At 38.9% G+C, this 144179-nt stretch overlaps 2 protein-coding genes across 2 annotated transcripts; both read left to right on the top strand.

The window, feature by feature from the left end:
• The first annotated feature begins 10893 nt into the window (after positions 1-10893).
• Positions 10894-16120, top strand: SPAM1 (sperm adhesion molecule 1). The gene is made up of 3 exons (XM_054632070.2): positions 10894-12052; positions 13530-13619; positions 15413-16120. The coding sequence occupies exons 1-3, from the start codon at positions 11090-11092 to the stop codon at positions 16118-16120; spliced, it is 1761 nt and encodes a 586-aa protein (XP_054488045.2). The 5' UTR covers positions 10894-11089.
• An 8051-nt stretch (positions 16121-24171) lies between these two features.
• On the top strand, positions 24172-47818 carry LOC129119636 (uncharacterized). The gene is made up of 7 exons (XM_054631762.2): positions 24172-24862; positions 29458-29538; positions 38065-38138; positions 38552-38645; positions 41046-41113; positions 44386-44456; positions 47125-47818. Exons 1-7 carry the CDS (start codon positions 24179-24181, stop codon positions 47172-47174), a joined length of 1122 nt encoding a protein of 373 aa, XP_054487737.2. The 5' UTR covers positions 24172-24178; the 3' UTR covers positions 47175-47818.
• Positions 47819-144179: the final 96361 nt, after the last annotated feature.

Raw genomic sequence — 144179 nt, forward strand, 5'->3', positions numbered from 1 at the left:
GTTGTTCTGCAGTTGACCTTTTAAAAAAAGTAGATAGCTGAATATTTTGATTATTTTCTGATTTGGATGATTTATCATTATATAGACTTAAATAGTAAAAAATATTGCACAAAGAAAACAATGTATGACATCTAAAATGACAAAAACCTTTCAATATAGAAATGACTGCCATGAAACTGAAATTGATTCCCAAGAAAAAATTGTTTTTATGCCAGGGAAGAAGAAAAGTAGTTTTTAAATTGCAATATTGAAAGTAAATTGCAGTATTGAAAGTATAGCAGTGGGTCCACAGCTCAAAACAACTCTAACATGTGGCACTGCCTGCCATCCCTTTGGTGTGGGAAACCCTCAACCAACCCAAAGTGCAGTGTGAGCACAATCAGAGCAGGGAGTTTTTAATGACAGACAGTGGTTTGTTGTTTAATTGTACAGCTCCAAGGGTTCTGCCTGGATCCCTGTGAGAGCAGTCAGAGGGTCCAACATGCACTCAGCTCAGTGATCTCCAAGCATGGCAATCTTGGTATCTGTTACCCAGCACAGGATCTCTTCTTGACCTCGTTTCACACTCTGTGTGAATGCATCACCTGGGGGTACTCTAGATTCTGGCAAAGCAGAACACAGTTTTGCTCTCCCCACCCCATTTCTTTTTAACCTCTGTTGGACAAATCCCTGCTACATTGAAAAGCAAAATTAAGGTAAACCATATTTCTTTATTTTGGAAAAAAAGGAACTATTTCAAAGAGTATGTTCAGTAAACTACAGAAGATGGTGCAAGACTTCTGACAAGTAATGTGTTTTGTACTACTCAACTGCAATCAGCTGTGTCAGGAGACACCTTTCATCAACTACCCTATAATTATGCTAAGGCTTTCACCTAATGACAAATCCCAATTGGCTGGGCCAGAGCCCTGCCTTTCTAGAGAAGGATAATAATTTTGTCCACTCACTGGTTCATTCATTTCAGCAAGTCCTGACCTGTGGATTTACTGAGGTGAGTATTTACTGATTATTTTTATGCTCTTTAAATTTTTACTATTTTAAAATTCAAATCTCACAGAGGGAAGGTAAAATTTGATAGGACTTTCTAGAAAGATTTTCAGGAGTTGTAAGGTGGAACAACCACTTACCTGTGTTACACACACTGAACTGTATCTATCAGCTGAACTGACACTGTCAGCTGTTTTTCTCTCAGTGTATTTTAACTTCCTTTTTTCCATGCCAGTGATTCATTGAACTATTACACCCACAAAAAAATATTATTAACTGCACATATATAGCTGTCAGAGGTATTGAGTAAAATCTATGTCTCCAGACAAACAAAATTGCTAAAACAACCTTATTTTAGTTAAGTCTTGTTTCAAGCCTCTTTGGCTAAGTCCTTAGTCTAGGCAATTTTTCTCAGTAGGTGGGAATAGGTTTCCTTTACAGGTGTGAGTGTGCTAATAGGGATTTCTGTTTCTTTAGGAATCTAAAGTTTATTGGTAGAGACTTACGCCTGGGAAAATTCAATATGAAGTTACTTATTCCTAGTGAATGCTTCTAATCAGGGGTGAAAGAAAAGACACCTGCATGTTTTCAGCCTTTCAACTCAGGTAAATGATATGGTGCAGTGTAATAGTTATTTTTTACATGAAGCCACAGGCAGGCGAGACAATCCACAAAATATCTGTGGCAAGAGGTTTGAGTCAGAGTTGCATGTAAGCAATGGAGCACGTGCTGGGTAATCTCACCCAGGTGAGGGCTGGCACGGGTATCCACTAGAGCCTCCCAGAGGGAAAGCCTGAGAGAGAGCGAGGGTGTGGGCAGTGAGAGCCAGGCCTGACTGCCACACACTGTCCCAAGTCCCACTTCCCATGGCGAGTGGTCCAAATTTACTCTCTCAACGTGTTAAGGTCTCTTAAAACCAGTAGACCCCGTTGTGTTTCTCAGCTTTGCTGTTTAGTCAGTTTGTGAGGGTTTGCAGGGTGTCTCAGAGGATGATGAGATGGTGGGGTCGGCTGTCCCGGCTGTATGACGATAGAGACAGCACCGACTTTGCCACCCTAAGCAGTGGCAGGCCCAAACAAAAAGAACTCATTTCCTCAGCTCAGAGCCACTGAAAATCCTTTTCCTTAGGCTTTCTCCAAGGGTTATGCTAATGTTCTTGCTCAGGCAGGCCCAACTGTGCTTCTTTCTTCTTTTCAGTTGAACTGTTAATTCTCTGCATACCCATTTCCCAAAACAATGCTCGATAAATGCTAAAGCCTCCTTAATAAATCACCGGTTTTCTGCATAGCTTTGTACTCACTTTTGTTTTGAGACTTTGACATCTGTTTACCCATCTCTCCCACTTATCTCCAGGGATGGGTGGCAATTAGACAGGCTTCTCGGTATTAGTAGGTTTATCAAAATAACAAAAGGCTATGGGAGGGCTGTGAAGGAACAGCAGGTGAAAGAGAACACAGTACGAAAGAGAAATCACTCTTGAGGCAAGGTTTATTTCTTTACTGCAGTTTCATATTTTTGTCAGATTGTATTTATTTATATACAATCGTGGGAGAAAGGAATATAGAATGAGTTACAGTCCCAGGAGAGGAAGATTAAAAAGAGAGAGCATTCAGGTATTACAGAAGAGAACTTGAAATGTCATACTGTGAAGACATATGCTAATGTACAAACTGGTATGAGGTTAATAATACATATTTATTTCCACGAATAATTTGCTTTGAGGACCCCTTCCCCTGCTACTCAAACCTCCTGTTGCTCTAGCAACACACTCTATGGAGTGTGGCTACTGAATATCCAGCAACAATTTCATCCATGCAGGTTTCATTTACCCCAGGGGTGTTTCTGCTCCCTTACGTTTGAAAGGGAACGCCATTATCACCTTTCTCGAAGATTTTATTTTTTTTCTATAAAGGATAGCACAATTTTGTTTGTCAACTGTTTGTGACTCAAACAGTTTCAGATACAGAATTGACTGTTGTGTTAATTTTAATACAGCAATACTTCCCAGGATTATGCAAAAGCCTGTCCTGGTCTCTTCTTCAGAGCAATCTCACCTTTTCCAAAGGCACAGTTACTTTGTACAGTGTAGATTTTTTTTTTCTTTAATAAATCCTATATTAGGGTAATAGTTTGTGGAAGGGGAAATATACTTTTAACACAGATGTGAAATGATACCTGCTTTGTAAAGAAATGTACTGCAGTTATCTCTGTGCTGCATGTTGGCTTAGAAGGCAAGGAATATATTTTTATGTTCAGTTCAGACTTCTGATTTTCAAAATAGTACTCATAAGGGAGATGATGATCATTAAGTGCTTACTAATAGTGGATTATAATCCTCCATATTATGGGCCACCTTTGATACTGCCTGTACACATGTAGGTGTATAACATTGCCTTGTTTGGAAGAGCTCCCTGAGAAGATCTAGGGAAGTGCTTAGGAAAATTGTTCTTGTACTGCAGCATGCACAGTGATCTACACTAGAGCCCTTTGTAAATATTGCTGTCCATAAGAATTTAAAATTATGCTGGAACACATGATGCTGCAGAAAATATTACACTGGGCATCTTAAGTAATATCCCTAGTGGATTTTGGACCAGGTGACCTTTAAAGGTCCCTCCTAACTCAAACCCTTCTATGACTATGAAAATTTGACCTCCTACTTTGAGAAGTAGTCAGAACAAAGAATAGGTTGAATATACAAGCCCAAAGAAAATTGGGTTTGGGGCTTTTGTTTGTGATTATTTTTTTAAGGCTTCTAATTAAAATTATTGAAAAGGTTTCAATGTAATATCGTGAAAATATATTTGACTAAAAAGAACCCAAAGAAAACTACTAGATGCTTTTAAAAACTGGGCTGTGATTTGCCCAGTATTCTAAGCTGGGATAGCAGTGGTGTAGTTTGAGTGATCCAAATATGCCTCCAGGTTGTTCTTGCCTTCAATTAGCTATATATTAATAATCTATATTAATAGTAAATATACAATTATATTTTTAAATTCTATATTGATGGCTAATGTATTTTTCTTGCTATAGAGAATATGGTTGGGCTTGTTTTGCCACAAAATAGTAGAGATTCAGCAGACAGTGAATGTTTTGCAGGGTAATCTTAATGAGATAGTCATGTGTGACTGTAAAGTATTCTGACTCTTTATTTTGTCCTTGATTCCTCTGCAATGGAAACTGTCATTATAAAATCTGGGTTCTGCCCAATCTATTTATACAGAGTACAGCAAAGGAAATTTTTCCAAGTACTCTTGGAAATGTGTTTAGATAGTTTATTTAGCTAACTTGCTAAAAAACAAATCAGAATATCAATTAACAGGCTGTTATGGTATTAAGAATTTTTATAAAATTAAGAATTAGAACTTGCAAGAGAAAAAAGAGAATGAAAAGTATAGAGATTTTACTAAATACATGAAAGAAATCCTGGAACACTGGAGCAGTCATCATAAGAGTAAGAAAATAATTGGGTAAGTTTAGTAAAAATTTATATTTTAACTGATTTCAATAAAACAAGTTAAAACCATATAGTTAACTCATTTAAAATATTAAAAACTTGTTTGACTACTTTTCCATAGGTATTTTTAGGGAGAGTTGTCCACAATGTGGATGCTCAGGTCCTGACATTTATATCACGGGAATATTTTGATTTTTTTTTTTTTTCCACAGGCAACAGTCAGGAATGCTGGCAGAAATTTTCAGGTTTTTTTCAGGTCCTCATGCACTCATTGCCCTGTACTCAGTTATGGGAGTAACCAATGATGAAAGAGATGACTTGGCAGCTCTTGATGATAAGGACAGCCACAGCACTGGGGTGTAGTTTGACAAGCATCTCTTAAATCAGACATGCTGACTAAACTAGCCAGTTTTGCTGGTTCATGTACCTAATTAGAAAAACCCCTTCCTCTCCTCTCTATCAGCTGAGGCATTTTCAACCTCAGCAATTCATTACGTGGACTCATTAACAGTTGCCTTAGCCCAGCTGAGAAGGATCTACTGAATTGAGGGTGGAGTTAAAACCACTGTCAAGATCAGTGCTTACCAAATTGACTTTACAGAGATGTTAAGCTTAATGTGCTTGTAACAATGAGGCCACATCCTCTATGCAAATATCACCTTTCACAGGTTGAACCTGCCATCAGCTGTGTACCACAGATGGTTCACACTTCCAGAGGTGGACCTGCTTTCTGTGGAGCTTTCTATTCCTCGCAAATGTTCATCTTTACAACACCCATGTGTGTTTGTGTTAACTGAATGTCGTTGGCTCTTCTTTAAGAAATACCAAAAGTGTCACAAATGGGGAATGCAATACAACTACAAGGTTATACTTCCTTTTCTTCTGTGGCTGTTTCATGACTCTGATACCTGTTTGTAATGAACAAACAGCCTCTAGCCAGAACATGCCTCCCTAAAAAGAGGAGGGTTTAATTTGAAGTTGCAACAGTGATACTGTCCCCTTCATCCAGAAGAAAGGCCCCTCCAGAACAGAATGGAAGGGAATGGGGCCATTTCTCATAGTAGCACCACTGGGGCACCCAAGGACAGCAGGACAGATACCAGACACATTGACTGTTTTCCACCGATCTATAAAAAATACATGTGCTGACCTCAGAGAGCTGTTTCCCAGCAGTGTGGGCTGATTTGATCCTATCTAGAGAGACTCTGTATGGCTGCATCAGTATTGTTGGCAATGTTAAAAAATGCTTTGGATTCTCCTTCAGGTTTCTTCCAAGTTTAAATACCTTAACATTTAATATAGACTTAGTCTGCTCCTCAGAAGTTTATTCTATCTCTCCTTAGGACTTAATCAGTGCTGACATCTTCACAGAAGCTAGAATTGAGTCCTTAGACATCTGTACAACTTTATATTTTTGTAACCTTCAGATAAAGGAAAATACAATGCAACTTTTCCCAAGAACTTAAGTTACACTGTCTAATACCTTATTTTGTCTGTAACATCAAGAGTTATTTCTACACTGAAGTAGCTAGTGTTTATATGAAAACAAAAGACTAAGGAATAAATCCTTAAATATTATGGTCCTATCTGCATTCTTGACCATATACCTTACATCACAGCCTCAGGCATTTAAAGACTTAAATGCAAAGAGATTCTTCTGTCCCATAAAAGCCTGCAGTTCTACATGCAACTTTTATATCCATATTTTCTTTGGCATAGGGAAAAGACCAGCCAATTTTCACATCTGTATTTTTTTTGTTATTATGCCATTAACTAATAAGCAATATCATACTGCTGGTGATGAAAAGAACAGTTAATAAACACACGAGAAGTATGTAATCTGTACTCTAAAACAACAACCCTGGCACTACAAGTGTTCTTACATGCTGTTGTTCAACAAGATAGCACAGTTCAGTGACACCCACCTTCTGCCTCAGAAATCATGAAGAGCACGCCTGCTTTCGTGTGGTCAAACTAAAACAGTGGAAGTGCAAGATTTTACAGACTCCTGTTTGAAATTCAGTAAGTGTAATTAACACTATTAACAGATAACATGAGATACTCTTTTTGTTTATTGGCTTAAGTTTAATGTTAGCAGATCTGACTTGACTAAGCAATGTCTAATTATATCAAGGCTGAATGTGGACTCTCATGTCTTATTTTCATAAAAAGCCTCAAAGCTGAATTCCTCTAATGTTTAGTGGCAAGCTTTGAACATAAGCCAAATGGTATGACCACTGCTTTTTGATGCACTCCACGATCCATTTTGGTGGATTGTGTGAAGTCCAAGGGTATGTATAATACTTCTTTCCCTTTTGTTTTCAGACTCTCTTTGGTCTAGTGGAGCCTTTTCAGAATCCACTTTTTCAGGGACATGTGGCATGGCCCAAATCCATGATTGTGTAGTTTCCAAAACACAAGAGCACACTTGCACTTTCAACCATGTGTGTTTCTGCAGTCCAGTTTATGCCGTGAAAAATGATGCAATAATTAAGCCAAGAAAATTAATATGATTTCCTGTAATGCTTAACCTTTACAAATGCCAGATTTGGGAAAATCTAAAGTCAAAGCTTTTTCCCTAGACAAAAGGCACTTAGCTCCATCAACACGTACTTCCAGTCAGGTATCCCATGAACAATTAGTGTTAATAGATTGTAAAGTAAATGACTTTTTGACAAGGAGAAGGGCAGCCTTCTGACTCAGCTCACTTAGACCACCATCAAGGAGACTGAAGAGAGTAATATTTATCAGAGCTGTCATTGTTAGGCTGGGATGAAGGCAATCCTTTTAACTGGAAACCATCACATAAAATAATCTGTTAACTCCTACTCAGTAGAGTACATCACAGTAAGATTTGGGGGAAAATCATTTCCCAACAAACTGTTACATTTAACTTTGCAAAATTAGCCAATAATAAATGAGTTCTAGCAAAACCAGTAAATGTAACATTCCAAACAATGTTTTCCTCTTTTACTTTACATCAAGTCAGCCTATTACTGAAATCCACTCATAAAAACAATCTTACAGGAACAAATAATAAAATTTGTGTTCTGTAGTTTTCTGCCTTCAATGGGGGCAAGAAATATCTTATAATCAAAGCCAGAGGAACAGAAAAAGCCAAACTACTCCTACAGCTTCTTTCTGAGGTCTTCCCACTTATGATCAAACCAATCACATAAAAGATCACCATTCTGGCAAATGCTGGTGTGCATCAGCTGGTTATGTGTGAAAATTTATTTAATTTGAATAAGCTGTATTTGCATAAGTGGAAAAAGTATTTTTTGCAGAATTTCAGTACAGAATTCTTTAAGTATGTCCTGGAAGTCTCCATCTGCATTCTCTCAGGAAGTGTCACTTAGGATAATGCAGGAGCCAGGAAGAGAGATGCTCTGGTGTACCTCATAGTTACAAACAGGAAATGTGAAGGCTGGGTCTTGGCTGTAGTGATTATGAGATGGTGGAGTTCAGGATCTTGAAAAGAGGCAACAAAGGAAATAGCAAGATCATAACAACTGCCTTCAGGAAAGCACATTTTGGCATCTAGAGATCTAGAGGCATCAGCTTGGAAGAATTCCTTGGGAGACAGCCCTGGAGAGAAGGGTCCAGGAGCTGACTGATTTTAAAGAATCACCTTTTCCAAGCTCAAAAATCTCCACATTCAGGAAATCAAGAAATGGCAGGATGAGCTCTTGGCAAAGCTCAGACATAGAAAGAAAGCAAACATGAGGTACTAGCAGGGACAAGTGAACAAGAAACACTATTTGAGCTGTTGGGATCTGGTTAAGAAACCCAGAGCCCACCTGGAGCTGAATCTGGCAAGATGTGTGAAGGGCTTCTAGAGGTATAGAAGCAGCAGAAGACAAGAAAAATGTGGGCATAGTGCTGGCTGGAGATCCAGTAGCAAAGGACAAGCAAGGTCAGGAACATTTATGCAGACTGGACACACACAAGTTTATGGCACATAATGGCATGTGCCTGCAAGGAGTGGTATGTGCTGAAGAAGGTGCTGATGTCATTATAAAGTCACTCTTGATAATCTTTGAATAGTCACAGTGACTGGGGGAGGTTCCAAGGTCTAGAAGAAAGCAAATGTAACTCCTTTCTTAAAAAGGTTAAAAAAAGAACATCCAAAGAATTACAAGCTGCTCTGACCAGCCTCACCCCAAACCCTGGGAGGCTGAGAGAGCAAATAATCCTGGAAAACATTTACATTAGGAATGAGAATGTGATTGCAAGTAGTCAGCGTGGATTAACAAAGAGAAAATTAGGCCTGCCCAACCTGGGAGCCTTCTCTAAAGAGATGACTGGCTTGGTGGACAAGGGGAGACATGGGATACTGTTGATTTTAGCAAGGCTTTCAACAGAGTCTCCTGTAACGTTTTCACTGATTAAGTACAAGATAGATAACTGGATAGTGAAACTGAAAACTGGCTGAACTGTCAGGCTCACAGGGTTGAGATCAGTCCAGGATGTACAGCTGGAGGCCTGTTCCTAGAAATGTACACTAAGGCTTCATACTAGGTCCAATACTATATAACATCCTGATTAATTCCTGGGGAAGAGTGTTCATGTGGCAAGTTTACAGATAATCCAGACTTGGGAGGGGTTGATATGCCACAGGATCATGCTGCCATTTAGAGGGACCTCCACAGACTGGAGAAAGAGGCTGACAGGAACCTCATGAAGTCCAATGTATGAAAACACTGAGCCCTACACCTGAAGAGGAATAACCCCATGTACCAGTACAGGCTTGTGAGCTGAATGGCTGGAATGAAGTTGTAGAGTAGGCTCTACAAAGTTGACTGGATTGAGTAATGAATCTTTGCAGCAATGAAGACCAACAGCCTTTTGAGTGTCATTAACAAGAGTATACACCACCACCATGTCAAGCACTGTGTTTATTCCTCTCTTTAGCACTGATGATGCCACATCTGGAGTGTTGTGTCCACAACTGAGCTTCCCAGTACAACAAAGCAATGGGCATACTGGAGCAAATCTAGCAAATTGCTCCAAAGATGAATAAGGGATTATAGCATTTGTCATATGAGGAGACATGAGAGAGCCAAAATTGTTTAGCTCGGAGGAGAAATGACTTTTTCCTGCTGTCACCTCTGGGCAGCTGTGGGAAATGCATGCAGACAGCTTTTCTACAAGTTTCATCAAGCAGATGTCATGCAAATGAGGTACTGCTCTTGAAGCAATTTAAATGAACAGAGCTACCTTCCTTCCTGGTAATTGGATCTATGATCCAAGTTTGGTTTATAAAACTGATTCTTGGCAGGGTTTCTTTACTTATCACATCAACAGCTGTGGAATGATGAAATATCTGCATGAATGTTTAGATTTCAATCCATCTGCTGATTCTATACAACAATTTGTAGATTCCACTCCTGGCTGAATTCAATAAATACAAACTAAAATATTATTTGCTTTTTTTCTTGAATCTGTCCTTAGAGATTTTACATTGCCAGCCACTCCATGGCCCACTTCATGGTGACTGCTATATTTTTGTGTACACTCTTGTATAATCCTTACGTACTCTATTGCCTCATCACAAGGTCTCTACTACAGAAAGTGTCAAATTGAGGTTTGAACCATTTCAAAATCAGAAGGAATGTAGATTTAGGAGTTACTGCACAGAGAATGCTTCAGCTAGTGGGATTCTATGTAAAAGCTGATGCCTGCACTGAGGCTGTCGCCACTAAATGTGACTGCTCATTGTGGGTGTATGGACAGCCTCAGCTTTCCTATTGACCTACACCCCTGGGCAGACTTTGACTCAGGGCCACTTAATCTGTACATCTCAAATGGCCTGAAATAACATACAGCCAGCCATATACCATAGTGATTCACAGGTTTTTGAACCTGTTTAAAAGAGGCCTGGACAGAAGATAGAGTGCCTACAATATTTCAGATACCTCACTGGGTTAAATGAGTATCCATCGATTGGTTTTTCGCAAGTGTAAAACAGCCCAGGTTTGTTTTATATTATCTTGTATCTTCCCTTAAGGACTCTGTAAATTTAACAAATGAAGGATCAGAACTTTATTTTGATGTAGGTGAGAAATAATATATTGCTGTTGATTAAAAGAAGTCACTGTGAAACTGCTCATTTTTACAGACATTTAACTGACAGTCTGGAGTATTTCTGAGCACACTTACTCTGATCTATGAGCCACTGAATACTGTTCCACTGCCTGTTTTAAATCTAGGGGTTTTTTTTAAATCTATTTTTTAGGCATAAAAATGACAGTGGAATAGTACAGTTTATTTCTCTATGGTTGTACATTGTTCTTTTTCTTCAAAGGGTAATTGTATTCAAGCATTACAATATATTCAATATTAGAAATGGTACTTGTTTCAAGGTTAGAAATTAAATAGTTATAATTTCTTACTTCACATTTGTTTCTTTTTCTGCATTAGGTCTGAGAAGTTGTTGGAAAGTTTCCTGGAGCCTGAAATGACAGAGAGCCTTGTAAAAAGGACACCCCTATTTCACATCCAAGGAATATTGCTTAATAGGTATTAATCTGAAGAAGTATATTTTACAATAAAATTTTTGACAGACTACCAACCTTCTGAACACCCAGAGAGCATTTAATTTTTGTCTGATCAGAAGCACCTAATGTCACTGCACATACTACAATGGAAACTGTGAGACAAAGTTTTGGCATCTGTGTTACCTGTACATACCCTGTAGCAACTGGTGTGGTGTTTGCCACTCTTCTAGTTTCTTGCTGCTCATCTCTGAACATAAGAGCTCGTCCACTTGTTTCTAATTCACCTTTCCTTTCTATCTGGAATGCTCCTACAGAACTTTGTACTGAAAGGACTGGAGTGCAGCTGGACATGAATTTTTTCCCTCTAATTGGAAGTACACTAAAGACATCCATTGGGCAAAACATCACTCTCTTCTATCCAGACAGGCTTGGATACTACCCTTACAAAAATGAAGTCACAGGAGAGGCATTCAATGGAGGACTCCCTCAACTCTCACTGCTGGAAAATCATTTAAAAAAAGCCAAAGAGGACATCCAGTTCTACATTCCTTCAGATGAACAGCTTGGATTGGCTGTCATTGACTGGGAAAACTGGAGACCTGTGTGGATAAGGAACTGGGGATCAAAAGATATTTATAGACAGGAATCCATTGAGTTAGTTCAGCAGAGAGACCTCAGTCTATCCGAAGCCGAAGCCAGAGCTATAGCTAAAATGGAATTTGAGTTTGCAGCAAAATCATTTATGTTGGAAACTTTGGAGCTGGGCATAGAAACGAAACCAAATCGTCTGTGGGGATATTACCTTTATCCAGACTGTTATAACTATGATTACAAACAAAACCCCCACAATTATACAGGAGCCTGTTTAGATATTGAAATAGAACGAAATAATGAGCTTAACTGGTTGTGGGAGAAAAGCACAGCACTTTATCCATCTATCTATCTAGAGACAGCCTTAAAATCTTCCAGAAATGCTCAACTCTTTGTTCGCCACAGAGTTCAGGAAGCCATTAGAAATTCCTATGTCTCTAACTCTAGTCATCCCCTTCCAGTTTTTGTATATACACGTCCAGTATTCACAGATGTCTATGAGGAATATCTCTCTGAGGTGAGTGAAGCTAGACCTTAAAGAGTTCAAATTTATATGGCAAAAAATCACCAGGTGACACTTATTTAGCAAATATACTAACTTGCATCAGAAAGAAGTGTGCAATTTTGTCTAAAAAATTAAATTAATCCATCAAAAAAATTTAACCAAACGAAACACTAAGAGGTCTATTTTCAAACTGTTCTCATTATATTTATCAAATAGTGTTTTATTCTCTGAGTTGTCCTCACATGTAACAAAATATCACAAAACTAGAAAACATATTTAGCACACCTGGTCAGAGGAAAGGAATATGAGTAAAGTTTTGCAGAGAATTAGTAATACTGGGCTCACCTACTGCCTACTTTTTAAGTTATAAGAAAAAAATACAAAACAATGGAGTCTTTCTTTCCTTAAAACATGTTTAAAGCTAGTGAAAAAAATCTGTCCTTAGTTGTACTCAAGTACAAAAATGGTATTTCAGCATGTCATGGGTTAGTTAAGGTTAGGCTCTGATTAAAATCCAATCATCTTATTGCAGTTCTGGCTATATTTCCCATCACATTTTCATAGACACCCTCCCTATAGGAGATGCCACCACTCTGGAGAATCTCTTGTTGTTGTTCCAGCCCATGAGGATGGGGAAGTTAGAGTCCTGGTGATGGCATTCTACCTGGTGTCCTCCCACATTCTGGACAGAGCATTAGCAAGTGTTGCCCCCAGTTCTGTGGATACTTTCAGGGAGCAAGGGGTGCTTCAGGGGCCCTGCTGGGATCCCAATTAATAATTGAAATCCTATAACCTTTACGTTAATTTTGTGTGTGCGTGTGTTGTGCCCTACGGTAACTTTCTTTTTTATTGTTTTGTCTTTATCATAGTCCTCTCCCATCCCATATACGCCTTAACATTTTCTAGGGCTGGTCTAAGAGCTGACCCTAAAAGGATAAATGAAGAGAAACAAATTTTCCAAATCAATCTCTATAAAAGACCAGAGACATTCTCTGGAAAAGGGAGATTCCTACTGTTGAAAGCTCCTTCTCTTGCATCTTTTCTGTTGTAGCATTTTGTGGTAACAGAAATTAAATTTAAAAAAAAAAAAGCAAGCTGTGCTTTCCAGTATTTCTATCCCACAGCATTACTGAAACCAGTTGCTACCAACTCTGAGCAGCCAGGAGGCAATGCAGCAAAATAAGCTGTAACATGGCTGGAGGAGTGTATGTCATATGCCTAAGCACTGGCTCAGTTTTACAGCCTTGTTTTTTTAACCAGATGACATTTATAAATTGGATATTGTTGGCATCATTTTCTGGTGTCACCTGTGCAATCCAATTCCAGGATAAAATTGTGCAATTGCGAGTAGGACATTTGTATTGTGTATCATTGCTTGCTGTCTTAAAGTAGTTATTGTGGATATGTCATTTACTATATGCATTTTTTCATTTGCCCTTATGTTATAAGTTACTTACATTTATATGATTCTTTGCATATTTTCCTTCAGGATGACCTGGTAAATACCATTGGAGAATCTGCTGCACTGGGTGCTTCTGGAATTGTGATTTGGGGTGATATGAATTTAACACAAAATAAGGTATGCTACACCAATTATTATATGAAATTTTTAAGGAGAAATAAAGTAAAAAGGATGTAAAACATTTTGATCACTTACATCTACTTTTAAAATGATGACTCCATATTGCCAGCAGTTTCTTGTAGTCAAAACCCAAGCATATCTGAGGCTTATTAAGGTCATCATTGGCTACACAGAACAAGAGTTCAATCTTTCAATGTCTCAGTTCTGTTGACTCTGGGTAACTGGACAAATTACTATGATAACCACAGGCAAGTTAGCACTTGTTTAATTAGTATACAAAAGAATTACTATCTCTTCACTTCATTTTAGTCATGAAGTAAAAAGAAAATTACGTGGGCTTGCCTGGAACAATTTTTAGAAGACTCTTCTGCTTTTTGGAGTGGTGAACTTGGCAACAATAGAAGTCAGTCTGTAAAAGTACAGCCCTAGCCTGTTCTGTGTGTTGCAAATACTACTTTGATTAATTTCATTGTATGAAACATCTGAGTCAAAGAAAAAAGCTCTAGTTTGTTTTAGGAAGGGGAAATGCATAGTTTGAGAACTGTTACAAGGATGTTCTCATAATTCTTTCCAGGTAGATCATTCATAACCAGGTAAGTTAGATTTAACAAACTATTGTATGGAAAGAGTCTTCTGAGTGCAATAGTGCAATGAACCAAAATGCTTCATCTCTGACAAACCACCTGTCACAGAAAGCATAGCAAAATACACCTCCACAGCTCTGTAAGGTTGTTATTCCCCAAAGCATGATACCTTGACTTTTTTGTATGTGCCTGCCTTTGAGAAAGGATATCAGTTACACCTGGAACTTTTCTGCCCATTATCTCAATATCAGAATATAGATGAGCAGCAACTTTTATTGTCTTAATTTTGAGATTCCTGTGAGGAAAAAAATAACTCTCCACAGATCAGTCAGACTATGTATTTGTAACACTAATTGCACCTGATTTTTTACAGCTTTCACAGTCACTAGCATTTCAGCAATTAAATATTCCTCTAAGCCTCACTTCTGCATCAACCAAAATTTCTTGGAAGTATTTATATATATACCTAGAAGAAAACTGAAAAACCTACATACATCTTAGATTCACCAAAGTGATCTCCATGGGTATAAATATTAGGCACATCCACATGCAGTATTGGGCAAAGGCCCATAATGTCAGAAACAGAGAGCTCCCAAACCTTCTGGTTATTAAACTGTGCCATGAATGCACAGAACATAGGCCAATTTCATGATCAGTTAGAACAATCAATTGTCCTAGCATACCTTCAATTTGACCATTCAACTACAATTCTTTTCATTTAAAAATGCCATGAAAGGTCCCTACCCTGTAGCCAAGCTATTCAGGTCAGGGGAAAGCTGGAAAGGCTCAGAGACTACTTGATAGAAAAAGTATTTTTTAGACTGAAGTAGTGTGAGTTTTTTTCCCAGACTCATTCAAACTATTTAAGACTTAAAAAAGAACTTCAAGTCTTCATGAAATGTCTTTAAATACATCTGATTCAAAAAGCTACATGAAATATAGAGATAAAATGAAAGCTTAAAGACAATTGCTTTCTGATCTAACTGCTTTTTGTAACATCTCCAGCAACTATACAACATGAATTTGCTAGGATCCTTGAATTTTATAACAGCTTCTCAGATAAATTTGCTTCCAACAACAACTTATAGCTATTATCAAATCCTCAGGGGAAACATTTATAGATATGTACTGTGGTACTGTTATGAGAATGACAGCATTTTAATGGTTTCCATACTAAACTGTGGAGGTATAATGCTCTTTTCACAGAACACCTGTAGAACTCTGGACAACTACCTCAGGAGGACTTTGACCCCATACCTCATCAACGTCACAATGGCAGCCAGAATATGTAGCCAAGTGCTTTGCCAAGACTCTGGTGCTTGTGCACGGAAAAAATGGAATTCCAGTGACTATCTTCACTTGAACCCTGAGAATATTGCAATTCAAATGACAAAGGATGGAAAATACACTTTACAAGGGCAACCATCATATCAGGATCTGCAAACATTCATAGAAAAATTTGATTGCCATTGTTATGCAGGGCACAGCTGTGAACCTAGAGCTGACATAAATGACATCCATTACCTCCATGCTTGCATTTCAGAAGATATTTGCATTCAGATATCCTCAAATTCACTTTCTAACATAGAAGGCTCTGAAGAAAAGATCCTGTCTAACAGAACTGCATTTTCATTAACCTCTGAGAGTAAGGTGACATTATCTACACATCCTGAAGTAGAAGATTTCCAATCTACCTTTGGAAATAATATACTTAATATAACAACTGGAGAATATAATAACACTGTTACAGCTGCCAGTAGCTATGATTTAGAAGAAAATGATACTCGTACTTTCATTAGTTCTTCATCCTATAAGATAAGGATGTTTAGTCTGTTTCACTTAATTCTCCTTTTGAGAAACTTAATACAAATGATCCATGAAAGCGAGAATATCCTTTTCCTTGACTATATTTGAAATTCTCAAGGGTTTTTTTACAAAACAAACAAACTAAATAATTCCTGAAAGGCTTATGGTCTTATCAGGTAACCTTTTCTAATCCATAGGTACCACTTCAGCTTGAATGTATTTCCTCAGTTTAGTTCTATAAACTACTATCTGTGCCAAAGAGGTATTGGTCTATATATACTGACTATGCTATATGAGAGGATAATCCAGAATAAGAAACATTTTTTTACAGTTTACATTTTTAACTGTTATATTTGGAAAAAAGTAATGGTTGACAATGCGCTTTTGTCTACTTCAAGTTAAGACAGATAAATATATAATATGTAAAATAAGTCATCAGACTTGATGTTCTATGCAAAAATTAATTTCATTCCATATGAATGGAATTATCTCTTAAAATATTTGGCTTAACTTTAGATCTGTGGAGCTTTTCAGCATAAAATTTATCTTATTAATGTAATGTTCCTCCACTTTCCACAAAACCTTTAGGGATGCTGTAGCTTTTATTTTAATTAAATATATTTGTAACTCTTCAAAAGGTTCTAATTTCAGTGTCAATGTTGACTTTGAATATTACAGCTTCATTATTTAAAAATTGAGCTGTAGCAGTTTATCCTTTCTTCTCACAAACCCTCTCCCTTATTTCAGATATCCCTTTCTTGGTTTCCAGTTGTTTTGTCTTGCCAGTACTCACAACTCATCTGCTCTGCCTGTGCATTCCCTGCAGCACAGGTCACCAGTCCTAGTTTCTCCAGCCAGCCATCCCTAGAAAGTGCATAGGGCTGTATGTGCCATGTTAATAAAAGTCTGTGCATGGGACTGTGTGCCTTGTTATTCCTGAGGAGTCTCTTTGGTGAAAACCATTTTGCTCCTTAGGAAAACCCAGTAGTGGAGGCAGAAAGATAAGTGTCACTGGAGACCTGAGACAATCTCAGGACCACCTTTCTGATTCAGTTTGCTGACAGAACTGAAAGTATTTGCTTAATACTATTCCATTGCCAAAAGCAGTGAGAAAGTAGCAGAGATATCTCAGAAGAAAACTACTCTCAGTATCACATCAGGAGTCTAGTTATGATAAACATATAGTCAGTTGAAGCATTTAGAAGCAATTAGCTGCAGTTTAGTTGATAAAATAACCTTTTCAAATTATTATGTCAGATGCTTAATAGACAGTTGGCCTTCCGATGGGTGAAGAGTGGCTGCTGGCATGGATACATTAAAAATCTCCCTAGAGCCAGGCATGATCTGCATAAATAATTCACCACCTCTTACAGATATAGCCTGCCTCACTGATGAAAATAACCAGGACTTCAATATAGTGGCCATTTACTTATAAAAAGTTCATTCCTTAATCTAGCAGAAAACATATATTATTATATCCATTTTCTTTGAATTTTCAGGTTGTTGGTCATAACAGAGATGCAGAAAAAATAGATGAAGCCTTTAGACTTAACATGGAGAAATAATGTTTTATGGCTTTTGAAGATCATGTTATCAAGAGGAAGTAACAATTTTCTCATCCCAGTTACAGTGATAAGTCCACGAATCAAAGCTGTTTCTGCCATTACAGTTCCAAGTGGAATCATGAATAAAAAGATAGATGTGCAGCAGACTGTTCAGCACAAAAGAGTCCATCTGCTTTTGATCACCTGTGCAAAAGCATGCTTTTTTCCACTGCAGCTTTGATATTGGTTATTTCATCTTGGGCAAAGAAAAGGCTTGGTATCATAACTCCTGTGCCTGAACTCCCTTCACACTGCATTTGTGGTAACTATCAAACAGTTTCTAAAAACGGGAAACATCACTGGCAATGCCTTAACAAAACTTGTATGACTTATATGAAATTCTATTTTTTTCACAACACTTTGACATGGCTAAACTGAAAGATACTGGATCTGAGCACTTTATGGTAAGACAGCTTGCAGGTTGTTCAAAAAGTCTGCAGGTCTTGCCATGAACAATTTTGACTATCAGCCAGGTAATACCAAGCAGAAAATTTGTGATGATTCAAGCAGGAAATCACCATAAAAGGAGGAATGAGAAGAAAAAAATCACAGAAGAGTTGAAACAGAGCACCCAGGACCTCCCAATGGATGCAGAGGAAATGAACTGCAGAAATGAAAGAGTGAAGCAGTAGGGAATGTGGACAGACCAGTCTCTTCCCATTCAGCATTTTTATCTACCTGTTACTTAATATTGCAAACCTTTCCCCAAGGCTCACTGTAAAGATAAAGGAACACACTAACTGATATATTAGACCTATTCATCCAATCCCATACCTTTTTGTTTCTTGAGAACAGCCAGGACCAGGAAAGTAAAGGGAAGATGAGAGGAAAGCAGTCTATTGCAATGAACTGTGCCTTCCTAAGCTGCATGTGTAGCTACCTGCCTTGTGCTCTGATGCACAGTGCTTTGCCAGCCACCTTTCAAATGTTCATTCAGAATTATTTATGTTACCTACGTGTATCTGGAATTCACGCTTTAAATCCTACAGACTTCAGGATTTAGGTCTGCTATGTGTTAAATTACAGTATTTTCCAAATATATTATTTTTCTCTTTTTCTCTTATTATATTTGTCTTACCTATTTTCTATGATAAAGAGTCACCATGGAGTCAGTGAGTCTCCACGGAGTAAAAGGAAAAAAGGAAAGGGGTGCTATGGCTTGCATTGCCAGTGACTGTCATATGTTCAAAGCTAAATTTATTTTCTCCTAAATTGGACCCTTTTCCAATGAGATTTTCTTCTATTCACTGTATTGCCTGTAATCATAAGTTAGCCTTTTAGTTTTAATTTCTTGCATTCTTGTAATTTTGAAAAGATTAAACACTAGAGGAACAGTTCACTTTGATTGCCATTCATTATTTTTGTATTTCTCCTTTCTAGAGAAACCTCAGGCTGGCAATACTTAGGGACAGGGAAATGCAAAGTGGGTTTGATGAAAGGGTCTGTTTAAGTGAAAGCTGTTAAATACCCTCCTTCGATGTTTTGACATTATGCTAAAATTTTAATTGAAATTCTTCTTCTCTATCTGAAAAATGTGGATCTAATTTCTTGTGTTGCTTATTCTGGGACATACAAAGATATTAGTACTTCAAAGGGGGATGGCAATTGGCACTTAAAGAATCTGAACAGAATAAAAACATAGTCTAATCATCACCTAACAGGGGTTTTTTGGGTAAAAATGACAATATGGAGAGATGTTTTGAGAGGCCAGCAAGATCACTTTGTAGACAGCTTAGGATGTGATAAGAATCCTGAAGAGTTCAGCAAAATTTGCTTTATTCCCTGCATCACACTGGGATACCCTGTTGTAAATATATATATCAGCAAAGAATTGTACAGAAGATTTCAGACCTGTGCAATAAGTTCTAGACAACTTCCAGACAGATTAGATTTCTACATGTACCTATCCATCACTTTTCAGTACAAACAACAAGACAGCAGAGACAGTTACATAATTGTAAAACACATTCAGTTATGGAGCACTGATGACCTTTTTAAGATGACAACTAAATTCCATCCTTTAAGCAGATGCACTTAAAACTTACTTGAAAGATTTTTTCACACTGTGCTTGTGCCAGTTTTTTTTTTGTTTTTGCACTGGCAGATAGCCAGCAAAATAGGGCCTGAGACTTCAAGTTGGAGTAATGAGTTTCATTTAAAAAAAAACCATTGATACAAAAAATGTTTATTGTGTGTCTTAAAAAAATAGTGCTTTGTTTAATGATTTCATCTTTCCTAAAGACTTTTTTTGTTGCTAGTTCTTGTAATTTTTTTACTTGTGCTACTGAAAGCCATTGTATAGATAGCTGGAAACAGATTCAAAAAGCTTACTAGACTAACTTTATCCCTTACCACTTCTAAATGATTCCCAAAGTGTGGCTATCCCAGACCTTCCTGTCTGTTTTTCCAGAAGTGCTCCATTGGATACTAATTCTGCTTCACAATATTTTTCATGATGATGATCATCATGTAAACATGCTGTATTCAAGATGAATTCTAAGCTTTTGTGTATGCCAGTCAAGGATCAGGCTCTTTAGAGAATAGTTCTTTCATGCAGTTGTTCCAATACTCTTGCAGCTCTTCACTGTCATCCTCTCTTCTTTGTTACTGACACTCAGGACTGCAAAGCTTCCCACATTTGTTGTCCCTTTGTTAAATATAAGAAAGTAAAGGGCAATAATGTAAAGGCACCTATCAATATTAACATCCTTAAGGGAATAAATTTGGATTTAATTATGTTCACTACTGTGTTACCACCATCATGGTATATTGATTATAGTTCTCCTTAGTAGTAATTAGATGACTTTTTTAGTATATACTTATATAAGCCTTAGTTTGTAACTGATAAGGTATTTTACTGATTAGTAATTAGACACAAACAGACAGCATGAAAATTAACGTGGATCATTATATATTCAATTGACATTTTGGCTCTGTGCACACAATTCCAGAGGGTGGTGTTCAGCACAATATTTATGTGGGCTCTAGACAACATGCAATCACCTGTCTCTGCCTTTGTTCTCACATCAGGAAATATATTTATTCAACAGAACTCTTCAGGATCCTGCAGAAGAAATATACCATATGTTAGCAGTCTCATGGACCACACTGCTCCCTCAGGCTACCAGCAGGTTGAGACAAGAGACAGCTTGCCTGTCAAGTGATGATTTCCTGAGGCAGGGACAAAACAACCACCCGTTTAAAGGGAGGCTAAGGGCACCCTGCAGCCCCACAACAATAATATGGTTAATGTCACAACAGAGTACAAAGTACCTTGTTGCTGGGGCAGGCAGTAATTAAGGGCACTGGGCTAATAAGAGACTTAGGCTGCCTGTAAATCCTATCTACTATTTCAGCACAAACTGCATATACCAAGTTTAGGCATCCAAATCACAGAGTTTTTGAGTTAAAACCTTAATCTGCCACTTTAGCAGTCCTAACAGAAATCCTTCTTCAACTTTTCCCTCACCAGAGCATGACAAGAATTTAGGGCACATACTAGAGCCTCAGGGGCTGCAGCCAGCAGAGGGCACAGATGACACATGCAGACACTGGTGGGTATCTCACTAAAAAGTTCAACACGGTTTTCTGTTCCCTTCAGCAATGCAGCAGCTTGACTCTGGCCTACAAAAAGAGAAGTTGACTAGTCATTCCCTAATGTAGTGCCTCACTAGTAGAAGTAACTGATTCTACAGGTTTTTTTTCCCCAAACATCTGGTATATCAGGACAAACCTGAATATACCAGTGAGACATTACTTCTTCTCATGCTCTCTTCTCTGGAGATTTCATTCAGCTGAAAGCTTCTTCTCCTTAAGACCTGCCCAGGGAGGAGGCTGAATCACCATCCCTGGAAGCATTCAAGAAATAACTAAATGTGGCACTTAGTGCTATGGTCTAGTTTACAAGGTGGTGATCACTCAAAGGTTGGACTTGATGATCTTGGATGTCTTTTCCAATCATAATCATTCTATGATCTTCAGCTGTTTAGTGAATTTTCAGGCATTTTAGTGAATGAATGCTTAAAATACAGATTTGGGGTTCAATCTCTTTGGTAGTGCTCCGAACTACAAATCTGAGTCTCAAACACGTCGTTTCTCCCCAAATGTGAAAGATCTGGATATGCAGTGTTGGTTGAAGTCATTTTGCTGACCATGTGTTTATTGCATCCCCACCATTGTTACCTGAAATGTAGGATACACTTTTATAAATTTTTATAGCACAAATAAGTCTCTGCAACGAGTAAGCTGCTTTGCTATCCCTTCAGAGCACTTGGAAGACTCAACAAGCTGGGTGCTGCGTGGTCCCATAACACTGCTAAAATGGTCCTGCAGTGTGTAAAACTCAGTAGAAAAGACAGAAAACTAAAATACTTTATCAATGGTTAAATGTTTCCCAGAAAGGTTAAGTGGCTTGTCTGTCTACAGCAACACAGGATAACAGAATAGCTTTTAGCTATGAAAACAAATGTCCTCTGAGCTGCTAATTCTAGCAAGGCAACAATATGCTTATGTACAATATTCTATTACCAAAGAGTCTGTAAAATAAAGAATAACTTTTATAATCATGCAGTTTTGCAAAAGATATAACAGATAGAACAATATAACAGAAGTTTAAACTTGGACAAACCCCTGAGACATTATAGAAAACTTCAATCATTGTACAACTGAATTAATGTTTTAGAATTTATCTGTGCATCTTCTGCCAGCCTGTTATGAGGATATGCCTGTAATACCTTTTTCAGTGTTACTATATCTACAATGCATTGTTAAGTAAACTTCCAGCACTACTTTTAAGTAAACTTCGAACACTGAGTCAAGCAGTAAAAATTTAATATTTCTTGCAAAACTAGGGACTGCTGAATGTTATGTGAGTTGTCTTCCATGTTGTAATCAGAGCCACTTCATTCCCAGAAATCACTCTCACAAATGGACTGTCTTTATTTTACACATCACCAGATGAGGAGAGATGGGGGAAATTCTTATATTTATCAGTTTTAAGGCAACTAGAAACATTTCACCTATTCACCCAAAATTCAGTAACTGCTTTGGCCAAAACAAGTTTTTAAAATTGCAAGATACATAGCAGAAAAATGAAAGTTTAGTGATTTGCCTTTGAGTTATTTCCCAGTCCAACCAGAATAAATCACTTCACCAACTTTTCCACTCATTTCCCCAGTGAATTCCCCATTTAGTTATAGCGTAAATGGTAAACTGGCCAAAACATTTGTGACTGCTGCTGAGGATGCACCTACGTGTGGAGCAGCCATCTGGCTGCTGCTCAGAGAGAAGTAAACCAGCAAGAGTTCTGCTACACTCTCCCTCTGTGCAGGATCTGACCTGGTTCCTTTTACTCTGTCACCAATTTTCAAGCGACTTCAAGAGCTATATCATGCTTTGAAACTGTTGAAGACATGATCAGTGTCACAGTTTTAAGAGGAGCATTCAAAATTCTGACTCCACCCAAAATACCAATGCTAGGTAACAGCATTAGGAGAAATGGACTACCTGAAGCCAGAACAAAACCTGATGCTACTGGGGGGAAAAAAAAAAAAAAAAGAAGTGCCCTCTTTTGTTTGTTTGAGACTTGCCACTGAATATAAAATCTGGACTAAAGTAATCAGACTTAAGAGAAGCAATGAAAAATTTTTCCCCAATATTACCATTGGGTGGCAGGGCCAGCTCCAGTGCCCAATTTAATTTTGGAAATGTGCAATTAAATTTATAAGAGTAATAACTCAGTGCTTTAAGAATTACACTACTAGTAATTTTGACTGTATCTCAAACCAAGGCATGAAAAATCATGAAGGTTTTCACCTCTACAGCTAGCCCACAACCAACTGCTCTGGGGAGCTTCATGATTTTGTGGTCCAACTGACATAACCAGTGAAGTTTTGTCACCAACTGCATCCTCTAGATTGCTGAATTATGTCTCTAAAAAACCAAGAAAACCAAATTTCAAAATGCCTTGATGATTGTGCCATGTTTCAATAGAAAAGGTATCCACAGTAAAGGTGTATGTGCCTTTATACCTGTCCTACATCAACCAACACCACCACAACTGTGACCTTTACAGAGCGTCAAATTTCAGTTCCAAGTTCTGAGACTGACAAATGGATCCAGAAGCGTTAGCTCTGTGTGTATGGGAAAACCAAGCCTTTCTCTAATGCTCTATGGCAAGACGATACTGAATGTTGCTTACTCGGTGCAGGCAGAAGATTCTCGGTGAAGTGGCATGTCTTATCATTGATTACAACGCAAAACCACCATCACAAGCATCTCCTGAGCTCAGGAATCATACTACGGGTGATTTTCCAAAAATTATCACAGGAGAAACCAAATAAAACCATGGTAGGTCCTGGATCTAGAAGCGTGTCACTACACAATGAAGAATTCAAGCAGATTTTCCTGGGAACGGTGGAGGTCCTAGCCTAGGGGTGTGAGAACTGCCACCACCAAACGTGATGAACCTACAAAACCGATGCTGTCACGCAGCCCAAGCCCAGCAGCTCTCGTAAGGCCTCGGCCCACCTTCGCTGGGTGCTGGATGCTGTAAAGCCCGCCCATGGCAGCAGGACTGTGCCGGGCCGTGCCACCCTTCCACAGCCCAGGGACCAGCTGTTCCCGCACAGGATCCGCGCGGAGTCCGGAGCCGCCCTGCCCCACCCTGCCCTGCCCTGTCCTGCCCTGCCCCTCCCGCTCCCGCTCCGCGGCCGCATCCCCTCGCTGGGCGCTCAGGGCCGCCCGGCCCCGGCCAGCGCCAGCTCCTCGCAGGGCGCGGCTGCCGCTCTCCGCCCCGGCCCGGCTCGGCTCGGCTCAGCTCGGCCCGGCTCAGCTCAGCTCGGCCCGGTCCGGCCCGGCCCAGCCCCGCCCGGCCCCTCCCCTGTCTGCAGCGGGTGGCGGCGGGAGAAGGGCGGCGGCGGCGCCGTCACGTGAGGCCCTGCCTGGCGCTCGGCTCCCCGCCCAGCCCCGCCGCCGCTGCCGCCGCCAGCCCGGCCCGAGCCCCGCCGCCGCCTCGCCTCGCCTCGCCTCATCTCGCCTCGGCTCCTCCGGCGCTCCCATGCCCAGCAGCGAAGCGGTGCCGCTGGGGCTGGGCGCCTGCCGCAGGTCGGGGGCGCTGGGCGGGATGCTGTCGCTGGTGGCGCGGCTGCTGGAGTGGCTGCGCTCGCTGTTCTGGAAGGAGGAGATGGAGCTCACGCTGGTGGGGCTGCAGTACTCGGGCAAGACCACGCTGCTCACCGTGCTGGCGGTACGCGGCCCCCGGCCCGGGGCAGGGCGGTGCGGAGCGGTGCCCACCGGCGGGGCAGGGCCGCGGGGTGCGGCGGGCGCGGCCGCCCGGCGGGGCTGGAGGGGCCGCCCGCCCGCCCGGGGCCGCCGCCCCGCGGCCTTTCCCCGGCAACAAGTGCGGGCTTTGCTGCTGCGGTGATGCCACCGCCTGCCATGAGGTCCCGCGGCGATGCGGTGGGATGTGGTGGGATGCGGAGGGAGACAAGGAAGAAGGGGGGCCGGGCGGGAGAGATCATGAGGCAGCTTTTGCATCGTTGCAACCTCGAGAATTTCACAGCAGGAGGCTAAGATGTGTGTGAAAGTGTTTTCAGAGGGAGGAGGAAGATGTCTTCTGGGTCTGGCTGCAAAGCGTGCCCATCTTGGAGCAGATTCGTGGGCATGGGCTCTTGCCGTGGTTCAGGTTGCCTTTCCATGATCAGTGTATCCCGGAATAATACACCGTGCATCCCTCAAGGCCGCGAGTTGTCCGTTACTGAATTCTCTCCTCCCAGCAGCTGCAGCAATACTAATGCCTCCCACAATTCCTCCATAGCTCTTCCCCAGCATTCAAGTCCGATTCCAGCATTCCGTTCCCCGTCTGGTGATGGCCTTGCAGCCTCCCTAGTGCTGACACCTACCATGACATTTTCTCTTCTGTCACCATGCTGAAATACATTTCTTGTCTTTGTTTGCTGTGCCCTCCAAACTGAATTTGGGTCTATCCCAAAGATTTGCTTTCCATCAGAGGATGGAAATATATACATATTTCCATATGTATATATATGGATATAACAAATATGTTATATTTGCTTATTACTAATCATGAAGCTTAGTGAAGCATTTCTGCAAGGTGATATCTCTTATTAGGTGTATCACAGCTTCAGCTGCTAGAAGATGAAAATTTCTAGATGTTCTTCAGTCCTTATTGTGAAAAGCTGAAAACTAAACTGGGAGGTGTATGGGTTAAAGTCAGAGATTGAGGCAATGAAATCCTGAGATATGATATTTGGTACTTGCATTTGTATATGATTATAGAATAAGGGAAAAATAAGAGAGTGTGCATTAATGTGAATGATGAAGTGGAGAGAGAGTAGGAGAAAAAGGAATGGCAAGTGTCCAGTGAAAATATGTTTTGGGTGCAATCAGCAATCAATGGAATACACCTGTAGCTGGTATTTTAGTTGGTTTGTCAGGCACGCAGGTACTCTTGCTGAGATAGGCCTTGGTGCATTTTATGCCCATTGGAAGTGTTCATTTCCCAAGGGAGGGCCTTGCTGAGGAATGGGGAAAAGGCATGACAAATTACATTGCTTCTTGCATTGTTTTCATGAACAGAGCAGAGAAGAGCACAGCAGCTCAGAGGCCTCAGTAGCTTGTGGTGCCAGACGTTGTGTGTGTAACTGTTTGTCCACTCCCTTGTACTGTACCACCAGTGGAATGGCACTGTAGGTGTTTGGGATGTTATCTTCAACACCAGAGCGCTCCTGTTACTGCAGGTCTGATTTTCCCTGCAGATGTTATTTCTTAAGAGTATTCTACAAGGCATTCATGTTTTGTGACTTAGGGAGGGTCACACATTGCAGGTTTTACAGATTTTGGATCTTCCCATCTGGAGATGACATGCCATGATAATCACCAAAGAAAGGTAGTTGGAGATTTTTGAAAAAAAAAAAAAAAATTAGGACAAGGCTAACTAATATTATACATAATAACTGTATATTTAATAACAATAAAATAATATTCATATTAGAATATTAATAATATTTTTCTGTTGAATACCGTTGATATGGCAAACAGATTTAAAACTTTATGTATGTTTGTGAATACATATCCAGAGTGTGACAATGAAAATAGCTGTTGCAAAATAGTGGCTACTTAAAATGCATGCTGCAGAGGATCAAGAAAAAACATTGGAAATGACAATTTTTTCACTTTGCAAGAGCACTCAGAGATCCTATCATGCTAAGACTGAATATATACCCTTTGAGACAGTCTCTGCTCTTCAGAGTTTGAGCCATATTTAGTCCTTAGCTACCAGTGGAAACCTTGGATAAAGTCACTGCCTTGTACTGTGGATATGCATTGATACAATGGAGTAGAATCTGGTCCATGATTGTTGATATGGCAGGGGGTAATGACACTGTTCATTATCAGCTCAATATTCAAAAACTTTTGGAGGACATTACAAACTTCTTAGCATCAGTTATTTTTCATTTGTGTCAGGAGGTAATCTGTTTTTATTGAAATATGACAATAAAGTTTTTTGCACTTCTTAAATATTCACAAAAATAGCCAATTTTAGGTCATGCAACCTTCCTTAGCAAGCACAGTAGTACAGACTTTTTACTTTATGGTGGTCAGGTCATTACAACACAGTAAACAGCTCTTGAACTAACTTGAGCAAACAATTGAACCTATTCCTGTCTTTTCTTCACTGTGTGGAAAAATAAAAATCTGTAGACATATTACTTTCTTTGTATCTGATTCCCTTCAACCAGAATGGGAAATTTTTAGAGCAAAAGACTGAAGACCAATGAAGAGCATGTTAATTCTTTACATTCTATCCCCAATACTAGAGGAGTTATGGTGGTTTGTTTTTTTTATTTATTTTTTGTCTTCCAGTTTAGTATATTACAGATGATGTATAATTTGCTGACAAAAGTAGAATTTTGACTTTCTAAAGCCTCCTGAATTAACTCAGATTTTTCAGGCATTCCTGTCCTTGAGTAAATGATGCTACATTTTCAGTGTTTATGTGTTCACATGTGTTTATACATCAGTCCTCCACAAATACAGGTACTACATATTTGTAAAAAATTATATAATTACAGAATCATTAAGATTGGAAAAGAACTGAAACAGCATCAAATCCAACATTTGACCAAACACCACCCTGTCAACTAAGCCATAGCACAAAGTGCCACATCCAGTCCATTCTTGAATGCTTCCGGGGATGGTGACTCCACCATTTTCCTGGACAGACCAGTACCTGATACACAAGAGGGTTTACTGGTTGGCTTTGTCTTACTACATCCAGCTAAAAACTTCTGTCAGTGCTGGGTATGTGCATCTGTATGAAACTGCATGGGCTTTTATTTTCACTTTATTTTTCCTACTGCTGTTGACAAGTTACTGATGCAGGGAGGAAAAAGCAAAAGATGATGAAGATGTATAGTACAGAATTTAGCAAGAAGATTCCCATAAGTAAGGTTGAACAAACAACTGATGGAAGTTTTTTCTTTCCTCAAGGATCTAATTCCAAAATCTTGTGAGACAATCATGTAATTGTCAAAAGTTACACAGCTTTTAAAGCCCCAGATTAAAAATTGTTAAGCTTTAATTGTAAATGCAAACTGGAGGCTGAGCGTATTCTCACTCCACAAACAGGAAAGAAAAGTTTCAGAACTTGTACCGATCCCAGGAATAGCCCTGGAGGGGTAGACTGAGAGATACATTGCTGTTCCAGTGCTCCTTCAAGCTCTGATACTCCATTTCTCAGATGACAGGGAACTGATAGAACATGGCTGCATCCTGCTTTGTCCATATACCCATATTTTCTTCAAAAAACCCCCCCCAAAACAACTAACAACCTAGGGCACAAGGGTTGATAGGTAAATATGGGCTGATAGATGTGGGAGGGCAGTGGCAGGCCCAGAAGGTGCTGCTTTCCTTGCTGGATGATTGGAAAACCAGGATTGCTGTGTCTGTTTCAGAGAGCACCTGGGCCTCTGTATGGACATAAGTAACATACTGCCTGTTGCTGTGTTGTGTCCAGGAGACACAATAGCTTGTTAATGCTGCATTTTCAAAAGGAAGAATGAGTGATGAGTTTCCTACTCAGATCTGAATTCTGTCTTAATCCTCAAAAGGTGTCTTCTGTAGTGTGTAGAAGTCTGTAAGATTTACATTAGTTTGATGAGAAGTGTCTCTTGTGAAAATATTTCTCAAACTGGGGGAGAAGGCAGCATTTTTGTGTTGGGGGTGTATGTTTGGGATTTATGGCACACTGAGTTGGCACCTTGTACTTTTCTGTCTCAATGGCATTCTCTTAGCTCTGCAGCAGGATTCCTTTGCTGTCACCTACGCAGAAGGAACAAGTCTGCACATAGTACTCTCAGAATGGGTAGTTCTTCACTATTTTTAAATTTGGAGTTAAACTACTGGTAACAGTAGTAAGAAACTACAGGAAAAATCATGGTGTAGCCAGTTTTATAATATTTTATCATACTGGGGGTAGGACTAGGTGACCTTTGAAGGTTTCTTTCAACTCAAATCATCCTACAATTCTGTATTTTGGCTGTGCTGCCAAAGGATCAGATAAAGAATTATCTGAAGTCTCGTGGTTTCTGGGGTGATCTTTGTTGCTGAAGAGAATAAAAGATCATTTAAAGGGACTGAGATGAACAATCTTCCATGATGCGACAATGCAGTAATTGAAGTGCTGGCCAGTGCTCTTGCTGAAAATGAATGTGATAATTTACAGTATTGTAAAATAACATTTTTTAGATTGCAAATGAGAACCTTTCTTGTACACATCAACTGTTTTATAACAAATACAATTTTGATTTTATATTCCAGTCGGGGCAGTTCACAGAAGATATGATTCCTACAGTAGGCTTCAATATGAGAAAAATAACAAAAGGCAATGTTACCATAAAGGTAGGTGTGCATGTTTGAATTGATACAGAGTGAATAAATAATAGAGTAATTTCAACTGGAAATATGAAAGACAGGAAATTTCTTTTAAGATTATAGGGTCCCTTATCTGTTTTTCTTGCTCCAGACTAACTTTTTTTTAAAGCAATAGTAATATATATCTCTGTTATATTAATCTGTGTGATTTCATTGTATTCCATGCCAGTCAGAAGCTTTGTTGCACTTTTTTGATTTAGGAAGGTCATAAACTGTGGAGATACTGAGTTAGCTGAGTTGACTCCTGGGGGTATATGTATCTTCTCTCTTCCCCTTCCCCCCTCCTCCCAACTGTAAGTAAAATCTGGAGCAACTTGACTCCTAACTTAGGTATCTCAGTGCAGAGTGTGGTTTAGCTCACATGCTAGCTATGCTGAAATAGAATATCTAGCTTAAATCAGTTATCAGAGAACCATCTCTGACAGCTCTAGAGACACATAGGCATCAAAATAGAGATAAATCACTCTGGTAGCATTAAGGCACTGCTGTTGTTTGATTATGAAGGGAGCCTGGTTGATTAATCTTGATGAAATTCACAACTTCTAGCTGAAATTAGATCAAGGGAATCTGGATTTTTGTCTTTACCTTGACTTTTCCCTCCTTTTCCATAATATGTAAGTCCTTGTCTCCCTCAGTTCTATAGTTACTCTTCCTCTGGTCTGGCATGATTCCTAAACCACTGATCAAATTCCAGAGGTGCCATGGTCAATAAAAAAGTTACTGCATTCAGCCATAGTTGATAAAAAATCCACAGGAATAGGAGTTTCCTTTGTTTTTTTTCTTTTGCACAGAAGCAATGAGGCCATGATTAATAGAGAGAAAACAGAAGGCGTAGTTGGAGGGGGGGTGTACCAATGCTGCTGCAGAATTGTCAGATGTAGAAGAAAACAGAAAAGTTGTTGATTGTTCATTAAACTAGGCAAAAATATTTTACTAGTAAGCAGTTGTCAAGATAAAGTATTTTTTGAGCCAGGATAGTTCAGAAGGAACTGACTAATAGTTTATACCAGGGTATAAATGAGCAAATGATGTTGCAAGATTAATTTATACAGAGAGGGTGTGGGTGAGTTTCTGTGGAACTGTGCCTTGTTTTACTCTTTGATCTCAACAGTAATTTTATATATAGTTGCTATTATAGGTATTTTAAGAATAAGGAGATAATGCTAACATAATTAATATGTTTATTAGTTTCAAAAACCATATTTAATTTGGAAGCCAGTCTCCATAGGACGATATCTTGACTCATTCTCACAGTCTCTCTGCTACAACAGCATTCAGTGCAAGGGGGGGGTGGAGAGGAATATGACTCTTAGGCATAGATGCTTATTTCCTTAAGAGTCTGTCAGGATAAACTACTTGTATGTCACTATTCCTGTATCTAGGTTAGAATCTTACAGGTTATTGCTAGATAAGGTTTCTAAAATTATTTTACTTAGAGAAAAATGACATAATCTTCTGATAAGTTGGTGACTCAAGAATGATGGGGCAGTGCCTCTTGCTAGAACCCTTTTATGAACAATTTGCAGCCCTGTAGCAAGAATTCACAGTAAATTTTTCTTTAGCCTTTTTATCCCAACAAAATAGGTAACCCTTCTCACAGAAATATTATGATATTCAACTGCCAGCTATTAAAATTAATGGATGAATTATTATTTTACTAAACCCATGAAGTTCTTTAAACATGACAGAAATGTTGTTTATGCTAAGCAAAGACCTGACATTGTGTCTGACCTTTTTTGAAGGTTTCAGAATCAATTAAACTTACTATAAAGTTCAGGCTGAGAAGTCAGCTGGGTCAAAAAGTCATCAGGTTAAAAATTGGCATTCTAGAAGTATTAAGATTGATCACTTTTGGAAAAGTAAGTTGCAAACCCAGCAATTAGGTGATACTAATCCTTTATCTGTTTTTTGCTCTACCTTGGGGTAGGCCACTAAGAAGGAAGTACTATGCTAGTGCAGTGTCACTGCCTGGTTTCTTTACTTCAGTTCTATCTGCAGATTCTACACAATTCCATAAGGCAGAAAGAACTGAAACCCATGGTCTTCTTTCCCTTCTTCTGATTTTGGCAGTCATTTCCAAAAGCTGGTAGATTTATTCTCATTTTTAGTCTCTAATCTTAATGTGTAAATGTATGGTCACTGGCGTGTGTGTGTATGTGTATTTATCTGAACCACACTAAAAGAAAAACACTGATTATTTACTTGAGACAAAACATTTTGTAGGAAGATGCCAGTTTCAGATGTTCTCGAACTGAAGCTAAACCTGTTTAGAAATGTAAGGCTGTCAGCTTTAACAATGAATTGTCAAATTTTGACTTATCAATATGTTTAATAACCTGTCACCTGTTACTTCCAAGAAGAGAAGGCAATAAAGGAAGGATTTTGCCACACAGTGTTTGAAATCTAAGCAGGGAGCTTTATATTTTGAGGTTGTGGTTGAGGTATTGAGGTACAGGATGATTTCTAGCATCAAAGCATTTAATATACTGCAATGTAGGGATCTGCTAGAACTATTCTATTGAAGTTCATTACAGAACTGATGGCTATATTTTTTTCCCTGAGAAAAATATCTGACTGAATTGCTTTGAGATTTTAATTCCAAACAAGTTTTTCTGTTTGGTGAGTGATTTGATTTGATTTTGATGTTTTTTCTGGATCTGCTTGGTAGCAGTCCTTTTGCTTAGGTGAGATTTACTGTTCAACAAGCTAGACAGCAATTAAAAAATTTTACTTTAGCAAGCCAAGTTTTAAGAACCTCAGAAGGCTTGAATTGTGAACTGCTGTTTAAAGTGATTGGGAATCTCCAGCCTAGCAGCCTTTGGTTTTTGCAGCAATGGTCTTAGAGCAGTCTCGGTTAAAAGGAAATAGAGCACCACAGACATGTGTATGCACAGATAATGCCACAGATTCAATTCCCTTGCTCTTGCATTGGTTTTTCTTAAAACAGCATGGCCAGGCAGATTCTGCGCTTCCCGGCCATAGTGGTCCGGAGGGAGTGGAGAGCAGGTGCTCAGGGCGCTGGGGCTGGCAGGCTGGGCTGTGGTCACCCCGGCTGTCACCGCTAGGTGCCGGTGTCCCTCCACCGCAGCCTGCACAGCCTGCCTGCCGGAGAGCAAGGCTGCGCTTCCTGCTGCTTGCACTTGGCTCTGGAGAGGCAGAGAGGCAGGAGAAGGATACCGGCTCTGTGCATTCCTCTGCCAGCTTCCTTTGTTGCAGCACTCCTGCTCTGGACAGTAGTGTTTTCAGGTCTCTATGCATCCTCACAGAAGCAGAATCCTCCTGCTATGTAATGCTTCCTCCTACTAGTTAGGATTTCTTACCTGTCACATTGTCATTTCAAATGCCATGCAGTAATACAAGCTTAGGTGTGTACTCTGAGTGTAGCTCCAGCAGTGTTTCAGCACATACTGGCTATTCTGTATGACTTGGATCACTCTGAAGAAGCTGTGCTGTGTCTGGCCTGATTTCAAGACAAAGTGATTATTTCTGTAAAAAAAGAATTTTTGCTGGATGTCCCAGTGTTTAATGGTAGTTGTCTGTAAGGAAGAGCTGTACTGGTGGTTCAAAAGGGCTGTGATCCACAGCAGGAGGCCCAGTTACTGGTGCTAAATCCTAGGGATTGTTTAGTGTGTTCATTAGTGACCTGGCTGGTGGGACAGGGTGCACCTTCCACAAGTTTGCTGGTAGTACAAAACTGGGAGGAGTGGCTGGTGCAGCAGAGGGTTCTGCTGCCATCCAGAAGGACCTTGACAGGCGAGAGAAATAGACTGGTAGGACCCTTAGGAGGTTATGGAAGCACAAGGACTTTGCTTTTGTGTTCTGTTGATCCTTCTGGAGTTGTGTTTTGTGTCTTATAAAATGGCAAATAGCCCTTGATCACTTAGAAATACTCCCTCCCATTAAAATGCCTCTGTGCTTGTTGTCAAGAGTTGAAGACACTTTGTGAACATTTTCTCTTGCAATTCTATTTCCAGTTCTTCAGTGAAAATATTATGATTATGAACATTGAAACATGCATATAGTTTTTTTCTTTTATTTGATGTGATTAAAATGCCTAAATGCCGTGTTTAAAAGTTGGGCTTTATCACCAGGGAGGAGGGAGAACAGAGTTCTTTAAAGGGCCAAGACTGATTTCAAAGAACATAGTGCTCCGAGAAATATTGCCTGCAGAAAATGTAACCACATTGCACATTTTTTTGACTCTTAAGGGTGACTATGAAGGCATTTCCAATATCTAGGATAACAATTAGTAAGTATTCTAAAGTAGTAAGATATTCTAACTTCCATATTAAGTTACATGGATGGTAGGTACTACAGGTCAGGCTGTGTAGATTTGTATATACAGGGCAATTTATTAAAAAAAATAAGCTTATTAGGTTTTTTATTCTTCTGTTTATTAGGCAAAAAAAAAAGATATTTTTGGTTGAAGATTCCAGTCTAGAATAGGTGATTGTTCAGGATTTGTCCCTCATGAGCTTAGCCAGGCACTGAGTAACCCAGCCTGAGCCAGTTGTCTGAACTTGCTGGGGAGCAGTGGGTGCTTCACCAGGTAGCTAAGGTGGGTGCAACAAAAAAAAATTTCCTGCTATTGGTGCCTTCTGAGCACTTCAGTAGTCAAAGAGAAATTTTGGTCACCTGGATTAAATGCCTAAATTTTAGGTGATTGAAGTTGTCCCATGCTTTCCAGTTGCTCCCGATTACACACTGAGTTGGCCGTGAGTGCAATGACTGCTGTGTATGTGTGAGCTCACTGGTCACATCTTAGGCTTCTCTGTGTACATTGTGGTAGTGGATGTTACTGGTGCTGCCTCATTCTGTCCAAATACTCCTCTCTGCTTAACAAATTCCTCACCTGTTTGTTTAGGTTAGGTTTTATGGCTTTTTGCATACTTCCAAGAGGAAAGATACATTTCCAAGTTCAAATATTTGCAGTGTTGGATTCATCTTGCAGGTTGAGATGTCTGCATGTAAACAGCTATATGTCTGCAGTGAGGCTTAAGCTCTTTTAATAATAGTCAGAGGAGCTGTCATCAGTGCTGTCAAGCCTAGAGCATAATTCTGTCATCCTAAACAAGATGTTATATCTGATCAGCTGAAAGGCTGTCTAGACTTTGCTGACTACTGTGAGATTGTAGGTACTGAACCCACACACTGACATCAAGATAGAAATTTGTCATTGTAATCTCTGTCCACAAGAAATCTCCTACCCAGCATATCTGAAAAAAGCCATGCAACATGACATCTAGAAAACGCTTTTCCTGCAACTTCCTCATGAACCATCAAGCCTTCCCACAATATGAGCTAATTTGAAGAAACACAGCTAGAGTGTTAATGAACCTTCTGGTAACGGAAAGCTCTCAAAAATCTTTGAACCTATTCATGTGCATTTTTGCTCAACTGCCATGATAGAGCTCTGTGCAAAAGAAAAGGATCTGCTCCTTAAACACAGCTAATAGCTACAGTCTTAAGATGGAGCCTTCGATCCTCCTGAAAGAATTGGAAAGAGATAAATCCAAAGTTTCCTCTTTTAGAAGAATTCAATGTATCTCAGGTAAGTACATGGTAAACAGTGGTTCCATCCTGGTGATCTAGTTTACAAATTAAAACATTGCACTAATTAATGACACTGTAGAGCTGCAAGTACAATAAGAATTACTACACTACAGAAGTAGATAGGAATGAATAAAACAGATTAAAATGCGGTACCAACAAGATATGTGCCTTTGAGATTGAGCCTGAGCAACAAATCCTTGAGATTTTAATCTCCTGTGAGGCAATGGTACTGTGTATCAAAAGAAACTTTCTCTCAATTTGGTCATTCTGTAATCTTTGCTGATTCTTAAAATCACAATTTTATCAATCAGAGTAAAATTACCTTTAAATATTATGAAACTTTTATTCCTGAGGGGCCAGTAAAAGCCATGGGAGGAATTTGAAGACCAGCGTCTTTTAAAAAGCAACCAGACAAAGCAAAGTTCTTGTTATAGCTAGCTGTAGGTTCAGCTGTTAAGGTTTAGTCTCCTGCCTATCCCCATTCATACCCAGAACATACTTTTTACCTGTGTATTAAATTCTGGGATGCAAAAATAGTTGATACACAAAACATGCAAGGCTCCTGCAAGAAAACTTCTTTAACACTAAGACCTCTCCCCTTTCCTTCCTGGATATCTCTTGTATTCTCACAGTTCTCTCTGTTCAGCCGTGTGCTATGAAAATGGTTTGGTGCAGCAATTTGTGTTTTGAATTAAGTAGTTAACTCTTTCTATGGCTATTCAATATAATAAAGAGTATTAGAAAGTTACTATTAAAACCATTTTGATTTCAAAGAGAAAGAAGGATTTTTTTTAATTTAATGCATTTTTTTCATATATCACATAATTATTACTATGTTGATGTAAATTTGGTTCTAAAGCTCTGTTAAAGACACCTAGTCTATATTGTGTCCTTCATGTTGTACTTTAATGAATAGTTGTAAGCCTGATTAGGGAAACTGACTGGAAATGACTTATCTTTCCATTGTTTCAAGGTGACTTTTTCTCCTAATGAGAGTAATCTTGTTCTGCAGTGCAATTTAATACTGCAAGATATGTCATCAAGCAAGGACAAACCCAGGATTTTTTATCTTCTATTATTTATTTTGTGATTAGTCCATGCTACATCATCTTGTAGATTTTCATGGCTATCAGAATTCCAAAAATCTAATCTGACTACTAGTCTGCCTTATCATCTTTCCCTTTTTTTTTTCCTCTGCTCTACCAAGAAAATAATGTAGTTTCTTTTTCAAGACATGCAGATGTGCACCAGATGGCTTTGGATAGTTTCAAGGTCTTGATGAGTTATTGGAGTAATTAGTGTTGGTGTAAGTTTTGTCACCTAACCATAATGCTGAATACTCATTACATTCAAGCTTTTAAAGTATAAAGGTTTATTTTACTAAGACCTTTGGTACAGTGCTTCAAATGTCAGTACAGATATTAATTGATACCCACTTCATGATTAGAAGCTCTTTCATGTGTAAAATTTTTTGATCTTATTCAGGGGATCAAAAAGCACTCTACATTTAGGTGATACAATAATTTTATGTTGGAAGGACTGTTAAGATATCAATCAGGGAATTATTTTTATTGGTTAATTGGGAAATACTTCTTTCTAAAATAAGAATATAAGATATTGAAAATGATATAGAAATTTATACATAAAAATTATTTACAGGCTGTGAAATTAAAAAATAGTGGACATTAATTGAAAAAGGGCTTACCCCATGGCTCTGTGAAGCCTTGCTCTTTTGTGAAAAGCTTTGTTGCCACAGAAGGCATAATTTGGATTTATAGGGTAAATGTGAGGACAACTCTTAAAAAAATTTGTTCTTTATATATTACTTCCAAATTCAGTTGCTTCTGTAATATATATGCCTCCTAGATCTGGTATACAGTATATATTGTTTTGATAGCTAAATCTGCTTAAAATAAGAAATAATTACTTCTCTTTGTCCTTGGCAGAGGAACAAATCCATTACTTTTATTTTTCAGTGTTCATCACTGTCTTAATCTGTGTGTCACTTGTAACAGGACTGTCTTTGGATGTAGCTGTAACAGATACGTTACCATGTAGCCCTGACCTGTGTGATGTGTATATGGTATCTGCTACTTTGATCTGAGAAACAGTTTTGAAACAACATACTGTCATCCACCAAAAATACCAATTGTTTTGCAAGTAAAGCAAAATACGGAACTCCTGTACAGAAAAATAGTGTGTTAATGTTTTAACAAATTTAGGAATTCCATGGGGTTGCTGGGCACTAATAGCACGTGTAAGTATTTATAGGATTTGGGCTTTTGTAATAGGATAAGCAGAATTTGAGCTTTCTTTCTTTAAGAAACATTGCTTAATCACTTCAGGCCTACCTATACTACTGTTTCCTTTTTGGTTCTGATTAATTAATCCTAAATGTGTCTGTTAAAGCACATTTGTTGAACCAGTGGGAGAACTGTGGAGGTAGTGGAGCTCCTTGGAGTGGGGAGCATCATCCCTTATGTGGATTCAGTCTGCTCTCTGACCAACTCTTTGTTTATTTACTATCTGTCTTTATTCTTTTAAAAATCTGATACCTTCTTAACTCAGGTCTCCCTAGCCACATTAAATATTAACCTGCATAACTGTTTCATACAATGATGATAGTCTTTTTTGTTTTGAGACTGTGCATTTGCAATAATTCACTTCAGTATCTAAGTAAGACTTTTCTTTCAGTGAGGGGGAAAGGGTAACATTCTCCAAAAAACATTTGGAGCTTTTAGTGTCACAGGCCTGACATACATACTCTGTGAATGTGCATGTCCTCTTCCATTAGCTAGAAGGCACCAAGAAGACCTTTTAATAAAATTTTGGAATTGGAAATGCAACCTGCATGCTGCATGTAAGAGTTAATTTATTCTGTTGGATTAGGGCTATGTAGTTAAAAAGTGTTTTGAGGCTGGAGTGTTTGTACCTTTTCAGGTGTGGGACATTGGAGGACAGCCAAGGTTTCGAAGCATGTGGGAGCGTTACTGCAGAGGAGTCAATGCAGTTGTGTAAGTTTTCTTTTGTATGTCCTTAGAAAATGTTCTTTGTAATATATATTATTGTAAAATTAGGTATTACATTATATCACACATAAAGAAAATAGATTTTTTTTTTCTGTCCACCTCCATCACATAAGAAGACCCAGTATAATAAAAGTAGTGTGTTTTGCACGTGCAGCAACCCAGACACGTAAGTAATTGCATATTCCAGGCCATTTTCCCCCCACAGGCTGTATTTAACAGCCTAAATCTGTTATCTTCCTGTATCAATATCTTCCTGTATCAATAAATGCAGGACTTACACAACTTTGGACTTTTCTAATGCTCTTGTCAATATCAACACGTTTGTCACATTTCAGATGTTTTAATGCAAATTCATGCAGTTAATGGTCAATACCATAAATAACTATATTTTGTTGCAGTTACATGGTGGATGCAGCAGACTTAGAAAAAGTAGAAGCTTCAAAGAATGAGCTTCACAGTTTGATAGATAAGCCACAATTGCATGGAATTCCAGTAAGTATTTCCCTTATTATTCTTACCTGAATGTTGACAGTGGCCTAAATCCTCCTGTGTTGGTTTCTCTGGTCTCTTAAAAATACTAGGTTATATATTGAGCACTCTTAGAAAAATTACTGTGATTTTTTTCTCATAGTACTCAACAACTTAGGAGTGCTGCTTTGTGTTTGTACATTTTCTTGTCTAAAGGTGAGAATAGATTTCAAAAATTTGTGTTTTCACGTGTTGCATTATCAGACAGTAATGACTTCCAGTCAGTCCCTTGTTGGCTGGGTTTCAGCAGTGACCCCAGTATGTTTCTGGCAGTTATCTTATGGCATGTGAGATCAATATTTCTGCAGGTTGGCAGACAGTAACATCAACTAGTGTCCTCTGCTTCCAGAGATTGTGAAGGAGCTTTTTTTATTTGTCCTTACTTTTTCTTGACTTAGTATTTCAAACTAAATTGTGTGGAAAAAATGCAAATATGCATCTGTTCTCCAGTTGGAAGTGTCAAAGAATAGTGTATTCAGCTGAAATTCTAATGAGGAATACAAAGGTGGAGACTAATGTTGTTTACTTAAATGTAATCTACCAATTTAGGAATCCATCAGGTTGTCATTGGTCTATGTTGACATCACCAAACAAGAGTTCACACCTTGATTATTAAGAAAGAAAACAGTCCCACATACAAATGAGGAAGAAATAACTCACAACTTGATGGCTATTCCTTGGCTCCTTTTTTTGTAAGCAGTAATTTGGACACTTGGCCACTACAAGTAATCAAAGTTACCTGAGGGTGAGTAGACAGTGTAAGGACTTAAAGAATGCACATGAAGTGTGTCAAAACACTGTCAAAGCCACAGAAGAAACTTCCCATAAGATAAGCCACCACAGCAGGAGCATGAGATAAGCACAGATGCCACAGCAGGCAGGAGCTAATTCCAGCCTAATGGAGCTGAAGGTTTAGTTAGCATCTAAACATGCTGCCTGTCTGGATGTTGCCACCATGGCAAACCATGGGAAAGGAAGTGTTTTACACATGCCATCAGGTATGGGAATGGCATCTACACCCATGGATACCTGAGACTTGGTCTGTATAAAAATGGTACCTTCAGCATGCAGTCAGCCTCCCTCTCTCTCTCTCTCCTTTCCTCCCACTATTCTCAAATGAGAGTTTTTCAAGTGATTCACCATCTTTTTTATAAGGTTTGCTCTTTTTGTTGTGATTTTGTATGTTAATTATCTATTGAAAAAATCCTGCAGAAATCTACAGTTATGCTGCTCATGGGGAGTGACATTGCCTGTCCTTTGCACTCTCTTTGCTTGCTCTTTTGCTTCTCACTTTTCCTTACTGAAATGATTGGTCTCTTATATCTTCAGTAGTATTTAATTAAGTTCCTTGCCTCTTATATGTTATAATATCACATTCCAAATCCCCAGCCTGACCCACAAAGTAATTTCCAAGGCACAGTGATGTATTTTTTACTTACTTTTATTTCATATGTAGTAATTAGTATTGAACTTCCTTCAATTTATTGTGCTCAGGAACTGGCACTGTAGATTTTAGAGCAACTTTATTAATCTGGACTCTAAATTACTGCAAGTAATGACTTTAATATGTTCCAGATTCATGGGATATAATGGGACAGTCTTAGAATTGTAGCACATCTGGAAAATAATAAAATGCAACCATAACTAGAAATACCTTCCATTGCTTACTTTATCTTAGAATGTGCTCAACCCATTTATCTGACCTTCATTTATACTTGAAGCCTTAAACAGGAACTCTGAAGTTCCAGCATCTATTCAGTAAATTTTCTGTATTTCATGGACTTAATTCCCAGTGTCTGCCTTCAGATTTCAACCATGGATGCTCAAATTGGACATAGGGGTGGCTGGTGCCCAGGTGATACTTGGCTTGTAGGCTGAGCTGTTCAGTGCATCAGTGTTAAGAGACAAGAGAGGAAAAAAACATAGAAAGAATTTTTTCTGGGTCTTTAGGACCAGCCTCTGCTGCTGAGGCCCTACTTTTGATTAACATCAGTCTGTCCTCTGAATTAAATATCCTTTGGTGGCTTGAGTGCACCTGATGCATGCTGGCTTCCAAATTTCTTTGCATTTAATCTGATACCATCCTGTAATGCCACCCAGTATGGAGTGATTCACTTCCAGAGAGACTTTTGATACTAACACACCCAGAAATAATTCAATCCAGTTTTCAGAGGGTATACATCCAGCATCTGGTCCTGACTAGGTGCAGGATTTCCATGATGTTCCCACAGTCATTGATAATTTTGAATATATCCTCCATTTTAAATAGCTGCAAGATCCAGAATAATGCCAACAAAAAGTTACAGACCAAAAGAAACTTTTGTTGCCCCTGGATTTAATAGGTATATGAATTATTTCTTTCAGGTGTTAGTTCTTGGAAATAAACGAGACCTCCCAGGTGCACTGGATGAGAAGCAGTTAATTGAGAAATTGTAAGTAGCTGGCTTTTGTAAAAAGCTGAGACACTTTGAAGTTTGATATGTAAGTCAAAATTATTGGTAGTCTGTGACAATAGCTGGCTATAAAAGATGCTATTTTGCATGCTCAGATATTCCTCTTCGAGCTCTGCTGGCGCCTGATGTAGTGATCTAGGCTGATAACTGACCACAGTAGATTTGAATCTCTCTTGATTGTTGTTTGGTTGTGTGAAGTTATTTCAGATAATCCTGTGTTCCCATCACTGAGGAAAGAACTGCTAGGGATACTGAAAGGGTCATTTTGACTTCTTGCAGTACAATGCAGTGTCAGTTTAATGCCTGAATGGCATTAGAACAGAGCCATATCAATCTTGTTATGGTAAATTTAAGCAAGTCAGGTATTTTTGCCAAATATCCAAAGCATAACTTAGGGATTACTGAAAGTAACAAATTGATGCATAGTAAATGTAATTGTAAAGAAAATATACTATTTTGTAAAAATGACCAGTATAGTACTAATTCTGTAAAATTGGATTCCCACGTCACATAATTTTAATTAGTGTGAAAGTGAAGTTTTGCTGTAGTAAGGATGGTCCAAAGACTGGGCTACTAAACTGGGGCTCTTAGAATGGCTGAGGTTGGAAGGAACCTTGAAGTCATCTACCTCTGCTCAAGCAGAGACTTTTGCCCATTGGAGCTGCTTGCTCTGTACCATGTCCAGACAGCTTTTGAACATCTCCAAGGATGGAGACTTTGCAGCCTCTCTGGGCAGCCTTTGCTAGTGCTTGGTCACTCTCAGAGCTAAAAAGTGTTTCTGTGCGTTCAGAGAGAGCTTCCTGTGTTTCAATTTGTGGCCATTGCCTCTTGTCACATCACTGGGCTCCATCTTCTTTACAGGCTCCCTTCAGATTTTTGTACACATTAATAAGAAGTTCTCTAAGCCTTTTCTTCTCTAGGCTAAACAGTCCCAGCTCTTCAGTCTTTCTCTTAGTATGTGAGTTGCTCATTAGTTTAGTTGTCCTTTGTTGGGCCCTGTTCCATAGATTCATATCCCTCTTGTACTGATGGTCCACAGCTGGTCAGGTACAGCCTTCCTGGTGCTGAGTAAAAGGGAAGGTTCACCTCCCTTCAGCCTGCTGGCAGCACTCCTAGTGCACCCCAGAATACCATTAGCATTTTTACCACACTGCTTGATGGTGTTCAACCTGGGGACCCACCAAGGCTCCCAGGTCCTTTCCTGCAAAGCTGCTTTTCCAGACAGTTGGCATTTCACCTGTCCTGGTGCCTGGGGTTGTTTCTCCCCTGGTGCAGGACTTTGCAGTTTCCTTTGTTGCACTTCATGAGGTCCCCTGCCAGCTCTTTTCTCCAGCTTGTGGAGGTCCCTCTGGGGGGCAGCACGACCCTCTGGTGTATCAGCCACTCCTCCCAGTTATCTGTCATCAGCAAATTTGTCCTTTGCCCCATCATTTGCAACAAATGAAGTTGTAGAACAGAATTGAACCAGTATTGGTTCTGGTGTACACCGGTAGTCACTGGGTTCCACCTTGCCTTCATGCCACTGATCACCCCAGTGTTCAGCCAGTCTTCAGTCTACCTCACCATCTGTGCATCCAACCCATACTTCCTCACCTTGTCTGTGGGGATATTATGGAAGGCACTGTCAAAGCCTTAATCAAGCCAAGGTGCACAATATCTGTTGCTCTCCTGTCATCTACCAAACTGTAGATTTCATTGTAGAAGGTTATTGAGTGGATCAAACGTTATTTCCCTTGTGTGAATTCCTGGTCACCTTCTTGTCTGTCACATGCCTGGGAACAGTTTGGATTATTTGCATTATCACCTTCCCAGAATCAAGGTGGGGCTGACTGTCATGTACTTCTCCGGGTCCCCCTTTTTCTGAAGAGTGGCATTTGCCTTCCTGTGCTCTTAGGCACCTTTCCCAGGTGACATGGTTGCTCAAAGTGGCCTCACAATGACAACAGCCAGTTCCTTTATCACTTGCAGGTGCTTCCCACCAGGGCTGATGGACTTCTCCATGTCAAGTCTGCTTATTTATTCCCTGGTTAGATCATTTTCCATCAGGGGAACAACTTGTTTGCTCTGACTCGTGATCTCTGGGGTTTCTGAAGGCTAATCTTGTTAGCAAAGACAGCATTTTCATGTCCTCTGTAACCAGGTCCCCTGTCTCATTGAGCAGTGGGTGCACTTTTTCTCCTGTCTTCCACTTGTCACTCTCTAGTTTTCTTTGATATCCCTCATGAGATCCAACTTCAGCTTTGGCTGACCTGCTGGTGTCTCTGCATTCTTGGACAATGTTGCTGTATTCCTCCCAGGTTACCTGTCTCTGCTCCGACCTTCTCTCTGCTTCCTTTTAATTACCACGTTTAGGAACTTATTGTTCATCCACTTGATGTCTTTTGGCTTTTTTCCCAGGCTAGTTAGGATAGGTTATTCTTAAATTTGGAGAGGAACTTTGGATATTAGCTGGCTTTCTTTAGCCCTTCCTTGCTACAGGGCCTAACTGCATGGGACTTTCCCAAGCAGATCCCTGAAGAGGCCAGGTCTGCTCTCCTGAAGTCCAGGGAGGTCCCTCTTTAGTTCTCTGCTTTGCTACTCTTGTGTGGTCTTCAGACTTCTCAGTGCCTTCACTTCCCACCTGTTCAGGAAAATTTTTTGTGCATGTCTGTGTCACTTGTGTGAGGATAAATAAATGAAAAAATAAGAAAGTGTTCAGAAGCTCTGAGGGGAGTTGGAGAATTCCCAGAAAGAAGTTGATTAAGAATCAGTTTCTTCCTAAATGCAGAGGCATCCTTTCAGTAGGAGTCAGATGTGATATATTAAGTATCATATAGTAAACATCCTAAAGATAAATGGTGTGATCATTTGAGCACTAATACTTTATTATGATTTACTGGAGAAAAAAACTCTGAATTCTTAGTGAAAGATGAATGATAAGACACGGGTAATACTTGGTTGCATAACAAGATATAAAAATAAAAATAATAAAATGTTATTTTTGGCTTATGAATTTCTGTGGTTTTATTTCTCACTATTACACTGACCTAATGAGAAATTCAAATTTTTGTGAAATGACTTTATAAACTTTTAATCCTTATAGTTTAAGAAATGTGTAGTTTTCTATGTTCAGTGGCATATTTTAAGAATTTAACATCTGAGAATAGAATTGAATCCACTGATTAAAAAGCAGAAAACATATAATTTAATGGAAATATCTGTTCTCAGTGTTTATGGGGTTATAACAGCACTTACTGTTTTCATTTCTGTAGAAACCTTTCAGCTATTCAAGACAGAGAAATCTGTTGCTATTCTATTTCCTGTAAAGAGAAGGATAACATAGGTAAGCTTCTTCTAGTGTCATCAGTGTATGATGGGTTTGTACTTTGGATCAGATCAGGTTTGAACATCTACCTCCATTATATTATTGGAGGTCTCAATAGATCTCAATTTACATTGAAAGATATTTGGCAAATATTATAGGCCACTGTATTTGTTTCAACATAGAATTATGTTTAATTAAGAAAAACCTTGTAGAAATATTTAGGTCCATGAGAAGTTAATTTGACAGAGACCATGGAAAAGTGTATTTAAAGCCTGGAGTAATTGAATCCTTTACAAGAAACCTGTGTTACTTTTGAAGAAACAGTAGCTTTCTATGAAGGCCTTCCACTTATTAGGTGATCCTAAAAAAACTGTTGGGGATTTACTCCACACATGGTTTTATTTGGTAAGCAGGTTTTATGAGCATGTGGCTGTTCCTCAAACTGAGGGATGGGTGCTTTTTCCAAGAGGAAATGCAATGAGTGTATCCTGTCATCAGTGAAGATCTATCTCCCTGTCTTCCATCTGCCTTTGCTTTTTGCCTTTTCCTCTCTCCCCTATCTTCCACTTTCCTGTCCCTTTGCTCTGTCATTTTCTCCCATTCCCTTCCCTCCACAGGGCAGGAGGAAGGGATGGAGCACAGGCTGAGCTAGCAGCAGCAGTAATTGTCTGGGGCTGTGCTACCTCTGTGCCACCCTTCTCTGCATGCTGCTGAAACAAGTGGTGCTGGGTGGGATGGGATCCATAGCTGCTATGTGAGGAAACCAGACTTGATAGAAGAGCTGGGCAGCTCTGTAGGGCTCAGCTGAGTGAGGAACTGTGAGAGTGGGAATGGGAAGAAAGCCACTTTCTCTCAGCTGCAGGGGAAATTTCCATCCTCCACAGAGAGAACCAGGTAATGGAGATGGTGAGGAGACTGTACTGTGGCACCTGGACTTCATTGAGCTGGGGGAGAGTTCAGCTGTGTGCAGAGATGTGTTAGGCAGGAGGGCCTCTCCTGCAGCTGGTGTAGATGACTTGGGTGTGTTAGTTAGAAGGAGAGCAGACACATGTTGGCTGCAGCTTGGGGAGCAGCTGTTATCTCTGAGTGAGGAAGATTAGAGTTCAGGAGATAAGGACTGTAGAAGACAACACTGGATAATCTCAGTAGTTGAAGTACAGTGAATTTGATAGAGGTTTTTGAAATGCTGTGCTTGATCCTTATCAAATTGGTAGGGCTGCAATGGAGGTTCTTAAAAGTGGGATTGTGACTGGAAACTAGTAAAACCAGCTTAATTTCTGAAATACTAATGGAGAAAATAGATTTTGATCCTAGTCTGTTTATCTGGATGTCCTGGAGGAGAAAAGCACGCAACAAAAAGCATCCTAAAATTTGCATGAAAGAATGATCATTAATGCAGAACAGTATAGATCCCTTACTTGTGGAAGTTCTGGGAGTAGTGATGAAAAAATCCTGAGACTTGGTCAGGTATCTTCCAGTGTAATATTGTGCCTAGAAAGACTAGATAGGTTCTTGAATATTTGCAAAAAACAAAATAAAGAATGGGAGCACACTGCGTGTACCATTTCAGATTGTGGGCATTGCTGGAGCACCATATGCCATATTTTGAGGAAGACCTTGAAAAAAGAGGTTGGGTGAGAAGCTAGGGACACCAAAGGGCTGGAAAGTACCATTTATAAAGAAAGACTGTTATAGTAGCTCATTAAAGTGATGAAACTACTAGTCTGTTAAGGAGAAGACTGGCAGCTGTCTTCTTCCTCTGTGTCCTTGGCTGATGCCAGCACAGTTGAATGAGATGATACTGGTTTTTCAGCGTGAACTGCAGCCTAGTTAACTGGTCTCATCAGGAGGTGTAGGTGTAAGGCTGCTAGTTACTGTGTCCTGAGAGACTGTGGAAGATAATTATATAGTTATTAGCTTTGATATAAGTGCAGTGGGTTGCTTTTTTCTGCAGTCTCAGAGCCTAAGCTGGTTTGCAAGGATATTCATGGAGTGCTGTCTTGAACTTAAGACAAATATGGCAACAAATTTCAATTTGAGGGCTAGAGCTGCTGCTGCCTCCTGACATCCTTCCTGCCTTCCTGACAGATGTTACTGCCTTGAGGCAAAAAAATCTAATCTGCTCATGAATCAGTTTGTGAACTGCTGCAGTTTTCAGCTCAATGCCTTGGATTGCATCAGGAGGGGTGCCAATTTCAGCTATCAAATTTTAGTCCAATGTTGCATGTCTTTCAGAGACCTTGGACTCCTACAACCTATCTAAATAGCTTCTTAATATATTGTCAGATGTTTGCCCTTCTCATTCCTTCTGTTTGTGTATTTGCCTTTGTTCTCACTTAGCATTCCATTCTAGTCTGGATTTTACAGTTTGTTTTATGGTCATCTTAAATCTTTGCTTTTTCAACAGTTCCTTATCTATCTATGGCTTAGAGAACTTGATGTCAGTCATTGTATTTCAAGAATACAAAATGCACATGATTTAAAAACATACAAAAATAACCAGAAAAGGACCACCTGGAGATTGATGTTCTGAACTTCAATTATGTGTGAATGAGAACCTGTGGGTTTCTGGGTTTTGTTTGGTTGGGGTTTTTGTATTTGTATTAACCTGCTGGTGTTCTGTTGTGCTTCTACAGTCTGCAAACAGGCTGTTGAGTTTTTAATTTTGTTTCATCTATCCTGACAGACATAACATTACAATGGCTTATTCAGCACTCCAAATCAAGAAACTGTTGAAGAAACTTTTGCTGAAGATAACTCTTCCCCAATCACTTTGATTCCTATCACCTATACACACTGAAAAGATAAGGAATGCAACTGTCTACTACCAGGACTCACTGTGGTCATATTTGTTAACAGAAGTAATCTGACTTGCTGACTTGTAACTTGTCTGTCTGGTTTCATTTTTTTTTTTTTTTTTTTTGAATCCAGATATTTGTCTGCCTAGGTGAAATTCCTGAACGCCTTAATACAAGACTGGAAGAAATCAATAATTTTTTGAGCTGAAATGTTTTGAGTTTATGCATGCAAATTGTCAAATACATAGTACTTTTTTTCTAATTTGAAACTTAATAAATTGTGCAGTGGAAACAAATGACTGGTTTTTTTGAATGTAGCATATAATTATTCACACAGAATTTCTTCCCTCTGAACACATGTAGTTAAGTACATTCAATCAATTAAATCAATTAATCAATTAGAACTATAATTAAGAGCTTCTTATTTGAACAAAATGCTGATATTCAGAACACTTTCACATACTCTGGAGAAAAGTTATTTACAAAGTTATGTATCTGTAGTTAATTAGTTTTTCCAGTCACTAATGTGAATTATTCATATGAATATTCTTTTGGAATTGAAAAATAAAATATTCTAGACAATCTTGTCCTTCTTTATTGGGAAAGGAAGGAGTCTGGAATTGTAGTGGGTATTTTTCTTTTTTAAACAGAGAGGGAAATAGCTGGTGAGATCATGTACATCTTCTCTGACATTAATAACCCCCAAAATTCATGGATTTCCTAAGCATTGTTACTGTAAATGAAATGGTGTTTATGGACTACTCTGTCCATTCCTCAATCTTTAGAATTTTCAAGTATACAACATAAAATAGCTGGGATCTGAAGTAGGATTAGTCCTTTGGAAACAGATTAAAGAAGCAATTAACTTTTTAAATTTTGATGCTTCACAAGCATCTTACAGATACCTTCTTCCAAGTACTTTACTTAAAATGCACTCTGATGGGAACTTTTCTGTGAATATGGAAATTCTATTTACATATGGAAATTTCATCTCAAGAAACAGTAGACACACTCAGTGGCCAAGTGTTTCAAGGACACTTGCAGATCTAAGAGGGAGAAGTTCAGGCATGGTTTTCTAAAGATGCTGTAAATCAATCGATTGCTGTAGTATTGAAAGGGCTATAAGTTATGTATGCAGTTCTTGCACTTCATGAACTATAGAAATAGCAACTTTTTTCTCACTTCTATTTGAGAATGCTTTTAGGCTAGTGGCTCTGATAAGCTGCTAAGAACTTACAGCACAGACTTGATAAAATCTTTCTTGAGTGTTACAGGAATGCTACTGCAGACATGGTAAACGTTATGGCTCTTGCTGATAATATCTGCAGTCTCACCTGTAGGACTGTGGCTACTGGGGCTCATTGTTCTGTGGTAACATGAAAATAATGTGGCCAAGTGCTGAGTGCTCAGTACATAAATAAGTGGTGGATGCTTCTGAAGGGATGGTGCATATGACCTTCCAAAACCTGACATGTAATCCATCTAGTGATAATTTGCATGATGAAAAAACAGCACTCGGTGGCAAAGGTGGTGAATTTCAAATGCTCTTGTTGCTCATGGACTTTTGAAGGAGTAGAGCCATTGTAAAATACAATGGAATTGTACTCACTATGCATACAACACATGAGAAGAGCTACTTCTGCACCAGTGGTCTCAATATCATCCCTTTATCATGATTTTTGGCAGTAGTGCCTCATCCTTCAGAACAATCATCCTGGCATGGAAAGTCATGCTTCTGGCATAAGAGCTCCCCCTCACTGAATCACTCTTTATTCTGAACTTCTCTCACCCCTTGCTGCAGAAGGCTTGTGGGAGTGGACGCAATTTCTTTGCAAGTTTATTGCAGTTGGTATAAAAGCAGTGCTGGCTCCTGTCCTTCCCTTGCTTTGCTCAGTGTAATATTTCCTTGGGAGGTGACCAGTGAAGTAACCTTCCTCTGTGTGGTGCCATCAAGTACCAGTGCAACCTAAGAACAGCCCGTGGAGGGAGGAGGTCAGGTTCCAGATTAGCCAAATGAATCTTTGGAAAAAGAGGTGAAAATTAGCAATTTTTAAATTAAAATTATCCCATTATGCATCATATGCTGATTTTTTTCGTCATTTCTCCTACTGTGTGACCTTGTATCCATACCTTAGGCAAATCAGCACAGGCACTGGTCTCACTGTTCCCATTTCCAACAGCCTGTCTGTTTTTCAACAATTTGTCTTCAAGTAATTTTTCAGAATGTGCTTAGCTGAAGGTGTGTTTACTGTCACATCCAATAGCTTTATGGGGAAGATGAATTGTCAATGACTGACAGCTATGGCATCTTATTTCTGAGACTGTATTGCTGGGAAGGGTTACAGAGATCGAAACCACCAGAGAGATCATTGCACCAAAATTGTTTGGAGAGGTCACAAACATGCCAGCCAGGGAGCCTCTGTGCAGGCAGTGTCCCCTTGCTCAGGCAGCAATACATAATGTGGTGCATGGATCCACACTTGGTGTTTCAGAAACAGAGACAAGAGACACTGCTTCCTGCTTCTCAGCACTCTGAGAAGGTGACTGACTGAGAGACAGAGCATCAGAAGCTGCTGTTGTGCTCTGGTTCTGCCTGGGAGGTGGTGAGTACCCTACTGTGCCCACCCAGCATGTGTGGTGCTGGTACTCTGATCTACATGCACAAAATCCTCCAGGCTCTGGGAAGAGAGCAGTGCTGGGGGATGTGGACTGACCTTCAGTTTAGGCACAGCTAGAAATCCCTCACCCTACAAGGTCAAGAACCCTAAAGTATTACAAATGTAACAGTGATACAGACGAGTTCCACTTCCTTTTTTTCCTTCTCCAAGCGTAGGAACAGTTCTGTCACCCAGGGTTATAAAGGACCACCAGGTGCCAACCATCTGTTTAACTTCCAGCATATTTTTTTTTTATTTATGAATTTTTTTTCCTGCTAGCGATGTAATTTCCCCCATATTTCTTCTCCACTTGCATTGTGTATTGTAGGAGGCAATCATGAACATAAAATTTTAGTTAAATGATATTAAAAAAAAACCCCAAAGTCAAGTTTTTAAAAAATGCACTATAAAACTTCTACATTTATTGCAGGGAGCAGTGACACATACATAATTTGTTCCTGAATAAGCTATTTTGTAAGATGCTGTTTTTTCAGTCACCTGAGCAGCATGTTAAATTGAATGCCTCTGTTCTTGCTTTAGGACAGGGTGTATGTGGCAGCTGTCACAAGACTTTTGAGCAGGTGATGGACCAAATACAAGAATTGTGTATAGTGACCTCAAAATTTTCAAGTTTGTGAAACAGAACAGGCTGTAGTTTTGGCTCGTGTCTTATCTGCCTCTGGCTGTGCCCCAGCCTGGTCAGTGTCATGCACACTGTGATCCTGCAAGGGCCAGCACAGCAAACCCTGCCTAACCCAGACCACAATGTCTTCACTTGAAGCCTGTAAGGGAGTGGGGTTTGGGAGAAGGGCTGGCTTCTGGTTGTTTTCTGCACTTGGTTTCCAGGCCAGTTCATGCCTTGGAGTCAGTAAGTACCCATCTATAGAGTACACCTGTGCAGCATTTGTTCCTATGGATTTCTCTTACTCAAATGCCCTCAAAGAGCAGGACACATTTGCACATTTCCCTTCAAAGATCCCAGGGTACACTGACCAGAGCCTTAGTATGTCTTCATTATAGGCTTATGCTTGGGACCTAAGAAACAAACATACTCTTTTGTGGGGAGTGCTTGTGAATCCAGTCTAGAGCCAGAGGTCAACAGCACAGAGTGTTTGATAGGGGACAAGGTATTGAAATCAAGTAAGTGTGAGGTGTCCTTACATCCTCCTTACTTCTGGAGAAGGATGGTTTTAAGATCTGTGGGGCAATGAATAATATCAATCATCATGTGACATCAAATAGGATATTACCAAATTTTATCCCTGACAAGAGATGGTGTTGCACTATGCAAATCAAATGATTCATGTCATCATGGACTACCCATCACTAGTAAATTAAAAGAACACAGTATTCCAGGTTCTCAGAAAATATGGTCATCTAAAAGCCTCAGGGCATGGAACAGGGTAAGCTACTTTTGGTTTCCTCCACTGCAGAAGAAATGAGAGGTCTGTGAGGAGTCATACTCTGTTCCTTCAGCAGATACAGGGACTCCACAACAGACTGCAGACTGGATGCTTTAAGCAGAAGACTTTCCAGATTACTTGTAACACACTGGCAATGGTGTCACTCTCCAAAGCAGCAAGCTCTGCCTTTCTCAGTTGGCCCCCTGCCACGACAGGCATTTTCTCCTGCAATTCAGACAAGTGACCTGGCAGCTGTCCATCCTGGCTTTAAACCTTTTCAGGAGCCACTGTTTATTTCCATTCTCCCTACACTTTGCTTCCTGGTAAAATGGGCATAATTCAAAGAGTCTTCTCAGTGCTAAAATCATCTTGAAAGAAAACATCATATCCCATTTCTTGAGGACACTGTCTTCATTGCAGCATCACATCCAGGACCCCAAGAAGAAAAGGGAATCTGGAACTGGGCTAACAAGAAAAGCTGAAGAGGAAATGCAATCCAAGTTGTATGGGCAATATAAGAAAACATGAATTTGTGGTGTGCTACCATCAGGGATAGTCCCTTCACTATTCTATTCACAGTTCTGCAAAGAACTGCAGCAGACAGTGGCAGCCCTTGAGTGCTGCATGCTTGGACAGTGTCCAAGCCCCTCACTTGTCCCAACCTTTTCTCTGCCTGTGTGGTTATATTTTTCTGGCCCTGGAATACTGCCTCTCTTGCCTTTTCAGGTGTGGCTGCTGAGCAGGTCTTCACCAACTCCTGGGGAAGGGCAGAAAGCTGATGCTGCCATAGTCCTGTGGCAGCTGAGGGGGTTGGCCAGCCCCCTCCTCAAGGCTCAATGCTTCCTGAGCCTTGCAGGCCTGATGGCTTGGAAATGAAAAAGGACAGGAAATGTGCAGCTCATGGCAGCCATCTGTGAGTCTTTGCTTTCCACTTGGAAAGGAGGGAGCAGGATAAGGAAGAAAAGACTACTGCCCTGCTGTACAGTTTCTCCTTGAGATCAGTTGGGTGCCAGACTCTTTGTGACATGATTAGGTAATCCTCCTTGCAGGCACCTGGAATGCACTCATTCTGATGAAGGATGGGATCATTTATTGTGTCTGAGAAATTTTGAAGAAGCACAGCTTTTAATAGAGTGGGCAGCCGGTCCTGTGACCTCCCATGGAACAGACTTTGTCCAGTTGCTGCTAGGATGCACTGGTGGCCATGGTCCCTCTGGAGGTGACTGTCAGCCAGCAGAAGCATTTGGATTTGCACTGAAATAAAATATTGAGAAAGGTTAGCCATCTCTGTATAGATTTTCTCAATATCTCTCCAAAGCCATGATAGTGTGGACAAGGTGTGCAGCCTTTTAATATTTTGGTTTGAGAGAGCTGCTGCACTGGATGGGTTTATTTTTCATGGGCTTTTCATGTTTCCAGCACATCCTGTGATGGAGTCAAAGCTCCACTGAGTTGAAGAAATAGGCAAGTGATTTCTCTGTAATCTTTGAACACCTAATCCCTGCTAATAGAGGCAATTTGTTCCTCAGAATCAAAGGTAGTCATTTAGAAAATGCTTTTGTTTTTTGTCTGAGTTGGACCAGATTGCACCTAGTGCGTATAATTTTGCAAAATGGTCCCCAAGGAGGGTAGCTTGTCTACCTTTGAGTTTCAAAAACTGAAGGACCATGATGCATCTATGTAGGCAGTATACTTTGTCAGGGTAAGTTATTTGCAGATAAGTGCACTTGAAGTGAGTAGATTTGTTAAGCACATTGTCTGACTCTTTGCTTATTGTTATCTATAGATTTCAAGGGAAGTATTTTCACTCTAGTGGAAAGCAAGTCAATATATTTCCCTAATCCATCCCTCAATGTAAAACCAGGCATGTGCACTGCTGGTATTTAAAGTTATTTGCCAATTAAAGGACAAGAAATCCAAATTTGCAGCATGTCACTTGATTTGGAGGTAACATGGTACAGCTATATTGGACCAAGAACTGTGTTGCAAAGATCCAAGAATAAAAGATCTCCCATGTTTTCAAACAGCCTGTTGCTTGTAATGTTGATAACATTACCTAAGCAAGGTTATCCTCCCTATATGCTATGGTGAAGTTGTCCTCTACTCTGAAAAAGAGACTGGAGTAGATCCTAAAGTAGTCAAGACCATTTATGCAGCATCTTGTACCTTTCTTCATCTTTTTTTTTTATTCCCAAAGTTTTTAGCAGTAGGACTTGAATAGAGTATTTTAAAACACCCAGATAGCTGTACTTTTTTATTTTTGGCAGGTGTTATGAAGTCTGGTGGTGAGATACGCTTTGTCAGCTTCCCCTTTCTGCTCACATAGGGTCACAGAAACTCTATGGATGAGTAGATCTCACAGAGTAAACTGCTGCTTCTGTATCCAGAAATGCAACTTTCTGGCTAAGAAAGAGGTGATCTGATGCCTCTATAATTCATAACCCAGCATAGAAATGTGTGTGTATATATATATATATGTATGTATTAGTGCATGAAGTGGTTGAATGTACATCAGACATAGACAAGGAGAATTTCTTGACATCTCTTGGACAATATGTAAGTGTATTTTTCAAAAAATAGCTAAAATTAGGAAAACAGTCACACCTTTTCAGTCCATAGAAAGAAGTAAACTGTATTTTGAAGGCTTAGGCTTTAGGTTTATTTTTAAACCTTTAATCTAAATCCACACTCTAGGTCTTGATCCATTTGCAACCCCAAACACACATGCAGGAACTTTGATGGGATATAAAAGTGTACATCCATGTACTTTACATGTAGTTGTGCATGCAGCTGTACATGCAGCTGGCTACCTGCCTACTTGGTTAGGGTCAAAATGAACCAGATATTTGGAAGGAGAGGTCAGTCACCAGGAAGAAAGAGCCCTACACAGCCTCTCTTCTGTAGGAATTAATGTGGATTATCTGTAAGCATTTTTGGTGTATTTACGATGCATGGAGGTCTTTAAGTGCTCCAGAAAGAATCTATCAAGATATTCCACGTTAATTTTGATATTTATTATACACTGTGCCACTCAATTCAGCTTTCAGATCAGATGAATTAAGAGCCTGTGATACCACTCCACATCTGACAGCCTTCGGCACGTGCCATCTTGGATCATTCCTCAGCATCCCAGAGTTCAGCCCCCAAACTATCACTCTGCCCATTTTCTTGTGTGCAGCAGCTGGAAAATGCCCTGAGCACTCTTGGTTGGACTGTTGATCTGACAACTGCCACATTAAGACAACTTTTATGTTTCTATAACCTCAGCTTCCATGCTGAGTGAAGGAAACAATTTTTATCATGCACCTATTTATCAGATGATTTATCCCCTTGTGCTATACAGAAAACTCCACTGGTTTTCTTGAGGACCTCCTGAGGAGTGGAGAAATGGGTTGGTCAAAAAGTAAGTTTCATTTGCCTTGAAAAATTGCATCATCTTTGAAAAAGATGAATTACTGTCCCTGTAAAGCAAGTCTCCCATGAAATGAAATGGAAGAGAATATATGCTCTTCATATGAAATTCTCTGGAGGGCTGTCTTCTATTTCCAGGACTTGAGAGTTCGATTTTGTTAGTTTTGCTTGTGAGGAAGCCAGATATTCCAGGCAGTGAGCCTTTTAACTTTTTTGTCACCTCAGACCCTGTTTATTTGGCTTTGCACAGTCTTCTCTGCACTCTGAGATTTTTTCCATGTTTATGACCCAACCTGTACTGAACTTCTGAAATGTTATTAGCTGTGAGTTTCAACCTTTTGGGTTAGCAGCTCTTTTGTAAATGCACTGAGTGAAAAAAAAGTGGATAGAACATAAAATACCTGTTTGAAGATACTATTTTAGTTAATATAGTGATGGCTTAATAAGCCAGAAGTGCTTTATGTTTTGCCCATGACCATCAGCAAATACACACGATTTATTCTACATGCTATTCCTATTGCTGCTAATCTCCTTGGTTTGTTTGCTGCATGCTCTAGAAAGTAAAGGTATTTTATCTATGAAAAGTTAAGTTAGCATATCACACAGCATGGCTCAGGTTGAAAGGCACCACAGTGGATCATCTGGTTCAACCTCCCTGCTCAAGCAGGGTCATCCCAGAGCACATTGGATGAGATTGTGTTCAGAAACTTCTTAGTGTCTCCAGTGAGGGAGACTCCACAGCCTCTCTGGGCAGCCTCTTCTGGTGTTTGGCCACCCACACAGTAAAGTTCTTCCTCATATTCAAGTGGAACTTCCTATGCATCAGTTTCTGCCCATTGCCTCTTGTTCTGTTGCTCAGCACTACTGAGAAGAGCCTGGCTCCATTCTCTAGGCACTGTTCCTTCAGATATTTATAGTCATTTGATGACACCACCTCTCAGCTGGCTCTTCTAGAGGCTGAACAGGCCCAGCTCCCTCAGCCTTTCCTCTTAATAGACATGCCCCAGTTCCTTAATTATCTTTGTTGCTCTCTGCTGGACCCACTCCAGGGGCTCCATTTCCCTTGTCCTGAGAAGCCCAGGCTTGAACACTGTGGCCTCTCCAGGGCTGAGTAAAGAGCCAGGATCACCTCCCTTGGTGTCTGTCAATGCTCTTTCTAAGGCGCCCTGGGATTCCATTGGCCACCCTGGCTCCAAGGACACATTGTGTGGCATTGACAGCTTGTTGTCCAACAGAACCTCCAGATCCCTCTCTGCAGAGTTGCTTTCCAGCAGGCTGTTCCCCAGCCAGTACTGGTAACCTGGGTTTATTCTTTCCCAGGTCAGGGCCCATTCAGGCTTGGAGGCAGAAGAGGAATTGGAAGGCATTTTGATCAGTGGAAGAATGAAATAATCTAATGTGCTCTTAACCTTCTTTAACTCCTCAAATTCTCTTCATTCTCATTTCTCCATTAACTAGGAAGTCCTAAAGCTGTTTTTCATGCATTTAACAAAACACTATTACATGCTTCATTTGCATCAATTACACAAAAATCAGAGCTGAATGGCCTGTAAGTGGGGGTAGAATGATACCTTTAGTGCTTCAAGAAAGCAAGATTTAATAAAGACTGCTCAGAAAAATCTATCATGCTAGCACCAACCATTCTCTCTGAAAATACTGTGCTTTGGAAATGTAGGAACGAAGAAAGAGAATGGAATACCCTTATGACTTATATTTTAAAGATATTGCTAAAGAGATTAACAATTATTCCCATACAAATTTGCAATTTCATTGCTTGGAGTATTTCTTTGAAATCACATTATAGTAAGGTCACTGAAGCCCTTTTTTCCTTTATGTTTATATTATCATCTGGAAATATTTTATGAGTGGGTTGATAGACTTCTATAAACAAAAACCAACAAATTAAAAGAATTGAGAAACAAGGCAAGTTTTATTGAAGGGAGTGATTAATATTCACAAGAACTTTGTTTTTCTACTAATTTTCTGACTGGTGTTTATTAATTGATTTTCATTGAAAAGAAAGTCAAGCTGCCACACTGCCTTACCAACACAAAGTTCAAAATTGTAGCTCAGTCTATGTTGAACTAAGCATAAAAGAAGAAAACACAAAATAATGCTGCAGTAGTCAAACTGTTGGGAAACTGAGTGCTAATTAAATCTGGCATAACTGTCAAAATAACTATGCAATATATTTGAGAAATGAGACTCCAAAGTCACATGTAAGAAATCTGAGCATCAGAATTTCTCAATTTACTTGAGCTGTAAACTAATAAATCAATGTCTTTAAAATGAGATGAAATATGAGGGAACAGCAAGAGATATTTTCACATTGCACAGAAAAAAAGGTATTAATAATCTTTGTGGATATTTTTAATGACCTTTAATTGGTGCACTTTAAGTCTTAAACAGAGAATTTTAATGGGCACTGTAAAAATTTTGCCATTAGTTTTCAGTGCAATAAAATTTAATGCCTGATGCTGAGCTGGTATAAATCAGTGAAGTCAGCCACTGATACATGGAGGCTCAAGTCCTTTATTTTACACCAAGTGCAGCCAATCTGCACCATCAAACAATCCAAAACATGCTGTGTGAAACCTGGAGTGGGAATGGCATCTTTTGGGGAGGAGAGTTGGAGGTCATCATTGCTGACTGAGGCTTGCTGGTCCAGGGGCAAATGAAAACTGACAGATTACTCCTCAGGAAAAAAAAAAATCTCACAAAAATAACAACCATGCAAATTAATGTGATACACAAAGGGGGTGAAGATTTATGTGGCTGTTTCCCGCATCCCTTTCATCTGGCTTCCTTTTTTTGTGCTGCTCCCTAATGATGCTCATTTGTCTGCTTCACTTACTGCTGCCTCCCGTTCCTCCCATGCCACTCCATTACTGCTGGAGTACATGGGGCTGCACCTTGCTGGCCTCTCTGCCCCTGAGGTGGTTTTGATGGCAGTGGAGCTGTTGCAGCTGAGGAAGCTCCTTAGCCCATTTCTTCATGCCACCTCAGTGCCAGAGTGATCTCCTCAGAGCACAGGTGCTGGGATGGGCTGCAGCCCTGCACTGCAGCTGCAGCAGCTCACAGCCTTGGTGCTGTGTTAGTTAGCAGTCTGTGAGGTGCTGATCCAGGAGTGAGCTGGTTTATTGCCTCCTTGGTTAACCTCTGCCTGCCAGGCTTCACTGACAGAAGCAGTGAGGCAGAGCTGGGCTGCTGAGGTGGCAGCCCAAGCCCATGCTGGTCAGCAGGAGGATTCCTGCTACTTCCAATGAAAACAGTACAATGGCTTTAGATTGCACACAAGACTCAGTTCTGCTGGGACTTTTACAAAGAGTAAGGAGATTCATTCAAGCAAAACATGAGTAAAGCTCTCATTTTTGTCCTGCCAATTTGCACCTAAACTCAGCTGAGAAATAATGCAGTTACCTTTCTTTACTTCCCTCTTCCTTCTTACAGTCCCTCACCTACTGTCTCTGCTCTGGTGCATCTGAAATTAAATATTGGCTTCTTAGAACAAATTCCCTGGCTTTCCATTTAAAGTGCAAGATATTAGAATTTTTGGAATGTCCTGATATGACAAATGTGTAATGGAAAATCTGTTTTCTGCACTTAGAGAGTAATTAATCCTAGGTCTTTTTCCTTCCTTCTGGGAATGGAACTATCAGCTACCTCCTGAGAGGGAGGCAGTTGGCAAGAGGCAACCTTCTTGATGAAGTGAGATGCAGGGTGGATTTCCCTGAAGATATTGATATTGAGCAGGGTCTGGATATGACCAGAATGAAGGGAAAGGAAGGGAAATGGAGGAGAACTGAGGAAAACCACTTTGTTGCCTCCTTGTCCCCCAAAGCCAGGAACAGCTCACCCTGAAGGTTGTTGTAAAGTAGTTGGTTCACTGTTCAATCTGCTCTCAATCGAACATAGCAGAATATTTGTACAAGATATATGTGTAACACACACGTGTACACATGCATATATTGTATGATAGCTGATGCACTTTTTATTTAAATATATGATATAATGTGTTAATGAGCTTTGGTCTGAAGTTTAAGCTTTTCACAGCAAAATGTGAAGGGCTGTTTGGGTAAAAACCCATCAGCATTAGATAACTTGCTAAATTCCTTACTCAAGTATGGGAAACCTATTACAGATAAATGCTCATTTACTTTCATTTCTGCACATTTGTAGGTTTGTATTTTGCAAATATGTGTCTTCTGTCTTGTGTTTAGCAAATAAACCTTTTTTTCCTTTTCATATTAAGAGACATGAGATCATATTATGAAATAAATCTATTTTTAAAGATTTCATCTTATGATATAAAGCTATTTTTAAAGTCACTTTCAAATGTCAAGGCATCCCTTTCCTGCTTACATTGTCATCTTTTGAAACAGGACATTGGGAAACCTAACAGCTTCTTGACTCCCTAGAGCATTGTTCTTGATTGGGAAGGGTTTAAGTGTGATGGACTGGTTTTTATATTAGCTGCACAGGTTGCTAATCTTGATTCAATCTCTTTTGCAACAAGTGATGATGCTTTTAACATACACATGACTTGGAGTTGATATAGCCAAGCACTCCTTTCTGACTCTGGGAAAAATTTTTCTTTGTTACCTGGAGACATTTGTGTCTTTCTGTGTTTATCAAACTGGCCTAGATATTGCTGAAATAGGTAGCTTTGTGGTGACAAGGGGATATGTATGTACCAAAAATATGTTTTTACCACTAGTTTAATTTAGCTGAAGTTACATGTAGAGACAGTGAATTAAAGAAAACTCAGTGTATATTCTTTTGCAGTTACAGAGAAATGAAGCACAATTGCTTGTTTTTCTTTTCTAATCTCTTTTACAAGCTGAATATTTAAGATATTATTGTATATTATTATATATTATAATGTGAAACTTAATTTGAGGAAATTCACCTCAGAAATGCACTATGCCAAAACCAGTAAGAAATGCAATGTGCTCCCCATTCTCCTTTCAGGAGAGGAAACATAAACTAAGGTATTTGGAGATATAGACATATTGGTGTCAGAATACAGTAGTTGCTCAAAGCAAACTTCATCCTGCTTTTGATAATGGAGCAAGCACTTAGGATGGATACTACAGCTATCTATTTGCAGGCTAGGAGGGTTAAGTGGCAGAAAGATATATTGGTTACCCAGAATCATTCACATGTTCTGCTTGCCACCAGCTGATGTACCTTCATCATTCTCCCCTGAGAGTAATAGTGATATTTTCCATTGTCTTTGTGCATGTGACAGACCCTGAGCTGAATTCAAGGGATTGCAACAAGATAAATCTATTTAAAGCAACATAAATCACTGGTAAGATTTGGGGTTGCTTTCTTTATTTCTTTTTTCCTTTCCTGTAGGCTTTCCTGGAGCACGCTTGGCTGCGTGTTAGAGCGAATGCTGTGTTTGTTATTGGTCAGAGCAGTAAGTTTGCTGAAATGCTGCCTCTTCCCTGAAAAGAACAGCAACCATCACTCCATAGTTTGGGAGCTACTGAGAAATAGTTGAACTCTCTTTACTCCATGGAAAGTCTGTTCCTATCTTAACTGAACTGGATGAATGCAGGGAAAGAAGGGATTTTCTTAGTTCTTCACTGTTCCTTGAAAACACTAGATTTTTTTAACAAATACATAATCTTAGAATAGTGGCTTTTAGCTAATACCTCTATAAAATGAAGTTATGCCTTGCAACATGAACTAGTGTCATGCAGTACCCAAAGAAAGGGAACAGCTTTCAATAGAGTGACTTTATTTGCAGTGTGACAGAGACGCACAAGTTTGGTGTAACATGTCACTGATTGTGAGACAGACTTCACAGAATAAGTACCAGGCAGACCCTGCTGGCACTTAGGTGCAACAGGATAAAAGACCCCACAGATTTGGGAAGGATTAGTACTGTCTCTGCTCATGCCATTTCAGACAAAGCTGTAATTTTGAATATCTCTACCAAATGTTGAGTAAATGCAAATATAAGTGATGGGTATCTTTATTGCAATTTTGCCAACTACAATCACTGATGTATTCAAGCTACAACCTTTCTCTGCTTATTGTATCATGATAAAACTATGTAAGGAGTTGGACAAAGATTCTTTTTTCTTTAAATTCCATTGGTTTTTTTGAATTCAGCTTTCTACCCCAGAGAGCAGCAAATTCTCTGAATAGACTACATTCAGGATCTTGGAGGACATAGGAGCAATACTCCTGGAGATGTCTCCATCATCCCAGAGAGGTACTATATGTGCACAGGCTGGTTTGATGGCATGCACAGTAAAATCCAGCCAGAGTCTTTGAACATATGGCACAGCAACAACTGTCTGCCTGCACAGATGGGGTGATTTATCTGTTCATGTGCAGCAGCAGCTTCTGAGACACAGCACAGTCACTGTGGCCATGGAACACATACGATGCTAGCTGGGCTGAACAGCCGTTCCAATACTGATTAATGCATCCTGTGACCAGTCCAAGCAGGCTTTTGTCCTTATACTGCAAGATGACATCAGCACTCTGTTATCTGCCTGTATGAGGCTGAGCGAAATAGGCACCCTGAGCCAGGTTCACAGGTGTTAACAAGGTAGAGGGAAATACTAACTTGTATTGTCTTGAAAGTTACCTGGTTATGAGAGCCTGGTCTCAGTGTCTCAGCAAGCTTTTTCCTCAGGATCCTCCTGGAGATATTCAGTCTCCATTAAGAGACTGAAGAATCACAAAATAGCAGAACATGCTGAGTTGAAAGGGCCCAACAAGGATCATCCAGTCCAACGCCTGCTCTGCACAGCACCATCCCAAATAGTCACACCATGTGCTGAGAGCATTGCCCAAATGCTTCTTGAGCTCTGTCAGGCTGGTGCTGTGACCACTGCCCTGGGGAACCTGTTCAGTGCCCAAACACCCTCTGGGTGAAGAACCTTTATCTAATATCCAACCTAAACCTCCTTGACAGGATTTCAGGCCATTCCCTCAGGTCCTGCCACTGATCACCGTAGAGAAGAGATCAGTGCCTGCTCATTCTCTTCCCCTCATGAAGATGTTGTAGACTGTGATGAGATTCCAGCTGTCTTCAGAGTAATTTCTCGTGTTGCTTCAGTCAACCATTTTCCAACTGCCTCTACTTGATGATTTCCCCTACAGACCAAGAGCTTTTCTATCTCCTTATGCTTTTATGAGGGTAAGAGTCAAAAATATATTTTTAGGAATAATAATGGGAACCATATCATAATCATACCATTATAATGTGATCAAATAACACTTGAAAATATTCTTTGTAATCCACAATCTGAAAACTTAGAATCTTCCTACCTTTTTACCTTTAACTGAAATGATTATGTTTTAACTAACTCTTTAATTTTTCAGCAATTTCTGTAAGTTCAGCAAAGCCTCATAAGGTTAAGTTCCACAAACTAATGGTGTGTTGTGTGAGGGCCCTTAAAAACCTGTAGGTCTCTCTCCTGTCATGGCAGGCTTTATCTCAAAAGCTACTGTATGGTTCAAAGGCCTGTACAGCAGATTTATCTCTAGTGGGAGAAATGAACAACTTTAGTTTTACTGTAAAGCTCCAGGCATTATAGACAGCCAGGTAATATCCTGACTCTGCTTAAATCACTGGCAAAATGTCTGCTGACTTCAATAAAGCTGGGATTTCATCCACGACATCTTTAATAATCTGTGTCAAAATGAGATCAGTTCTTTGCTGCAAGTGGGAAGACATGAAATTGTTCTAAAATGGAAAATGGACATGTTGCCAGTAACTAAGAGACATCAGGGAATTTGAGAAGCTTCCATCTGGGAAACATCTTCAGTTAGTCTTCCATATATATAAAAATATGTTTCCTGTCTTTCACAGCTAATTAGCTAGGAAGAAAAAACAATTCTCCTGTTGGGTATATCCAGTACTCAGACTATGATATAAAATCAGCCAGTCTGTCATTGTCCAAAATACTGCTGGAATTTTGACTTTTATTAAAGTATCATCATGCCCCTTTTTTCTTTAATCTGTACATCAGTCTGTAGCTGTTGAGCTAAGCTGCTCTTTACAATTAATTAATATAATTTAATATTTTATAGAACAATTAAGATAAGAAGATAGGACTTGAACCTTCCAGGTTTCAAAAAAAAAAGTGAGCTCCAATACAGAAAACACCATATATACCACTATTAATTTTGGCTGAGATTAACTGGCAATGTCAGTAACAACAGACATGATATTATATTTTAAAATTCTGTAAGTAACTTTTCTGCCTTCTTTGAGGAGTCAGCAACACTAAGTTAATGTTATAAAAAGTAATGTTATAAAAAATAAAGTTATAAAAAGATTTCAAAAATGTATACACCAAAGTTCACAGGTTTTCCATTAATTATGTAAACTAATACCATTACAGAACTACAAGGATAAATGAAATTCTCTGATCTTATTATAATAATAAAGTAGTTATTAAAGTTATAAATGCACTTTTATATCATTAGATAAGTCAGACAGGTTCTCTGGTAAATTTTTGCTGTTCTGTAGACTTCTAAACGTCCATCTACCAATTGATCAATCCATAGATATAGATACAATTCCCCCAAATTAAAATACACTGATTTTCCTGTGAAAAGCAACCAGATTACTTTTCACCTGATGCTGAAGATTTGCCCAGAAAATTTTATTTTGTATCTTTGCTTTTTAAGCAGTGGCTGGTTATCCATCTGTGCTCCTCTGTGATAATCACAGCTGGATTTTTTTTCTCTCTTTAACAGCAGTAATCTGAAGAAAGTAGCTGTTGGCTTAATCAAAGTGGCTTTCTTTTCAATTCCATATTCAGTGGAGCTTCTAAAAGGCCAAGGCAAATGCTCTGTTGCATTCAGGAAATATTTCCAGAGAAACATTATAGCTATAAGTTAAACAGAGAGCATCTTCTGCTGAAACTTGACATTTTTCTGTGGCAGCGTGATAAAAAGAAAACAAAGCCAATATAGCCCCTGAAAGAGCTGAATTGCTTTCTACTCTATGGTAAAGTGAAGAACACAATGCTGTGGAAGTCTGGGGAATAGTATTGGTTTCCTGTTTTGTGCCCATTTATTGGGATAATCACATCAGTAGTAGAACCACAATTTTCAGAATAGGAAAAGTGTGTCTCCACTCATTTTATAATAGCTGCTGATATAGTAAAATTTAGAGCCCTGCAAGAGGGGGCCTTTACCTCACTTACTATTGATTGTAAAGCTAAGTTTCTCAATTGTCCTCAGATTTGTTTGCCCTTATTGATCTTGCTGAACTTATTTATACACAGAGTCCCAGATACTGCAAATATACACCTAATGAATTCATGTTGCATGTTGAGGAATATTATCAAACTATCAGGCAGAAACGAGGAAATGTGAAAGAGTTCTTGATGGTTCTGCTTGCCAGTCAGTCCTACCCACCCATAGGATTGTTTATGCATCTAATGACTGTATGAAAAAAGTAGAAATAACCCAAAGATATCACATGGCTTTGCCATCTTCTAATAAGAGCATAACCCTCTAGGTAAAAATCAGATTTTCTCAAGTTACCATTCTCCCAGTACAAATCTTACGTTTCCCAGCTTTATAGTAGTTTGGACTGAGCAGGGAAATGGAGGAGTGATCCCACATGAATCCTTTCTCCTCTGACCCATGGCCACCCTCCCTGGACCAGGGAGCTGGAGAGCAGCACCCATTCCAGGCTGTGGAGAGCCCTTGCTTGGCAGGGGTCTCTGGAGAGCAGGCTGCTGTTCAGGGAGCCAGGAGCGGCACTGCTGTGCTTCAGATGGCACGGGCAGGGCTGGGAGCCTGTGCTGAGTGCTGGCTATTGATCAGCTCAGGCTGGCTGCCTGCTCAGCTGTGCTGGGACAAGTGGCCCTTTGAGTCTCTGCATACACTGAGAAGTTGAGAGATGCAGACTCCTGATTTAGGCTCTCTAAATTGCTCTCTGGAGGTGTTCAGAGCTGTCTTGTCCTGTCTGTTGCGCATTTAAAGCAGCTGGGCATGTTTCCTGCACAGCTTGCACTACATATAAAAGGACAGTTGCCTGACTTTAAGATGAGCTTAGTTTGGTAGGGTGGAATCCAGCTAAGGCTCACTGTGTGGGTGTTCTCCATCTCTGACATGGAAATGACAGCTCCCTGCATGGAAGTTGTGTAGTTTTGTAAACATTAAGAAACTGATGTGCCTCTGATTATGTTAATGCCATCATTGGACTGAACCCCTTCAAACCCCTCAGCTTGTCTGTGCTGCACCCTTCTGTTGATACCCAAAGAAAGTTTTGTTCCACTACATCTTTTTTGTGCCTTTAATGAAAGACAACAGAAATATATGATTGCAAATCTGTGGCCTCTGGTGGAATGTAAAATTTGTGGAAAAGAACCACTCTGTTCAGACTGTATTTGCTGCAATCTTTTCTGTGAGAAACATCACAGATGCCACTTAGCAATTGCTAATAGGAACCAGAAGCTTAATTGGCAGCTCACCAGATGAACAAAGGATATAAAAAATACCATTTCCCCAAGGATATGCCTAGATATCTAGGAATAAGCATGCATTCAGCAGCTGAGTTTTTGTAAATACTGGATTTGTAGCCGAGTTCAGCATTTTCTTGTGGTCAGTAGCTCTGCAATGCAGGGCCTAAGCAGTGATGCATATCAAAGTTACAGCACATAATCTTGCATTTACACTAGCACTAAGTTGCACTGTACCAGACTTCAAGGATGGAGACAACATAACCACACATAACCACTCTTGTGTGCTCCTGTGTTCTCAGTGTTCCCAGTTTTGCTTTTTTTGGTTCTTTTTGTTTAAGAATATGTTATGAGACAGAGAAGCTGAAATTATTTAAGAAACAAGGTAATATTACAAGTAATTAGCACTCCAGGTGGATAACAAAAGACCAATAAAGGACTAGGAGTCAAGCATTTTAATTGTTAAGAAGTGCTCTTCATTAAAACACACGCCAGTGTTAGGGGTTATGTTTCATCTCTCCTGACACTGACAACAACATGGCATCTCCCATGCCTTCTCTGTGTATTTGGCTTTGGCTTTTATTAGTCTGTGCATGTTTCCAAAAACATATGGCAATCTTTTCAAGGTCTGGATATATGGTGTATTTGAGTTTACAAAAATTAATTTTTGTTATTCCTTTTTTTTGTTAAGAAACAAATTCCAAAAAGCTGGGCAGCTGAATAAAGTATCTCTCTTTAGGAGAGAGCAACTGTTTTTAAGAAGAGGTGAGCACTGATACTGAGTAAACTCGCTGTTTTGGGAAGATAGAAACTGCTGAAAAGTAGTCAGATTCCAAAAAGGGCCTTGTTTTTCTCTTAATGCAGGAGTGCAACACTGAGTCTAGACAACTTCCTCTCAGATTTAGTATAACATGAAACAGTTGGTGTGCCTAGATGCCTCCTGGAAAATATATACATATTGCTTGTGTCACCTTGTGCTAATTCAGTACACCTACCAAAAGCTGCAGTTACTTTATTACCAAAGTAAGCCCTGAAACCCTTATGTTACAAGTGGTTTCTTAGTATCTCTGACAAAACCCTGCCAGATTGCAGTTGGATCCATGTTTATGCTTTTCTTCCCTTCTCCCATACTCATGCATCTGTGGTGTGCTATCATTGCAGGGCAGTAGGGTTCAGAGACCCCAGTTAGCAAGGCTTGTTTTGATAATGTGCACTTTAGATCACACTAGGCACCAAGGTGAGTATCTACAGCCATTGATAGGTGGACTGACTTTGTCTCAGATGTGCAAACTGAGGAAAAACCTTACTGAAGTATTTGTGCTTCAGAATTAATGACCCTCAGTGCTTGCCTCTATATTTTGGAGATAATTTAAAGCAGTCAGCAAAAGGAAATTACTGCATGAAAGAATATTTAAAAAATATTGAAAACAAGTTGCTTTTGGCACAGCTTGAAACAACCCCATCATACATGGCAGGTGGCTGTGTGTGCACAGGGTGGCAGTCAGTGATGGTACTGGCACACAGCCTGTCCTTTTGTTCAAATTTATTATTCAAAATTATCCTATGCTTTAACAGGTGCCCACAATGTTAAAATGCAAGTAGGCCCACAACAGATGCCTGCATTGGTTTTTTTGTTGGCATAGATCTGCATCTTCTTTTATTTGCCATGAAGATATTTCTAGTGGGCAAAGAAGGAAGAATAGGCTTCCTACCTCTGCTGTTGGATGCTTATAGATGGACAGTGTCTTGGAGCAGTTTTTGAGATGGGGTGAGTATCATAAATTTGCTACTGGAAACAGTGAGGGTGGCTCTATGATCAGAGATCAATCCTGCATTGTAACTCTGAGAAATAAGGGTCCATGAGGATCATTTTCAGAGAACAGAGGTGGGCTCAGGCTTCCTTTATCTGCTCTAGCTGACAGAGCACCATCTCTTCCAGATGCTGTTTGCTGACAGATTGTATTTGCAACAAAATGTGTCATCTCAGTATTCTATTTATGAATACATTTAATTAAAATCCATTCATGCAGATGTAAAAACATTTACCATTTAAGGATACTCTGAAAAGGACATAGCAAGGACTTCTATTCCTGTAACTTTTTTGCCGTGTACTTTGGGCTTTTCAGTGCTTGTCTGAATTTTCCAATATATTCTTAGATTACCTGTTTGACTAAAGTGGCTTTCAAATATAGATGCTCCAAAGCAAAATGCTTACAGAGAAACCATTCACTAATCAGAGTCCTTCACTTCCCATCTCTCAGCTATCTGCAGTTTTTGAAATGCAGCCTCATGACTCTGACGAGGGCTCCATGCTCAGTTGCCAAGATTGAAAACGGTGCACCTGCTACAAATATACTAGCCACAAAAGATTTAAAGTTTTTAAATAACCACAGCATCTCATAATAAAAACACCTCAAGGGTCATATCTACATTAGATCTAATCACACAAGACAAAAGAATACTCCCATAGTGTTAAGCTACAAAACTAAGCACTCCAAAGTGGCTATTGTCAAGAGCACCCATACACCCCTGCTTGCTCAGGGATATCATGGTTCAGTCTTTGAATTACAGGATGATATCCTATTTTTAGAGGATCTGTATGCATGCTGCACTGGGAGTCTGCACATTATCTGCAGATGGACAGCAGATTTGTGATGTATAGGAAAAATCCCCTCATATCCATCAGAATTTAAGCAAATTAGGAAGAAGTCTAAAACTGCAAAATGTTTTAAGGACTCAGAATTTATGCACTGGCTTACTACTCCAACTAGCTTCCCTCTTTGGTGGAGGGTGGCTTCTATGGATGACTCCAAAGAGAACATTTTTCTAATTAATAGTAATACAGCTAAAGAGGTCTGATCTCTTAGCAAACAGATTAACAGAAAAACAACCAGTTTATATAATCCTGACTCATTTGAAAATGCCCAGATGTGCCAAGCAAGTAATTAGATTGTTGTGTATATAACCACCTGTCTCTCAATACCTACTAGTGAGTGTGTATAGGCACATGCTGGGGAAAAAGGTGCAGCCATTTAAACTGCAAGGAAGAGAATCTGACTTTCCTGATGCCATCTGACTTTCCTGATGCCACAGTTGCAAATTCAACAACAAAAAAAGAAGTCAAAAGAAGGTCAAAGAAGTTCTTGGAACCAAAATAAAAAACCTTTGGGATTCTGGAAGCAAAAGGAATAATGGCATTAAAGGAATGTAAAATTGCCCAGAATAATAGCTATTTGCTACCACTGCTGTTGAGTAAACAGAACAGATTCTTCTGCCTGCGGCAGTGCTGCCATCAGCACAAGAGAATCATTCATACCACAGCACTGAAGAAAACAAACAGAGATCTGTAGTTAATTTGCAGTGGAATCCTGAGACAGCAGCCTCAAGAAGATGAGGACAAAAGACCTTGACAATACCCTCCACAAGCTGCACCTATAATATGAGTGAAAACATTGTGTGTGTGATCAGAAAGCCTGATCAGCCTGCAGGTCTGCAAGAAAGAAACCAAGGAACTGCCAACCAGAAGCAGAGGAGGTGGAGTATGTGTGTGCTGGGTGGGCTTACAGCACACCCAGGGTTAAGTGGGTAATGCACTCCTAGAACCGAGGAAAAGTTGAGAGACAGGAGGAAAAGTTGAAAGAGACAGTGACACAGAGGATGGAGGCAGAATAATCTGAAGAATCATCAGAGAAAATCAGAAGGGGAACTAGAGATGTCCTACTAAATTCACCCACTAGCCCAAGGCACACAAAACTTTCATCCCATCATCACCCAGAAAAAGCAATGAAGTCCTCATTGTAGTGGGGGTGAGGTTGCTGAAATGCCCAGGGAATCCCAACTCCACTCAGCCAAGTATGATCATTCTGCATTGCTGCAGTGGAGGCTAGCTGGTATTTTAAAATGTCAAACAGCCACTGCAGTCCCTCTCTTCATTAAGACCTTTCACTTTGTGAATTATCAATTCACCAGTAGCCCTGAGGTCAGACAAAAATAACTGCTCATCAGACAAATGCTCATCATTCCTAATGCAGGCAAGCCCACGTGTACAGCCCCTCTGTGAGTTACAGCAGCTGAGTCCTTCTGTCAGAGGACTTTGCAAATGGTCAGAGGCCAAACCATTCATCTCAGGTGAGCTCTCTACCAAGCCATAAAAACAGGCTGAAAGGGCAGAGCAGGAAACACAGCTTCTGTCTCATCTTTATCTGGTCAAATAAACCTAAACTCACCAAAGCTGGCACTTCTGACAAATGCTTGGATTCATGAAACTGGGAGATATCAGTGACATAACTGATGTCAATAGTGCTGGGGCTGTCTTATGAACCAGCTAGTTGCTAATCAACAGTGGGTATTTTGCATCTTTTCTGAGGTTAGTTGCTGCATCTACAGTTACTTTGGCATATAAGGATATGCTGTGTAATAGAAACAGCTACAAAATTCTGAGAGAAGCTGGGATTTGAGATGGAAGATAATGAAAACTCAGTGAGTGACTCCCATCTTTCAAGAAAAGTCCTTTTAATACTGGAAGTGAATAAAGGTTTTCTTTTTTTTTTTACCTGAGTTATGCTAGATGGAGACAAATTGTACCTTTTAGGTCAGGTTTTGATCACTTTTTTCCAGCTATGAGCACATAATGGAAGTCAATAAATTAACTATTTCACTCTAAACAAAATCTGGGAATCACAATGAAAATTCAATTGCAGGAAAATTCTTTTGGCAGTAAATAAAATTTTATAACACATGTAAATAACAGTTTAAGTGGCTCAGTGTAGCAGTGACAAAAGCTGTTTTCCATGCAGAGTAATTGTTCAAATTGCTCCCTTATCCAAAAAAAAAAGCAGTTAAAATGAGTCAATTTATGTAAGCATTGACAAGAATTGTTTTCAACTGTAGGCATTCTGTTAAAGCTGTTTAAAATTAAGTAGATGGTTGCCAAATTGATGCAATTACTTAGACATAATAAAAGGGGTTTAAAAACTATAAATGCATCTGCTAACAGTATTAAATTGAGGCAATTAGCCAACAGGAGTTTTAACCTTCATCTAGCCACCAAGAATCTATTTGAACATGAGAAGTACTTTCATATATCTCACTGTACTTTATATTGATAATTAAGGAGGGGAATTACCTGGAGATAGATCAGCAACATGAGTTTTCAGAGGTGTTCCTATCTTCAGCCAGTGTTAAGCCATGCGTTGTGGATGCTGTGTTCACATTATTTAGTGCTACATGAACTGTGCTGATATTATTCACCTTTATGTTCCATGTATGCACCTTTTGTTATTTAGTTAATTAGTCTTATATTTGAAAGCATCTGGAAGCAAACCAACCCCATTAAGAGAGAGCAATCTTATTAAGTGAGACCTGTGAGATTCTTCATTCTCTCCATCTCTGGTGCCACACAGCCCAGGACCCTGCCTGTTTCAGCACTGACGCGTGTGCTGGGTGTGTCGCTGCTCTCACAATCTGCCCAGAAAAGCTATCTGGTATAACAGATCTCAGGCAGGGTGATGGGCTCTTGCTGGCCTTACACCACTCCCTTCAATCCATTCTGGTTGTGCACTGTAGCATTGGGCCACTCACATCCAGAAACACCAAGTCCCATCAGTGCCACTGACACTTGCACAAGGTTCTTTTATCCTCAATATTAGTCTAAGAGTGTGAGCCACAAAACTTTTAGGCAAGCCCTCAGAAGTTCAGATTTCAGTTGCTAAGTTTCCCAAGCTACTGCAGTCCAGTCCTGCTCTATCAGGCACTCATCCTAAACCACTGAGGTCCCTTTGTTGAGGAGGATGTAAAGTCCATGTCTCTTGTGCCTTATCTGCGTGATTGTTTCTTGAAACTCCAGATACAAAATGTTTTTCTGACATAGATACTTTATTTTGGAGGGACTTTGTGTCCTTACTGTGACCCTGGAGAAAGAAAGTTGGAGTTTATCTAAACCATTCATTTTAGTATTTCCTAATAGCTGTCTTAGGTAGCTCCTAAGATACACTGCTCAGTGTAATTAACTATTGTCAATCCTATTTGGAGATGTTTGAGCTCCCCATACAATGCTCAGGCATTTCTCAGCAACAAATTGCTGTCTGAGATTCAGGCACCTTGCAAGAGCCTTGAAAGTTTCAGCATTGCACCACCTAAGCCCATTTCCAGATAATTATCTCAGTTCCCATCTGTTAGTGGTAGCAACAGTACTTGCCTGGGAGGAGTAGTGCCAGACAGATACCCTTAAAAAAGGATATCTGCTTGTCAGATGCTGCAGTAAAGGAAACCACATGAAGGAAAGGAAGGAGCAGTTGGGTAGGACTTGTAATAGATTAAGCTGAATCCTGATCAATTTTATTCAGCCATACTCTCTCCTAGGGGGAACAAAAACCTCACAGAAGAGGTATAATACATGCTCAAAAAAATCACATTTGTCTGAGTTGCATTTCCCTGTGGGCCTTTTCTGAGCAAAAAGTTTTTTTGAGGTTCAGAGTTTTGATACTCTGGGAAGGAGAGGGGCACTGAGCGCTCCACTTTGGAACCTGTGGAAAGTAGAACCTTCTGGGCTGAATGTCCTCAGCTGACACTGAAAGACTTTCACTCAGGCTTTTTCATGTCCACCATTTTTTCGGTCCATTCATTTTGCATACTTCAGTTTGTCAAGCTGTAACAAGGCAGAGAGATTCCCATAGGAGTTAGAGAGCTGGGTAACAACTGGGGCTATGTAGAAATCACTCTCTACAAAACGTTACATTCCTACTGCACAAACTTATTGCAGCCTTCCAAATGACTAGTCAGAGCTGCAGTCTGGTGTGCAGGGGACATGTGTGACAGAGAGGAGGGCAACTGGAGAGCCACTGCCCATTGTTCTCAGCAGATTTCCACCCCCCAAAGAAAAGGCCAATAGTCAAAAATACCTGGTTATCATGCACAAATGCATAAAAATTAAAGTTACTTAATGGCATTTCAGACATTGTATTTCAAAATGCTATGTATTAACTGTAATGCAAATAATACACCTTAGGGTGGTAGACAGAGAATTACAGAACATTATAAGTAAAATCTCATGTTCCTTGCTAAAACTTTCCCCCCATATCTTTAAAACTGTGAGCTTTTATCTTCCTCAATGCTTTTGCTTAATAATTCTTCCTATAATGGCCAGACTCTGACAATTTGTCTAAAACAAAATTATTTAAGTCATCAGAGAGCAGCTATCAATACTTAACTGTCAGACTGGCAAGTTTCACACTGAGTAGAGTTCCATGAAGCTTTGTCCTGAGTCCATTCAATGTTTTAATTAAAGCCCTGGAAGTGGGAATTGGAGTTTTCTATTAAACCTGCAGATGAAATCAGGCTTGGAAGGTCCTCTACTTTTGAGTAGAGATTTAGAATTCGACATGATATCAATAAATTCAGAATATGTTCTTGAAAAGTAGGAGGCTGCTAAACAGGAAGAAGTGGAAAATACTGTTTGTGCATAGGAATAATCAACATCACAGAATCAAGACAGGAAAAGAATCAGAGCCCTCTTAGGAAAAAGATTTCTAGTGAGATACATGAATACGAAACAGGGTAGATGCTATTTAACATTTTTTTCATTATAGCCAGTAGTAAATAGCACCTCTAAGGAAATATCACATCCATGTGAGGTATTGCATGTCAAGACAAACATGAACAAGGTAGATCAAATTTTAGAGCCAAACATCAGAAAAATGTGGAAAACAGAATTTGTGGGCAAAGAATGAAGGAGGTAGATTAATGTGGAGCAGTGACTAATCAGGAGACATAGCTATAACCTCAAATATTTAAAAGGATTTTTGCAGAAGGGAAGCAAATAAACTGTCCTCATACATATTGCAGGTGGAATAATGTTATCATTACATTGCAAGGGTTCCATATTGTTGTCTCCTTATTGTAAGAGTTTTGTACCTCCTCGATGTTTCTGAAGGGCAGCTCCTCTAAGCACTGCCTCTTCCTTCACTCAGTACCCAACTGACTCCAGCTACTCCTCAACCAACCAGCCCACTCTTTTATAACACTCTTCTTCTTATTGGCTACAGCTGCGGCCTGTAAAGTCAGGCCTGCTCCTACTCTTTAATAATTAGCCCAGCTGCAACTTTTAGGGGTAAAAATATACTGCCTTTATTTTCTTATACTCTTTCCCCCTACAGAGTAATACCTGAGAAACTTGAACTGGACCAAATACAATTTGGGACTGACACTCAACAAATCTTCTAATAGGTAGGAGAGTTAAGAACTCAACAGAATGTGTAAGGAGGTTGTGAAATCACTATTTTTTGAGGGTTTTAAATAACAGATTAAACCAATGTCTATGAGGAACAAGATACTGTGAAACCTGCCATCGAGCATGACACAGGGAAAATTAAATGACGACCCAAGGTCCCTTCCAGTGTTGTTTTTTTTTTGTAATTTTTCACCCAAGAGCATCGCCAGCAAAATATTCAGTACGAAATCTTTCAGCCTCAGATGGCACTGCCCAAATTCTAGACTGTTCAGACTCTGCTTGTACTGACTGACTTCTTCCATTTTCAGAAGAAACTCAAATTTACAAACAGCTTAATTACTTTGCTGCATTTATTCTGTTGATCAGTTATTACTGTCTGATTCAGCATAAGACATACATGATTCTGCAGGAAAAATACACTTGGAATTCATAAACTTTCAATTTAGCAGAATTTGTTCCCATTGCTAAACAGCAGGCAATAAAACTTTTTTCTATTGGCCTCTGCCTTTTAATCTTTTTCCACTTTCACTTCTTGTAGTATCAGAGTTCAATGCATTTTTTGGGAAGGTTATTCCAGAGCCTGTTCCTCCGTTGCTCAGCAAGCTGAGCCACGAGGATTTCATAAAATAATGTTTGCCTATTCCTTCTCTTCTGGAAAGAAACAACTTGCTGCCTTCCTGGTCTTCTCTTTTATGCATTTATTTCATTGTACTCTCTCTGTCTGAGTAGGTCACTATATAAGGCATGATATGTTGCCCTGTGTGTAATTCACAAAGGAGCTTCTTGTGCCTTGATAGTACAAATGATTATCAGTGTAAATTTAAACAAATCAGCTTACCTAAAATATTTTCCAGACTTTTTCTTCATGTTGACTGCTTATAGCTGGACTCTCAGTTTTCTGTGGCATCATCATGCCAGTAATGGAGTGTCCACTTTTCTACATTTCTTTTTGTGAAAAAGACCGCATTATGGCCCGTAGTATACTTTATTTGTGGTTTTTGAGTTTGTTTATTTATTTGTTTGCTTGGGTTTTTTGAGAAAAATTTCTATGCACTAGAGTTTTAAGATTCTTAGTAGGGGAATATCTGACTATTGAAGTTTTTTCTTTTTATTTTTTAATATAGGAAATCAAAAGCTATTGGTGTACAGTAGAACACAGAACTCAAAACTTGATGTCTCCATAGTTTTATGCTGAGCTGATAAGAGTTTTTGCTATTTCGTTTTGCCAAGCCTGACTGTATCATACTTTGTGAGGATTTTTTTACAATTACATTCATTTCTATATTGTAAGCTCTACAGTGGAACAGTTGTCTTCTGTTTCTGTGCTATGCCTTGCTCCCTGGTATCATGCTCTATTCCAAGCCTTGAGAACTTACTGTACTACAGATAATGAATGAGAACAGATCATGCTAGTAGCAATGTAATAAATAACCATTAAAATAACAATAACTTCTTCTTGAGTTTTTAGTTTTCTCATACTGTGGAAGAAAACCACTTTTAAATGAGAGGTTTGAAGGAAGAAGAATGATATTCTACTACTGGCATTTTCATTCACACCATTCACTGGTCTGAAAAGATCCAAAAGGTAGCAGTGGCCAAGAAGACTAACACTCCCTAAATGTGTCAAAAATTATATTTTTCCTAAGAAGTAGCTGAGACTGCAGTTTTCCAATAATATGTGGTGCTGCCCTAAGTTTGTGGCTTTTTGTGGGGTCCATGTGGTCCTTTATGCATAAACATCACTGTGAATAGAGTCTATTGTGTGCAAATGGCTGAGAGGCCCTCAAATATTTCAGTGTTATTTTTCTGCTAGTGATTAAAATCTTGGACTTGTGCCTGTCATTCATTATTCATTATTCAACATGAAAAAAATTTGGTCACAGGCAGAAAACAAAAACAATACCAACAGGCTTGGTTAGCATAATGCATAATTAAAATGAATCATTTCAGTCAACAAATTCAAAATCTAGTCCCTTAGTAATGCTTCCAAATAAGCCATAGTTATTGAGAAGAGATTGCATTGCAAATTTTAAGGTGAAAAATAAAGAAGAGTAAAATCAAACCCATCAAGTCATTAGAAAGAATTAACCATTTGGTTGTCCATTTGCCCCTGGTTTTAAGTGTTTGTATTGCTGAAGCTATTTCAGGCTTTAGGAACAGATTCATTGGCTGGGAACATTATATTTCCTTTTCAAACATCCATATGAGTTTACATTAGTGAACATTAAGCTACTCATTAACTGCCCAACAATTGTACTTCTGACAGAGATACTTAAACTTGCCTTTTTCAACTCTTGGATATTGTAGGCAGAGCATGACAATGCCAATGTGCAGGAACTTTGTTTAAGAGGAAAGAAGGAATAAGACAATTCAGTGCCTCTGCCAACTTTGACCTTTTAGGAAAGATATTACCTAGAACTGAAATTTCCACAGACAGATTTCAATGAATAAAACCAAATGCTGAAGGGACACACATTAACTTCATATCTTTACTTGAAAATTCAATATTAGAATTCAAAACACAGGTAGTCTGGGATGCTCTACTGCTTTAAGACATAGAACTGTCTCTGTGAGGATGCCTTTGTATATTGACCTACTTTTATACCCTGTCACACAGATGCATCCCTTACTTTTGGCATACTAATGTCTTAAGCAAAATGTAGCTGTAGACATGATCTGAACAAGTTTGATAAAATGGACTGACAGCTAGCTTCTCTGAATCTCTCCTGAATGCATTTAAAAAAAAGTAAAGATTAAAAAAAAACAGCTTTTCTGAGATGCCTCAAATGTTTTTGGGAGTTTTGATGACCTCAATTATATGTAGCAGTTCACAAATAAACATTCAGAGTACATCACATAAAAGTCAGGCTGTTACAGTGAAGGCCAAAACTTTCATGGTTAACTGGAAAAGATCTGAATAGTTATTATATTAACAGGGCAACACTCTCTGCTCCTCAGTTCAGATTTACAGAGAAGAAAATTGTATTATAAGCTTTCTTACTCATGTCACAAGCAGAGTATTGTGAAGATTTTTTTCTATATTTGTTTCTATTCAAACTCATTTTTAGATTGTTATAAACCAATAGTTTATCCCTCATCCCAAAACCCACGTGCAAAAAAGAGCAAGTTAACCAGATGGCAACCCTAGTCAGCAAAAACACCTTGTCAGTTGAATTTGTAAGTTAGTTATTTTTTTTTTTTTGTTTGGGATTTATGAGGTGTGTTGTGACTTAACTCCTCAGCTGGACTGACCACTTGTACAATGTACAAACTCAGTGGTGCATCTCAGGGAAGAGATGCTGCCTTTCTGAGTAATCTCTGCCCTCAGACAGTCACTGTCATGTCTGAGCTAATGAAAGGATTCACTGGCCCTAAAGAAGCCATCTAGCAGTTAGACTTGCATATCTGAATTTTTTACCCTTAAATATTTTTACATTCAGTGTAGAGAAATATTAACCTCCAGAAAGTAATTTTATCCAACTCTCCTAAGGAAGACAGGACACAGGAATCACCTCCCAAAGCTCTTTCACTATTTACTACACAGAGCAAAGGGTGGGGAGCAAGGCTTCAATACACAACTGTTAAAGGACTTTGGATAGTATGCATGAATCCCACACAAGCTGTTTTTGATTAATTACTAAACTTAAAATTGGAGACTTCAACTCTGCAGGAGATTTACTTGTGGGAGTTTTCTTGGCAGGCTGTCAATGTGTATGTGCAGTGGGTCACTAAGTTTTGCTCTGGGTCATATTGCTGACTGTTTTATTCTAAGTTATACCCCTCTGAAGTTAATTACTCAAGAAGTAAAATGCCAGGCAATTTGCATAAGGAGAGAAAGCTATGATATGATAGCAGCATTTTGAGACATCATTCATAAAAGTGGCTTAGAAGGGAACATCTTCATGTTCCTTCAGCTCCTATGTTAGTCAACTAGTTCCTTTCTGCTTTCATGTATAACTATGCATATGAAAATATAAATATCTCTTATGAATATCTAGTTATGCCACCTTTCTCTAAGCAGAATTCTTTAATTGCAGTATTCAAGAGAAATCTTTATTTTTTAATTCACACAAACAAAACTACAGACTACCTGTTTGGAGGTACCAAAAGAAGTCTAGAGGGCCACATGAAAGGAAGAGGGGGAGAAACAGGAGGGGTTGTGTAGTTAGAGCACTGGATTCCATTTTGGCTCTGAGATTAAAGGAAAAATTTGGAAAAGTGACAGGGAGATAACAAGGTTTCAGCTATTGGCTTTATTTTTTTTTAAGGAATCCATCTGTGACACATGTTGGTGTCAAGATGTTTAACACAGGAATTCTTAAAAAGGAGTGTTCCAACTTTTTCCCCTCATTTTTATAAACAAAATTATTTGCTTCATTCAATCCTAGCAAACTCAGTTTCTTTGAATTCAATTTTTTGCAAAACCTTAGCAGTCCAAGAAAGGTTGGTCAGTCTTTCTTCAGAACAGCTGTATTAAGTTGTTACCTATTTTAGCTTTTCAGGAGTTAAATCCTCTGAACTTGGGGTCTGGTCCTATGTATTTCATTGTCCAGTTACAACTGTGAACCAAATAAATGTTATGTGTGTGATTTACCAAAATGGTAAAGCTGCAGCAAGAACATCCAGGCAGGGAGAATTGCAGGGTCACGGCTTTATTCATTAAATGAATCCCAGAAGACATTTTCTGTGACTGTGTTAGTCACCTGTTGTGCTCAGGTTCCTGAATATAACAGAGCTCAGCCCTGTGAATAGAGGAGCTAAATCTCTTGTGCTTTTGGTCTCCTTTGGAGTTTACCCTCTGTGAGGTAATTGGAGCAAGCACTACCTAATCAGAACAGTAACAGTTTGCACTCATTTGCATCAGCTCCTTCGTCTGCAGAGATGAAAGATGATGGGGGATCCAAATAGGAACTGAAAAGATTATTTAGGAAGGAGCAAGAGAACATTGGAAAATTCAGACTAATGTTACCGTGGCAAGTTTCAGGAGCCTTCACATTGCTTATAAAGGCACCCATGGACAGTTTTAAAGGGTTTATCTAGAACTTTCTTTTCTTTTTTATTAACACATAAAAAGATAGGACAAGCTGCATCAGGACAGTGTTTAGAGTAGCTAAGGTGATACTTTTCTCATATTACTTAATTGAAATATGATTACCAAGTAGAAATGGCTTCAGGAATTGACCAGCCAGCCAGAATATACCCACTTGTTCAGGCACAAAGACTTATTTTTTAAATATATATTGTGAAAATTTTGTTCTTGTTGGATGATTTTTTTTAACCCACTAGAAGATTTGTCTGCTTTCAGATGGATTCTCCTCTAGCTTAACGGCTCTATTTATTCAAATTTCAATATTCAAATTTCTCTAAATGTGCAATCTGGTTAACAGGGATTTTTTTTTGTCCATGTTTATAATATAGCATGACTATCCTCTTACAGTATTTCAAATTTTAAGCCACTATATTTTAAGCCACAGTGGCTTCCTTGACCATGGCTAGAATAAGAGACTGTCAGAGCATGCCCTCTGAATTTGGCTTGACAGTTATTATGCTGAAGGACATTACTTGTCAGTATGTCCTTTCACACACCCAAACAAAAACATATTCTACTTTGTAATACTCCTAATATCAGCAGTACTGTCTTAGGTAATGATTGAAAGTCAGGTCCAATATTAACACACAGCTGTAGAGCACAAATACCTGACAGGATTTAATGAATATGTTATGGCTCTGAATCTTTTACCCTGACTTTGTGATTCTTCTCATGACTTGCAGTATCTCTTGAAGGACAGAAAGTGATAGGATTTTTTTTTCCTGTAATACTTAAGGTGCTATTTATTTTGATGTTATTTTACTGCAGAGAGGAATTTGATGTTCGCAGTAAGTGTGGCAATCAAAGACAAGCTAATAGCTCCTGGGAGCATGTTGAGTTGCTACCTTTTAACACTAGGGGGAAGTGTATGTAAAGGCACTAGGATCTTGCAGCCTACACTTTGGTAATTTGTTAGATAAACAGCATTTTTTAAAAAGGTTGAAGATTTGGGAGCATAAATGTTGAAAGGCAAAACAGTACAATGTATTGGGCAGTGGTGTAGTATTGAGACACCCTGAATCCTGTGACCAGCTTCTGGTGATTTCTGGCCAGGCACTTTACCTCCCTTTTACCTGTTTGCACTGCCCATTCTTTGGGGCAGCAAGTTGGGCCAGTTTTAGAGTTGACAGAGAGCATCATGCACTCCCAGTAGCAAGAGCATACAACTGTCTTGAGAATAAGGAACCATTTGAAAACAAGAAAGAAGAGAGACATTTATGGCTTATTGGATGCCATTCCTGTAGCTGTCAGCCTTTGGCCTCTTTCATGCTCAGATACTGTGTGCAGCCACTAGTCAGTCCCAGAGCCTTCCCACTACCATTAAGCACTTTGGGTATTTTCCATCTTCACTTTGCTATAGGAGCATACAACAAACCTTTGCAGCTGGGGGGGAAGACTGTTAATGGAGTGTTCTCAATAAGTTTGCTCCATGTTATTTATGCTGGATTAGGTGTGCCATCTCCATTAAAAATAAAGCCTCAGCAGATTTGCAGATTCACAGAAAATTTTGAGATGGAAAGGACCCACAAGAATAATCAAGTCCATCTCTTAAGTAAATGGCTCAGACAGGGACTGAATGCACAACCTTGGTGTTATTAGCACTACATTCTGTTGAAGTATTAATCTACTTTGCAGGGAAAACTTTACCCCATAAGTGCTATTCTTCATTTCTCTTGGCAGACCATGAGGTAGAAGTCTCCATATAAGAAAATAATCCCTTGGTGATGTTATGCTGACCCGTGTGAATCCTGATCCAATGCCCACTTCAGCTAGAGGAGAGTCTCGTGACTTCACTGAGCTTTAAAAGTGTAAATCAATATACGTAATCATACTCCTTGAGTGTCAGGTAAAGCTGGGGAATGAAAGGAAATCAGAAGAGACTTAGAGAGAGAAATTGCATTCAAGGTAAAGTTTAACTTAGAATTATTTTCTAACTCCAGCCATCTGTGTGATCATCTATCTCATACCAGAACCTCAGCAGAGGAATTGTTCCTTCTGAAAATTTCACATGGGAGTACTATGAGTCAATGGGCAGGTATGGCTTTTGGGATACACAATTAAAGAGTGGTACTGCAGAAGAGGTTCTTAGAGTTTGTGATAAATAATAAAATAAATTAGTTATATGGAATGCCTTTAAAAAAATTAAAGGACCTGCCTTTTGTGTTGTATTAGCAGATAGCAATGTATAATGTGAGAAAAGTAGCTATCTGTCACCGCTAAATTGTAACAAAGTTATATCTTCACACACATTGAAAATATTGAAATGGGTGACCAGGTTATTCAAGCAAAACACAAATTAGAGTCTATAATAAGATCATCAGCCCATTGAAAACACTGATGTCATTGTGTTGATTTTCCTTATATCTGTACAGCTTTTGGTAACTGTTTCTTCTTCAGATATCATGCCTTTCTCAGACTATTTACAAAATGCTCAGGAATTTATAAAATCCCACAACATCTCACTTCAGTTATATGCTACACATGGCCTCTTCAAATCTTCACTTCTTCAAATCCTCACATACTACGTTTCTTCCCCCTGATATGCTTGTATTGGACTTCACTCCACTTATGCCTGACCAATGTTTTTTATCCCTTGGTAATTTTTAAAAAAGATCCTATTTTATTAAAGCTATAATCCCATTAATAATCTCTTCTATGTGATTTTTTTTCATTTAATGGAGAAGAGAAAGTGAATAATTCAATTCTAATTGAATGGAAAAAATAAATTATTTTTTTTCCTTGCAAAAAACCTAAAAAATATAGTAATCTACTAATTCATGCTGGATGAGATACTCTGTTCAGTCAGCTCTCCCCCTCAATGTTTTGTTTCCAAGTACTTCTCACATCAGCAATAGAGACAAAGCTGGATTTATCATTACTGAGGGAGCATAAGTATTTTATTCAGCTGCTGTCAAACTGGTTTTGCTCAACTATTGATTTAGCTACCTACTGGTTGGAATACTTGTTTCCAATGAATAAGCCGAATTTCAACTCTTTACTTGAAGCAAGTGAAAAGTTCATCTTCTAGAACCCAATAGATACAAACTGCTTGATACTTGAAATATCTCATCTGCTCATATTATTCAGTGAAGAAAAGTCACCCAAATCTCATAAGAGTACTTACTGTATGATATTAATAAAATAGCATGATTAAAAAATCTGGGAGTTTATTAAGAAGTTTTCTGATTAGCAGATAAGAGAATGAAGCACAATGTTAGATTCACAGAATCATTGGATTTGGGTTATGGTAGTAAAGCTATAATCTAAGTGGCAGAAGAAACCTTTATGAGGAACCTTCATCATCATATTGAAGAAGCAAGAAAGGGTGATGGCATTCTGCTGGATTTGGTTTGCCAGGAGAGGAATGACCAATATTTCCACCATCTGTAGTAGAAAGACAAAGCAGATCTCATAACCTTCTCAGAAAAAAAAACACATCATCTAAGGGACACTTTTTTTTCACAACATCCAAGAGCTGAATATGCATGGGACTGAAGAGTTTGGGGAAGTTTGGATGAGCATTTCAAACCCAGAAGTTCTTGAAACCTCCTTGTCTCTTGATGTTTTTGTTCCATTTAACCTGAAACCAATGTGCAGTTGCGTGTGCCTTTGCTGTCTTCAGACCCAAATTTTAATGTATTCTGTGCAATTTTGATGAACTGGCTTCACTTTATGTGAGATTCATGATTTCCATAGGAAAAAAAATGGACATTGCTCCATAAGGCCACTGTGATTTGTTTTCATACCCCTTAAGTTTTCTTCTTTTCATCTGCCAGTCTATGTGTATAATTACACCCTCTCCCCATTCCACCCCCAAGTACCCACCCTCTGAGAAGAAAGCAAAGGATAGGGGGAGAAACATGCAGTATGGAGAATTTCAGGCCTATAGATTATGCATCAGAAATCATTAAGGCACAAGTGATTGAATTGACATTTTTAACCCTACTGGCATAAGACTACCTCATCATACATGATAGCAGAGCCAAGGGCAGCTGAAATTTACAGTTCCCAATTGTCTTGTCATGCTGAATGAAAGCAGCTCTAAAGCTTCTTCTCTCATAAATACTTTTTAGTTCTATTGAAAGCCATTTATATTATTTTCTCCCCTTTTCATCCCCAAAAGAGAGGTCTTCCAGTTTTTGTTGGCCTGCAGGTCTCCCTTGACATTGCAAGGTGAATAGCTGTAGTGAACACCAGGATTTTCATTTATCTGAACATGAAAGCTAAGTGGGTGATAATTTCAGCTAACCAAAGGAGAGAGGAAATTGAATATCATATTAATGGAGAGAGTTTTCACTTCTGTAGTGTGTACATTTGATTTTTGCACTTTTTAAAAGGATTATTACTTTTTCATTCATTGTAGTTTAGTCAGAAAGTGTGAAGTGCTGCCATTTCCTGCTCTGTGAGTTCAAAAAGATTTTAGCTGTCAGAAGATATTTTGCTTCCAGGAGTTATGACAACCATAAACATATTTGTTTCAAGTAACTAGTCAAGAGGCCTAGAATGAAAAATGCAAAGGAATCGAAACATGACCATCCATTTATAACCAAACATGCATGCAGCTGCACACCTAAAGTGAAAAGATGGGTAACCTGCTAAAAAAAGAGGCACCTCTTCAGCTCTGTTTTGGCCACAGGTGTCAGCACAGTGTGAAGCAAGCCATTAACAACTCCTTTTCTCTTCCTCTAGCCCAGATGTACCACTGGTACTCTTCCACTTTCCTAAAGTTTGTCTCTAGGTGTTTCTGCCAGGCAGATTTTACAGGCTGAAGTTCCTTTCTCCTACACTTTATATATTTCTCTCATCCTTTAATGTATACTGAAAAGCACGGCAATGCCAGGGCAAAGGGAGGCCAGCTAAGAGTTAAAATGATGCTGGTTTAAGATTCACTTGGAAAGGGATGGGGAAGTTGAAAGGAGCATTTTCCTTCCTTTATAAAGATTATTCTTGCTTAAAAAAAAAAAAAGATTTGTTTGTTTGTTTGTTTTTCTAAAAAACATATGAAGGTTTTTGTAACCATATACACTTTCCCTAGTACTGAGTTTGACTCCCCTCTCTCTCTGGAATTTTGCTGTCTTGGCATAGCATCCTCCCTGTCTAGTGGTGCCTCCCAAGGGATACAGGGAATGATTGCTCTCACCCTGAGTATCCCGTGCCTCAGAGGTGTGTACTGGAGACACATGGACACAATTGTCCTCAGCCTGACCAAAGGCATTCTTTCCTTGGGGAGACTTCAAGCAATGTGTCTTTCAAGTGCTACCATCATCCCTTTTGATCTTTTCCAGTTATCTTTGTAAGAGAGCTCTCCAAATGGGGTGCTGGGCAGTTGAAGGTCTAGTATTTCCATTTGAATTACTTGTACTCTTAGTGAGAGTGGTAGTTTGCAAATCTAAGCAAAAGGACTTGCTCTGTTGTGTAACTCATTGGAGAAGAGAGATCCTTTTCACAGAATCACAGAATCATTTAGGTTGGAAATTACCTTTAAGATAATCAAGTCCAACCATAAACATAACAATCTTAGCTCCACCACAAAATCATGTCCCTAAGCACCACGTCAACAAGGCAGATTGGCTAATTTTTTTCTCCATTAACTAGGCAAGAATTTGGGCAGTTAACAAAGCCATATTGAAAGTCAAGACTTGAACTACTCAAATAGAATGCCATCCCTAATTTTCTCTTCCTGACTTAAAGATCTGAAACAGAAATGGCACTGCAGACAATAGGGCATCCTCTGCTGGCTCCCACCCTGTCAGAGGGTGCCAGCTAGTGCTGAGTTCAGTGTACCCACTGGGTCACAGAAGTATGGAGGGAGATGGATGTGCTGTATGAACTGGGCCATGGTTTCATGGAATAGAGTATCTTCCTGGAATACAGGGAAAACACTACATTATGGAATCAGTCCAGTTATTTGTTGTTCTAGCATCAAGGAAAGCTCTTTAATACAGGAAGATGTAAGAAATTTATTTTGGCTGGACTTCTATTAAAAAAATCAATTCCAAAACCAAAACAACAAAAAAAGGAAAAACCAATTCCTGTTTTCTTCTACTACTTGGTATTCAGTTGCAGTCTTATTCAGCACAGCTGGCAGCATTTTCTTCCAGCCAGAATGACATGACAGCCTATGGCTGAGCACTCAGATTTCAATGCACAGCTTTCGATACAGCCCTGTTTAAGTCATAAGAAGGCTCCTGGGAAACACACATAGGTTTTGCATCAGAGGGAACATCTGTAGATAATCCCTTCGAGTAAAACCTTGGGTTTTAGCTACTTTAGCAAGCAAATAAATGATATGAACAGTCTTCTGGATGTGATGAATTGGTGACACCGCTGATTCAGCTGTAGGACATAACCTAGCACTTGCTACACTTCAGATTTTTCAAAAAGGAAATCTCTCGGAGACAAAGCAAAAATTGATTGTGTGAAGCACATAGTACCAACAGAAGTTTATTTTTGTCATCATTTCTGTCCTTTAGGTATGTTCCACTCTATTTTTTCCTAGTCTCCTGTAGTGATTGGTAGCAATACTGAATTCTGGTAAGTGTTTATGTCTATCTATAGGTTGAATTATTTTAAGAGATTAATTCCTTACCTACTAATTATTGATGCAAGTAGACAAAATGTTTGGATCATCCACATTTTTCAGTGTGTAGTAGCATGCTTGATCAGAAATTATGCTAGGGTACAACAGGAGATGGAGGACAGACTGGCATATTGCTGAGTTTCATGCTTTACATGTTGAAATAATTTAAGAAAACTAAAAGTAGTAAATTTAGAAAGTAAATTCTTCAGATGAGATTTCTCCACTCTGCTGTTTGGAATGCAATTGTCAGTTGAGATTCCTTTATGTCAAAGCTCTGACATATCATTCTAACATAAGTGCTACAACCAACCAAACAAAAATTTGCATTAGGAAATATTCCATCAGTCAAGCTAATCTATATTTTTGTGCTGTGCTTACACCAGGTCTGAACTTTGCCATTGTTTTTCCATAAAACTGATTTGGGTTTTATCTGTAGAGCAGATCTGCAACTTGCTTACATTGGATTGGAATCTTTCTTTATCATCTTCCTTATTTACCAAAGTAGAATTAATTAGATAAAAATCAGAGAAATTAGATTTAACCCCCCCAAGTCTCTGTTCAGCTTTGTGTTTAGTCTTGAGTGCATTTTGGTTGATGAGAGTACATTTACTCAGAGCAAGGTGAGATTTTCAGGGTCAGCTTTCTGCAGAAATGGTGTCTGGGAAAGTGGTGTGGGGTTTGTGCATAAGCAGGGAAATCATCACCTGAGGCTGAGCTGAGCAGAGAGCCTCTGGTGACACTGAGTGGTTAACTCAATCCACCTTCCTCTCTCACCTGGATGGTGTTGAAGAACAAACTTGCCAGGATAGCCTGTGGGTAATGGAATGGGGGAGAGTATAAGAGCAAGGCAAAATTTTGGATGGATGGAGCAAAAGGGTAAAAGCCCTGGAGGTAAAGTAAAATCAAAGTAAGTGATATTGCTAGCTTCAAGACCACAGGCAAAAGGAGCCTTGATGAGTAGAAGATGAGAGGAAGGTCAGAAATATTAATCATGTTGACAGCTTGGATTATATTTTCAGATTATGTTCCTGCACTTTCTCACCGGCTAATTTCTTTCTACACTGTCTTTTCTCTTTCCTCCTCTCTTTCTCTCAAATAAGCTCAGCTGCAAGAGCTTGAAATGAAAATCAGTGAGATGAAACTGGAAAAACTGTGATGTTACAGCCAGTAAAAGGACAAATGAAAAAGTGTATGCTAGTGCAGTATATAAAGTATTCTCTAAAAAGTTTCCAAGTTGCCCATTAATGCAGAAAGATCAGCATCTGCAGAATAGTTTTCTGCATATTGATCTTGATTCTTCATAATTTTTTTCTCTTCTGCCGCTCACAAGAAAGGAATATCAGTAACTGCATTTTTTTATTATGGAAGGATTTTTAAGTAATCATTCCTTGGAAAGGCAAATAGTACCAACAAGGAATGAATCTTAGTGATTCCAGGACTAACTTTTGTAACACTTCAAAACTCCACAAAACTTTTAATACGATTTTCCCTTGTCCTGCTTTTCTAAGCATTCTCTATAATAATATGAAGCCAGAAATGTGTTGATGAGACTCTTAAGCCAAAGTGGCCTTTGATCTATTTTTGCTTTTCAGAAGATTTTATATGTTGATTTGATAAAAATAAAGGTGCCAGACATATAAAATTGGCAATAGAGATTTCCCAGTATAGAAAAATTAAACATCCTTGTCTTCATTCTATACTTTATTCATTCATTACTGGAGAGAAAGTATAAGTTACGGCCTTTGGAATTGTTTAAATTATTGTTATCCATAAAATCAAATGTTTTGTCCTGCATATCATTTAAAGGCAGCCATGCCAGGAATTAGTGAAATATTTTCAGTAATACATATGAATGTAAAAATGGCCAGATCATGAAGCCTGAAGAATAGCAAAATTTCTAAACTATAATTCTGATTAGAAATAGGCTTCATAAATTCAAATGCCACATGGGGTTCAGCTCAACTAGAATTAGTTAATTAAAGGTCTAAGCAAATCAGCTAGGTCCTCTTTATGATCATAGCCCAGAGAAAGTGTCCAGGTGGAAAGACTTTCACTGCTACTCTCCCTCATTAATACAGTGGGAACAGGGAAACTTGCTCAGATTAAATGAATTGGTTGGTAGGTCTAAATGCTACATGATCTTACAAAAAATGAACATGTCAAATAACTACCAGGAATCAGCTTAGACAGAAGATTTGGATATGTTATTTCCAGGCAGTGAGATAGTACTGCCAAGGGAGTTAGTTGTATGATCTTTTGATCCTGGTTTAGCTGAGGACTACAAAAGAAGGGAATTTAGGCAACAGTGGTCACACTGAATTCAGTCAGGCACTTATGAAAGTGGTTGCAGAATAGGGGGATGAAGGAATAAGTGGCTACAAGGGTATGGTGTGGGGAAACAGTTGGGTTATCTTGGGCTCTGATTTCATTTACAGCAGAGTGACTTGATGTAGAACTGAAAAAAATCAGACTTTCAGTTTACGTTTGCTTTAGAGCCATACAGCACATATCACTCTTTCAGAGAGATTTATGATGACTTCCAGCCTTCCCATCCTTTTCCTGTTGACATCCTCAGCTCTAGATGACTAATTGGTAAAGAGGATAAGCTTTTCAGAATCTACAACTGAAAGAACATTTATCTCTACCTCTCCCTGCCCAGATAGGTCACAGTGAGCAACATCTTTTTGATGTTAGATTATCTGATTGCAAAAATCAACTATGCAAGAAGCCACCCAACCAGTGAACCTGCTTGCTCAAAACAAAGCTTTGAACAAGCAAATACAGAGCTATTGCCAAATTTTATTCCTTAAACTGATATTGGGTAATGCACTGCATTTAGGTACTATTCTCGCTTATGTGAGGCAAACCAAAGTAAACCCCAAAATGAAATATAGGTATTTTTACCAGTAGAGGAAAAACTCAAGCTAGTCAATTTTCCTTTACCCAAAAAGAAAATGAAGTGAATAGGCACTAAATAGAAATTTGCACGGTTATAGCTTCAGGGAACATAGATTGATTGTCCTCTCAGTAATTAAAATCACCTAATAAGTTTTCAGTCACCACCAAAGCAATTATTCAGACTTCAGTAAGTGCACATTAAAGGCTTGATAAAGTTTTTAGGTGACAATTGAATCCAGTGCTAAGGATCTTCCACCCTAAAATGAATCCAATTAAAGATCACTGAACATTTATTTTCTCTTCACCAGCTGAATAAAGTAATCAATGAAAATTCATTTAGTTCAAACAAATTTTCTTTTTTGGTTTGTTTTGTCTATGCCAAATTAGAAAACAAGTGAGAAATAGTCATGTGTTTACTGAAGCATTACATTGGACATAACAGAATATTTGATTTTCAGGCACTTAAATGACAAGTAATAAAATGAGGAGCTAGAATTAATGATATTTTAGCCATTGATTTCTTTTATCCAATTTCTAAGGGCTAGCAAAATACTCAGCAAGACCAAGGCTCATGTTCATTTCTCTGTTATACTTGAGCAGATTTGAACAAGTATATTTAGGAAGCTTCCCTAAATACATACCCTGCTAGTACAAATAGCATCATTCTACTCTGAGATGTGCTTCCTCTGTCTTGTTGGTCATATGTTGTTTCATATTAGTATTGAAAGACTCACTGGAGCAGGGACTGGAATGAATATCTCCAACATCCTAAGAGAGTGCTCAGCAGATCAAGCTAGGTAGTGAAATAATTCACTCCTTCACATGATGGTTCACTGAATTTTAAACAGTTTACACCAAGCATAGCAGCACTAACAGACTGCTAGTACTTTATTTGTGTGTGGCAGATGTGAGTTCAGATCCCTTCAGGCAGAAAGGTTTGATCCCTGGTCTCTCAAGCAAAGAACAAGTGCTAGTGGATGAAAAGGAATGGTAATAACACCATTCCCTCAAATGTTTACAAATATTTGGAGAAACTGGACTAAGTTAATGAGCAATTTCTATTGAAAGAAGCCATTTTTTCAATGCAAAATTAGCTACATAAAAATTAAAAGCAAGCATGAAACAGTTGCATACAGGACCTCAATTTTTTTCTCTGCCAAAAATGTTTTGTTTCAGGGCTATATCTTGATAAATGATTCACATGACTGCATATGAGTCTTTCTTTCTCCATCATCAAAGATCACTTCCCCAGTGCTGTGCAGCATCAGTACTCTGTATCAGCAATTATTTCCTGTATGACTCCAGACCAGCAATGAAAATATTGAATGATGCAGAACCAATTACTGTCCTGTGCAGAACTCCTGAAATATATGCTTCTCTGACAAAAAGCCCTTACCACAGCATCCTGTAGATTCCTGTGCCTAAGTGCTATTTGAAATCTTTTGGTGGCCTGAAAGCTGCCTTCTAAGTGCATGTTTTTGTGTAAGACAAGCCTTTCACACCAGGACCTGATCAGCAGGGCTTTTGAGACATTTAAACATAGAGGAAAAAAGATGGAATAGGCTCAACTACGTTAGAAAAGTGATTGCTGCATTTCACTTCTGAATCATGTGGATGAAGCAGTGGGGGACAAGCTGTGCTGTTGTTAACCATGGCATGTCAGTTTTTCTCCTCCATCTCCATTATTGTCACTTTGGCTTCATTTATCATAATATTACATGGAGAATAGGGGAAATGAAGATCTAAAACTCCATCTACTTGTCATTGTGAGGAGTTAGTTCTGTTGTTGTTGATCTGCCAAAGGGCAGAAGTGGGACAGTAGAAACCATTTTAATTCCTTGTTCTAGTACACATGCAGTGCTGCTCTAATATAACTCAAATTTCTCATAGAAGGATTTTTCTGGTGCTGGGCAGAGGAAGGCTTTTCCCATCCAAAGTCTGATGTGTCTGCATGGTGTCAGTGAAAATCCAAAAATCCTATAGAAGAGACATCGCTGTACCTATGTTGCAGACACAATGAAATTTCCCTGGGTTTTTTTTTGTTTGTTTGTTTTGGGGCTTTTTGTGTTTTTTTGGTTTGTTTGTGGTTTTTGTGTTTTATTTTTTAAATTTTATTTTTTCCTTCTGTTTACCTTCAGGCATGCATTGTCAAATCCCAGAGACTCAAAAGATCTGTGAGAATGTATCCAAACTGACAGGAGATATGGCTTTGCCCTCCGGGATTTCTAGCTTTTCACACATTGCAATGTAAATTATGGGTAAACAAGAGAGTTTTTCAATTTTAAATTAATTTATGGTAGGCCCAGTGGGAACTCTCAGTGGGTTCTGAGGTGTGATAGAAAGCAAGTTATCTGGTTATTTTGGGAGTTTTATTTGATGAAGAAGCAGAAAAACCAGCTTCCAAGACAGAATTACCCTGGAAAAAGGAAAAATGCATTTCCACTGACTTTCTGAATCATATTCACTGAATAACAGTGATGGAAGGAGCAATGTCTTGGGTGTCTGTCCAAAGTACAGTGGTACATGTTCCATAAGGTTTTGCTAAGTTACCACGAGAACTTTTTATTTTTGATACTTTTACAGAACTGTAGCTCCTAACAACCAAAGAAAAAGAAACCTTTTAATAGCAGAGAGTTACTCCCATGGGCAGTCAATTTTTGCAATCTATTTCCTCAAACTGTAGAAAACGGAAATTTTTGTTGTTTAAGGAATAAGAGCCAATATAAGAAATGGAAAAGGAAAATGTATTTCTGCTGATTTTAACCACCTTTGACATGCACACCTTCACTGATTATATCCTGGGGGGTGTATGCCCTTCCTTCACACTTTTCAGTCTCAGAACTGTCAGGTGAGAGATTCTGGATGTTACTGCCTCTTTTTTTATCTGGATTGCATCCTGTTTCTCTTACTGTGTGCAGCTACTTGATCCATAGGACAGCAGAAGGGAATGCTACCACCCTCCTGTCATGGCCCTGGTGCTGACTTGCTGCAGATGTCGTCCATCTGTCCGTCCCACCAGCACAGCAGACGGGGGGGCTGCATCCCTCAGGTGGGCAGGACTGCTGCCCTCAGCAGGGAGCTGCACGCAGAAAGAAAATATGTGCTGTGGTGTGGTGGGCTTCAGTCCCCAGAACTGGTCCCCAAAGGACTTTGCACCAAATGGGTTGTCTAAAGTAAAGATGTATTAAAGGTTCGGATTTGAGTCTCAGATGAAAACAAGAGGAGGTAAAGGACACACGTGGATCATACAGCACTGCAGTGCAATAGAGGCTCAAAATTTGCATGTAACAAAAGCAAGAAAAAGCAGTTTTCACTTCTGGAAATGTCACATATTACAAAAACTAGCCAGTCCATGGTGCTAATACTTGCTGCTAGTTTTAAAAGATGGGAGCAGATAGATTAATGCAATGCTTTCAAACACAAACACACTATTTCTAATGTAACACCTGAGAAGTATGTTGCCCAGTTACATATCTTCCTAACTCTATTCCCTATCAATAGCAATGTCACAATGTTAAAAGGAAAAAAAAAAGAGAATAAAAAACCAGAAATAAAATCACAAAAATCAGACACTCACAGACTTGTACAAATTATTGTTTCATGTGAAGTAAATTCTGTCTGTTCTGAACAATAAAATCCCATTTTCAATTGAATTATAGTATTTTAAAAATGCCATAAATGTAAATATGCTGAAAGTAGAGAAGTTTCAAGTACTGGTGTATACTTCAGTAATAAACAATTGTGGCAAACCTGCCAAGGCCCAGCACTTCAGAGTAGTTAGATTACAGTGAGCAAAGCCAAAGCAATAAAGCCAAATGTTCCATACTGATACTTCAAGCTTTATATGCATTTATGACAATACACACAGAGCAGCATCTCATCCATAGTAATGAATTTAGACAAAGAAATTGTTGGGGAGCCTATACTAGATGCAAGTGATGATCTAAAAACAATCATAAAACCAAGAACTTAACCAAATCCTATCTGTCCAACGATTCAGAAAAGATGACAACTTTTATGGGTTTACTAAATTAATAGGCCATTCTGATTTTTTCATTGTTGTTTTATTCTCATTTGCTTTCTTTCTCTCCCTTGCTGTCAGCAGGGCAGTCAGGCCTGCAAGGAAAAGCATTCTTTACAAGGAATTGAGATGGGCAGTGAAAACCACGTAAATCTGCATATTTGTTTCTTTCACAGGATCAGAGAATAGCTAGGTTTGGAAGGAGCTTCTAGAAATCATCTAGTCCCACCACTGATGAGGGTTCCTACTATAGTTACCTTGAGAGAGCTCATAATTTTCCTTTCTTTCAGAGAGCTGGGATTTCTTCCCTCTGATTACCTTTACAGAGGAGAAAATAACTTTGTTTTAGGGAGTTTGGGGGGAATATTTTTGGGTTTGGGCTTTGGTTTTTTTTAATTTTTTTGGTAATAAATTTACTCTTCCTGTGTCTCAGTGAGGTGAAGTCTCTGAAGCCATGCCTTAGTAGCAATACCAGGGCATAGCACAACATCATCTTCCACACAACCCTGTCCAAGTCTCAGGCTGCTAATAGCCAGGGGAGTGAAAGCAGTGTTGCTTGAGCCAAATAGCTGAAAGCATTCAGCTGAGTTCAGCTGTTCAAATGTGGGCAGGCTGTGCTCTTTGGAGCCCACTAATGCAGTTGTGTCAGCTTTAACATACCATGATTTGAGTGGACAGGTAAAATTTGGGTGTCACACGTACCTAGGTTTGATCAGCCCTGCCACTAATGCACATATTTGTTTTTCAGGAGAGAATAACAGGTTTGATGGATTAGCTGAAGGCAGACTTCAGGCAGTGTACCCTCTAAAGGATTTTGGATCAGCCTACAGGCATTCCCAAACACTTTCTTCAACAAAGCCTATTTTTAAACGTCCTACAGGGATTTTTATGGAAGCTAAATAATAGGAGAAAGTCCAGTTACAGCACAGGCAGAACCATTCATTGTCAGTGCTGTTACAGCCTGGCTGCTAATTATCTTTTGTATGCACTTGCTATGGGGCACAAGAGGGCACATAGGTCTTCTGGTCCTTAGTCTACACCCACTCTGTCTCTTGCCCATCCCATAGTCTTCAGCAAGCTGGGACTCAATTTTTCTCACCTGTCAAATGGCAATAGCTGTACTTGCCCTCTTGCCTTGTGGGTGTTATGAAGATTAGCAGGTGTCTGTGCAGCACTTCAGCATAGAAACTGCCAGGAGTTGTTGTTGATCCTCATTTTGAATACCCTATGTACAGTATACTGGTTCTAGCTAACAGGCACCTTTTTATCTTTATTTGTCATGTTATTTTCTCCTTTCCAGATGTTCTGAAGTTTCAGTCATGCAGCAATATGGAAAACCTTATGTGTTACTGGCTGTACTATAAACCTGAAGGTGTTTCTTTGTTTGGTAGTCAAAGCAATGCAAGGGGTCTTCATACTGTAGCTAGAATTGTCTTTATTTGTTTCCTAATGGGTTCAGGGACTCTTATTAAATTCTTATTAAGACTTCACATGAAGAACCAAATGTTTGAATGTCTTTTCTCCATTGTAATTCTAAATCAAGGACATTTTAATGTACAAAATAAAACTAATAATTTCTATGGAGAAATACTGGAAAATGACTGCTCTTAATACCATTTTTGGTCATCTTCCCTAAGAAAATACAGAAAAAGAAAAAGGCATTAACTATGAAGATCATGTCACACAGAGAAGCGTCTTTCAGTGAGACATGACCAGTCTAAGAACAGATTTTAAGGAGGTTAATTAAGAAAGGCACAATGGAACAAGGAAATAAAAACATTAGCCTAGAAGGTTTTGATTTCCATTTGACTGGCCATAAGCTATTGCATCTTTATAGTAATGGTTATGATTAGAAAAAAAAAAAAAAGAAAAAAACCCCAGATTTTGCCTTTTTTTTGGTTATGTGAATAATCATCTCTAGCATGGTGCTCAGCTGCTTACTTTAACCCATTTGCAAGGGCAAGTTCTGGATTCTGCACCTTGGACAGGGAAACCATTGTTGTATATATACACTGGAGAATGAGAGGCTGGAGAGCATGTGGAAAGGCACCTGGGGGTCCTGGTCAATGGCCAGTTGAATGTGAGCCAGCAGTGCCCTGGCAGCCAGGAGGGCAAATCCTGTCCTGGGGGGGCATCAGGCACAGCATCACCAGCCAGGCAAGGGAGGGGATTGTCCTGCTCTGCTCTGAGCTGGGGCAGCCTCACCTCCAGGGCTGGGGGCAGTTTTGGGTGTCAAAATGTAAAAAAGATATTAAACTGTTGGAGAACATCCAGACAAGGGCCATGAGGGTTCCCCTTGAGGGGAATCCATATGAGGAATGGCTGTAGTCACTTGGCTTGTTCAGCCTGGAGGAGACTGGGAGGAGACCTCATTGCTGTCTTCAACATCCTCCCAAAGGGAAAAGGAGGGGCAGGCACAGATGTATTCTCTCTGGTGACCAGTGACAAGACCCAAGGAAATGGCCTGAAGTTGTGTCAGGGAGGTTTAGGTTGGATATTAAAGAAGTTTTTTCACCCAGAGGGTGTTTGGGCACTAGAACAGGTCCCCAGGGAAGGGGGCAGCTCCAGTCACAGCACCAGCCTGACAGAGCTCAGAAAGTGTTTGGATGATGCTTTCAGGCAGATGGTGTGGTTCTCAGAGTGTGCTGTGCAGGGCTAGGAGTTGGACTGAATTGTCCTGATGGGTCCCTTCCAGCTCAGTATATTCTATGAATCTATAAACCTTTAGTACCTAGAGCACAACAGATATTAAAGCAGCTCCTAAATTTGCATTGTTGGTTGTGCTAGGTTGAGTTCTCTGTTTGTCAAGGAACACCCTTGGAAGAGTCCTTGCCATTGAATCATCCTTTTTTTCACCCTCACAATCTTTGGCTTATGTAATATTTAATTTACCCACTTAATTTGTAAAAGAGCTGTCTTGAAAACCTAGATCAAAGTCAGTATCACTAATTAAAAAATTCAGAAGCATTGGCCTTTTCTTCTGTGTCCCCATATCTCTTTTGGATCCTCTGTCCCCACAAGGCAGTAAAAATAGACATTCAGAAGTAAACATTAACAACAGAAGATCGTTGTTCTCTTCTATTTTGTATATAATCCCTTTTTGTAGGATTTGGTGCTGTTTCTGCTGCAGCAAACAAACAGGATTGGCCCCCTAAAGATGTCATCTACTTTTTCTTCCTTTATTTACTTTTGTGATCCAAGTACAATTTTGGAGATGGAACTCCCGTAGGAAACAAATATTAGGTTTAAGATAAATTTATTCTCTATCTAGTACATGTAAATCTAAACTGTCGAGAATAAGTAAATTGTAAACAATCTATGTCCTTGGTAATGGACATAAAATGCTATTTATCAGTCTCTGTGCTGCCAAAATGAGGTGTAATGCCAAAAAGGGTGTAAATATTACCATTTGTAGTGCCATTAAAATGGAAATTAGGGAATCAATCATGGTTCGTTTTACAGTCCATAATTTAGGTAAGCTTGTGGTACTGTCTGATGCTGCAGATTCAGATTTGACAGCCCAAAGATGATAACACACCATTTTTTTATTGAATATTACTAGGCCATGATGCTGTATGTGGAATTTACAAGGCATATTTTAAAGTGCAATGAAATGTAGATGTGCTCAAGATAGTAACTAATCTCTTATTTCAGCATTAAATAGCAGTCCTGGCCATTTGGGATAACTTTTCTTATAGTTCCCCCTTCATAATATCTCAGGACTCTGTACTAGTTGATTAAGCAGCTTGACAACCGTCTGTTTCATGTGGTAAATTCTCTTCCTCATCCTCTCATGCATGCAGTAAAAGCACTGATTTTTCATAGCATTTTTTTTTTCAAATATACTTCCATCTGCCAGCCAAAACCCAGCTGAGGAATGTGTCTTGCCTTTGGAGGACATGAATATGGGGATGTTCTGCTGATCAAGAATCTGAGGATGAAATAAATGGCAAACTACAGGATTTTATAACTGCAGTTGGTATATACCTGATACCTAATAACTTGATCATAGATAATGTTCTTATTAAAGCAAAAATACTTGGGAAAACAGGTAAGAGAGATATGAAAATTTAACTGTATTTCTTTTCCAAATCATCATGTTCATTGCTATTATGGAGCCTTTTGTTTACCATTTTTCTTCAATATTACTGATATTTGGAAAATTATACTACTAAGCCAAGACACTTTTGCTTTCCTCAGACTTTCATGTAGATATAATTTAGCACCTGCTGCATAATTCCATGTTATCTCCTACAGTAGGACAGGGAAGATGTTGAAACAATTAAAGAGAAGCCAAGTTACATTTTTTGCTCTGTTAGAAACCTTCTGATTTCTGTAAATGTGTCAGTGGGAACACTCTGGACATAACCCTCACTTCTGACTTGCTCTTATTACTCTGCTAAATTTTTTTTGTAATGCTTATTTAGTTGACTCATGTATTTATAGAAAGTAATAAATTGCCCTCTCAGGCTCCAATTTGCCATGCTGGCTTTGATTATTCTCACAAAGTATAGAAGCTCAGCCCTATATTTTTCCTCCTTATCTCTTGCTGTTTGACCTCATATTTTCTTTGCAAGGTCAGGTTGGATGGGGCATTGAGCAACCTGGTCTAGTAGGAGATGTTCTTGCCCATGGCAGGGGGTTGGAACTAGATGATCTTTCAGGTCCTTTCCAACCCAGGCCACTCTTTGATTGCATGATTGTTTAATATAGATGATCAGAAAACTTCTCTGTATTGTTGGAAAGTGTTTGGAAATGCCTTGTACAATGAGACAGGTATCAGCAGTTTTACTGTTCTGCTGGAAACCAATCTTTTAAAACATCATGGAGTCACTTTTACATTACTCTGGTCTCATCCCATGTGTTACTGAGTTAACCTTGAGTTCAAAATCAGCTTATCTTTCTCTGCTGTTTCAACATGAAGAGCTCCTAACTAAATGTGTTTTTCATATGTGTTCAGAACTGATATTGCTAATTAGTTTTATATTATTTCATTACTTTGTATTTTATATCCTTTAATTATGTCTTCCTCTACACCTGTCTTCAACCTTCCCTGCCTTGATGATACTTTCAGTGTTGTACTAGGGATGGATTTCATGAGCATGTACTGTTTTATAGTCACTAATGTAAACTTTGACTCCTGATGAACTGTACTGGTTATTTCCTTTCTGCCAAATCCCCTCCCTTACATTCTACCCATTTGCATTCACTCTTTACGCCATTCCCTTCTCTGACTTGACAAGTTCCTGAGTCACCTACATCTTTAAAATCAGTTAGGTAAGACCTACTTGTTGCAAACTTCCCCAAATTTTGAATTTAAAAAATCAGCTTTAATTATAATATGAATAATTAACTCCCAAAACAGAGAAAATACAATTTTCACAGGCAAGGGACATTAGTAAAAAAGTGTTACCTGATATTTACCTGGTGCCCACTTGGCCCTTGTGGAAAGCTCTTTCCTTTCGTGTTTACCCTCAGTTAGCTCAATGACTTCTGAGTTGCAGGAAATTGCCCAGTGGTCTCTGGCTGGCTGGAAACTCCTTCTGTCCCCTCTGACACCGCCCTGTCCTCTCCTGTTACAGGACCATTTGAGATTCTTAGCCTGAGCTCCAGCTCCCAGCCCTGCCTATTTTCTCTCTCCTTCCTTGGCCTGTCACTCACAGCATCTCTCAAGGCTGCTGACCTTCAGCCAAATCGATTTTCCTCCAAGAGAAGGGACAAGCCTCTGCTCTTCCAGGTGTTAGACCTTGCTTGCTCACTCTTTTAATACACTACACCACAAATTAAGAACAAGCAATTAAAACCAATCACAATCTGTGGTACTTTGAATGTATTCCTTATGGTTCCTTGATTAATCTCTAAATTTTCCAGCTGAACTAATGTTTATGTATTTACAGAAGAACATTAAACACTTACTAAAATCCAGATAAATGAGATCCCTTAGTTTGGCCAAAGACCATCAAAGAAGGCTTCCAAGTCAACATTTTAAGAAGTCTCCTTAGAAAAATATGTTGGATTCCATCTCAGCTACCTCTAAGTTTTTAGTCATTCCTTCCTTCAAAGTTTGTTCTGTAACTTGATAGGTTGGAGTTTGGACTGAAATTGCTAACATAACTTTCCTAAATATAGATACCTCATTTGTTACCTTCAATTATACAGAAGGATTTGCTAAAATACTTGCTGTGGAAATTACAAACGCAGTATCTGAGCAATTCTGAGCAAATTATCTCACTACCTGCCCTATGTTCATTATACTTTTTCTCCTTTGCATTAGTGACAACTTCTAGTTTTAAATATGCATGTTCATTATCTACTTTCATTTTACATTAGTTTTCTACATCATCAGTCTTGGAAGCTAACCAAAGCACATTTAGCTTTGGATTACACCAACATTATATTGTGCTTTACCTTTTTAGTATTCTTGTGTCCCTTTTCTAAAATTATTTATTTATACGGCTGGAAAAATTTTCTCCTTGCCCTCCTTCAGAAGGCTGAACTCAGCTTGATTATTTTTGATTATTACCGTAGCAAACTTTGCCTGGCTTGGCATCCAATATATAGATGTCTGTGCTCTTTCTTTGATTCTATTCTTATTCTTAATATCCTTCTTATTCTCAGATTTTTTTTCCTTAATATTCCAATGGATCAGGCAGATCTTTGTTCAGCATTTTCATTCATTGAGAAATACACACTCTGGATCATCCTGTTAGGTCCTTTGGTATGAAGAAAGACCATTTTCAAGGGTTTTTGTGTCCCTTCATCTGTTTGATTTTACTGTGAAGTTTCTATGACTTGTGAACACTTGGTTATTCAAAAAATTTAGCTTCAGACTTGTGTTTTTATTTTTTGATTTTACTTGAACAGAAATAACACTTTACTGCACAATCCAAGATTGTTTTCTACAAAAAGCTTCTGAAATGTCTTATTTCTTAATAAAATGAAGACTAAATAGCATCCTTTTTCTTATTTCAGTGACCAAAATGAAGACACCTTCTATCACACCCAAGAAAATATTTTCCAAACTTTTTCTACCAACCTTTTCTCTGGAACATTTCTGAGTAATAATTTTCTCTCTAATAACATTAAAGATTTCCTATCCATATGCCAAACACACCAAGAGATTCTCTGCCAGACTGCTGGCACCAGTCCAGGGGAAGCTGTTTTACTGCCTTTGTTTTATTTCCTTGTAAAATATATGCCTTAGGAGATAAATGTAAAATAATTTTATTCTCACTTAGGGAATTTTGCCTGAGTGGAATTTACAATTTAATTTTGGGACACTATGCAGAGCTTTGACTAACTCTGGGATCTGCATCTCAGGGTAGATGAGATTAAAATTAAAAATGATTAATTGTATGTGTATCTTAAGTATTTCATGTCTGAAACAGACTGCTACAGGCAGAGCAGGGAATGCATCCTGTATCTCATGAGTAATGGTGGTGAATACCTCTTTTCTCTCATGTTACTGCAGCAATAACCAACTTAAGAGTCAGGGCACTGATGATAGTGATGACATTGGGGGATACCCAATAATACCAGGTTGGGCAAATCCTAAAATTTTAATGGGATTTTGTGTCAAGAATATAGGGAAAAATCTCCTTTTAATTTCAATAAGCTAAAACCGGTTCTGTAAGTGACTATTTAATGAGTGTGAAGACCAGAACAGCTTTTGGAGTGAGGGAGAGAGAAAACAAATGTAAATAACATTGAACTTTATATTGCTGATTGCCTTATGTTAAGCCCTAACAGCATGTGATGTAATATTTGTCTTTCATCGAATTAAAAATTAATCAAAACAAAAAACCATCCTCTTAGTCAGCCAATCCCACCCAATCAATCTCCTTTGGAGTGGAGTTCTGCCTTTTTTTTTCCTTCTGGTCAAGTTTACCAGAAGTTTAAGCTAATCCAAGTTTGCAGTACTACCACAGGGCTCATCTCTGCCCATACCTGCTAAAACCCAACCAACACTGTCATCTCTTCCCTTATGGCCCCATTAGTGCCATGAATTCTGGGAGAACCTTACCCAGCCAAAATATTTTTTTCTCAGTAAGTTGTGATTAATTTTCAAGTCCTGACTGGGAAAACACTTTCATACCAGAGCCAGCAACTCCCAGCTGGCACCTGGGAAAGGTGTAGATTGGCTTAATTTGATATTGTAAATGACTTTGCAGAAAATTATTGCACCCCTGCTAGAGTCCTCTGCCTAGCTATTAGGTCCAATGTAACATGCTATAAATATGTGTAAATACAGTGCATGGTTAAGGTTATGTTTGTGATTATGTTGCTTTAAAGGGAGATTCTTTATCACCCAAATTTGTGAACACACATAATTTGCATACTATAACATCTGAGATGTATGAAGATATTTCTAGGAGTTAGTTAACAAACAAACAAACAAACAACACCAAAAAAACTCAAACCCAAAACCAAATCAAACCAAAAAACCAAAATTCCCTAACCAAAAAAACCCCATCCACAATTTAACTGTTTAGAAAAGACACTCTGGGTTTTTCTGGTCTTCATGCATCTTATGCCACCTTAGTGTATGTTCATAAGTCAAAACAATTTCAGATGTAAAACCATCACTTTCTGCAAAAATCTATGTTTTGCAGGTTGTATACCCTGTGCACCAGGAATGAAATCAAATAGAAATATAGGGACAGTACTAGGTAAGACTTTATTTGAACTTCATTGCCAAAGAAGGAGACTACAACCAGAAGTTTGTTTTCTGGCTCTTTTAGAGAGCATTACAAATTTAGGTTTCTGGTACTGTGTGAATTCTCTGCTTGTATTTTCTACCTCTGTCAAGGTCAGGATTGAAGGCACTTGAGATGGCAGTTCATGTTTGGACTCAGGTGTTTAATATTTCTTATCAGTGAAACAGCCTAACAACCATGAGTCCTGCAGTCTTTCATTAGCAAGGCACAAAATGGCTAACTATCTCTTGTTACAAGGTCTTTTAAGACTATCCAATTAAGAAATGACACCTAGATAGTTTTCCCTTTTAACCCAATAACTGATCCCTCGAAGCCTGCAATGTGGACTTTTCTGTTCAATTACAAAATACCTCCAAAACACATGAAGAAGGAAAAACAACCTGCCTCTGCCCTAAACCCTCCATCTTACTACATATATTTTACTACATTCTAAAACCCCAACTTTTAGTTTTCCACCCTGTGATATTACACACTCCTAACCAACTGCACACCTGTAATCCCAGTGCTATTAATCAATTTTGGAAGTCTTCTCCACAGCCTCAGGTCAAATGCAGTGCTGTCTTGCAAGTCTGTGCCTTTCAGCACAGAAAGTTTAAAATTCTCAGCATCCAGGATTCCAACAGTACTGCTATTGGCTGCTCCTTTCCTTGCACTCTTCATGTCTTTTCATATCAGTCGTTTTCTCTGTTAGATGCTAGGAAGAAAAATGTCTCCAGAGACAGGGACAGTTTTCCTTCTTGACTATTCCTGTTTGGAAACGTTTTCCTACGGCAAAGAAAAGAAGATATTTAGGAGCCAGGCTTTTAGTTTACTGCTTGCCATAGTTCTGCTAGCTTGAAGTACAGCTGTACTGTGCTAGGGGTGTTTGCTCTCTGTTTCAAAGCCCATTTTAAAGGGAGAGCTCTTGCAGGCTCTAAAGAAGGTCACACCCAGTGCTTAGAATAAATGAGGGCACCTATGTGCAAGGACTTTCCTCCAATGCAAGGTTCTTCTATGACCAGCAGTTGTGCTTGAATGACTTCCTGCATATCCTTTAAGTGACCTGGTGAAGCATTTTCACTCCTCAAGAAGATTTACCAGTTCTCTGACAAGTAGCACAGTTACCATTGATGCAGCATGGAGAGCTGTGCTCAAAATGTGCAGCCAGTTGTTACCCTGGGATTTGTGCAGTAAAGGTGTGCCCACTATAACACAGTAACTCAGTAACTGCTGTTTCATAAACAGCCACCACAGATAGAAAATGAACTTCTTGCTCTCTGCATTTCTTCAGGTGAGTGTAGTTAGCACAGATAATTTCTTCTTGACTGGAATTTTGAATGGATAGGTCAGAGATATTTGATTTAGAGAAGTGCACCTGTGAGTAAATGTCATTTTCATGAATGCCTTGGGACAGTGCAGAACAGAAATGAAGCTGAGTGGAGATGCCCTGGCTTGAGTAGGAGGGCCCCAGTGCTGAGGCAACTGGGGCAGATCTGAAAAGACAGTCTAGTTTTGAATAATTTTCAATTTACTTTGGTATATAAGGAATTTAGTGTTTTAAATGTCATTCCCTATAATACACTGGGAGATCTTTTACATGCACATATATACCTCCTTGTTGTTCTGGAACTGCTGCTTCTTCAAATGCAGGGAGGGATATGCCTTCCTGCTACTGAAAAAAATCAACAGGCTTTATTATAGGAATCGGAGGTATTTCATACTTAATTACTGCCAAGAATGCCCCAGATCAATAAAGATGTCTTTTTTTAGAATAATCTATTTTTTTCACCTGAATGAACAAGCCAGAAGTCTGCATTGTCTTATTGCTATCCTGGCTGATCCAGTTATATTATAAGACCTGAGTGTGTGGGAATGTTCATGCCTTGGGCATTTGTCATTTTGAGAGTAGTTTCTGTTTGGTGGGGCTGGAGGTTCCCTCTGTCTGACCCTGCAAGCAACAAGGGGATGTGGAAAGAAATGAACTAAAGATTTACTGTTGCTCTAGCAAGTCAAAACTCCAGTGAAAAATAATGCAGAAGGGGTAGCTGGAGTTGCCTGATAACTCATACAGATTCATGGGGAAACCAAAGCCAATGAATTTATTCTCTTGGTTTGTGGGTGGTGAGGAGCAGAGCCAGGACAGCATGCAATGGCATGTACTGTAGCAAGAGAAGGAGGAAGAGAAAGAATATTAATCTGGTAGCTGTTTTTATTTCTGGAAATAGGCTGTTTAGGTTTGGGTAGGTTTTTTTTTTGTTGTTGTTGTTTTTTAGCTGGGTTTTTTATTTTTTTTTACTGAATATTTGCATCTTATGAGTGTCCAGACAGGCTGTGAGGATAGGTTATGTTATTATGTACCATCTGCCAGATGCAAATGCACAAATTTAATTTGGATGGGTTAAAATAATTTTATAAGCCATGTTGCCAGCTCTTGCCCTGTGTAGCTCTGTATTTTTCTGTGGTTTTGGAAGCAGTCATCAATTTCACACACACATTCACACACGCACACCCCAGTACACACACAAACAGACACGCAAACACTGCAGACGTAAAAGCTGATTCTTTTGAAAAAGAGGAGAAAAGAAAGTGCTACCAGTTTTAAATTTGCTGCATTGGCCCTTCTTTCCAGGATGAAGGTCAGGTGAAAGATATACTCCAGGCACAAGGGAAGGTGCAAGACTCCAGGCTGCCAAGATTCAAATGTGTGGTGTCATCTTGAGTGTATATATAGATGCTCAGAAAAGGCATATCCCCCAAGTCTTCTCTGCTAAATTTCAAGAATTCAACTCCAATCCATCACTTTCATTGCACCCAGAAGCACAAAGTAGTTGACCCCAGGGGCAAGATTTATGTCAAAGACTCTAGGAGACCTAAAGGGGATTAACAATTTAAAGAGAGAAAGACAGAGAGGTGAGTTGTGTGAGCAAAGCCTGACTGTCTTATTGACCTTTGTTGCATTGACCAGGAGCAATCCCATAATTTTTGTATGTAGGAAAGAGGAATGTTGTAAAGCACCTAAGCAGGTCAGAAAAGTCCAGAAAAGGCCATAGTTATTGTGGGTCTGACCTTAGAGTAAAAGGAGAGCTCTTGATGTTTCAGAGGATGATCCACATGTACCTCCCTGCAATTCCTTCAAAAATTGGAGTCGAGTAAGCCATGGAGGGAAGCCAAGTCAGGAAAGAACATCTGGATTTTGCCTTCTCAGCCTGATGCAGGTGCTTGGCTGCACAGATGTGCTCATACTGATACACTGGTAAATTCTCAGAGGTGAACGCTGCTAAAACCAAAGTGTGCCTCAGTCATGATAGCCTCCCTGCAGACGTACAGGGAAGAGTAGTTTAAAGACAGCAACTCACTCATGATGATTTTGTACATCTCCTTTAGACACAAAATTCCCATGTGAGGCACTTGCTTTTTTTCCCTTTGAATATAATTCTGGATGGTGGTCTTGAGAACTGAGACTAGAGACACTTGGAAAAAAGCAGAACCAATTTTGCTCTCAGCATTTCAATGACAAGTGACTCTAGGGATGGAACAGAACATTTTGCCACAAAGGCATCCTTGTAATCTGAGCACTTGTGACTTAAAAAATGGAAATTCTTTAAATAAAATGTATTTTTAATTTTAAGGAAGATTTTATTCTAAATTAAAATATTCCTCACTAAAATTAAATAAGGTGTTGATGGAAACATAAAGGCAATTTTCTATGTTTTTCTCCCAGGAAATGAATCTACTTTCCAAACTTCCCATCATGGGATAGATTTTATTCTTATCTACACCCACCCAGATCTGTAGGTTCATGACTACAGGGACAGCTGCAGATACAGTTTAGCCCTCAGATTTAGAGTTAAGTCAGAGTCTGTTTCAAAGACATCGTCAAAATCTCCCTTCAATTACCTTCACACAAATCTCCCCCTTTACAGAATAAATGATTTTTACTGCTTTGTGGGTTTTACCAAGCCCTGAGCACTATCAGGCTGTAGGTTTTAGGCTTTGAAATAGGTTACAGGATAAGAAATCATAAATATTCATTCTTTAGCAACAGACTCTGAACAGCTTCCTCACTGCTGCTGGCTGGGGCCTGCTCATAATCACATGCTGACAGGCTCCCTGCCCTTTGCCCTTCTCACTCAATCAGGACAGGAAAGAAGGCAAAATAATGAAGCAGGGACTTTTAAATATTGATTTCTGTGTATGGGCTACACCATGCAGTATTGCTTTCAGGAAAAATAGCTCTGAAAGAGACATTTTCAACATAAAAAATGTCAAAGGTAAACTATGGAAAAGCTGTTGCTTGTTGTGGGTTCCTAGACCAAGGGACGTGCTGAAACACAAAATGGGAACACAAAATATACAATTGCTCCATACTAATAGACCTTCCTCTGGAAGCATTTAAAGATTATTTGCTGATAGACTGCAGCAATTAATCTCTAGCCATGCTGTATTCAAACATGGATAGAATGGTCTGAAGGACAAGGGAACGGTATTTGAATGTACACTTTCATTGATCTTCTAATCTCTTGGGGATATTTAGCATACATAAGCTCAGAGAAAGTTGCTTTTGAAAGGGAATTGGAAATTATTGGCTGTAATGAAAGGCTTTTAAAACTGCTTTGCTGAAGCTACCTCTTCTCCTGTTTGGTTGGGGATTAACTGTCCATCGGTTGTGCTCAAAAGGAGGGTTGCAAAGCACATATCACATTTACAACACATGGAAACATCCCTGTGAAGCACTGCATAGTAAAAGCCAGACCCACCACAGCAGTCCTTTCTGCTGCTTGCAGCATTTTTGGTTTCTAGGGCTGGACTGTTTAAGGCATTTTGCATTAGAAATCATCATTATTGAGTTGCTGTGGAGCTACAGAAAGAAAAGGGGAAGAGTAGGAGCTAATGAAAAACTCAGAAATACCTAAAGTTCCTTTGAAAGCAGAGAACTCAGGGGCATTTCTCCCTGCACTTTGAAATTTTACTTTTGCTGTGTCACAGGCAGAAAGGGAAACACAGAGGGCTTTTCAGTACAGAACTAGATGGAACTGCCTTCAAAAGAGCAGAGTGCATAAGGATACTACTTCTTCCTCCTCTTGACATGCTACAGGCAGATTTTCTTTGTCTTTTCCAGCTTTTGTAAATTCAGACTGACCTTCAAATATTTTACTTTTATTTTGAATTTTGAAAATATTTCCTAACAGTGAGTTCTCCAACACAGTGCATACATTATTATAATCCTGACAAGTCACATTTAGTTCAAGTGTAAGAGCACTCTCTCTGCCTCTGTCTCTCTGTGTTTGTTATTTATTTCCCAGGATTTTTGTAATTTAAAACTGTATCAAAAAACACCCAAAGAGTTCCCCCATTCAAGAGTACTCTTGACTGCCATGGTTTCAGACCTAATAGCAAAACAAATTTTTTCTGAACTCATGTTTTAATCATTTGAAATTTCACACTTTCCTTTGCAGTCTCCAAACTCAACTCACACACCAGCATACTCTATGGCTTCATGCCTCATGCCAATGAAATGTAGGAAGTGTCCATTTTGAAGAAGTTACCACTTTCTAAAAACCCATACTGAGTCACGATGACTGCTGTTCTGAATAAATCAGCACTTAAATAAATAGTGAAGCAGTAACAGAGAATCCACATGGCTGTTAAAGAAAGCACCGAGTAACGCCTTTGCTGCAGAGATTAAAACACAGTTACAACAAATTGTGAAACCACGCAATTGTAAGAATAGTCTTTATGAGAGCAGTCTCCTTGGATTCAGGCTGATGATTCACATGAGGAGGAGTTTGCAGAACAAGGCAGCTGCTGGAGTTGTTGCTAGATACAAAATTCCTAAGCATTCTGCATGCAAAAATCCCATTGCAGAGGCGCTGTAAACTAACTATAGAAACTAGGAAATAGAAATACATATTCAATTAAGAATGTGACAGGATGTTGCTCCTTTAGGTTGTCTTTTGCTTGGTATGCTAACAGAATACATGAGCTTTCTGAAGTTGTTGGCAGGTCTTGGTTTACAATCCTCACTCCTCAGGTATAATTGTGTGAACCCTAAATGACAAATGTTGTTTGCTATGTTAGCAGGTATATGGCCTCACAGAATTGCCTAGTTGCTTAACTTGGCAATTGTACAAAAAAGTAGGAATTACTGGTAGATTGAGTAGTATCTCAATCTGCAGTGCTTTGCTGTAAAGTCCTTCCTCTAAAGAAAAGAAATGTTCCCTATATTTTTCATCTTTATTTTTAAAAAAATTACAATGCATGCATGCTGATGAGGCCCCACTTTTTGTGATTTCCAGCCTGTCATCAAAAGCAAATGCCAGCAATAAGACTATGCTCTGAAAAAGTTTCAAAAGTGAATGCTTTCATTTGGTCTCAGTTTCCAACAGGCTTAGCATGACTTGCCTTCACCACCTGTGGACTGAACTCACAGAATTTTAACTTCCAACACATGAGGCAGTTTGGCTGGGTACTATCCCAGGTTCCTGTGCAGTGCTGTGTGGTACTGCAGGCATTGACACTTTCTCTGCAGCACACCCACATAACCTGCACTGATGGTGTCAGGACTGCATATTCTCCAATTATCCTGTCTTGTGTCTTTCTTTCTATCTATAGCCTCAGGGAATTGCATGGTTTCAGAGTAATACATTGCAGAATTTCTTTCACTACACCTAGGATCACCTTTCTTCTCTAAAACTAAAACTAAACTAAAAACTAAAGCTACTACTACTGCTACTACTACTAATAATAGCAACAATAATAATATAAAGCTGTGATGATAATATTTATAAATGATAGATTATTTATGACTATTACTTAATTGAGTGAAGGACTAACATCCTAACAATCCTTCAGAATAGTTTTTGAGAAGGGATCAAAACAGTAATATGTCTCCAAAACTGTATTTCTGTTTCTAAAAAAATGAAATATGAAAGTAGTTGCTCTCAGTGCTGAGATGAATTAACAAAAAAGGTCACACACCAGAATCAGAAATCAATGAACTGCTCTAAATTTTAAGAAATGCTTATTTTACATACATTTAAGGTTGTGTCAGGTCACTGTAGTAAGTGCAGTAAAATAAGTTAATGATACTCTGCTTTTGCACAAAGCTTATTTCAGAGGATTTGAGTTTTAATAATCTTAATCTAGACTGATTAAAGGTGGGCATTGAACTTTAAAGTCAATATTCCAGAGGAATATTTGGTTGTAAAATACGTGCAATTCATACTTTAAAGATTTTAGTTTTACACTGAGCATTGTAGGAATTAGAAAATACATTTTATTTCTCCCTTAAATTAATGTTATTCTACTAATATGAACATGATGGGGAAAATAAAAAAAAAATCATCAGAAAGAGACCATGTAGATCCAGTCTCTGGATTATTGCTATCATTAAAGATGAGGCAGTGCTGTAAAGAAACTCCAGCACTGCTAAATTACACACATGGTGATAGAATAAATGGGTCCCTATTTAGCAAAAATTATCAGAAAAAGTCATAGTTAAGTGGTTTTCACATGGAAGTTTATCTTGGGAGTGCTTATTCTCTGCTCTTTTGTACCAGTTTGGTGCATCCGGTCTTCTTTACTGAATTCTTAATTCTCTTTTTGCTATGTGAATTTGTAGTAAATCAATACTGATTTAACAAAGAGGACCTGAATTTTTCTTTAGTGAAACTTCTGGTGTGCATCAAATGAGTGTAGTTAGGGTTAATACCTCTGATGCAGGGAAGTCTTGGAGACAAGAAAGAAAAAAATTCCCGATACTTTTAAAATAAATCCCTTTGTTACTTTTTTATACTGGTGATCATGGTGATCCCTATGTTGAAGGGAAATCAAGGTTGTTCAGCACGAAAAATGGACATGGCAAACAGAGGTACAAGCCAGTTTTTTTTTTTTTTTTTTTTTTGCATGAAGACACTGTGTGCTACTGAATGTGAAGTAATTATATGAGGTATCTCAGTTATTTTATCTCCTGATGCCTTTTTGGCTCCATGTTTTTATCTTGTAGACAAGTCCTCATTGATTACTATAAATATTTTCTAAAGCAGGTCCATAGCTAGCTCACAAACTGCAGATTAGAGTATGATCATTAACACTATATTTAAATAAACACTTATGTCAGTGTTTACATTTTGTTTATCGTGTTTACCACCAGCTAATGAGGAAAATGCATCCTCTGTTCTTGGTAGAGGTCACTGAATTACAGGCAATGCTGGATTATTACAAACTTGGAAACCACAGACACAAATAAACTCAGTCTTTCTAAATGGTAACTGCAGTGGTTATCATTCACTCCAGTTTACCTCAGACATAATTTGGGGTCTATATTTATTATTTATTATTATTATTTCAGTTCCACTTCTCCATTTGAACACAACACAGAAAGTAATAGTGAAGGTTTTCAAAATGTACATAGGGAATGTTGTGCCAGGTTTAGTTTGGATATTAGAAAAATGTTCTTCATCCAAGGAGTAGTTGGGCACTGGAACAGGCTCCTGAGGGCAGTGGTGACAGCACCAGCCTGACAGAGCTCAAGAAGTGTTTGGGCACTGCTCTCAGACTCAGGGTGTGACTCCTGGGGCTGTGCAGTGCAGGGCCAGGAGCTGGACTGGATGATCAATGTGGAGCCCTTCCAACTCAGCGTATTCTAAGATTCTGTGATTCTGGGATCACTTTCTTTCCAAGCACAGTTCTTCTTTTCCTGAGTTTCGGCATTGAAACTTTATTATGAGGACCAGAGAGTTTAATTATTCAGCTCCAATCTACCAAACTTTCCCCTCAAACTCTGTCACTGGTGCCATTCTAGAAAAACATTAGTTTCTCTCTTTAAATGGTTTAGATAATTTCGAAAGGTGCAAAAGTCCGTCCAAATATTTATGTTGTGGTTGGGTAGTTGGATTTGTCCTGAAGGAAATCTCATGTTCCATGGGCTCTAGCTATTCCTGCTTCTGGTGGATCTTTCCTGTGAAAAGTGAACACCTGTGATAGGATGTTCAGAAGGAGAGAAAGACTTCTTGCCCTATTTGTGTTGAATTTGTTCCTGAGACTTCCGGCCACAAATAGTGACGTGTAAGAGCAGAAAGGGTTAGAATAAAACTCTGCTTAAAGATGACAGTCCTCAAGGGTAGGAGAGGGGAAATGAGCTACATTTGGCAAGTGTCCATCCCTTAGTAAATGCGTTGCAGAGAGGCACTTACAGCTGGTGTGTCAATGAGTGCAGAGCAAAGAAAGAGCTAGAGTGATGGTGGGTATTTATCACTGGCTTTTGGGAAAAAAGGCTTCTGTGAAATCTCCACAGTCCTTGACATTTTTATTATGGTTTCAAAGAGGATGTTAAGCTAAACAGATTATAGATTTTTGAAGATATTTTTCCTTCCTTATATGCTATCAAATCTTTTTCTATTTCTTTGTTTTAGATGAGCTTATGCTCTGCCAGGCTGTTGAAGGAGTCCCCTTAGTCCTCCCTTCTCCAAGGCCAGATATTCTTAATGATGTTTAACATCTTTACATCAGGAGGCTATTCAAGAACCTAATAGCAGCAGGCTTCATTTTCTTTAATTTTCAATATATCTCAGATTCCGTTTCAAGACATCACACTATTTCAGAATTATATCTCTTGTTGTTTTTCTATGTTATAAAAGAAACAAAGAATTAAAAGTGGACTCAGAACAATTCTATTACTTAAGTAAATGCAAATTGTAAAACTTGCATTTAAATTCTGCTTCTCCGACAGCTTTTCTATCTTCTAAAATACAAGAGACAATGGGGTCAATAGAGTACTCATAAATATCTAAATGCTTACTACTTGCAGTGATTTGCAAAACCTTCAGCTAGAAAATTCTCTTAGCTGTCATTTGGTACTCTTCCCATATCACTGTTCAATTACAAGCTTCATCCTGAATGAAGGCCTATCTACCTACTACTCTGATTTTTCTCATTAATAGCAAGCTCAAGTTCAGAGTGGAAAAAGCACTGATTGAGCACCCAAGGTTGGAGTGAGGATGAGGTAACCTTGGAGTAAGAACAGTTATGGGAATGATCAGATGATGATAATGAGCAGCAAGGAGCTGTAACTGAGGAACATAAAAAGACAAAGGAGTGAGCTAGCCTAGAGGAAGAGACCAAAAGCAGGAACATGGCTAATAGGGTATGGGGAGATGACATGACACACACCCTCCGTGCTCCTGAAAAAGAATGTTCTATGGAGAAAAGAAAAGAAAATCTTAAAAAAAAAAAAAGCTGTAAAAAATCGTCTGAATTCCGTTCCACTCTAGAATCTTCTCACTTTGCTCAAAATAGACCATATAGACACTTGCTGTATTTACTTCTTGATATATTGTGTCATTGCTGTATTATTCACTCCATATACTTCTCAAAATGAATGTCTATTTGTGTCAGAACTTCTGAGGTCTTATATGACCTTTTCCTTCAGCTGCTTCTCTTCCCAAGCCATGGCAAGTAAGCACATCTGGAAGATGGCCTTTTTGGAAAGGGAGTTGCTTAAGCAACAGGAGAACTGGACATGGTGAATATGGTCTTGTGGTTCCTGCTCCCAAATGAGAATAAGAAAATGCTGTATTGACTATTATTTACTGTGCAAAACTTGTAGATTGCTAAGCCCCAGACAAACAAAAGGCAATACAGCTTCATGCTGGGTAACTGTGGAACAACTTTCCAATTGATGCAGATAAAGCAATTAGACAAATTCACGGAGAGAAAATGCACATTGGGAACAATTACAAAGGTAACGTTTCGGCTCAGAAATTTCCTAAGCCGTAAATCACCAAAAGGGGGGGGAGGGCTCTGAAAAGGAGTTACTTTATTTGTATTGTGTTCCTGAATTCCTCTCCAGGCATCAACTAGTGCCACTGGGGAGCTGAGGTAGGCTGATGAGCTATATGGTACAGCTCTTTTCATGTACTGGTGTGCATAAGAGTACTGTCTTGCCTTTGGGTGAAGTCACAGCTTCTGTTGAATTGGGAACTCTGTGGGAAATGTCAGCAATCCTGACATTTTGAGAGAAACATCACTTCCCATGTCACATGTCCCAGTGGGAGTTAGAAACTAGATTTCCTACAAATATTTTCTTTCTGATTTTTGCCCTTCAGCAATAACCCTTGAAATATTTCCATCCTTTCCCTGTGAAAGAATATTTTGTATTCTTCATTTTCATTGCTTCTGTGTTGCTTCAGATAAACTCCACAGCAAGGAGATGCTTTTATTGTGCTAAGACAGCTGGTGGCCCAGCCAGTCTTGTACACTGTCTCTCACTGCTCTTTGTCACAGAAGAATTTGAAAGGATCCCCTCAGCAGGCAGTGACAGAAGTACATAGTGTGGAGAAGCATCTACCTAAGTTCTCCTCTTTGTTATAAATAAGGCCATCCTTGAAAGAGGAGAATTTAAGCCCCCTTCAAAATATTTAGATGTTCTTTATAACTTTGTATTGTAAGCTGCACATCTTTGTTAACTGCATATTCAGACCAGCTTTCAGATTTTACTAAGAGCTTAACTTTCTGTTGTTTTCACTTCTCTCCTTGTCTCTTAATATTTTCTGGAATGTTTACTTCCTTTGAACAGCAATATATATCTCTTTCTTTTTCCTTCTTATTTGCTTTATCCTGCCTAAGAAAGTGCTTGCCTGAACAAAATAGAGACAGCTGATATCAGAAGTGGTGCTTAAAGGAAAGTCTTCCAAATGAGGAAGTATAGGATCAATTTAACCCCAAAATGTCCCCAAGTAAAGAACCACAAGTTCAGTTGAAAGCAGGCAATATTATTCAAGCAAAAGACACTTTCCAGCATCTGTGGAGTTATTATTTAAAACAAAAGTGAATTTATTTAATACTTATATTAAAAGTTCTACATTATTTAGATATTTTATCTGTCGAACTAAAATACATTTAAATTTGTTATAAAATGGTTTTAAGAATAAATAGGTTTCCTTTCATACTCCATTTTTTCTCTTTAATAGTTAAACAGAGATCAGTGTTCTGAGCAGGGTGTCTGTTAGATACATTTTTGAGTATTGACATCATTCCATACGATGTGTAACTCACATTAGAATTCATAAGTATTGGCCATGGAAATGCTCATTGCAGGAGACAGATTGATACTGTTTCTATTTTTCTTTCCTGAAAAAAAAACCCAAAACAACACTAGAAGGAAAGGAACAAGAAAAGCTTATTCATTGGTCAGTGCCACTACATTTCACAGTATAAATGCTAGAGGGGTATACTGGAGAGGTAATAAATTTATTCATAGTGCTGAAGCTTTTTTGAAAGCATCAAAAGGGTGGAAAATGAGGACAGAGATTGATTTTTTCAGAAAAATGATCAAAGTTAAACCTTATTAACTTAACACCCTCACTAAGAATGCACTCAAGAAACAGAAAGAGACAGAATTATATGGACATGGGAATCTCTCCCTAAGATGATAAAAAGAAAGGAAGGCAAAACAATGTTCAGAATGAACCCCAAAAGCCCCCAATCTATTGATAAGTTTATATGCAATCAAAGTATGTGTTCAGAGGACAGAAAAATGCCTTATCTCCAAGAGAGAACTCATTCATTCATGTCTCAATGCCATCAACCCTCCTGAACATAGAGGCCATTTTAATATGCATATGAATAATATAATCTTCCAGTTGGGTGCTTATGTTTTAAAATCAAAATCTGCGTTAGAGTGTGTGTTGACTGTGACATATAAATCGTTTTACTACGTGCTGCACAATCATCGACTCTTCTAAATATAGCAAATATAGATTTTATTATGTAATGGAATAACATTTCCTAGCTGGGTGCTTAAGCCTTAAAACTGAAATCTGCATTTTCATGTTTGAAGGCTGACAGCTGCACAGGCTCCAGGAACTCAGGCTCATACCCTCAGTACTGAGGCTTTGCACTAAATACTGGTGCTGACAAGCTTTGGTGTTTATGCACTATCTCTCATGCTGTCAGTTCAGTGGCAGAGCAGCAGTCTCAGGCTGCTGCAAAGCTTCTTTAAAGCCACTACAGATTTCTGGCATGCAGGTGAGGGGGTGGTAGGAAAGTGCTGCATGTGTGGGTGTATCTATAGCTGTATCTGTGTCTATATATGTGGAGTATGTAGTGGAGAATTTTGAAAGGACCACACTGAATAGCTGATGTGAGCTGTGAGCTTCTTCCATAGAACTGATGCAGCTCAAATTTGGCAAGGAAAAGAGCTTTATGTATCAACACATGCTTCTGTCTGCCATTTGCAGCTGAAATAAGCATGGTTCCAAGGGTAGGGAGTACCAGCCTGTATTTTCTGTTCTGGTGGTTCAGAATTTGAAAATGCAAGGGGAAATTATTTTGTGCTTGCTTGAAAGGTTTAGGAGGCCCTGTAAGAAGATGGAAGTGAAATGCAGTACTCCCTGGAACATTCTGGTTTGAATCTGTTGTTTATTATTTTGGCTGGCAGCCTGCTGAGAGGGAAACAAAGAGACTTACATTCGGTTTCTCCTATGTTCATTAATTTACTTTGGTCATAAAGATTCATTCCCAGACCTCTGCTCTCCTTTATCACCATCCAAAAGCACTAAAAGGTCGGTCTGTTTTCTTGTTATTTTTACCTTTTCCTTCTCTTTTCTTCCAGCTTCATCCTACTCAACCAGGCACTGTAAAATTGGAGGACCTGAAAACTGAAGCTAATTCCTCCCCATTCCTTCCCCTATAAAGCAATAGGGCAAGTCAGCAGCCCTACTGGAAAGTTCATGCCAGATTCTGTTGCCTGGATTTGCAGCAGCTATTCCTTCCTTCCAGCCAATAGGAACCAATCCAAGCAGGAGAGTTGGGCAGAAACCACAGTAACTAAGGGGGTTTTGGGCTCCTTTATGTCCACTCAAATACAACTCCATTTAAAAGACATTGGCCTTGAAGCTCTGAATCCTGTCTCTGCCAGGCTGAAGGGCAGTGTTCAGATTGTCTCCCAGGGAGCCCCCAGATGCAAAGAGGGAACTTTTGAACTGTGAACATCTACCTTCACCAGCAGTTTGTCTCTTGTTCTTTGGCATGAACAGAAAAAGTGGAAGCATCTTAAAATCATGGAAAGTGATGTTCAGGCTACTAAGATAAGATTTCTTTATTTATTCCTCATTCCTTTATTTATTCACATTTTTCTCACATTCCCAATGCTACATTTTTACCCATATTCAGGTTTTGGCAGATTGGAAGATATATAACTAATGGACCATGAAATTTTGCAGGGGTAATTAAAAAGATATTACATCAGTAAAAATAGATTCCTGCAATGGCATTTGATACTGATACTGTCTGTCAACCAGCAAAATAGGAAACCTTCCTGTTTACTTAACATCTTATCTCTTTCCTTGTAGCCTGGAATAAACAAGTCCAAACTTACAGATCTTTTCTTCATTACTTCTACAGCTGGATAACAAGAGTTTATTTAGCAAATACACCCTGCTCCTTTGTGTATATGTGAACTCTCCATAACACATATGTCTATAAATGTGCTCCTGTTTGTAATTGGAAGGCAAGTGCCATGTGCAAGCCCCTTAAAGCTTTATCAACTAATCACAGGCTACTCCTTGCCTTGGGGTTTTCCTCTGATCATCGTGAGTTTGAATAGTAACACGCCATCATTTGTCCTGCTAGTTTGAATGGCTGATGATTGCATAAAGGGCATTTCTCAGACTATCAGTTTTATTTAACACTCTTTTCTGTGTTAACAATGAATTTTTAGAGGGCTGTTACTTATACCTGCAGTGATGTCTGTAAGTCTTAGTATAAAGAGAATGGAAGGAAATTTCCAAGAGAGAAAGCAGTTTTGCTTCTATTTCCCATTAATCTTTCTTTTCACTAATGATTTTATGCAAAAAAAATTCTGCTTTGGGGTTTTTTTCCCCTGAAGTTTCATATTCATTATCATATCTCCCAACTTCCTTATAGATATGTCATTCATTCCACCACTCTGCTGAGCAGCACATATTTCCAGGTACTAGGTGAGCACTTCTAATTGGAAAACCTTTGCAAATCATTATTTATACACATCTGCTGGACCTTGTTCCATTGTACAAACAACCTTGGTGACTGACAATATGTTCATGAAAAGTAACAGAGCAAATCTGAAGGATTAATGAGTCAGATCAAAAAGACTCAAAAGAGTCTTTTTGACTCTTCTTTGTGGTGCTCATCCTCCAGCCTGTATTGACACTGGGGATTGCCCCAATCCAGATGCAGCACCCTGAACCTGGTCTTGTGGAATCTCATGAGTTTCACTTGGGTCCCTTCTTGAAATATCAATTTTTTTTTATTATTACATTCTTATGTTTAAAAATTTTATATCTATATTAAATTGTAGTGTGGGTATGTCCTGCTGCCCAATGAAATGACAGGTACCTAACACAGTACCAGACTGATGCTTGTACCAGAGCCACATTGGGAGCCACTCTGGGACTACTTCCATTTCAGTGCAGAACACACAGAGCTCATCACTGGCCCAAGTTTATTTTATCTTTCCTTTCAGCACAGATTTTCCCCCAGATGATGAAAAATAACATGGAAAGGTAATAAGATTCTGATCAATATCTCAGTGCAATACCTCAAAAGTCTCATCCTAGTGAGGAAATATCTCAAAATGAAACATCCTAATGAAACCCTTTTTAATTCTGCAAGAATAACAAGTACAAAATCCTGACAAAACACTTTTTTGTTGAAACACTGAAACTGAGAGCAGGTATTTCTGAACATCAGTTAATAACTTTTCAGATATGTCATTACATTTTCCCTAGAAATTGCACAGTACCTTTGGATCCATTCCAGTCCTTTTTTTGACCTACAGGGTAGGCAGTACTAGGCAGGTTTTACAGCACAGTAGTTGAAGAAATATCTGCTGATATTGGTTTTTTGAATGCCACAAGGAGTCAGAAAGGAAGACTCTTGGAAATTAAGATTTGCTCTGCAATTTTTTATGCATATATTGTTGCTTTCCAAGATTGTTTGTACAATGGGATAAAGTCCAGCAGATGCATATAAATGATGATGTGCAAAGCTTTTCCAATTAAAAGTGCTCATCTAGTAACCCACATATCCAAAGTGGAGAGCGAAAATCCCAGATAGCTACTGCTTGTGAGAGGAAGGAGGAAGGTGGAGTTCTGGAGTGGGGCTTTGATGGTCCTTGTGGGTTGCTTTCAACTCAGAATGTTCTGTGACTCTGTGAGAAGAACTTGGGAATGCTGGTAGATAAAAACTGGATGTGAGGTGGCATCCTCACATGTGCTCACTGCCCAGAAAATCAAACATATCCTGGGCTGCATCAAAAAAAACCATGACCAGCAAGTTGAGGGAGGTTGTTCTCCCCCTCTACACTGCTCTGTGAGATCAGCCTTTGGGAGGTTGTTCTCCCCCTCTACACTGCTCTGTGAGTGCAGAGCCCACCCAGAGTGCTGTGTGCAGCTTTGGAGTCCCCAGCACAGGATGGACTTGCACCTGTTTGAGAGGGTCCAGAGGAGGGCCACACGTGTGATCAGAAGGCTGGAGCACCTCTCCCATGAAAACAGGCTGACAGTTGGGATTATTCAGTCTTGAGAGTAAAAGGCTCTGGGGACACTTTATTGCGGCCTTTCAATATTGAAACAGAGCTTAAAAAAAGGTGGGAGCAAATATTTTAGTGGGTCTTATTGCTGTAGGAAAAGCAAAACTAGTTTAAAAATACAGTAGATTCAAACAAGAAATGATAAAGAAATTTTTTACAGTGATGGTGGTGAAACACTGGCACAGGTTGGCCACAGAGAGGGCAGATATCCTATCCCTGAAAATGTTCTAGGTCAGGCTGGACTGGGTTCTGTGCAACACAAAGTAGTTGAAGATAGATCTGCCCATGACAGGGAGGTTGTTCTAGGGTATCTTTGAAGGTCCTTTCCAACCCAAACCTTTCTATGATTCTTTGATTTAAAAAGCATTTTGGGGGGCTCAAGACAGGACAAACTCAAGGAGAAAAACTGTTGTTTTCATCACTGTCCTTTACTGTTTTTCACTTTGAAATTGCACTATCTATTGCTTCTTTTTTTTTTTTTTTTGTAAATTGTACAACTATCTCAGTAGTTCCAACTAAATGTTTCTTTTTTAAAATTCCTTACAAATTTAACAAAAGTTTCAGCACTAAGCACATCAGCAGATTACTCCTGCAAGTTTAACACCAGCTGCTGTATACTTTCTGTTTGATATTCTGAAAACAACATGATTTATCATTTTTACTGGTTTATTACTTTAGAAGATCTACATTTTTCATTAATCAGTGTTTGAGCAAGACACTAATCATAAAAACATCTGAGACTAATATAAGAAAAATGCAAATAAGCACCTCTGTGATAAAGACCTGAAAAGGTCTTCGGATGCAAATAAAACAAACATAAGAAAAATCTGCATAATCTCCTGCAAGCATTACAGAGGCAGAGAATTCCAATTTTCTCACATATTCTGACACGATGAGTATTAAAACTGTTCAAGACACTACAGCATAGCTGAGTATTTACAGAACAAGGATCTGCAGCTTATAAATAATTTTTATTTCGGTGCTTGTCAAAAAATCAAATTAAAGCATCATTACCTTTATTAGAAGGTAGAAGAAGTTTTAATTAAAGGGAAAATTTGCTATGTATATTAGAGAAAAACCTGTTGATAACTTGCCAACTAAACTATAAAAATTGAACCAGACTATTTTCTGGACACAGTAAAAATCTTTTTAAGCAATCACCAGACAGTGTTAGCCAATGTAAGAGAAGACACCCCCTTAAACCTGTCCCCATTTGTCACTACTCTAGTGAACAGTTTGAAGCTCAGATTCCTTTATTTAAATTTATACTCTCAGTATTTTTATTAGTATTGCAACCACTGGGGCAGCTACTTCCTGAGGCTATTCAGATACAAGGGGTATCTAATGTAGGGGTATCTGTCACTCTCCATAGGCTATAGTTCATCTCTAACTCCTGGTCTCACTGGTATAGTGGCCTCCTCAGCTGTTTATTGCTCTCTAACTGATACTGGAAAATTCTGCATGCTAAAATTGAGTGTAAGCATATTAAGCAAGATACTGAGTAATGAGTTTCTAATTTATGTTTCTTGGATGTTGGAATGGTACAGCACAAGTCTAATTACATTTTTATCAGCTTTAGCTAAGTTACTAGGTTAACAGCTAGCCCCAGGTGATCAGTTAATACAACCAACTATACTGTGTGTAAATAAAGGAGCACAAAGCAATATGTTTGTTGTCACAAAAAAGTGCTTCAAATATTAAATGGCCTCTGATGACACAAGGGCAAAAGGGGTCTTCCTGGATAGACTTTCAGAGTCTAGTTTCTGAGTTTTGAGAATTTCTCCTGAGAAATTTTACTCTCTGCACAAGCCTATTTTTTCATTCCTAGTCCTGGTGTTCTTCCAGGATACCCTCCTTTCCTGGATATCAAAATGTCCCTAGTTTCCTTAATTTCACAGTATTGAGTATGGCTTTGATCACGCCCCTGCCTTGTTCTTCCATGTGACTCATTTTCTCACTTCTATGCTTAGCTCATAAGTTCACCTACAATGCAGACCTTACACTGGAAAGATCTTTGGCTATTCCAGCTCTTTGGCATGTCATGTCCCACCTTTGGTTCCATCCCAGCTCCAGCCTGGCCAGGACCGTGGGTGGACACCCCTGATGTGCTCCAGTTAAAATACTTTTCCATACCTAATATATGGTTCATGCCATATTACTGACCTTACACTGAAAGGTTTTGGGAGTTACCACATTGACTCTAGCAGTTGCCAGAGCTGCTGTGCCTCAGAGATTCCCAAATTCTCTCTTCAGCTGAAATCATTACCTGATTGTAACAACTTGCATTAAATTTTAATGTCTCAGTGAGAATGAAACTTTTGGTGTGCAAAAAGGCATTTTGATTTGCCTAGACATGACAAGAGACTAATTCATGAGAAACCAAACACAGTTAAGTACCTGTTGTAATTTCAATACAAAAGTACCTTTCAATCACATTTTGAACAACACCAATAAACTTGGCCTTTTGGTTAAAAATAAAATGGCCTCCTATTATTAGGTTTTGAAAGTAATTATTAGACTCTATTTTGAATAATTTAATTCTATTTTAAAATGATAAACCCTACCAGCAATATGTTTTTGTTCAGGAAAGCTTGAATTACAGTCTGGGATTTGAAAAGTGGTGGGTGGAGGAGCACCATTTAAAGTAGTGGAAAACTAAAATAATCTCTCTAAAGAAACTATTAGTGTGGCTTCAGAAATTGAGCCATGTGAACTAAGATAGTAAGGGTATAAATAACAATCTCCTCAGGATTTTCTGAAAATGCATGTTATGTAGGGGATACAATTAGCTTTATCCAGACGTCCATCTGGATCTTTATCCAGGCTCACAAAACTTCAAGCTGATAAAATTGTTTGTACACTAATGATTCAGCCCTAATCTGCAATCTCAGCATGCACTGCAAGTGAAGAATAGCTGGGTTTGTGCTGTGGCTGGAAGAAGTCCAAAGAAAACTGCAGTTCCTCGGGAGCCGATGGCTGGCACTCAGTACTGAGTGTCTCTGGTGAACAAATAATACCCCAGCAAGGTGGAGCATAAAGCCCCACTGCTGGAGACACCTCTTCTGAAAAAATACTGAGCTCTGTAACCCAGAGGGCAATTCTCCTAACAGTCCTGCCAGCAGCAAAGTGTCCAGCTGCACATTCCAGCTGCCTAACACTCGCTCTTTCACCTCTCATTTTCTCCAAAAGGTTGCTGCTCATGTGACTTGCTGATTTGTTTGAGGATAAAACTTAATGCTGCTTTAGTTATCCACTATATTATTAAGTGATGATTTATGTGAGATTTTAATGTAAGAACTGGTGAATTGCTCCTAACAAAACCCAGTCCTTCCAAAGAAGCAGTGAGAAGTGTGTGGGTATGTCCAAAGCAGAGGTAGTGCTGCAGGGAGGGGCAGTTGAGCTGAGCTGAACCACTCAGGGGCTTCTGGCTGGGACTGGCTGAGCAAAGAACCATAACAGGAATGATGAATGGAAGGAAAAAGCATGAAGATGGTTGTACAGGAATGGGTTAAAAGGATGGCAGAAGAGGATGCTGCTAGGAGCAGGCTGGGGGGAGCCTGAGGTCATTAGAGAACATGGTCTCCCAGAGCCTGGCAAGGGACCTGTAGTTACACAAACTCACAGAATCACAGAATTGTTAGGATTGGAAGAGAATTCTGGAGATTGTCTAGTCCAATCCCCTAGCCAAGGCAGGGTCACCTAGAACAACTGGCACAGGCATTTTTACAGGTGGATTTTGGATGTCTCTTCACAGGGAGACACCACTACCTCCCTGGGCAGCCTGTTCCAGTGCTGTGCTATCCTCAATGTGAAGAACTCCTTCCTTGTGTTGAAATGAAACTTCCTGTGGTTTAGTTTATGGCCATTGCTTCTCATTCTGCCACTGGGAATGACTGGAAGAGTCTGGCACCATCCTCTTGGCACCTGCCTTTGAGGTATTTGCGTTGGTGAGATCCCCTCTCAGCCTCCTTCCCTAGCCTAAACAAACCCTGCTCCCACAAGTCTTTCCTCATGAGAGAGATGCTCCAGTCCCCAGATCATCTTTGTGGCCTCTGCAGGACCCACTCTGGTGGTTCCTTGTCTTTCCTGTGCTGAGGAGCCCAGAACTGGACCCAGCCCTCCAGGTGTGGCCTCACTGGGGCTGAGTAGAGGGGCAGGATCACCTCCTTCAGCCTGGTGGGCACACTCTTCCCAATGCCCTCCAGGATACCACTGGGCCTCCTGGCTGCAAGGGCACACTGCTGGCACACAGCTGTCAGCTTGTGATCCTCCAAGGCTCCCAGGTCCCTGCCAGCAGAGCTGCTCTCCATCATGTCAGCCCCAACCTGTGCTGGAACTTGAGGCCATTCCTCTCCTTGCACTTGCCCTTGTTGAACCTCACTAAGTTTTTCTCCACCTATTTCTCCACCAAAATTCCAGTTTGTGGACAGCATCATAATGTTGAGCTTTTTGTCCTTCCTGGTGTTTTGGTTTTTTTTTTTGCTTTGTTGGTTTATTTTTCTTAATTTTTAAAAGAAAACCAGGAGCACACAAATACATCTGAAACTACAAAAAAAATGATTAAGTCACTATAAAAATTCATCAAAATTAAGCACTCAGAATTTAGGAAATGCATTTGGGGGTATTTGTACAATGATTCCAAGGTGCATATGCAATAAGATTAAAAAGGATTGATAGCTTGCCAGGATATAATTAACAAACCAACTTCATGAACTGCTCATTTTTTTAAAAACTGAAATGGGCTGCAGAGCTCTATCAGACTGAATGGGATTAGGTTAAGATGCAGTCAGGAATGTTTCCTGCCCTTTACATTGACAGGCTCATAGGATTCTGGAATCAAACACCTGAAGCTGGCCAGCTGTGCATCTTGTCTCTGTCCTACATGCCCAGGTCTCCTCATGTTTGCCATTTCCCCATTTGTTCATTCCAGAATCAGGAGTCCAATGTCTCATTTTCAGGGCACCCTGAGCCCCCACCCACAAACCCTTTAGTTTAAATGGGAGGGTGTAGAACTATCTCTGTTATGTAAATAAGAGTTGAACAGCTTCTGCTCCTGGTGTGGAGGCTTGCAGGGATAGCTTTGGGATCTCTTTTGGATCACTGTATTTTCAAAAGTCTTTAAAGCTTTAACATTAAATGCTTTTCTTGCCTTTTAGATCTTCTCATTCGTTGGAATTTTGAAAACTCAAGTATTTTAGAAAGGTGAAGGTATTTTGTTATTTAAAGTCTGACCTTTAACTAGCTCCAGCTATGGCAGTCTTAAATTGCCCCAAACTTCACTATTTATTTCAGCTTTATCCAGTGCACAGGATAGATGGAAGCTGCTTAATAAAATAGTACTTGATACTTGTTTTATGTTTAGTCATTTATTTCATGACCCCTTGGGAATTTATTGCATACTGACATGAAGAGGAAATTAGTAGGGTCAGGAGCTTTTCATCACTGAATCTAAATGTTTCACAGAAACTAAAGAGTGATTTTTAATTATGTAAATATTTAATAGCTGATAAAATCATGGCCATTTTATGTCTTTCATGTGTTTTGCTTTCTAATCCCTTTTTAACATAACTAGTGCATGTTCTTCAGGCCTATTCAGCATAAAATAATAAATAGATGATCAGAAACCTAAAAAATGATGGTAAGATTTCTACTACATAAATATCAATCAAATAGTGCTAAAAATCAGAATATTTTGAAGCAAAAGCAAACATAAGTGCTCACTGGGCCTAGAACATGCATACATTGTAAAAAGCAGACCCCCAGAAGATATTATAAAAAATTTTGGAGTTTTCCTTTTCTCCTTTTTGTCCCCTTTCCTATAGTGTAGAAAATAAACAGGCTTTTAAGCCCAGGCAGGCCAACCCATAACTCAAAAGCTGATATTGCTGGGCTGAGATTGATTTACATCTCTGTGTAGAGGCACAGTTAGGTACTGTATCTTAAAAGGTGGGTGCTTGCCCTTGAGGGCACTTTCTAAACAGAAATGCAGCAAAAACCAGACACATAAAAAGACCTTTACAATGAAAGTGACTGGAAGCAATGATCAGTCATTAAAAGACTTTATTTTATTGCTTTTTAACATTGGGTGGTTTTCCCCCCAGACTCACAAATGGCTGGAAAAGAATGGTTGTTTAAATTTCCATAGGGAAAAAAATCACTCATATAGGACACAAGATACATATAAGAATATAAGATACAATAAGTATACATTCAGGTAAGACAAAATTAGGAATGGAAGGACTTTCTTTCTTCCTTTAGGCTTAAATTCCAAATTTAGTCAAGAAAAGGGAGAGAGAGATGGTATGAAATAATTGTACAACAGTCTGGGATACTCAAGGTAGAATCAAGCCTGCTCCTCACTGGGGCTTTAATCAGCCTTTAAGAAAACCCAGGTTCCTGTTTTGACCATGATCCAAACTCTTGTCTCCCGTGGGATAGTTTTCACCATGTTCTGATAACAGATGGGCAGACTGTGCCTATAGATACCCAAGCTGTGGATTTGCACCTCAGTGTCTTATATTCAGATATGAGAAATCTGCTACTGTCTTGATTCCTTATTTCAGCTTTGCTGAAGTTCAGCATTACTCTGTCCAGTCATCAGTCTGTGTCTTACAATTCCTCTTTCGGGTTCATATTAATATTTAAAAAAAATATAATAAAATAAGCCATGTTACAATGAATTGTTTTCTTATTACAACCCTGCATATGAGTACATTTATTTACTTCAGCATAAAAACGAGTTTACTGACAGCATCTTCTCTGAATGTTAGAAGTCAAAAAGAGATCTCTATGCATAATTAGTTCACATTTTTGTGGACATTTTGCATTTATCTTAACATGGATTCTTTTGTTAATGTTTTCTATTAAATTATGTTAAATCATTCTGAGATTCTTCATTTTGCCTGTTAGATTTGCCTAGTTAGACTCACCTAGCCTCAATAATTTTGCATTTGCTTTATCTCTTCCACTTTATTCACTGGCTCTTCCAGGTCAGCAGTAAACATTCACCATCGTTATTCCTCCAAGGCTTTCAGGGTGTGTGCATTTTATCCTACTTATCTTGCTTTCTCCTGAGATATCATTGATCTTTTTGTGTCACCTGGCATCCTCAGCATCTCTCCTGCCCCCTCCAGAGCAGCAGGTTCATTAAGCTGTGGAGGCTGCTGACAGGCAATGTGCTTTGCAGAGTGTAACCCCAGAGACCATGGCATCCTGATGTGGAAGCAGCAGAGCTCCAAGGCCCATGTTTGCTGTGGTTAGGGGAGGATAAAGTGAAGGCAAGAACACTGCAAAAAGGAGTTACAAAAACAAATAACCACACACCAAACACCATCCCAGTTCCTGAGTCACATGTGATGCTCCATAAGTTAAACAGCTTCCAAGACTGCCAGGAACTCATTAAAGTCAGGAAACTGTGACAGCAAGAAGTGATAGAGGTGAGCACAGCAAGGGGTAACCTGGAGAAATCACCTCTGAGGTGGCTGAAGTAGGGACTATTAATAGCCCTCTGAGAGAGTGAGATGTCACCTTTGAAATAAACTCTTCTAGTAAAAAAGGAGAAGCAGGGTTGATATAAACACATGTATAACATTTGACTTGAAAGAATATCCTGTAAGCACTGTGTTTGAATCTCTGTTTCAGACATTTAGTGTTACTTTGGGATTTTTTTTTTTTGTCACTTGATGATTTATTTTAAAACTTTGAATTATTTTCTTACAAAATTTTGTGCTTTCAATTAAGGAGGGTATTTAAATTGCTGACAATTAGCTTAATTGAAGTGAAAACTGAGAAGATTCTGTGAGAAAAGAATTTCCCTGGTGAGCCCTGTGAAAAACAGGTTTAAAAGACAGGATTAGAAGTAAGTATTCAAAAGATCCAGGAAATGTAGCCTAGCAGGACAATGTTTTGCACAGGTTACAGCTCTCATTTTAAAGTGCTGCAAAACTTTGAAACCTGCTCAAATTCGGTTTATCAAAACTACAGGAGAAGTCTTTGTTTGAAGGAAATAGTGGGTCTGTCCTGGGATGGCTGAAAGACTTGTACCTGTGATGGGAAGAATGGTGCTCAATAACGGCAGATCTCTTAATTTTGCATACCCAAATGTGATGGTTATTTTTATTTTTACATTCAAATTCTACCTTAAAGAGAGGTAACATTATGAAAAACAAACTAAATGGCTGAATGGGCAAAGACATTTTCAAAAGTATTTCAGCTTAGGTAATCAATAAAGAAATGAAACCAGCAAATATTTGAAGTGAAAAGGAGTCAAAATGGACTCAGGAGGCACAAGAAAGTGCTTGTCACATATGCAGTTATTGAACTGTAAAAGCTGTGGTCTTCCCCATAGCTGATATACAAGCAGCCTTTGCAGAGTGTTTAAAATACCCAGAAAACTGAGTGTCAAGGAGCAGTCTGTAAGCAGAAGCTGCATCATGGGCTCTGTATAGAAGCAATGCCCTTGTGTTGCTGATGTGATGGCAATTGCACTGGGATGATAAAATAAACTGAAATTAAAAATCTACCCACAACTATAGGTAGTAGAAACTGACAAACCATGAGGAGTCAACTAATTATTTTCTTTTTCTCAATATATTCATTCTTTTCTCCATTATTTGGGATATACAAGAAGACAGTTGCTGAATTGAAATTCAGCTTTTCAATATTTCTGTTTTAGGGATTTTCATTTAAGTGAGTAGACCATGCATTTTTTCACTGTGTTTTCCCAGGGTGTTTCAGTCTTAGACTGACAGGAGAAGTACTCTTTCTTGCTCCAGCATTAAAACAATTGTGAATTGTTGGTTTGATTTTTCCCCTAAAAGCAGTGGAGAATGCTGCTCAATTCAGGCTCATGAAGACCTTGGATAGCAAGATGTAAGTAGTTATTCTGCAGCTAACCTTTGGCAGAAAATGAGATTACTCTTGAGGGCCAACACTTAAAAGGTGAACTGGGTTATCACTTAAGAATGCAGCAATTTCTCCTCACCTTCATCAGTTCATCTACCAAGAGGTAAAACTTTACTGAAATATAAGAGACATAACTCTGGCTGATGTGGTGTAGCAGATGGATTTGTAGTTTTTAAGTTCAGAATAAAATCTCTCTGAGAAAGAGGTGTAGACACAAATAAGAGCCATTTCAGGCAGGGGAGAAAATGCAAGTAAATGTATGAAAAGCTGAGGCAAAGTAAAATAAATGCTTTACTTGCATCAGAGCTGGAAGTATGATGGCTGTACACAATCCCTGTATGTCCTCATTGTGAGATATGAAATCTTTTTGGTTTGGAACTGAATTTACCCAGTGTTGTCAAGCACACACTTAAGAAGGAAGTGGTATCTGACAGAGGATGAGAATGGCAAGGAACATGACTTTTCCTGCTTACAGTGGATGTTAATTGCTGTTGGAGTAGTTATGGAACAGTGTTACACAACTGAATTAGATATGTTGATTTTGATGAAGTTTCTCTTTCTGCTCACATGGTGCAGCTTATGTCTGAGCAGAGTATGAGATGCAGGGCACCTGAGTGGCTATGGTACAGAATAAGGCCAATGTTTCACATAGTTGCTAATTTATGTTCTGGCTTTGAGCACACTTAAGAACATGCTCACTAGAAGTAGATTTGTAAGATTTTGGTATTATCCCCAAAGCTGACAAAATAATTTCCATTAAAAAAAAGGGAGGGCACCTCTCCAGAACAGAAAAGGAATGAAAAAATCTGACCCATGATCATCTCCTACTCCCAAATATAATGCCATTCAAGCAGATTAATACAAGCACTGTAGTTCACAGCACAGATTCAGCCAAACTGCCTTGTTTTGTTGTTGGTTGTGCTAATTTCTTTTTCTTATTTTAACTTAACACCAAGGCTACTAGACAGCTGGTCAAATGACAGCACTAACAAGCCATTGCTCTGAAAAGTCAGTGAGAGTTAATTAAAGAAGTTTTCTTTGGTTTGACCATAAAAATGCTGACTATGCTGCTTGATTTGTCTAGTACAAGTATCATGCACCTGCATGAATTATTATATTTTGGAGAGATCTTCTCTAAATACATAACAGGTGACCTTTTTAGAAAGTATTTTTGTTTTCTACAGAGATATTGTACAGAAAAAGCACTGAGAATGGCCTCTAGAAAAATCCTGTTACACAAAACCACTTGTTTTGATCTCTGCATGAGACTATATAAATAGTTCAGACTTTTCTAAAGGCTTTTGTGTCTTACTATTTTGTCATCTTTTGTCCTCTACTAGAAACTCTGCATCCCCTCAATTTCTCTTGCTTTGTCTTATGGGCTCTGAAGACATGATAGTTTTCAGGAGAGAAGCATTACTAATGGAAGGCAATTGGGGGGACTATAATCTCCATCTGTATCTATTGCAGTAACCTTCATGTGTGCCACAGCATGCCATAAAATTAATGTCACCTGTAATATAGCTCTAAATGTTAGACTGGGAGAATTTTTGTGTTTAGGGCACAGTGTGATCAATCTGGAACACATCCAAAAGAACTGGTATATCTTGGTGTGAGGAATTCTCTGTTTCTGAGACAAGAGGGATTAGCTAAAATGCATAGTTTTGGTTTCTTCCATGAAAAATGTGAGACGACAGTAGATAGCAGCTGTGCTATATTTCCTGACATTGTTTTGCTTACCAGCTTCTGCTTAAGCAAAGCTTTGTAAATGGTTTATTTTTCAGCTCAACTGTAGGCATGACAAGGTATAAGCAAACCCATGAAAAATAATAATTTGAAAAAAAAAGAGAAAAAAATCAATGTATATGAAATATTACTTCAATTCAGCAATTGCCAACTCTTGTCAATATCAGAAGAATAAAACAAGATATCATTAAGGCCTCTTCATATCTTAGCAAACTAGGTTTTATACCTCACAGTATCTTAACATCCACTGAGGTTTAAAGACACTGAAGTAAGTAGGAAATAAAAATTTATTTTAAATTTGGTCCTTTTACTTTCCTTTTTTTCTTAGTTTTATTTTGTTTTGGGCTTTTTTTGTTTCAAGTTCTGAGGAGAAAAAAAAAACAAACATCAAAGAGAATGAAATGATTCTTTCGGCCACCCAAATTTTTAAAGAATTCTACTTATTCAAGGTTATACCAACATCTTGAAGCATCACAGACATGTGATGTAACTGACATATGCTTCAAAAACTAGAACTGGTAATAAGTTCACCCACAGTTCCACTCCACTATTTTATTTGTAGTATTTCACACCTCACACTGTGACTTTATGCTGAGCATACCAGGATGGACTTGATGTTATTTAATGTGTAAGAGTGCTGCATCAAAGAGTAATATGTCACTTACCTGCCTACATGTCAAATTATTTCATTTATTAATTCTGTTCACAGCACAGTGTGGAAGTATTATGTAGGTTTTATGGTCATCCTTTCCCCACTGAGCATCTGATGACTGTGCATACTCATATAATGTTAGACACTCAGTGGCAGTGTACAGATTACATAGAGTCACAGAAAACATTCAGGTGAAACTTTCCCACTGTTTTTATACTAGGTTTATGTGATTGAGTTAACTTCTGTTACAATAAAAAAAATGTAATGGTCAATTCCACTGAAAAAAAACTTGTTGAGATATTTATGAGGGGTTGATATATATATGAGGGGTGCTAAGGCTTGGCATTTTGGTAGAATAGAATGGATTAGACAACAATGGCCCAGGTCAAAGTTTTGTTCCAGGGAGGCTGCAGAGGAGACCAGAAGGTGCCTTCATGTCACAGTTTCAGCTGGTTCCAAGACAGATCCTCCCCTGGCAAAGGCTGAGCCCATCAGTGATTCTGGTAGTGTCTGTGATAATGTATTTAAGAAAGGGTAAAAAAAGGCTATTTAACAGCTGCTGGGAGAAAGGAGTGAGAATATGTGAGAGAAAGAGCCCTGCAGACAACCAAAGTCAGTGGAGGAAGATGGGGAGGGAGGAGGTGCTCCAGGCACCAGAGCTGGATTCCCCTGCAGCCCATGGGGATCCATGGGGGAGCAGAGATCCACCTGCAGCCCCTGGGGATCCATGGGGGAGCAGGGATCCACCTGCAGCCCCTGGGGATCCATGGGGGAGCAGGGATCCACCTGCAGCCCCTGGAGGAGCCCAGAGCAGAGCAGGGGAGTGAACCCTGAAGGAAGCTGCAGTGCAGGAGAGCCTGCCCTAGAGCAGGGTCCTGCCAGGAACTGTGGCCCCATAGAGAGGAGCCGATGCTGGAGCAGGTTGGCTGGCAGGACTTGTCATCTTGTGGGTGTCACACTGGAGCTGGCTGGGAGAGAATGAATCCTGTGGGAGGGACCCCACACTGGAACAGGGAAAGAGCATGAGGAGGAATGTGCTCCAGAAATAAGTGTTATGAATTAACCACAACTTCCTTTCCTGCTCACGAGATGAAGGTGGTAGAAGAGTTGGGAGTGAAAGTATTTTTAGATTTGTTCTTATTTTTCATTTACTTACTCTTATTTAGTGGCAATAAATTAAATTAATTTCCCTGAGTCAAGTCTGCTTTGCCCATGATGACAATTTCTGAGCAATCTCTCCCTGTCCTTACCTCAAGCCATGTTTGTTATATTTTCCTCTCTTTGTCCTGTTGAAAAAGGGAAGTGATAGATTGGCTTGGTGGCCAGCTGGGGCCAGCCAAAGTCATCCCATTGCAGTAGTTAGGTGTTTTATAATGCAGCACAATGTCTTCAATGTACTTAATGGTGGGTGTAGCTCTATCCTCTGCAAAACTGAACACCATGGCACCTAGAAATGTCTTGTTTGGTACAGAGTGTACTGCACTGTCTCATTCTCTGACAAAGAGTTTTCCGGGCATATTTTTCTGTTGTAAAATAAGTGGAATTTATAACATACTACCAGTTATACTTTACTGAAACTATCTGCTTCATTGCCTCCTGGATGACTGTATTTTCCCTGTGGTAGCAGACATTTCCAGAGACCTGATTCTGACTAATAGACTTTTGCATTACACTGTGTTATGTAGGGTGACATTTCCTACTGAGAGGAAGGGACATTTAAAGACCCCAGTCCCGCACAAATTTACAATTGTGCTGGTTTTTTAGACCACTTAAGTGAGACTAACTTCGAAAAGTTAAAAAGGTGGAGAAGGCCCTGAGGAACAGAGTCTACTTCAGTAATTATTGAATACAAGTTCAAAACTTGCAATGGCCAGTAATCTAGAGCAACAGATTGCTGCTGGTGGTAAAATAATTGTGCTGTGTCTGACTAATCTCAAAGTTTTAGAAACCTGTGGAGCTGCTACTATTGAGAGAGGGCTTGAGTTGTGGCGTGGTAAGCAGTGTTCTAATGTTCTGTACCAGGGCAGTACTTGAGACTCACTGTAAGAAATTCTCATGCTGCAAAGTCCAAAATTATCAAAATTGTCTAATATTTCTGAGACCTTGGGAACGATACGAGTTTCCATGGGAAGATGCCACCAAGACCTTTTCCACTCTGTTACTTTTCACTTTATATGACTTTATATCTTTTCCATAATTAGCTGCCACAGAAAACTTTAAAAAGACTTTTCTAAATGCTTGATTGTGCCTTTTATCCTGCACTTCTGTCAGTCTCCCTTAAAATTTTAATAAGTCACACAAGACATGAGAATGAGAGAAAAACTTTATCTACTAATATATTTTGACAAACTGAAATATGTCATTTTTCATTCTATATGTAGATGCCAGCATCTCATGTCTGTTATCTTAGGATCTATTAAGCTCAGCAAACAGAAATATTTCCAGATTTGCAAGGGTTTGATACATCTGTGATTAGCCCTCATGGTTCATGGGGTACCAGAGGTGAAGTCTGTCCTCCAGCCAAGTCATTGCCTCTGTCCCAGTGTCTGCTAGCAATCTGTAAGGAAAGGAAGGAGCTATTGACAGAATTTGGACAGTAGTTTCAAAACCAGAGAGTGGCTAGAAAAGTACCATCAAGTGCTTCTGTACTCTCTGTCCTGGATTAAGAGACTGGTTGAGTCTTAATTTCTTCCTGAGGTGCCTTCTGAAATGAAAACTGATGTTGTTATCAGCTCAGTATGTTACACTGGGCATGCTCAGGCTAACCTGGCTGCCAGAAACTCTCAGATTAGGGGACACAAGTGTTTTTGTAGAAAGGATTACTGGAAAGAGAAATCTAAGGAAGTGACAGCCAAGCTTGGTCTCTGTCATGCTTCCTGGGGTTGACTACTGGCCCCTCAGTATCCAGTATTTGTGTAATTGGTGAGATTTCTGGAAGAAAAAAAAAACTGAATTAGCTATCTTTTTCATTCTAGGATGTGTATTACAATATATACAAAAATAATTTCATTTATTAGTTCTAACTTCTTCTGTGCATGCTGAAACTCCCAAATTCCCTAAAAGTTCTTGTTATAGCAAAAGGTGACCAAACAGTTGAGAAATTGTTATGTGTCACTGGCATGTAATGGATCACATAAATCATATCTGGTTGCCTACATGGCATTGAAAATGACTTGGTAATTTATTTTAGTCATATTTACTCTTTTTTACTGTTAGGTTATATATTGACAGGAAAGATTTCCCTTGTGTAGCAGATAGTACAATTCCAGCTGAAATCATGGATAAAAGCTTGTAAAATTTGTGTTGGATTAACTTCTTATCAAGAGCAGTATAAGACAGATTTTCATAGGTTGGGTAAGCATTCCTTTTGACCCAGTGATTATTCACTGTTTGTGACTGTTCTCTGAGCAAAGGACTAAAATGAGTTTGAAAAAAACATGTTAAGCCTCAAATAAGAGTGGGTCTAAACATCAAAATTCTGAAATATCTTAGAGGAATTACCACTGATACATTTCTAACTAGGATGGCCAGACATTAATTAGGTATGAATCTGCATGTACTAAGTATTTGAAGTAGTTTTTTAAATCAGGAAAATTTAAAGACAGATATCTAAAAAGCACTAGTGTAGACACTGTTTCCAGTGAATAAGTAAACATCCTTTACTTTTGAATGAATGCTTTTGAAGGCATGTAATACAGAATGAACTACAGCAGAAGCATGAGTCAGCTGGAGTGATGTATTTGAAGAAAAGTTTTGTTGACAACCAGAACAAATGGCCACATCAGCCTTGGTCTTTTATATCAGCTCAACAGCATTAAGTTCCAAAAGCCTTACAAATTGGGCAAGGGTAAGTATATTGGTTGTCATGACCACCATTTTGGACAGTGTTGGTTGTTCCTTGACAGATACTGGTAAAGCAGCAGGAGACCATCTTATTAACATTAATTTTAATAGCTCTGCACAGCTTAGCACACCTTATGCAGTGTTGCAGAGACTGGGGCTGTGTGCTGAGCTCAATCCTCCTCTTGCAAAAACCTGTGTAAGAAATGGGTACTTTGAATGCAAAATTCTAATATTTTTATTTTTCCTATTATATTTTGTAGTGATGCTTGTATTTTGTAAATTTTACTAGGATTTTCCTTCTAATTCCAGTTGTGGTGCCTTTGTTTGTTTGATGGATGGTTAATTTTTCATTTCTTTCCTCCTGTTAAAGGAGAGGTAAACTTTAAAGTCAGATGGATGGCTGTGGGCTTATTTTGAAAGAAGTTCCCCTCTTGGGGGTATTATTAAGAACACATAGAATCTGTATTTTCTGAATTCTTATTTGAAAAATTCTGTAAGTACAGTAGATTCTACAGCATTATCCCTATACTTAAGTGTTTAACACAGCTCCACCAGTTCTCCTGATGAAATTCCTAATCCCTAGTGATCAAAAGTCATTCTCTTTCGTTGCTCTTCTAGCCACAGTGATTTTATATTCCTGGTTGACCATTGTCCTGTTTCAACAGAAAATAAGTTCATGTCCTGCATGGATTTCCATCCTTACAGGCAAGGGGTTCACCTTCTCCTGAGGTGAGTGCTCCAGCCATTTGTCTCTTATGGCAAAGTGAGCAGTACCAGTATGACCTACAGGTTTGTCTTGTGGAAATCCAGGTACCAAATCATCAAATGTCTTGGCATTTTGCCCCACACACACAGTGGGCAGCTGAGGACCTGAGCTCTCAGTCCTGCACCTTCTGAGCCCTGTGCCTGGTGCTGCCTCCTGCTAACTGCTCAGAGGGGTCTGGTTTTCTGCACTGGCTGGAAGGGAGAAGTCTCATAAGAATGGGGGTTTCTCTTTAAACTTGAGATGTCTTTTCTGTCACACGCTCATCAGCCACGCCCTTCTGTTGATGGGTGAAGTTTGTATTTCTGCCTTTAGATTTTGTAGTGTTTAAAGTATTAAAAGATAAGTAATGAGAAAAGGGAATCTTTACATTTCATTTTAATGAAACCTACTGTTTTTCCCATCTCTTCACACTGCCAGTGGCATCTGTGGCCCCTTACAACCTTGTTTACTTCTTATTTTGACAAGTGCTCTCCGCTTTGCCAATCAGCTTCTTTTTAGCTGTCTGCTTTTTCATTTCAATGGAAAGTCAGCCTGCTATGTGGAGATCATTAAATTTGTTCTTTCTTATGTTTTTTCTTCCCTCACTCTCCCCATTTCTTTGACATGAGAGAACTTTGCAGAAGGCTTGTGGGAAAGCATCAAAACTTCAATTTATTTACTTGTTTATAGAAATTCAAATAAAAAGAATATGTTATATACAGTAGCTTAAAATGATCTTAATGATAAAGAAATGTATGCAGACATCTCCCCCTCCCAATGTGCTTTCAAGACTCTGTACTCTCTGAACTTGATGGTTGCCAAAGTGAATGTTTGTCACCTTCTATGCAATTTTTTCCCTCTTTGATTTTATGTTTTTTTGCAGCTGTTAAATTTCTGCATCTTCTCTGTCATAGACATCTCAGGAATCAAGCTAACCCTTTGATGGCTTTCTGCCTGCTCTTTAAAATTCAGAGCTATGTGACTTTTTTTGTATTAATGGTAATTTCTTAAGTGACTATGAATATTAAGTCCTGTAACAAGCCTCCTTTAAGAATAGCTACATTATTCCAAAATTAATTTTGCTTACTGTGTTTACTTCTTAAATTGTATTTTTTTTTCTTCCTTTATTAAAGTCGATTTCTAATACTTTGAACTCTATAGTAAAATAACATATATAGGGAAAGGCAAACTTAATTGTCTTGACATAGATTGCTGATGGGGACAATGAGGGCTCTGGCAACTCAGCTCAGGTTTACTCCAACTTAAGTTGGGAGCACAAACTGTCATTTAAGATGTCCAACCTCCCAGGTGCCTTAATAGCTCTAGTGAATGTTCATGTTATTTGAGACACATTTAAAACCTGATCTTACATGCACCAGGGAGTCAACAGGAAACTCGAATGAAACTTGAGTGCCCAGAAATGTAGAAGTAAACATATATAGCATATATAGAAGGATATGCAGGATTAGAGTGTTGCAAGTGCACAAGGCAGATATTGAGTATCTATTAAATTCTGTTTGGTTTACTATTCTTGTTTGCTCTTTTCCCATGATTTACTGAAAACATTACTATACCATACACAGGTGAAAGCTGAGCGTTCTCCAAGAGATTAAAGTTCAACTGAAGTTTGAATTCTATAAATTCAAAGTATTTCATTTTATTATTTTTACATATGCCTGTTTATATAATGAGAAATGTAATCAGCAGGCAGGGTTGGTTGAAATATGATTGTTTGTCATATTAAACCTAAATGATTCATTTTGAGACAGGTGTCTGCCTCATGAATTTTTGATCTGTTTCTTGAATATATTTTCCTGATGGATTTTGTTGAGACCCAGATTTGAAATTCACTTTTTCTCATCTAAGTTAAGTATTCCTCTCTGCACCTCTTGTCTGCTCCAGGACAAGGGAAGGATTCTGCCTTTCCTTTCTCCACTTTTACTTTCATTTCTTGTTCAAGACAGAACAAATTGAATTTACGTTTGCATGAAATCTCATTTTACATTGGTAATTTACCAAGCAACACATGATCTGCATTTCTCCCTTACCTTAAGGGAGGTAAGGGAGAAATCTTAGATTTTTTTTTTCCAGAGAACATGGGTATTCAGATTTAACCTGACTATGCTAGCTTTTGCTCTTGAGTCATCAACACATATAAAAGTCTGCAAGCCTTCCCATTGAAATTTTTTGTAGGCTCAGGCAATATTTGTTTGTCACAAACGTTTATAATATGAACACAAATGGAGGTAGTGTTTTAGTGCTGCCTTTTTTTTTTTAACAAATCTATACACATGAAGAGGGAATTCATTAACAGCTTAAGGTGATTTTTTGTTTGTTTGATTAGGAGTTTGTCTCATGCTTTGCTTTTCTGACTGCAAGAAACAGTCAGATACTGGGACAGTGCAGATCAAGCTTCTCAAGACAGCATAAGCAGAAATGAAGCTTAAACTTGGTTTTATTCTTCTCATGCTTGTACATCTCCAGCATGCCTGCAGTGTTCCTATGGCACTCCAAAGCCAGCTTGTACTTGTGCCCCTTTTTACCTATAGCACAAGGGTACATAGCAGGGATCTGAGATGCTCTTACAATATTTTAGACCCCACATTTCTCACCTCAAAGTTTCAAGGGAAAGAGAGGATTTAGTGGAGACTAGTAGAATTTTTACATGCTACAAATCACTTCTTGGTGTCTGGTTACTTGGTTACCTGGATCTTTTTCTTCTGCTATGTTTTAGACTACAGAAGGTTAAAAAGCAAAGAGTTGTTTCTCTCTTCATCGCCTAAAAATCTGTCACACCTCCTTTCTCATTGCTTTCTGAAGCAGAAGGGAAAATAAGGTTTTTTGGTTTTTTTCTACTTTCTTTTTTCCTCTCTTGAAATATTTTTCCTGTTCTTCCAAATTTTGATTTTTTGGGGATAAATGATAAATGAAGAAATCACTGCTAAGTTGTTCAGAAATAGACTAAGATGCATGTAAAGAACTTTCAAACATCAGCTTCCTCTCTATATAAACAGTGCTACATCTCCTAAAAGCCTGTCTCTTCAAGTTAGAGAAGGCTGAACACAGATGTTTAGGAGCTATGGTAAAATGTGAAGGTACAGTTTATTCTGGGGAAAGTGACTGTGCTGATCTGGGATAAAGAGCAGTCCAGGTGGCTGACCATGTGAGTGACTTAATGTCAGGATAGATGGTGCTGAATTCTTTTTGCCTGACATTAAATTAGCAGGAAATAATTTCAAACTATGTAAGGAGAGAGCAAAGGGAGAAGCTGGAATGGAAACTTCACAGAACTGATTTACTACAGCCAATCTTTGCTGTCATCCCTTTACAAAGAATGTGTACTTATTAATGCAGGAACTGTGACCCCCATGGTGGGAGGCTGGAACAATTCAGTGCCAACCATTCCCACTCCTGAACAATAATCTCAAAACAACTCTGTGGTTACCAGGCATGGCTTGAGAAACAGCACAAGATAAACAGGCAAGTCTATGTATGTTGCCATCAGTGCTTCCAGGCATAAATTAAAATTTCAGTGCGAGTTACCAATAGGATTTTTTTTCATTTTTAATTGGGAAAGTGTTTGGCATTTCTCCAAGTCTGCAGATGATAAGATTTGTCCTCTTCCCTTTCATTATTTAATTAGTAACATGCTCATGCCAGTCTGTTTCTCAGACTCCTACATAGTACTGAAGTATTTGATGTACAGCTCTGGAAGGAAATTTTGTGCACGTTTTTTAAAGGTTCCTTTGCAAGTAAAAGCTTTAGTCCAATGGGATTCTAATTTTCCAATGTAAAAGGTGAATTCATTAAGCTTAATTGGGGGTGACATTAGTGTAATCCTCTGAAAATCCTTATCACTTCAATTCCCAAGAGAGGCCAAAAAAAGAAGAAAGGATATTCCTACAAGTGTCATTTGTACTTCCATTGTTAGCCTGGCCTCCAGTTTCCTTCCTGAGCTGCATATTTAGTGTAACTCATTAGAGCTGCTCTAGACATTGTCTGCTAAGAAACTGTCAGGGTGGAACAGTTCTTTCCCAAACAAAAGTGAATTGCTAGGAGCAGGAATTAACTGAACAGGGAGGGAGAGGTCTAAGAGAGCTGAGTCTTCTTCCCCATTGGCACAGCCTGATGTGGAGCAGGTTTTGTCTCATGAGAAGAGGGAAGAGCAGCTGCATCAGCCTAAAGTGGCTGGTGTTCTCTTCCTCCCTAGCAGCATCATTATGGCATCCTGCTCTTGGAGAGGGACAGACACTGACACCTCCTGATACCCTGACTACCCTGACACTCCTCTAGCCAAATCAGCGAGGATGATGGATAATTCCACATAAAATACAAGCTTTCAGGACATATGCACTCCAACATAGAGGCTGTTTCAGATTCTGATCACAGGCTTCAGGAATGTACCACACCTTGAATCCTGGCTTAGTCTGAGCAGCTCTGTGGTTTGAAGAGAAAAGCCTAAAGTGCTTGTATTTCATGCCTACAGTTATTCCCTGCAGCAATTCCAAAGGTGATAATAAGGTAGACAATTCAGGAGCATTTAAAATCCTAAATCATGCCCTAAGAAATAATCCAATTAGGTTTTAATAATAATGTAGGGTCAGGTACTTTTTATTATTTTATGGTTTTGAGACTTCAAAATTAATTCTTGTAATACATTCCAGCATTTACCCTTGAGACTGTATATTAAAAATTCCTCTTTATTTTTAATTGAGCATATGATTTCAGTTAATAGTCCACCTCTTGAAGTAATGCATGAGGCATTTTCAAATGTCATATGACTTAAAATTAACATGATGATTGGGAAAAAATCAAGACAAACTACTTGAAGTGAAGTCTAGTCAGCTGCTGGAATTCCAGCTCTATGCTTCAGTGAGAATTATGTGAAAGGAACCCTAATTACTTTAAAAATGGAATTTGGTTAATTTATGAAAATGGTTTGGTTGTGTAAAGTGTCAGTTTGGCTTTTTCTTGTTCCAGGTATTACTGTATTTACATGGAACAGTACATGATCATTGTTTATTTTCTGCAGAAAATTTGAAAAAGGATTACAACCCAGCTTTAAAATATCCACATAATTTTAAATGAGTAAATGCTGCTAAGTTCCTGTCCTGGTCTTCTGGTGTACCTGCTCATGGGAGTAGGCATCTAGGAAGGAAGGATTCTTTGTCTTGGAGCAGGGGAAGATATTTTTGTCTTTGAGAAGAGTTTGAAGACCTGCAAGTTTTTATGATTTACACATCACTGATAACTGGCACGTATGAAAATGTGCTTTAAATACTTGAATCCTCAGCTGAACGGTCTGGAAGGCTAGAAAGTAATTGACCTACTCATATGGATAAGTGCTTCTTGGAGAGATAGCTGTTGAATTGAGCCCTTAGGGAGGCAGAAGTCACAGACTGAAAGCTAATGATGCTCTGAGCATTATTTGTTTTCTTAAGGTTGCAAGACAAATACTCCATATGTTTCCCAGGAAACTTGCTACCAGCAGGGACTGATTCCTGCCTTCAGATGCCCCAGCTGCCTAGCCACTGTCACCATGCTGAAATGCAAACATACTGAGCACAAAAAGCTCCCAACATGTGGAAAGCACTGTAATTCCAAAGAGAAAGATTAAGCATGTAGGTTCTGTATTTCAGTTACCTAACTAAAAAAGAATAAACCCAAGAAATAAGTCTACACCAAAAGCCCACTATATGTACTTTCCTGTGTATTTGGCTCAAATCAGAAATGAAACTGCAGTCTGAGGACTACAAATCTACCTCTCAAGCTACTGAGGCTTGATAGTTAGAAGTTGTCTCAGATGTTTAAATGTCTTCAGTATCTGCATGCCTAAATGTAATTATGCAGCATGCAAAACTCCTGTTCTGGAAACAAAAGGTCCAAGTCACTTTATATCAGCTGTAGGATTCAACCTGACATTAAAAGTAGCCCTTAGATTTATTCAGCATGTGATCTGGGTCAGTCAGCACTGGCCAGCTCAAGTTCCCAATGAATCCTGAAACCAGAATGGGTGTTTCTAGCAGGGAGATTGAAGATTAACTATCAGGATATGATATTCACATTCTCTGAACAGAGAGAGATATAATTCTCTCTCCCAGGATTTTTCCTGGGGAAAGCAGTGAGAAAGCTCAGAGAGAGAGAAGAGAAAACGATTCTTATTTCTACTTGCTCCTCCTGTTGTTTGGCACAACATGTAGAATGTGTTATGAAGATTGTTTACTGAAAGAGTTTTGGTAATGTTAATTGCTGATGGTTGTTTGGTCTGATTGGCCAATTGGATCAAAGCTGTGTTGTGACTGTGACTGCCTAAAAGGGTCACGGGTTTTTCTTTAGTATAGTATAGTTTAGTGTTAGTATAGTATAAGTATGGTATGTAGTGTAATATAATGTAGCTTAATAAAGCATTTGTTCAGCCTTCTGAATCATGGAGTCAGAACACATTATTCCCTGGCTGGGGGCACCCTGCCTCAATAATCAGGGTGCTTAAAACTTTGGCTTGAAGTCAAGGTGTAAACTGAAGTTTGTTTGTCCACCCCTATAGTCGTGTTGAAGGAGGGAATGTTGGAGAAACAGCCCTGACGCTGTACAAGCACTGGAGTGTTACTGAGGTTTTTACAGCCAACAATAGAAAGCACAGCATTATGAGGGCTGCTGTGGGGAAAATTAACTCTACCTCAGCCAGACCCAATACAATGTAATACATGTGATTATATTCTACCAATATCTCTGACTGTGTTCTCATTTTCTCTCTTATGCATCACTGAATATTATACTGACATTTAGTAACACAGGGACAAAAAGTTCAGGAGCATAAGAACTATTAGCTAATCTATTCCATGTCTGCATATTGCATGGAGCACATACTCCAAATATTTTCACCAAAGCAAAAAACCCCTGAGTTTTTTGATATTGAAGTAAAGCACCAATTCTAATTTTTTTTCAATTTTTAACTGATCTAGAATAAATCAGTGGAAGCTGAATGAAATTCTCTCTTGATATCCAACAGCGATGTTGTACTTTTATGACAGTGGTTAAAGGAATTATATGAATCACTGCCCATAAAAATGTTTATGTTCACACTCTGTAATTGCAAAACTGGAGTTTTCATAACAGAAAAAATGTCAAGAATTTGCTTTGAACTTCAAAATTTAAAGTAACCTCCCATTCAGAATAAATTATGCTTTGATTTTATAAAATACCTAAGTATTTCTATCATGCAAGGAGGGAACTTAAGCTTGGACAACTGTTTTGGAATGTATGTTTCCATTCAGAAAACATTTTCTCTTGCCTTTAAATATTTATTGAAATGTTGAACCTACGAGTTGTTCAGTCTTCACTGAAAATATTTTATTACTATCTAATATTATATTAGACAATACTTATTTTATTACTATGTAATCTTTCATTGGTCTTGTGAAGGATTAATTATGAAGGTTCTATTCATGTTTTTAAAAGTGCATAGATTCCCAGATTAAAGACCATACATTAATATATTAAATTATTTTTAGGAGCTCCTTTACTCCCTTGGGAGTGGAGATGAATTACAGTTTAATAAAATATATTTGATTTTAAAGAGAGCATATCCATGCATTTACTTTTCACCTCTTCATTTCTATATACAGAAAACTGTAATTAGATATAGAACTTTAATAGCCACTGGTGCTATCTGAGTTTTTTTTCTCTTGTCATTTAATTTTTTACACACATATGTCTAGTGTCCTTGTAAATGCGTTAATTGCAGGACTCTATATAGATTATAAAGGATTTTTTGAGCCTAGGTGTACATTTCTACAAGGGGGAGCTTTTCCAGGTTCAATTGCATGGACATGACCTTGCAGTTCTTTTATAGATGGAATCAAGGTTGATGTCTGCCTAATTTTGGAAATGTATCAAGGAAGGGGCTTTTGCTACATTGCTGGCATAGATTTATATAGGTTGATGCAGGAAAAAAATGGGTAGAACTTCCAATGGGACCTTACTTGTTTTTTAATTACTGTATCTGTTGCTCCTTAAAAAATTATTTATAGTAGGCTTGGGACTGTAAACTGGAAAAATGCATTACCTCTATTTGGTACATTCATTAAAGTTTTGCAAATGAGCATCAGGTTCACTATTGAACAGAAATTGAAGTGGTCAGAGCAATGCACTTGGGAATTGGTTGTGGAAAGTAAGACAATTTTGTCTTTAATGAATATTATGCGATCATTGGCTTTGTGGTTCACACGGGACAGAGAAATCACCTTTAGTAGATTACACAGCTAAACCAATTTACATAATAACATCATATGCATTAAAAATACATTGCCCTTGTGGAGGCAGAGTTCAGCTGTTGGAGAGATAAAAATAACTACTTCAAACTGGCATTTCCCAGCTACACAGATCAATAGGGATCACAGAATTCTCTTGGACACCAGCTTTAGTAGATTTCAGCACTAAGCCAATTTCCTGAAGCACATTATGCTCTTTGGAAGAGTTTGGATTTTGAATCATACATGGCCCTCTCAGGATGTGAGTTAAAATACATTTAATTCTATTAAAACTTTTGCTACTAGCTCAGGTCACAAGGGGTCATGTAATCATATGAAAATGGTCATCATGGAGGAAACTTGATTAGTAAACAAATATTCCTCAATATGTAGGTACACTTGGGGCATACATATTCATTATATTAATATTTCTTCTCAGTAGTCAGTTATGAGTTGTTTTGGGTGTTTAAGTAAGTCATCAGAAAGTACACTACCACAACCTATTATTAAACAATTTAAAGGTGTGTTTTGGTTGATGACCATCCTTCTTAAAAAGGATGATCATTTGTGGACCATTGATAGGTCTATGCCAAGAGGGATGAGTCCTGGAGTTGATCAAGGACTGGATTAGGGAAATTATTTGGAATTCTTTATGTTTTTCTTGACAACATTTAGGAATTATATGATTTAGTTCCTCCAAGAACCCTCAAGAACAGAATTAGAAGTGATCTACCCAGTTACCAGCAGGGGGGATAGGGAAACAACGACAAGTGTTTTTTAAGCCAACTACTGACACTGAAGAAAGGGTTGTGAAAATATTCTGTTTTACTCCTCTTTCTACTGAACAAAGTCTTAAGAGGACTTTACCCATAAGCATCTCTCCCCTCACTGACCCCCATCTCATGAGTAGATCTCAATAGCTCATGACAAAACTTACATAGCTCCTTATAATAAAAAATTGTGAGTTAGGCTAAAATAAGAAATAGAGTCTGCAGGACTGGGGTTCTGTTACATATCCCCCCAAAAAGTTGAGCACAAAGGAATTTAGAGAATTTAAGAGGAATTACTGATGGGTGTAGGCCAACAAGGGAGCTGCTTGGGTCATATTTTATCCATATGCTGTTACTGACAGTACTGAGATTGTTGCTTGTTGAACTCAGGCTGAGAATAAAGCCACTATGGTCCAGGCTTTTTCACAGAGAATGCAAGAGATCATCATGCCCAGGGGAGAAAAGGAAAATGTTCCATCATTTCCAGGCTCTCCTGAAATAAATCCAACAATAGATTTCAGTATGTTTCTTCCTAGAAAGGTACCCCTTGGTGCACCTCTGCCAGTCCTGGATGCTTGGGGCCCTATATTGTCACAGATCTGACAAGTTTTGACCAAGCCATACTCAGTGTTACAATTTTCTAAACTTCCCCACGGGAAATGTTCCCTCTGTGGGGTCCCCATCGCTTCAGTATTTTTGTACACATTTATCTTAAACTAGTACAGCAGGCTATGAATGTGAGTAACTGAGGCAGATACATACATTCCAACCTGCCTAAGGAATGGTGACCACAGGTACAGGGATGCTGTAGAGCAGGGTGGCCAAACTGCCCATTCAGAGCAACATTAACCAGAAATAAATTGTATCAGAGACACAGTAATGTTATGGGCACTGGCAGCCAAGCTCCCTTGGACCTTGCTAGGGTGCAAAGGAAAATAACATTCTTTAATGTCACTTAGTATATCAAGACAACATTGCTTATTAATGAAGTTCAGGTCAATTTACCAACCTCTTTAACACAGATCAATGACAGAAAATAGTACCTAAGATGTAACTGTAGCTATATGTATTAAAAAGTGAAAAAAAACCCACCCTCCAATGAATTGTTTCAAACATGATTTTAATTTAAAAAATCATTTAGTAAAAATTAAAATTGTTCAAAGAGGTGGACAGTTTTTCAAGAGGAGATGCTTTTATGCAGTTTTTTAAAAATCATGCCATGTAAAAAGCCTTTGTGACTGCTCCCTGTTCATTTGTTTAAAAATTCATAAACTAGAATTTCTTTCTCTTTGCTTATCAGCAATCACACTCCATATCTAGAATATTTTATACCTTGCAGCAGAAATGGAAAATAACACACAAAAACTTGTATTTGTAATGAAAAAAAACAAAGCAAAATCCAGAGTGGAAAGGGAATTGACCAGTTTAATTGCATGTATGAAGATCAGAAGTAATTTTTTGAGTATGGTCTCACCCAATTGTACTATGTGTGTAGGTACGTTTGCGTCAGTATTTGCATTTAATTATGTTTTGTGTCAAATAGTACCAGAAGTGCAAACCCCTTTATATGTGAAATCTAAGGGAAATATTACTTCAAGTTTTTTACAGAGAATTTGTTTGTCTGCTTGTTGATGTGGGTTTGGGGATTTGTCTTCATCAAATTCATCAGCAGTTTTGTTGGGTTTTTTTACCATGATAATTGAACTACAATTAGTCAGTTGTACAATTAGTCAGTTGATAATTGATACAACTAGTCAGTTGTAATCCTACACTATCAGTACAAGTGTAAATCAAACCTTGAATGCTTTTAGCACTTTTGTACAAGAGAAGGAAGAATTTTGAATTAAATTATCAATCAGTAGTAAAGTCATATTATGATTTTCTACTGCTCATGCCCAGTCTATCTTGCAAAATGCTGTTGTGAGAGAAGTGTTATCTGAAGTCAAGCAAACGCATGATTTCCTCCAGATAGATCCCAGCTATGAAGTTTGAAACAGTTTGGTGATACTCCTTTGAAAAAATATTCTATCA

The sequence above is a fragment of the Agelaius phoeniceus genome, chromosome 5, assembly GCF_051311805.1.
Source record: "Agelaius phoeniceus isolate bAgePho1 chromosome 5, bAgePho1.hap1, whole genome shotgun sequence".
Taxonomy (NCBI): domain Eukaryota; kingdom Metazoa; phylum Chordata; class Aves; order Passeriformes; family Icteridae; genus Agelaius; species Agelaius phoeniceus.

Bases quoted from the DNA above. Each gene is read 5' to 3' on its own strand.
- SPAM1 (XM_054632070.2), top strand. From the start codon at position 11,090: ATGGAAACTGTGAGACAAAGTTTTGGCATCTGTGTTACCTGTACATAC. The intron at 12,053-13,529 runs GTGAGTGAAGCT...ATTTTCCTTCAG, and splicing joins ATGAGGAATATCTCTCTGAG to GATGACCTGGTAAATACCAT. The intron at 13,620-15,412 runs GTATGCTACACC...CTCTTTTCACAG, and splicing joins TGAATTTAACACAAAATAAG to AACACCTGTAGAACTCTGGA.
- LOC129119636 (XM_054631762.2), top strand. From the start codon at position 24,179: ATGGCAGCAGGACTGTGCCGGGCCGTGCCACCCTTCCACAGCCCAGGG. The intron at 29,539-38,064 runs GTAGGTGTGCAT...GTACCTTTTCAG, and splicing joins AAGGCAATGTTACCATAAAG to GTGTGGGACATTGGAGGACA. The intron at 44,457-47,124 runs GTAAGCTTCTTC...CTATCCTGACAG, and splicing joins TAAAGAGAAGGATAACATAG to ACATAACATTACAATGGCTT.